Here is a 138,423-nt window from a genome sequence, read left to right as displayed (position 1 = left end):
GCTTTTACTAAAATAAAAGAAGAGTATTATAGAAAGTAGTTAAGGAAAGTAAATAAGGTTTAGTAAGTAATATTATTAATAAAGTAGTAGACTTTTAAAAATATAAAAATAGTATAATAGTATTATAAAAGGAGTATAAGTTAATAAAGTTAAAAAATAATAAAAAATTCTCTTTTTAACTAGTAGTTAGTAGTTAGTATTTAGTAGTTAAATAGTAGAAAAATTCTTATAGTAAGGTATATTATATAATATATATAGGTAGTTATTATTAAATAAGTTTAAAATAGCTATTTACTATTAATATTAACTTAATAAAGAAGAAGAAAATAATTAAGAACTATTAAAAATAGAGTAATCTCTTATTTATTTATATAGTATAAAAACTCTACTTATAAGGAGTAAAAAACTAAGAGAGGTAATTAGTGAGGTATGAAGTTAACCTTACTATTAATTATAAGTTAATAAGTTAATATTAATATTAAAAGTTAGATATATAATAAATACTTTTTAAGTAAGAAGTAAGAGTAATTACTAAGAGTATTCTAAGTAAGATAAACTATCTCTTAGGTTATATTATAATTACTTCTATTAAGTATAGGATTAAAAGTTATAAAAACTATTATTATAATCTTACTATTATTAATACTATAGGGAGATATTATTTAATCCTATTAGTATTAGTAATATTAGTATTAATATACTCTTCTTAGAGATTAAAAGAGGGTAAATTTAAAGTAACTTAAGTAATATAAACTATCTTTTTTAAAGTTTATAATTACTTTATTAATATAGGTTAATTAATTAAGTATTCTTAAGTAGAATAGATCTAAATAAATATTAATAAGACTACTTCTTCTAAAGCTTTATTAATCTATAGTTAATTAATATATTATATAGTAGTAACTATAAAGTTAATTACTAATTAGTATTAGTTTTATAGGACTAACTAGCTAGTAAGGGTTATTATAGGTAGTAAATATTATATTATATTAATTATATTAGTAGTAATATATATATAGTTAACTATATTAGAGGTAGTAGCTATAATTATAGTGTTAATTATAGAGGGTGGTGCCTTATATAATTGCTAATTATATAAGGTGTGCCTAGCTCGATTAACGCTGCGATAGGCTGGCGTTGCCGACATATACGTCATCCTCCGCTAATATAGCTATTATAATCCATCTCTTCTCAAAATATTTAATAAGTTCAAAGATATCGCTAAAGTATTCGAAAATAATAAGATAACTAACGACTAATACTGCGAAGTAAACTAGTTGAACTATCTAAAATAAGAGAGCCTATTAGTAGAACTCAAGGTAGCACTATAGCTCGATAGGGCAGTAGTTAATAAGGGTAGTTAGATATATAGGGGGTAGTTAGAGTAGGGGGGTCCTCTCATATATCCCTGGTCATACAAGTATTCACAAAAGAATTCTTCACAAAACAATTATCATCACTAATCGTCATCTATCATCGCTACTTCATCTCTTCACCTTTTCATCGTCTTCAAGGGGAGTAATTAAGTACACAGGAAATATAGCCGGTCTTAAGTTTTGGGCACCTTGCGTGGACGCCCATGGGAAAGCTCTCAAAAGGAAGCGCAACATCGTCATTAATTCCTAGCTTCTGTCAAAACCAGGTTGTGATCTCACCTTGTCATCGACAATGGAGAGCACGAAACCAGCAAACAAGACTTCTATTCATGGCCGCTGTCAAGAAAACTTTCATCTGGTCTACACCAATAGTACATGCCGAAGCTTTAGGCCTTGGCAACAAGACCGCCTGAACAATACTCAGCAACCTAGAGACCCACGGCCCCGAGGCCCCAAAACCCGACCTCTTTTTCCACTGGCCGTGAAGGCATAAAGCAAGCATTTGTTTAGCGGGACAAAGGGCTAGGACAATGTGGGGTCCATCTTAAAGATTGCGAAACACACTCGGGGTCTCTGCAATGGGATTGTCCTCATCCTTTATCATAAGGCCTGCGAGAGGTCAGTTAGCCCCTTTCCCATAGAAAACAGAATCAAGTGAAATTGTATAAGATCAGCTCCAGATTCCGGCTTCCCATTTCGAATCACCAAGCGACCCCATTCGAGAAAATCAGTCCAAGTCACCTGTCGAGATCACCAGAAGAATGCCTCTCCAAAAACAACCCCCTGCCGGACACTCGTCGGTTCTGCAGACAGTCCCTGCCAAGTGCCCCTACTGCGTCGACAGCAGAGCTGCCCGGAAGCAAGACGGCTTCCGCACTCGCTTTAAGCGCCTGTTCAAGCGCAGCAGCCCGTCGGTCTGCCACGCATGTGGCCAGTCAGGACGCCAGATGCTCGAGTTACACGAGGTAAACTATACAAGCGAGAGCACCGCTGCTAACTCTACTGAAACGCAGCCTGTTGGCCCCTGGAACGAGACATTGGAAGAAGCCTGGGAGGATGATGCCCCGAGTGATTTGAACGTTGATCTCCAGGGCGTCGAGGCGCTTCCCTCTCAGCGACCCACGAGTTTGGATCCGAAGCTGGTGAGTGACTGGTTTCTTGACCAGTGGAGCGTGGTGCGTAAAGATAGATTCTTCAAGCGATGGGAGCGATGGTCTTACCGCAAGCTGCGTCGGCCCACTCGTAGACCCCGTCGAGCTCGATACAACCTGACTTCTACACCCCTGGAGGACATCCCCGAAGATGCTGAGCCGTTGTTGTTGCCGCGTCCACGCATGCCCCTTGACTAAGTACCCGGATTGGAGATTCCTAGGCTGCTTTGAAGACAAGTTTTGTTTCATAGCTGTTGGTGGGTTGAAAGTTACAATACTGTAAGCTGAAAGAGGTGAGTAGGCAACCTGTCACATGTAAGAGAAGATTCAAGGATAGGACCGCAATAGGCAGTTCTGCACGAAAGATAATCAAGACCGGTGTAAGTTAAGTATATTCTTGTGTTTACTGATATGTATCGTTACTGTCTGTCTCTATAAAGACGAGCAGCATCAATGCCCAAGCTGGCAAGGAGAAGGATGGCGTTGAAGGACGCCATCATGTAGAACGGCGCGCCGTTAGATACGGCATCAAACATGAAGCCTCCCAGCTTGGTGAGAAGCAAGATCGCCGCGCCACCGAACCAGGAGTACATACCGGCGATGGAGCCCTTGAGCCGCACTCGCGACACGGCGTCCACGCTGGCGTTGTGCTGCAGTAGTGGCGCAGCTTCTGTGGGCGTTTCCATAGCCTCCGTCGAGTCCTCAACAGTGTCAATCTGCTGAGATTTGGGTATGTCAGCGGTCAGAACGCCGCGGCCGAGGGAGCCCAGACTGCAGACGATCGCTCCAATCTGGCTAACGCCGATGAGTATTACAATAAGAAAGACAACTGGGCTGCCACCTCGGCCATCGACATCCTTGTACTCCGGGCTGGGCAGCTGAGGGAATGCGATGTAACCGACGATTCCGAAAGTGGTCGCGATGATGATGGGGATGTTGAAGCGGCCACGCCTTCTGTTAAGGTAGCCGAAAACAGGGGCCGCGAAAAGACCAAGCAGCTGCGCCACGCCCGATAGAATCGATGCCAGGAGATAGGCCGCTCTGCACTCCTTCTTCAGTTCGGGGTTTGGATCATTCGGAGATCCATGGCAAAAGCCGTTGCCAATGAAGAAGGTATTAATGTACAGAGGAAGGAAAAGGGAAATTGCAACTGTCGAGGCGCGGGCTACGAAGCCACCCAAATACCCGAGGGCAATCTGGGAATCGGTGAAGCCCAGAGTAATAGAGTCTCGGAGGAGACGGAAGTAAGGCAGAACCTTCTGTTGGTTGTTAGGTGTGATCCTAACTTTGGAGCCAGTTGACTTACCGGCCGGTGCGGGTGGTCTGATCCATCTTCGTTGGAATCATCCTCAGAGCTCGTGTTCGCTTTGAGTCCCAACAAGACGTTCCAACCCTTGCCTTCCTCCCCCTTTAGGTTTCTCAACCCAAAGAAGACAAAGATTGCCACCACAAATGCGACAATTCCCACGACATAAAAGCTGTCTTCGACAGCCTTGCTCGGGGTTACGCCGTCAACTTCGCCGAAACGAGCGGGAAGTGGCAGGAACAGGGAGAGCGCAACCAGCGCGCCGCATCCCGTGAACAGTCCCACGTAGCCTGCGAGAGCCGACGGTTTGCCAGCTTTCGCCTCTTCCAAGTCGTTCCCTGTAACGGCTTGTCCGTTTCCTCCGATGCGGTACCGCGCTGGGGTGATGGTCATGTCGGACTCGAGCGACATGGCGATGCTGTGTCGGGGGTTGTTGACCGGCTTCGCGACATTCGCGGAGCTGTCAGACTCGTCGTTATCATCTGTCAGAGACGGCAAAATCGCTGTAACCATAGTCGCCCTGAAAGCTCTGTCAGTTCACCTTCCCGACCTTTGACCTCGGTTGAAGCTACTTACGCGGCAGTCGCGCCGAGAGCGAAGAAGATGCGCGCCAGAAGCAGCTGCGGGTAGATGTTGTGCGCCTGGACGAACAGCATCAAGGCCGCGCCGATGATGGCATACCCAATTACAGCGACCCATCTTACACCGAGCCGATCCGAGACGAGGCCCCAAACCGGACATGCGACGAGTGCGACGAGCTCATCGACGAAGCCGAGGGTACCGACGATGTCGCCCACGCCGTCCTTGACGCCAATCAAGTCGGTAATGACAAACGATATGCTGCTGTTTAGGAAAACGAGGAAGGAAATGGAGAAGAGAGATATTCCGAGGAGGTACGTCACTGCTTGCAGTGTAGTAGTCGCCTCGGAGAAGGGCAGGTAACGGGACAAGACGGCCATGGTGAAAGTCGCTGAAAGTGGTGTTGTGCTGAGCAATTGAGGGTGTTCTCCTTTTTGCCGCAGACCACCGTCCGGTCCGAAGCTTACATCTCGCGGTGGGCGGTGCGAGATTGCGAGGAGAGGGTTGGGGAGAGGGTTGTTTTTGTTTGTTGTTGATCACAAGGGAGAGAGTGAGTTAGTAGAGAAGGTAGGTGGGTAGCTGCGCTTGTGGGTGCGGGACTGGTGAGCATCATACACCTAAGGTCCCTGCTTCCCGGGCGAGCCGCCTTACATAAGCCCGCACCTGGAACTCTCACCGTACCCATCTTATTACGCACTCGACCGGACACCCGCTGGAGCTCGGGGTCCTGAATCGCCGACAGCGGCTACGGCACTTAGACATCGCTAGCATGCTGACTGATTGTATAGTGCGACAACGGACTTTTGTGTTTTGACTTCTGACCCGTTTCTTGCGATAGCCGGGCATTGTATCTGATTTGCCTGGCTAAAGAACTTACCCCAAGCTGTGGCTCCCTTATAATTCATTACGACGCCCAACGCCTACGGTCCAGGCAATCTTCGACACCTTGCCTCCTAAAATGCCAGTAATTGACTAAACCTGCTGGATCCCTGACTCCGTTGCTGTTCCAAACCGTTCCTTTTATCACGGCGCATCCTTCCTTAACCCATCTACCAAGCCCAGAGCACCTTGTGATGTAACACACGAGCTCCAAGTCGCTCAAACTCGAATGGAGTGACCCAAGAATCGTTGGCAGGGAGCTTGGCAAAGACACTAGCACCCTTCCAAGTGACAACCTGCTCATCCATATCTCTGGCACTTCTACTGACGAGGATGCGGTCGAAAAGGTCAGGCCTTCGTGCCTTGAGCTTTTCCTCCAGGACTACGGTGAACTGTGGCGTTTTGGAACCGCCGCCGATAACCATGATGCTGCCAAGGTAGTCTCGCAGCTTCTTGTCGTCACCCTTTGCGGCATTGTTAATGCTCGTAAGAATGGCAATGTCAAGCGGCGCATGTGGCAGAACAGCATCGCGTTCAACGGCCTGCGCCTTCGCGCTGCGCGCCGCCGAATCAACGAACATGCCGGCCGGGGGTTGCGGCACTACAGTACCATTGGGTCCTGGGGTACCGCCGTTTCGTACAGGCGGAGCAGGACTGCCTCCGTTGGCACCCTCCTTGTTGGCTCCGAAAATGAACGGCGCTGATACAGGGGTGCTGATTCCTTCCGGGGCGGGCGACGGGGCATTAGAGCCTGACGGTGTGCCGTTGATGCCATTGTCGCGCTTGAGGAAGTCGAACGGCTGCAGCTTCTCCTTGACAGGCGTGGAAACGTCGGGTTGGGACTGGGTGAAGCCGTTCGTTGGCGCTGCGTTCAACGATGGCTTGATATGAGCGAGGATCGCAAATTGTGCCGCAGATGTTGGGTCATCCGGAATATCAACGTCATAAGCGTTGTAGGACCTGTCAATGAGCTTGCGCCTGCTCCTCAGCTTCGTGCTGTTGTCGAAGATGGATGGGTCGTAGAAGCCCATGGGGGCGAGAATGACTTCGTCATATGTTTTGAATTGGTATTTGTGCGTGGGCTGATTTGGGGCTCGCAGGTGGAACTGGTATAGTTGAACCGAGATGTCTGCTTGCGACATGGTGCAATGCTTGATCTTGAGCTCTTCGGCCAACTGGAAGTCATATCTTCTCCGCAAGTTGATGTCCTGGTAAGGGAAGTTGTCGTACAGAAGCATCTTGACGAATGTCTCCGTTACGTCCCACCCACCGTATTTCATGTTGATGCGGGAGTCTTCCACGCAAAGGCCGTCTTCGACGCACGTGATTGAGGTCTTTTGGGCTCCAACGTCGACGACACAGGCCTGTGTATATCCGGCTCCAAAGGTAGCGGCCATACTCTCCTGGATGAAGCAGATGCGGTTGAACTCGAACCAAGTCATGCAAGACCTGAGCACCTGCTCGACATACTTCTTGTCGTAGAGGTCAGGTATAACAAAGACGCAGCTGTACTGTCTCCACGTGCTGTTCTTGGTGAGTCCTAGTTCCTGTCGGATAGCCTTGTCCAGCAGAGTCTCGAAATCGTCGAAAAGATGTTCCGCATTAGTGTAGTCGTCTTCGTTGAGAACCCCGTGTTGTAGTGGCCACCACAGCTTAAACTTCGGCTGAGAGTCGTCCGGCACTCTCTGCGCTTGGTTTCCGATGAAGCAGGAGGCAGAAGACTTGGGGTCTTCCAAGTCGTTGACATCGGTCCAGTCGATTTGCAAGGGGTCGTTGTGTGTTTGAATAATCTCGGGCTCGGTCCGGCGATTGTAGTTCAACACAAGTTCCTTGGAGTTTGGCAAGACCTTGCGCTTGTTTGCGCGCATGTCGAGTTTGAGATCGTTGCTCATCTTCGCGTACTTCTTGGACCACTCTTCCCCGTATTGTTGGTCTTGTGTCTTCGCTTCGAACTGTCGTCGGGGAAGCGCCTCGTGCATCTCAGCCTCGGTCTGAGGAAACTTGGTCGCAAGTGTCATCGGAATCGATTTGGGAAGAGCATCGCTGGCGAAACCAATGCGGAGGTTCTGGCTGCCAGGATGGATAACGATGACCTTTGAAGGATCCAAGCCTGCGGCAGCATCGCCGGGCGCCTCCTCAGGTTGGAGCTCGGGAATGACAAGAGGTACCTCAGCGCGACCGCTTTGAGCAAGAGCGCGGTCTCTATCCTTCGCTGCCTGCACGATTCTATCGCGAGTGGCATCGCCCTGGAGTCGCAGAGCAAGAATCTGATCATCGCGCTTCATATAGTCCCTGTCGTTCGAGTATGTATCAGCATCGATGCGCCTGGCGTCGACATCGTAGTTTAGGAAGAAGCGTACGTGTAATAGTTCTTCTGGTTGATGGGTGTGACATCTGGCCAGCTTGTCTGCTTCATGCCATTGTCGGTTCGCTCCAGGCCTGCGCGTTGCGGTCAGCTTCAATGCTTCGAACAGACGGATCCATGCTACTCACCCTCCCGAAGGAGAACCCTCTCACTGACTTTCCCTACCATCTTTTGGTGTTTCCCCTAACGTCTGGAGCCAGATAGGGAGTTGGCGCTGCTGACATGAACTCCAATTGGGGGAACAGTTCCAAATCGCCAGCCTCAAAGATTCGCGACTCTCAGCCTACCGCAGCTACCAACCATCGTGCTCTGTCGAGAGCCAGCCCGCTGGTCTGTGCTTTAGGAGCTAGATCGGGTTGGGTATAGCGTGGTTCATGTTCGGAAATTTGTTTCCCCACATCCGGCACCTTGAGGCGACTTACATAATCCTGGGACGAATCAGTCGGGACCGAGGATGGCTTTTGAGTCTCCGAATTTACCATCAGTATCCGGCTGCTCTTCCTCAGACAATACCCGCCAGTATTCCGCACAGATCTTTGTAAAACCCACAGGAATGAGGCATCAACACATTGCATTGCGTGCCTCCACATTCAGTCAACTCTACGGCAGAAGCGGAGCTCTTGGCACGGCTCGAGAAATTCACAGTGGCGGCGACTCGAATGGCTACGGCTTCACGACAACCAGCGAGTGATCCTTGTGGTGTCACTGCATGGCGTGCACAGCTGGACACAGTTGAGATTAAGACAAGAATGACACGATTCCGCTCCTTCCCTACCTCAGTTGGGTAGGGAAAGAAGCTTAGTTTTTGGCGACTCAACGCGGTCCAAGCACCTCCCGGGAGAAGGCCGTCTTGCGGCTTCACTTGGGCAGCAAACCATTGGTCATAAGCTTCACTTTTGGCCACCTGGTTCGGCCTTGGATGCGTATCTGGCCTGCCCACTGCATGCTTTACAGCTTAAGTTGACTGTTGCTTGTTTGCATTGAGCAGCGACCGAGTGGATGAACTTGACACAACAGCTCCCGCCGAATCAAAGTGCAAACGAGAAACCTCGTGGCCAGCATGTCCCGGGAACTCTCGGTGGGAGCTCCGTCCACCTCCAAGTTTGCCAGCGTGCAAGTGCACCAGGCCGGCCTGTTGAGGTGAGTGATTGTGAGGAAGATAGAGACACCTCACATCCAACATTTCCTACTTCCGTCCTGAGCATGATGGCCTTGTCAAGGTGACAATGAGCAGCTGCCTTTCTGGTACTCTAGCGCCTGAAGTCTGCGGGCCTCTGTTTATGCCGCTGTCTCTTCTGTTGTTGGTTGTTGTCTGTCGTCGTCGTTGTCGTCGTTCAGCGCCCCATGCTCCCCGAAGCAACTTCCTTCTCCGGACATGACAACAAGCCAACGCTCCCGAGGCAGGAACAAGTCACGGCCCCGACCCCGAGGCAGGTACCGCCCAGGACTCCAGGAGCTTGCGTGCCACCGAGGTAAGGAACGAAGCAAGCCCCCGCAGGTGCTGCCCGGGTGCCTTGCAGCTCAAGTCTGCTGCTGCCTTCACCAGCGGCAGTTGGGGGAAGAGGAGGGTGGCCGCTCGGGTCAGGTGACAACGCCCCAACCACCAAAGCAATGACGTCGTCACGTAAGGTTTCGCCTGCCACAGAGGAAACCACACAGCGTGCCACGTCTGCTTCATGACTCCGAGCCGATTTCAGAGACACATTGTGCAAGGACGGTCATGATCTCGCTGAAGCCAGCAGCAACTTAAACCCTCCTTGACACTCTCACGCGCCATTCTGTGTCTTCACGCTGCAGTACCTTCCTTACCTGCACTCACGCCCAAGACCAACCCCACAGCTTCGTTCCTCTCACACCTTGGCCAAGAGGTCAACCATCACCAGCTATGCCTCCCATCCAAATCCACAGCGAAAGCCCAATCAACGCCTCCAAGGCTTCGGGACCGACTCCGCAGACCGAGGCGGCACAGGCCAGCAACGCCAACGCCGACAACGCCAACGGCATCTCCAATAACGCTGCTGGACTATCCCAAGGTCATGTCGGCGCAACCCCATCATCCACCCGCCAGCAGCCATACCCGCCGGCACAGCCTGGTGCCGCCCCATCTCTCCCTGTTCAGACAGCGTCGGCGCAGGCATATCCCATCCCGCGGCCAACTCCAACAACCACCACGGATGATGTCAACCATCCGCCGCCGCCCCAGCCAGGTGCAGTTCCTGTGCCCGTGGCAGCCAACAAGTCGACCCTGCCTCCGCCTCCGAAGGCGGGCGAGGCCTACCAACCTCCAGCCCCGACGCCCGCAACTCAGGCCACCGTTCCTTACCCTCCTCAGATGGCCATTCCTCCTCCAACCATGTCTGCCCAGCGAGGGTCTTCCACGTCTACCACCGCTGCTAATGGACCTCAGATGACTGGTCCGCGACCCATCCCGCTAGGAGTCGATCCTGCTTCTAGCCTTGAACACCCGCCAGGATACCAGCAAAACGTTGGTGCGTCTGAATTCTCCAGCCACCAGCGAGCTGCTCACAATGCCGCGGTAGCATCGGCGGCGGAGAGAGGTTCCCTCGCCCAGTCGGACGAAGGTGTCTGGGACACGGCAAAGAAGTGGGCTGCTGCTGCCGGCGGTTCACTGGCCGCAGCGGAGCAAGAGGTTTGGCGAAGAATCAATAAAGATTAGAACAGCACTACGGGCTGAATGTTAATCAATGCCTCATTGTCAAATATGAGGTTGTCGCTTTCTCGGTCTGACAGTTGCTTATGTTGTGAAACTGACCAAGAATCGCGATCAAGGCTAGCAATCGGCCGCTGCCACTGCACTTCAATCTGCTCGCCCAGGTATAGCTGGCGGTAGCTTGTCAGTCGCCAATCAAGCATCAGATGCCTAGCCATGTGGCCCGCATCCCTATTCACGAATGCTCCAGGTTGATCCATCATAGGCTCTCGCATCAACTTGAGCGCCTCGCCCTCGCTCACCTTCGCTACAAAGTCTTTCTGAACCCACTTTGAGGTAGTTCTACCGAAGTCCCTTTTTATCCTCAAACCCCGATACCAGCCTAGGTCACGATCTGGCGAGAGCGCGTCCAAGAGCGAAAAGCCGCGTAAACTATAGCATCCGCGGCAGGCTATTTGCGGCTCCTATTCCTTGCGTCAAGTTACACTAATACGATGCGCAGCCAGGGGAGACTTCTAATCCTGTCGAGCCAGTCATTTCCCACCGTCCCGTGAGGGCGTCGGCCTGGCTCGGACTATGTAAACATCAAACACATCAGTTGATAAAACGTCTACTAACATAGCGCACCACAGAGTTCATCGCTACCCTGTTTGGCCCCTTTCTCCTGGCGGCTGGCGATGGGATCTTGTCAGCCTCCCCCATTGATCCGCCTGATGTAGGCTGCCCACTATCGAGCCGAGTCGACAAGCAATCGATGGCGGGGAAGGGTCGCGTCATCATTGGTCTGTGATCTCCATAAGAGCCGATTTATAGACAGCGCCCACGGCTGGAGAGTTGGCGTAATTTCCCAAAACGTCTGAGGTTGTCATGCAAGCAACGCGGCCAGTCCCTGTCAGCGGCCAGCCCGCCAGACCCACAGAACAACTCATCGAAGGCTCGGTAGAAGCTAACCAGCGGAGACCGCAAGCTGAGGGAGGCCACCGGCGCGAGACGTGGTATTCCCGCACAGACGAAGAGGTCAAGGCAAGACCTGCCGAGCAGCTTTACCACCTGCGAATCTGATCTATCGAGAGGATTGTGTCGTCGAACTTATCTCGTGGCGTGTGACGGCGTCTAGACGGAACTCCGCGACCGATATCCTGAGTAGGAAAGCAACGCTAAGTTTCACTAACACTGGACAACACACAGAGCCCTATGAGAGAGTTTTTGACGGATTGAAGATGTGCGTGGTTAGCGCCACCTCAGTTCTCGCAGTGGCTTGTTTGTCGCCAACGGATAGGCTCAACAAGCTTTAACAACATACGGATTGTTCCTGTTGGTGACGAGGGAGGACGGGAACCACTTTACGCGTGTACATTCCGTGGGATAGCGGCCCCCGAGGCGTGAAGCCGCGCCCGCTATCCAGGATGGGATGGCGGGAGCCGACGAACCTCATAGGCTAGTGATTACTGGCATTTGTCAAGGAGCCCATGCCCGCCAGAGCTATAGCGGATTTGTATTATATGCCAAACGACACTCCACCGACGACCCAGGCACGCAAATGGAAGCCAAAGCCTGGAGGCATTAACATGACGCGTGTTATTGCCGCCAAGTGGCTCGTCGGTCGCTGAATGATTGGGCTTTTTCTGGCAGCTTTGTCTGTTTTTAGGAGAGGAAGTTGCTTTTTCCCGATGGGTTAATGATGTCGACTTTCAGCCAGTTTTCAGCTTTCCAATGTGGCTTCGGACAACTAGTCCACCTGGGCCCATCGTGGCACAATTTTGGATCAGTACATAGTGGACGAGGGGGCGAATCACATTGTGCGGAAGACGAGGTGGCCGCGGCTCGCCTCAGGCGCGTCAAGGTACGGGAACGCGGGGATTCGGCGAAGGAGGAGGAGGGGGAGGGGGAGGGGTAACCAGTCGCGAGGCCGGATTCGTTGGATCGTCACCACGACAGAACCCTCCTGGCGCAAGAGCCAAACCGGACCAGCTGGCGTCCACGGAACAGGAAGGTTAAGGTTGCGACGACAACGAGGTGGTGAATAAGCAGACGGAGGACACACGATCTAGAGGACAGCTGGCTTCTTGGTTAGAGAATCCGGTTTGATGTCGACCTTGGGGTGTCGTCTGGAACTGGCCAGTTGCGGACCAGTCTCACGTCTCATACAAGAGCCCCAAACGCCAGAAGGTGTGCGGGGTAGTATTTGATTTACTCACGCCGCAGACCGATCTTGATTTGAATTCGGGCCAAGTACTTGAGTTTTTCTGGCAGCGTCTGCGAAGGCGGATAAGATGGAGATGAACGCACACAGGCTCACAACGATAAGATTGGACCAGACCAACTGACGGCTTAGAGGGTGTTTGGATAGCAGCTCTGGCATGGCGGCCACTGCGAGATTCGATATGCGAGCGAGACCGAAGATATTGTTTGCTCGTACGCAGTTGAGGCTAGCAGCTGCAGGCTAGACAGGCGCAAGGCCTTCTGGGTCTACATGTAGACAGGTGGGATGGAGTGATGAGGTGAAGCTTAGGCTACCTACCACATGCGTTGCGGGAGTCTAGTAGGTGAACTGACTGTCACTGAGCCGAGTTCTGGCCCACTCATGAGATGTTGGGTGGCCAGGAGATGACTGAGAATGACAAGCAACAACACATCTCTCCCACAAAGTACTTCACTCGGTATAGCACCGGGCAGACAACAGAGGGCGACAGCGCACTGGAGCGATTAGTTGGACGGCAGAAGGAAAGAATAGCGCGCGGGATGAGTGAGTGACGGCGACGGCAAAGGCTCGGCGGACTAGGGTCAACGGTCAACCCAGTCGAAGGGTTGAAGCGAGACAAGGGTGTGTTGTTCTGCGACAGATCTGAGACAGCCCGAGCCCCTGCAAGCCCCCTGGCACTGCCCCCGCGTCCGCGATGGACTTGCAGACTTGCAGTAGGCTGGACCCAAATCCAACGAGTCACGGCGCGAGTCAGCGGGTACTGAACAGGACTCGACACGCTGTACAGGACCAGGGAGAAAGAGGAAAAGAAAAAAAGGTAGGGAAAGGTTCCACTATCAGGGCCTAGGAAAGTCTTCCGTACGGGTCGGCCACAGGCTCCATTGTCTCTGCCACGACTGGTTCATGGCCACGGTCGTGTGAAGAACAGCACTGTGGAAGAAGTGGAATCAGGACCGCGGCGACGCCTGGACCTGCCCGAGTCGACTGGAGTCGACAAGACTCAGTGGACTGGACTACTTTGCAGTAGGCCGGGTGGAAAGGATGGACGAGGAGGAGATGCTAAGGGTCCGAAGACGAGGCGAGCAAGACTCGGATGAGGCACGTCAAGATGATCAACATAGTTGGGACTTGTGCAAAAGATGAAAGCAGCGATTCGGGAGTGGCATCGAGGAACTGCTCGAGATCGATTGACTTGTCCAATGCAGGTGTGCTATGGAGGCAGAGTCGATGACAGAGTCAAGGCACACACAAGACAAGACGCATGGCAAGCCGAAGTCGAGCGACCGGGTGCAGTCGCGATGACTGAGGCCGTATTGGTCACTGTCGGGAGGTGGTAGACGGAGGAGGTACATGAGGTACATGGCGGATCGGGGTACGACTACAGCGGCAGCACACCCTGAAAGGTCAGACAGGAGACGCCAACACGGCGGGCTGCAAGGCACGCACAACGCAACCCACACCACTCGCGCGGCGATGCCACCACTACGACGTACCTGGCGAGGTACAGCTAGGTACTTTGCGCAGTAAGGTACGTTGGGCGGTGCAAAGAAGGTCGAATGCGTAGCATCTGCAGGAACCTAGGTCTGGCATGGCACCAAGACACGACATCCAACGACACCCACACACCCACACACCCGCGACTCCCTGATCTGCCCCCTGCAGATGCTTACCTCAGCGACAAATCAGATTGCGCCGCCAGCCAGCTCAAAGTCAACTTCAAACGTGCCTGCTCCGTGCCACGAGCACCACCCTCTCCCGCCCACCAACGACGTCGACCGCGGCCGGCCCCATCATTGCGCGCCATATACCCTCCATCACTATGATATTTGACCATTTTTCATTCTCTGGCGTTCGGCCTCTGGCTCAGACGATACGATGCACCATCAGCTACCAAAGCAAAGTACTCCCATAGCGGTTGGGGTTGGGGTTGGTTCTGGTTCTGGGTCTGGGTCTGGTTCAGGTGCTGCTCCTGAAGTCGCGCCCTCCCTCCCATCACCTCCCGCCGTCTCTCATCTCCCGTCCATCGCTTCCGTCTCCCGTCATCACCTCTCATCTGGAAAGCCTGCATGGTCTGGTCTCTCCTCTCCGCCATCGCACGGTTTTCTGCGCACCGTCGTGTCGGCTTGCTGGAGACACGATGCCTGTCGCGTGGACACTTGGGCATCCTGCCAGTCGTTGTCGGCTCGTGCTGCTTCTGCTGCTGCTGGCTAACTAACCTCAGAACATGCTCACCGGAACCCATCTTTTCACACCATGTCCGGTCAGCATCGAACCCACTCAATATCCCGGCCAGACAGGGCAAAAGATTCCAATTCTTCGATGCATCGCTTCAGGTTCTCAACAGGTTCCCAATCGACTGGCCTGGAAACTGGAGCTGGACCTGGAACTACTTCGTCTGACCCCCTCATCCACATGGTCCCGAGGCTCTAGCCTCTGTCGCTAGCCTCTCCCTCCTCTCGGCAACACTCCGCCCATGATTCCCCTGCAGCTCCGGAACGACGCCAGACGACCCAGAGTTGATGGGCCTGGAGAGACGAACAGACTGTCATCCACTCACATTCATTCATAGCAGACCCTTTCTCGCCCGCCTTCGTTCACACTCACACGATTTCTCCGATCTCCAGCTGTGCTCGCTCCTGTCCTGCACTTGCTTCTTCCTGCATACTGCGGCCACCTAGCCTACCTCACATTAAGCTACGCCAAGCTACCTGACCTCGAGCTAATCACCTGTCAAGTTCAAGCAACAAGCAAACAGACTTCAGCTCCCCATCAGCTGCCGCTGCCAATCCGCATCTGTTATCTGATTACTGACATAGGGTGCATCGACACCAACCTAAGCCGCCTAGCTACATGGACGCACATCTGTGCTGCTTTATGCCCATTCTTCCGGTGCTCATTATTGGCACAACGGCCGAACAGGAAAAAGAAGCCCGAGGGCGGATCTGCTGGAAAGGATAGGATTCCAGGTTCTTCATGTGGGGAACCAGGGATCTGACAAAACAGGCACAGGAGACATCCCTGCTCCGCTGTCGCTGCCAAAACAAGAGCCCGACGTCAGGTTTCTCTTGCCAAACACTCTCGTTCGTGATCTTCGTACCCGAAGCCTGATTGGCCCTGGGGACTCGTAGGTACGCCGTACCTTAAGACTCGACTCAAAAAACCTCGACGTCTTTACCTCCCCTGGGACGGCGCCATGTACCTTGACGCAGCACCTGCATCCACACCAGCTGCTACACAGACATTGCCCGAGGCCCCTCCCCATGGCCCCCATGCCCCATTGGCCTGGGACGGGGACTGGGCCTGCGGCGGATTTACCTTGCAGACGTGCCGTACTCGGCCTACTGACACTCCAGACAAGTCGTATCGTATCATTTCGATACTTGACTGAGGTTCGTCCGTGAACCCTGGCTCTTGCTTGGTTTCCGCCGCGAAAGAGTTGGAACGCAAAACCTGTCCGCACGAAGAGACGAGAGGGAAGGGGGAAACAATAGCACACGACCAGACCAGCAACAACAACAAAACACCCCCCCATCACGACACGCCAGGCCAGTCGCCTTGGTTTCGGCTCCGGCGCCCACTTCGATACCCATTTTCCAGCGCTCTCGCTTTCCAACCACAGTCGCAGTTGCCGGCCGTCGGCCGCAAGTGACTAACCATGACCCGTCCCCGATGCCTCACTTCTACCTCCCCGATGGGCCCCAAGTCACCCTTCGCTGGCCTTCCGCTCTGGAGCCATGTCGCCACATGTGGGCGTATGGGATGAGACAAGCCACCTCCTCGGGAACTATTTCCTTCGGATCGCTAGGGTCCTCGCCAAATCTCAGCCCTGATGGCCCTGGTCGGAGACCACCGAAAGGGCCCTTACATAGCACAGCACTCATCATACGTCAAGTGCGGCTATCGACGATACAGGGCGATAGAGTGGGTGTGGCTCGTCCGTCCAAGTATGGTCCTGTATTTCGTCACTTCGAATTTCTTTGCTACAAACCCACACCTGCACCGCCGCTGCCATAGTAGACTGCTCAGAAAAAAATATGGCGAGTGAACGGGGACGGGGAGGGGGGCTAAAAGGTCTAGAAGGGGGAGGGTGTCTCTGACAAGGTATGCCAGGTGTATCCGTATGGAAAAGAAGTGTGGATGGATGAGCTCCAGAACCAAGTGACCTTCTCAGGTGCAAGTTGCACTCCGTTCGGAAAGGTACTCCCTCTTTTTACTTTCTGCCCTTTTCCCTCCATCCCATCCTTTTCTTGTCTCTGACTGGTTGAGCGGTTAATCTTTTCATGGGTTGGCGTTGCTCTCAAGTCTCCCAGTCCTTCACTCCCCTCCCCCCCTCCTTCTATGGGCTCTCAGTCCCTCGGACTCCCCACACCACCATCAGCCCTTCCTCCTCTCAGTCCCTCTTACCATGATACTGTCTGGTCTATCCGGACTCTCTCTCGCTTTCTCTCGCTCAAGTGACAATTACCCATCACGCCAATTGACGGCCCCGAGTTCGTGCCATGTACTGCCCTACCTCTCAATCTAGGCCTTAGTTTATGAACACACACATCCATGAGCTGGGTATAGCCTTGTCGGTGCCTTAGATCCTTGTCCCCCGTCTTCCAAAAACAGCTGGCGGTAGGCCTGTCCCTGGTTCATCGGCATCTCACTCCCACACATCCACATCGACGAACAGATGTTACCTTGTCCACCACCAAAAGTCTACCCCCTGCCAGTCCTGTCCTCTTGGTGAGCCCGGCCAAGCTCTTTCTCGCACGCCTGCCTCTGCCCCCAAGTTCACAGACAGGAAGAGGTTTGTATCAGGGAATCCGGCTTAGCTCCAACCGACGTTCCGAACCTGACCGTGCAGACCTATTGGTCTGTCCATGGATGATGCTTCTTTTTCCACGCTACTTCTTTTATACCTCCAGGATCCTCTGCACCGCCCCTCGTCTTGCCTTCTTTTTGCTCTCCTTTTGCGTCCCACTTACCAAGGCCTCACTACCCATGATTCCCATTGCTAGTCACTCCTTTTTCGAGCCTTGTTACCTATAATATTTTTTCCTTTTCGAGGGGGGCTACTACCTCTTCGCATCTATAATACCTACTCTCCGGGAGCTGGCTCTCTTCATCCTGCCAGGAACCTGGACGGCTAGCCAGCTATCGCGCTCTCATCCTCATCCTCAACGCACACTGAAGCATTCAAACGAGTTGCTGGTGACCGCCGCAAACTCACGACGCTCCTTACACTGCTCACTCGCCTTTGAGGAATTACTCGCATACATACATATATACCCAAATACCGATCACACACCAACCAGCACTTACTCACTCATCACACATTACACACACCCACAGACAAGTCTAGTTGAGGACGGGAATCCCTACCGTCAACAACCACCACTAGCCTCATCGCGAGGACCCGCTGTCCCTAACGCTCATCGCCATCCACCCGCGTGCGAGGAAGAGTCCGGAAAGGAAACCAAGGAGACGGAACAGAAAGAGAGAGGAGCCTAGAAGGGAAGGAGACGAAGAAAATCTACGCGTTCTGAACGGATCCCAACAAACAACCACTCAGTGGCCATTCCATTACTCGCCCGGTCCGGAGATTATTTTGTGTCTCTCCGCCCAGGTTGGCCACTGCGCCAGATTTCTTCCAAGTAAGTTCCATGGAAGCCCTCTTTCGGCCTGTCGGATCGCGCTCGTCGATACGTGGGCAGTGTGGACCCCCCCGAATGCCGTCAGATACAACTGCCACCCTTGGTAGTCCCTCGTCCGAGGATCAATGCTAACAACCCACCGTCCCCCGTTCAGCATCAACCCGATAGTTGATTAACCGCACGCTCCCTTGTCTTGTTCCTGTCTAAGCACCATGGAATCTGGTCAGGCACAGCTGTAGGCCCCATCCCGTCCCTGCATGCCTCCGACATACATGACTTACAAGTACGATTTAGTCGGCAACAAATACACACACCTTCCTTCACCTTCAACCCCAACAACAAGTTCAGAAGAGACGTCCCGCCACGCACAACGCCCATCATCAACATGAACGGTAATGACATGCCCGTCAAACAAGAGGGCGTGGGAGCACCCGCTGGAGTATGGACAACTCCGACGTCTCAAGGCATGCGGCCCAGGCCTGCGACCATCCACGAGGGCTTCTCTTACAGTATGAGCGACGACTACGGCACACTCCCATCGTGGGATTCATCGCCTCTTCCCATGCAGCAGACCCCCAGCGACGCCATGTCCCGTCCCGTCTCGGTCCATCAACAAGACTTCTATCCCGTCACCACAATGGAGAACAGTGAGTCGGTCCATCAGAGGTTGACCCCTCTCGTGCTAATGATGATGCAGCCTGGCAACAGAAGCCATGTGAAGACAACTTTGAGTTCCATGGGCTGGACACGGAGATGATTGGGCAGGCTTACACAACCGACGAGGCCATTCCCGTCCTCGACTTGAGATACGGACAGCAGACGGACAGCGAGTTCAACTTCGACTGCGGTCCCAACCCGAGACGCATGTCAGGATCTTCGTTCACCATGTCGACGTCGGGCGCCCTCTCAGACATGCCGTCGTACGAGGACTTCTCCGCCGCTCTATCGGAGGCGCCATCGTTCAGCTCAGACTATCCGCCGCCGTCTAACCGCAACTCATTGATGTCGTCGACTCAATTGTCACCCGTGGCGTCCCCACGAATGACGCCTCAAAGCCGATCTGAACTTGTCAGGACCCAGAGCCGCGGCCGAGCCTCCCCGTCACCCCGACCGGGCATGCGATCTGCCCCGTACAGCGTTGAGCGAGGAACCACCAAGAGATGGTCGACTGGATCATACGGAACCCAGCAGAACCGTCGCCAAACCCCGTTCGTCTTCCATCCCGGCCACGACGCCTTCGGTGCCCACCAGCGCATGTCCTCCAGACACTCGTCGCCGACGATCCAACATAACCAGGTCCCTCTGAACTTCACCAACCTGCAAGCAGCTCAGCAGCACCCCTTCATGATGGCCGGTCCGCCGCAATTCCAGAGAAACAGCATGAACAGCATGCTTCTCCCGTCTCAATTGCCATCAAACGGCTTCCCGCACCCCGACGCTCATCACTTCGAGGCGCCGCCGCCGCTGCTGTCTCACGGCCTCTTCCGTATGCTCCAGAGCAACGCCGACCCGCATTCCCTCCACAGCCACTACACCGACCTGTCTGACCCGCCCGACCTGTACGCCTCCCTTCACGAGGAGCAAGTCCCGCCGCCCCCGGAGGACATGAACCCGTCCGACCCTGACCTCGTCCCCCACGAGCAGGAGTTGAGGTTCGAGGGCGACCTGTACACGCCCCGATGGGTTCGCGGCCACGGTAACAAGCGTGAGGGATGGTGCGGCATCTGCAAGCCCGGCCGCTGGCTGGTGCTCAAGAACTCTGCCTTCTGGTACGACAAGTCATTCACCCACGGAATCTCCGCCGCCACGGGCAACCCGTTCCAGGAGCCGCAAGAAACCAGGCGGATGGACGGCAACCCCGACGTATGGGAGGGACTCTGCGGCAGCTGCAACGACTGGATTGCGTTGGTGAGCAGCAAGAAGAAGGGTACTACGTGGTTCAGACACGCATACAAGGTAAGTTTGTCTTTATTCTTTCCCGTCACGACCGGCCAACTAACTCGTATCTAGTGCCACACTCATCCCAAGATCAAGGACGCCCCCAAGCGTCGTCGTGAGAGCAGCCACAACCGCAACCTGGCAGCGTCGCAGATGGCCAAGCCAAAGGTTGAACCTGGACAGGCTCCCCCGATGCCTCAGCAGACGCCCATCACGCCGCAGTCAGCCGCCTCGGTCACGAGCACGCCGACACCCGCGCAGATGCAGCAGCAGCAGCAACAGCATCAGCACCAGCACCAGCAGCAACACCTTCAACAGGTGCCGCCGATGCCCCAGATGAGCCAAGGCCAGATGCAAGCCCAACAACGGGGCATCATCAACCCGCTCGAAGGCATGCCCGGCATGATCTAGTCTGTTCTGCTGTCTGTTGCTTCCTGATCTTGAGATGTTTTTGTGTGTGTGTTTCGCGAACCTCCAAAAAATACACGACTGATACCACCTTATTCCTGTTTCAGAATTTTCCTTTGTTGTCTCGACTTTACACTCCCCTCTCGCCGCAGAGCGCGCGCACTGTGGTAACCAAAAACCCTTTTTTCCTATCTCCCCACGAAACGTCGTCACGAGAAAAAGTAACGTCTCAAACCCTTTCTCTTTTGCTCAGCGGTTTCCATCTCTCTATCCTCTTTTTGCCTAACCCTCACGAAATCGAAACGCTTTTCTTCAACGAAATTCTCAAATCTTATAGACTACTGGGCATGGGGAAAAAATACCTTTCGGGAGGATCACGGGAAATGTTGGGTTCTGTGTGTGTGTGTGACACCTTTGTTTGTATGTGGAGGAACAAGAGGAGGACCAGGGAAGTTCATGCCGCGATGGGCTCAAGAAGAAAGAGAAAGAGAATGTCATGACGATTCAACCATCATCATCCATCACACACTCAACACAGAAAAAAAAATTCTATTTACCTCTTCCCATCGAAACAACAAACCTCGGAAATACCTCTTTTCCCCCTTCCCTTTTCCTTCGACCACGTCTGTTCCTGATTTCATGCGACTTTATGCCCCGATAAGAGGAGGAATACCACCAAATCACACCATTCTACATTACTCGCCACATCAAACACCACCACACACCCACGCCGCGACGCAGAGCAGGAAGAAAATAATGGCCAGAGTCTCAACCCAGTTTTTGTCATCGCTTCATTTTCGAACAACTCAACCGTTGGAAGAGGAAACGCGGGGTCCCCAGTTTTTGTCCAGTGCTTGATGTGACTCTTTTTTTGCTTTTCGGTTACTTGTGCTTCAGTTCAGTTCAGTCCTTTCCATCCCCCTTTGACCTTTTCGATTCTTGCTTCCCCCAACTTTCCTCTTCCACACCCTAATCGTAGATAGTTAAATCTCTGCCGGGTTTCTTCTTTTTTTGGATTCTTGTATCTGATCTATTTTTTTCTTCTTTTTGTCACCTATTTTTTGTTTGAGGAGGACATACCATATGATATCAAGGGGAGGAAAAGGTGGAATGCTTCAGGAGTGGGATCACACTTTTCTTCTTCCTATTCTTCACCCAGAGTTTCTCTTTTTTTACTCTGGGGGAAGAAATAGGGAAACAAAAGTTTTTTTCGGGCTGGAAATATCACTGGCGAATGGGAAGGCCGGGCGGGTGGGATTGTTTGGCAAAATGGGCTTTTGGAGGGACACCCCCAGGTCAGTCAGTCAGTCAGTCCTCTGGGACCATGACAATGACGATGGTGGGAAAAACTGTGTTTACGTTTGGCAAGAACCCGCGGGCAGTAGTACGTAGTTAGACTTTTTTTTTTTTTCACTTTTAACCGCAGAATGAGGAACACACGGTCATTTCAGACAGACCTCCCGCTTGGTGGTGGACGTGATAATCTGCAATCAGACTCGAAGAGAGACAATATTCATGATGGTTTACAACGGGCTACTGAACACCACACGTGCACTGTCATAGCGAGAGGTTCGATATAGGAGCGAGCCACTTGACGTAGGCCTCCCGCACACACGCTGACGAGGCCGTGCCACATTCCGTGGACCGGGGACCAGAGAACACAGGAGAAGGAGGATCAGAGGCGGGCGGCACGCAGTCCGCGGTCCCATCACGAGCTATGACTCCCCTTTCCCTTTCTTCGCTGGACTGAACTGAACGCAGCAACCCCCGCTCATAGTCCGCGCGTGCTAAACAAACCCCAACGATCCTGGACGTGAATCGCGATGATGTGTGGGCGCCCGGGTCGTGGTCGAAGGCGTGGGAGAAGCACATGGAAGGAAAAAGGGGGGACCGCCGCCCCTCTCTGTGAGTGTGGGCTGGCTGGGAACGGCGTGGCTCGTTCAGGGGAGTATGTACTAGATGGGCATGCACATATCGATGGGTTAGCTAGGATTGGTTCGAGAGAGGATGTGGTCTTGGGCTTTGACTGGCTCGTGGCGTCCGTCGTGGTGACATGCGCAAAGTGTTCGGAGTGGGCAATGGAAGTTCTCGCGGGATCCGGGGACAAGGATGGGAGACCGGGGCGAGAGGGGGAGGGAAAAGGGCCGGGTTGTGATGACGAGGAGTTGGGCAAGGCGGAGGGCCCTTCCTCCCCCTCCACCCCGATATGGCCGATGTGAAGATCGGTGGAGATGTTGGTTGGCCGAGAATGTGGGCACGGCATGGGAGTCGGGGACCCCTTCTCTTTGGGGGTTTGCATTCTGCGTCCTGTCTGTCCCCCGAAAAGGGGATGGTTCAGGAACGGGCATCTGCCGACGGGGGTTGAAGCCACGATGTTGAGCGTCCTCTCAAGGATCCAAAGGGGGGGCGTAGACGGACACGCCTCTCATGCGGGCAGAAAAGGACGCGGCAGGTAGGCAAGTGGATGGGCGGCAGGCCTGTCATCGCCGGGAAATAGATAGAGCCAGGGGTAAACGAGGACATCGGACCAGGAACCAAACGAAACTAATGGAGCCAAGCCAGGAACCCGGCCTGCCCGGTGAGGATGGGAGGTTAATACTTTGTAGACGACGACGAGGACGGGGTTCGGCAAGTAGGAGTTGCGCGGAGGATAGTCAGATACACAGGTCTCGTTCGCTTCGGTTACCCGTCGCCGGGGCGCAAGGCATGAAGCACGGCAGTGGTACCTCAGCACCATGTGGGTGCCTTTCTGAGGTGTTTTCTGCTTCTCCTCTCTCAAAGGTGGTCCAGCTGGGCGCTTGGATGTTTTGGACTTTTGAATTCACGGGAGAGGTGTTGCGCGTCTGTGGTCCTGTAAAAGGGCTTCCGACATGATCGACATGGACCTCGATATGCGCCTACGGAAACACAACGGCGGCAGCTTGTCTGCGAAAGTTGGGTTGACGGCGGTTAATGCGACTGACTCTCTGGACGAGTTTGGACGATCGGGGTAGGCCGTCCAGCAGCGTGACAAGAGTGGTCAAGTCAAGAATGCCTTATGTTGGGCTGCAACAGCGTTTCGACGGCGGCACGGTACCTGACTGGGGATGCGGGCGAGCGGCCGGGCGAAAGCTCGGCGTCGGAGACCAAGGCCGGCTACCCCTCTCGCCGGAGGAGGCCGTCCACGCTATCCCGGGTTCACCCAAGAATAACACTCAAACCTTTACCACGCGCCTGTCGCTTTCTTTTACGGTTGTTTCGATTCGACGGGTATCCCGGAAGAAGATCTTTTGGGCAAGACCAGAGAGCATTTTTTTCCTCTCTCTTAGCGGCGTGTGCCACGAGCAGAGAAAAAGGCATCGGGGGCGTGTGCAATCTCCCAAATTCATGCGTCTCGACTGGGTGACCCCGCCAATATGTACCCGGGGGCGGCCACCGCAGAGGCCGTCTCTCCCTTTGCGGCAGGCCACCATGATACGCAGACGATCGTGCTTATTCTTGCCCTACGGCGGAGCACTGCATGGACCGGGGACGGCCTCGGTTCCAAGTTTGTGGTTTTGATGGCCCTCTTCCTCCTCCATCCCCATCATGTCCACATGTTGCGCGAGTTGAGGTCGTATCCGGATTCTGGCAAGCGCTAGGGAATTGGGAAAGGACGGGATATGCCAGACACGCGAAAAAGGGGTATTGCTGTTCACAGACGCAAACGACTGGCAACAGAGTTGGGACTGGCCTCACGCCCTGGTCCTGGGCAGAAACTCAGCATTGCCACCGAGGTCTTGGGTGATGCTGCGGCGTCTCGGGCGGACATGGAATTCGCGAAAGTGGTGAGAAGTCAATTCGGGCGTACGCGGTAGAGTACTATGTATGTGATGAGTTATTTGGTACTTTTCAGTTAGTTGCACAGAGACAACGGGAGCCGCTCGTGGGCCACCAAATGGCATGTTGCTGCAACCACTTAAACCCCCTTGTAGCCGCAGCATCAGAAACGACTTGCTCAACGCCAGACGAGCCAATCGAGCCAATCGTGAGCTGGGGATACACGTGCTTGCAAGACGCTGGTTGCGGACTCTGCAGGTGTCGCCGATTGATCTCCGCCAGTCGATCTCTGGCCGACAGGACCTCTTGCAGCAGGCTATTTCAGCCCCTGAAGTTGACAGCAACCCGTCATCGAAGCTGGTTTTGCTTCTTGATTGGGTTGAGCCGAAAAAAAGACTGCATCTGTGGCGTTTTGATTGTTCAACAGCATGTCTTCACCGGCATTGTTGGAATTATTCCGAAATGACAACCATCGTTGGCATCCGTATCTAAGCGTATGGGTGCAGACGGGGCTGGAAAGGACCCTGTTGGAGGCCGCAGAAGCGGCGAAGCAGTTGCCAAAATAGGGAATCGGTCTGCTGGGAGTAAGTTCAAGAGCAGTTTTGCCCCTCACTAGTTGCTGACGGTGTAGATACCATCTGCATCCTTCAGTCATTGTTGGCCTTGACGTACGACTGTTCAGACCATGTCATCTGATCAAAGTGAACCGCCGTCAAATGGACTATCAGCCGCGCTGGGAATTCGTTTGGTATTAAGGCTTTCTCAGCAGCGGAAGAGGCCTTGTACCGGTAAGCTTCGCAAGGAGAGTTCGTCTGATGGTATGCCAGAAGGTGAATCGGTCTGCTTGCCTGAGCATGCATTTTGATGCACCGCAAATCCCTCTGAGCCGCATGCTTATTGACAACCTTGATGTTTAGGCGTCTGAGAAACGATGGTGGCGTTTACCAAGGCAATGAACAAAGCCTGCCCATATAGATTGGCTGGAAACGTAGAAGCAATCCCCTCAGCCCCCTCAGCCATGGAAACAAACGTTGAAAGTCAGAAAAGCCACAACTAAGCTATCCTAGGTAACAAGAGCCCTACGAACACTGCCAGACTCTGCCGCAGGCATTTGACGCATCGAGGCTGGTGAGTGCATAGTTCATCGTCTCCGGAAATCGCAGCGGGCGGCCTGTGTCAGGACAAGATTCGTATCAGGAAATGCGCTCACTGTCCACTTTGGTTTCCGAGCCGTCGGGAATATTTCCGAGAAAACTGGCGAGGCGCCGTGCGTGATTGATCTGCCGCTCGGCTCGAAACTTGAGAGGAAACAAGTGTTGACTTGGATGACGAGGTCTTGGCAGTGTCGTGAATTGGCGAGACTGAGACAACATCGTAGCTGCTGGCATTTGCACCCGCAGACCCATCCAACCATGGGAACATGTCGTGCAGTCAACGCCATCAATCTGCAATGGCGAGAGAGCCGCAGCCTCTGCCGGGCATCCAAGGGGCTTGACCGAAACAGGGCGACAGGAAGGGCTGCCAACCTCGAGCGCCGACTGTATGATGTCTGTTGCGGGACACGGGCTTGTGGTGGGAGCCAAGGGACCATTGCCTCGTCACCAAACGGCTCAGACATGTTTCTTGACAACGCATAATTGGTCTCTTGGGCTCTCGCCGAAACCCCGACATCGAAGGGAATGTCAGAGTTCAGCTACTGAATAAATGGTGCGCTGCTGGCTTCACGAAGACCCGCCGATATCAGCCCTTGAATAGGTAGTCGATAAGTGTCTTGGTCTGTCCCTGGCCAGCGCTCCATTCGGCAGTCGGTTGTGGTCCATTGACCGTCTGAAACTCCAGACGAAGCGATGGGAAGTGGGAGACGAGACGGAGGCGAAGCGAGGCTCGTGATTCCGGGCTTTAGCTTCGGCAACCGACTGATTTGCGGGTGATTGATCTGCTTTCCCGTCATTTGTGTCTGTTGGAGAGACAACCGATCGATCTGGAGTTGGAAGATCCTAACGTCGATTCCACGAGGTTTCAGTGCACTAAAGCACGACCCCTTGCCGGACTCAGCTGCAGGCTGTTGAAGCTGGCCTCGAAACAGTGGGGATCTCCCGGCGGCTTACTTTGCCTTATTCATCTTGGTGAGGGCGAGTATGCTCGAGAGGGTAACAGATTGGTGAGCAAAGGTGGCATCACCACCATGGTATCAGCTGGCATCATGGCCCAATGGCGGGGGAGTGACACGGCAGCTCGAACGAGTTCCAGTCCAGTCCAGTCCAGTCCAGAGCCAGAGCTAGCCCTCTGCTCCCCTATCTCCTTGGCGCACACATGCACACATGCCTTGCGATCCGGTGCGTTGCGGGAGAAGCACCAACGAGGCTAGTCTGCTGGTAGCGCAGCGCCGCGTTGACTCTCACCTGCCGCTTACATGCTTCGGGACTTGGTGGCAGCCAGTCGAAAGTCTTGTCGGAGGGGTTGCCGGGTTGTCTCTGAAGGATGTGGAATGGATGGATGGACCGGCGATGATGGCAATCAGGTAGTTGACTGCGGGAGATGTTCGTGATGGAGAATCCAGAGGTGCTGATGTTTCACTGGCAGGGCTGCAGTGGCATCTGCAAGAGCCTGCCGTCATTCATTACCGCATCAAACCAAACAACGTGCATCTACCTAGGTAGGTAAGGTAGAAGGTGTGCTGTCGAATCTGCCATGTCATGGCCCTGCAGGCACAGGCACGGTTGAAGCCATCCAAGAATGGGTGGCCTCTGGCAGCTGCCACTTGCAGCACTTGCAGTTGTCATCGCCAGTGGCCGCTGCGCATCTGCAGTGGAGGAAGTGGCTGCTCGCCCGGCCTAGACATTCCCACCGTACATGGACTCACGGCGTACCTTAGTTGGGCTTGGTGCTGTGAAGGCCGTCCCTTTTTCTTCCATCTCTGGTGTCCCTGTCTTCGGAGAAGACTCTCCAATACTTCTCCCTGCTCAACTTTCCCCGCCTTACATAGTACATTGCAGCAACGCTGAAAGATGACGCTCCGTTTGGATAAGTACCTTGCATGGCTCTGCCTAAGATCCTTTCCGCCATCACATTAGGACATTTCGCTTGCTCCGTAGCCGAGCCGTTGCAACCAGCAACCACCTAAGCAACTCGAATAAGGCCCTGGCTAAAGAAACGGGCCTGAACCTGAGGCAACTGGTCTGCCGTGGCTTCCTTGAAATGCTTTGGACGTGTATGGGCTTCCAGTGGCCTTCCAGGCTGGAATATCGGTCTCCAAAGGGAAGCCTCTGAGTGCATGTGGAAAGGATATGCCGAATCAGAACAAATCAGGTCGACATCATGCCAGAGCACACTAGTTTTGTTAGACGACAGCTGCTGATTTGCATATTTCAGGCGCAGATAACCTCGAGCACCGAGACAAGTCCATGCCACGCAGGAACATCCTTGGAGCAACCCTTTCTTCAGCCCCTAGAGTTCATCGCATCCCACCATCGGCTGGGCTCTATCGCAATAGCCTCAGCAGTAACAAACGGTACCTTGGTGTTAGCCGCTGTCCGGGCCAGGCATGTATCTCAGTACGAGGTTCTCGCCCAACCATCCCCATTGCGCCATAACAGGACATTGGGCTGCATGAGGATGATGTGCGCATGGAGCGTTCCAACGTTCCTCTCCGCATTCAATACCTGCGGTGCCATGTGTAGGTTGGTTGGTCTTGTGCGGTAGCTCGGACGACCAAGACGCCATGTCCAGCGCCATCCGGGCCAGTCGAAGCTTACTTTGCCTCCATCATCCCGTGTTTGCCAAACCTTGAAACCCTGGAATACCTGAACAAGCGCTGGCGCCGCCCGAAGGAGAAACCAGCTGGACTACGCCGGACATGCTGCCACTGCAAAGCAGCCACGGCAGCATCTGTGCGGGCAACGGCTCGCTGGATCTGGCATCCATCTGAACACTGCTGGCCGTCAGTGCACCCGCGCCGGCCCAGCGATCAGAGCAGCCTGACCTCACGTTGCCCGGATGCTCGAGACACCAAACACCATCTTAGACCCTTCCAACCTCCCTGCTGCTGGGCCTGATACGTTTTAGTCTTGTCAACGTCAGTATCCGTAATTCCTTCGCAGAGGAGACGCAACACAGACTCAGAGAGTTGTCAAAGTGTTCTGGACTCGAAGCCGACGCATGTGGCTTTTGACAAGGCCCCGGGAGCCGAGAGAAACGTCAAGTCGTTTTCTTTAATTGAAGTGTTCATTTACCACCGCTGGCGCCCAGGGGACCCCTAGCAGGACGGGTGATGAAGGCGCCTGTTTCCGCACTCTGCCTTGAATTATCAGCGCTCCCGTCACGCAGCCTGCGCTGTGCTCTGCTGGACAGTGCTGTCTTCCGCCAATGAAGACTTCCTTCTCGATGGATACGTACTCTGACGGCCCTTAACTCGAGGTACATTGATGCATCCCGAGTGCCAAAAATTTTAGCAACCTCCAACGAGTCTCCAACGAGGGAAGACCGTCTCTGCCTAGCTTCATCTACGTACCAGCGTACCAGCAGCGAGTGCAGTGCTACTCTCCCACGCTGCAGGTACTTCGATTACTTGTTGGACGGTCACATACTGCTGCTACCTTGCTTTACCTTGCCTGACCACCATTTCTCTGGACTGGTATCTCGTTTTCCCATTCCCCTTCCACGGTTAACGATTGGCTCCCGGACGCTCCTTTCCTCTCTCCTCTTCCTCTCGTGCCGCCTCCTCTGCAACCTGCGCTCTGTCGGAAGCGCTCTACTGAAGGACAAGGCTCTGCTCTGCTTTGCTGTCTTACGATCCTGACGACTAGATCTTCATCTGCTTCTGTAACCCGTCTTCTGCTGGTACGCTTGCTCCGTCTCCCTCCGTCTCCTGACCGCATCTCACGGTCCTCCCTACGCAACGTTTCCCTTCTGCACCTCCCAACCCCCCGGCCTCGAATCCTAGGCAACTCTCTTGCTCACTCGGACATTCAACTTCCAGTGTAATGCTATTCTCATGAATCTACGGCCCCACGAGCTTCTTTAATGATCAATGATATACGAGCCTGAAGCCGCCCCCGCCTGACACGCCCCGTCGGCCCCGTACGCCCCCGGTTCACGAGCCCAGACTTCGAAAGCCCTGCGCCTGCCTCTCCGTCACTCCGACAAGGCCATTGCCACTTGGTTCTGACATTTGGACCTGCAGAGATTACGTCTGCACCATCGACACTCGACAATTCCGTTTGCACAGGTGGTTCTGCCATGTCCGAGTTAGGGTTGTGTGAAGTACAGTAGAATTGCTATGAGTGGGGATCAGCTGGCTTCCAGGCAAGATTTCTACCTACCAATCCACCCCCCGTTCACGTTGGTCTTCTGCCTTCCACCAGGCCGCAGGATGATCAACAGGGCCGCACTTCTGCCTCTAAACACTTTTGCTAACTTGAGATCCTGTTCTGCAGCTTTGGAAACCCAAACGCTCAGCCGCCCACACCCAAACAGACCCCAACCTCCGCCGTTTTCCCGAGTCCCGTCTTCGAAACCCCAAAGCAACGACAAGGTCACTTCGACGACGCTGGCGGCTGGACTCCTCGTTTCGCAGAGGAATACTCCGTCTTCAACACCACTCCTGGCAACCTGAGAGGCTCCCAGACCCCTTTTGCCGAGTTTTCCTCCGCATCGACCTCATATCCCCCTTCGACCGGCCTGAAAAGACCCCTGTCTGCCGAGAGCCTCGCTGCTCAGATAGCATCCCATGCTAATCACCTCTCGCCCAACCCGAGCTTACCTTTGCCGCCGGTTGATATCTCTCAACGACTGAATTCTTCCCACAAGACCTCGACCGAACAGCAGCACGGAATTCCCAACCAGAAAGACGGACCAGCCAGCCCGAACCCGGCTTCACAAGGAGCGCCGAAGCAGGCGGGAGACAGAGAGGGAGCTGCGGATCTGAACGGACAAACGGCCACTCCTCCGCCGTCTTCACACAAGGGTGGACGGAAACTTGCGCCGAAGCTCCGGGCAGACAATATGCAAAATGATCATGGCTACGGCCAGCCAGACTTTTCCGGGACCCCACAGCAGAACATGGCGGCGGCGTTTGTAACTGCTACCGACATGTTCGGCTATCCCATGTCGGCGCCGGCAACGGCTCCCAACAGCTTCTGGGACCCCGGCGCCGACATGTCGGCAATGGACATTGATTTCTCTTTTGGTCCTAATGTTTTCCAGCCAACCCACCGTCACATGCCGTCGTTTGACGCTTCGCAAATGTTCCAGGAAACAACCCCCCTTCCGCCGGCAAATAGTCAAGAAAATACTCAGCCCGTCAAGCGAAGCCGACCCCTGGCTCCTAAGCCCCCTGCGTCTAACGTCCAGTCCAGCTCAGCGGATATTTCCATGGCTTCGTTCACGACGTCGGCGGAGGATCCTTTTGGTATTGTAAGCCCCGGCGCCGGTGTGGATCCGGGTCTGCTTTTCAGCCGACCGTCATCTTCGAATATGGAGACCAATATCCCCGTGACACAAGGGTCCGCACAATATGCTTTGGCAGCGGCTGCGGAAACTCAATCAAGAGCACCAATGCACGGCGGGGACATACGCCGTTCCCTCAGTTCCAGGGAGTTGGCACCCAGTAGAATGCCAGACCACATGTTGGGAAGCTCGCCCTCCAAGTCCCAGGGACGCCCCAACGGGCTTCAACGAAGCGTTAGTGAGAACCGTGGCCGTCGTAAGGCGCTGCCGACGCTGGCTCCCGCCATCCAGCCCAGACCCGTGGTCAACAACGGCCCGGCCGTAGGACCTAGTCGGCCTCTTAGTCGACCTTCAGGCAGACTATCACCTCTGAAGCAGCAGCACTCGCGGCTATCAAGCCTGACCTCAATCCCTGAATCGAGCCCCCGTACCCGGACGTCCGTCAAGTTCACAATTGACTCGAAAGGCAGAGCCCGAGCTGAGACCACCGTCGTCGTTGATGATGCCGGATCCAATGGCGCACAGAGGAAGCCCGTCACCAGGGAAATGCCACGCAGAGAAAAGAGCTGGGATTCCGAGGACGATGATTCTTCTACAGATGACGAGCCCATCATCATTCCCAGCCGGACCACGTCCTTTGCTCTCCCTGATCCTCGCAAGCCTACTTCGTCTTCCATGTTCCATTCATCTCGCAGAAGCGTGAGCGAACACAGCTCAAGCAGTCATGGTGCTTCAACTTCACAACACGACGCCGAGAGCGAAGCAGAGACAGTGATGAATGATAACCACGGGAAAGGCGGCGATGCCGCAAGCGAACTGCGCAAGCTGATTGAGAGCCGCCAGAAGCGAGGTCCCCAGACCCTCGGCAGCCAGCGGTCTAACCGTTTTGCCTCTGGCAGCTTTGTTGGGAACTTCCAAGGAGGTCTAATGTCGCCCGGCGCACTCACCGAGGCCAGCCTGCCTTCTCCCACAAAGGCCACCTACAGTGTGCGCTGCGTTTGCAGGAACAACGCTGACAGGCCAGGAGAGTACATGGTCCAATGGTAAGTCTAACGAAGGTTATGGTGATCGACTTGGCTGACCATTCCCAGCGAATCCTGCGAGATGTGGCTTCACGGGCCCTGCATCAACATTTCGCGGCGAACCCTTCCGAGTGTATATATCTGTGCCTTCTGCTCCAACACCCCCAACATGCGCGGTGGACGGCATCGCGGAAACGGCCCAGTGCTGGGCCCGTCAGGGGCGAGCCCGCTAAAGCACAAATCCTTCCGGTAGCTCGTGGCCCAGTCGAGCTTTCAATGTAATATTTCAGGCTTCCGACGCTGCAATAATGTCTTTGCAAAGGAAAGAAAAAGTTTAGAAAGAGAACCCGGGGCAATCCGCCATCAAGTCATCCTGGACGTTGATGAGTACATATGATACCCGAGAGTGTACACACTTGCGATTTAATGAACAACACGAGGCTATGCATCCTGTACGTCGATGTCCAAAATGTTTACTGGCTACGAGGCCTAGCGATCGTTCAAAAACGTGAATGGATATGTCTGAATGTGGCATGCTCCCACAGGCTTCGTTCCGCAGAAGTGCAGAATGTCACGCACAGCCTGGAGATTGCCCATCCACGCAGTCGGGTATATATTACTCCTACCTAGGCATGTATCTATCAATTCAACAATGGATCGTAAGCCTTGGCTGGTACTCGACTAGTCGGGTTAAAAGCTCGAGCGTGAACGTCTGGTAACCCCAAACATTCCTCCATATGCTGTTCTATTGTTAATGACCTTTCTGGTGTGTCATACGCTCTTTCGGCTTTTTGCACCGCTGTCGTCTTTGGCGTATTTGTACCGTGACGCCATTGTATTCTGTCGACTGCTGTGCGTTTTGCGGGTGAGGGAAGGAGCCCATGTGTAACTCGCGGTCGACTCAGAAGGTAAGGGTAGCAGCCTGCTCCGAGACTTTAACTATAGAATCGAGAACGCCACATACTTCCGATATATGATTGTCGATGTAACATGAGGAAAGCCTCGATCCTGTTCAACTTATATTCGAACAGCAATTGCCGTCGCTGGCCTCTCTGGCTTCGCTGGGTACATCAGTCACTTTGAAGGGGAAAGCATGGCTGGAGGCATAAAAGAAATGAGCATGGCGGACTTTCAGCGCTCGACAAAATAGGTCGTGTTTGTCGTCCACTGTTTTGGGAAGGGCCCATCAGTAGATATCACTCATTGGTGCTCCAAGCCGTACTCGCAATTGGCAACAAGATGATCGTTGGAGGACAGGCACCTCGTTCATGCACACTGGGCCCGTGTGTATTGTGCTTGAATATACAGGGGATACCCGCAGTGAAAGACGGGAAAATTTATATGGGTAGATCAAGACGTCGAGATCGAGAGCATGATGCAGTTGTCGAAAACCCGATTGCCGAGAATTTGTACTGCCTTTACTAGAGAACATCACAAAGATTCGGGACATTGTGTGGTGAAATGTTAGACCTCAGACCCCACCATGAAACTTTTTTCTGCCAATTTAGCGCTGTGTACTGCCTTAGAAATACCCTCGACGGATTTCTTCCAAAAGGAACGCGACATAGGCAGAGGCATGTCACCGAAGAAATCAAGAGGATGTTACAATGGTGCATATTCGATCGAATATTCCACGTTCTCCGAGATTCTGAAGCCTATATGTACCTCACTTACGTATCGAAAGTATGGTATTTGACAATCAACTGGTGCCGTGAAGTTCGGTTCTTGGTAGTCATAGTCCGGAGATATCGTCATCGGCTATATTCGCGATCTGGCCGGCGCTCCAAGTTACGTCGTTATATTGCCGTCATTGTTACCGGCTTCTCCCTGCATCTCCGGCCTTGGTTCATTGTAGGTCTCTGTATTCTGCCACTCGATATTTTAAAAGACTGTTGCATTGTATGCGACAGTTCCGTTGAGATCTTAAACAGATCCTGTGGCCTACAAGTTGTCTCGCTACAAAGGAAGGAGTTCTGTTGCGTCTAATTGCGTAAAGAGACAGCTCCCAGATAGAACTCGGGGAGGCAAACCATTCATATAGCTGGAGACGCATGTGAGAGGGGCGATTGGGCCTCGTCTCAGGCAGACTCGGATGCTGTATGGAAGCTGTCGATGATTCGCTCAAGTAGGGCTTCCTCTGAATACGGTCTAAATACGCATAAGGTTTTCTACCCGAAACGAGACCGACGTTGTGTCGTCTTTTCTCTGGTCAGGAAATATATCTGGACGGTGAGCTGTGTACCTCTTCTTGACGAAATCGTCTGGCAACAAATTCACAGCATTTCGTGAACTCGGTCTATGCGATCAAGTCCTCGTTCTCGCCGACTGGTGTTGTCTCCAGCACGTATGCGATTCTCAGACGTTGCTTCGCTTTCTGCCTCGTCTTGCCCTTGGTCATTACCCTCGCCGTCCGTCTTGAGAGTATTTGTTCGTTGTGTAGATTGAGTGAGCGAGCAGCGCTCGAGTGCTGCTTTATTCCTGACGCCACGCCGAGCTATGACATTGTGCAGCCTCTGATACTTACCTTCATGCAAGTGTTGCATCTATCCCATCAGGTTTGTGGTTTGAAATGGCAGCAAACACAGACAAACAGCACGTTTATATGTCACACCAAGCCATCCATGTAACAGCTGGCAAGGGTAGAAATACGCGTCGGCATATACAAGAGCGAGCTTCCCATCTTTGAGAGAGATGCCCAAGGTGAGAGGCGACCGAGAAGAATACATTGGTCGGGGAGCTCAAGTGGCTTAATAAGCCAGCCGTGTAGTACACGGTGTATACGCAGTTTGAACCACGCTCCTCAACTTGATGAATTTGAAGTAAATCACCAAATACACCTTGTTGCTTCTGAATGGCCTATTACTGGCGATTAACAATAGAGAGGTTTGCGAACAACAGCATACTTCCGTCTTAGGCGCTGCATAAACCGTGTCATACGTGGAGCACCCCAGTATCTAGTTGAATTAGAAAAAGAACCCGATGCACAGACATTGAGTATTGGGTCTGCTCGATTGATTGACTTCACTGTTGCAAGTTTCCGTCTAAATACCGGCACATTGGCCTGGGAATGTAGTTGGGGTGGGAAAGCCGCCGGGAACGACCTTGCCTCGGAAAAGCCGGTGTGTCCACCGGCACGGCACCAATGCCGGCAATGCGAGTGACACCACTCGGCCTGCATCTTCCCGAGCGAGAGATACGAAAGGGGAGGATCGTCGCCGGAGAGACGACCGGAAGGGGGAAGAAGACTGGGGCGCCGGGACGAACCGGCGCCGACGGAAGCCGAACGACGACGCTGTGCAGCTCCGTGGGGTGCTGGGTGAGTGCGGGGCGCAGGCTCCAGGGCGTGCTACAGGGCGAACCTCAGTGAAGCTACGGCTCCGACTTCGGAAGGCGGGGTTGGAACTGGGCCTAACTTTTTCAATCTTGTGCGGGATGCGGGGCAAACAGCTCACCTGTTCGCCGGAACGGACTCATTTCCTTCGTACCTGACTTGCTGCTCAGTTTGCTTCTTTCCTTCTTCACATCTGCTTCAATTGCAACCTGATACCCCCTCCGCTTTCCGTTCAATACCCTTCAACACCCCCTCTATTTTCAACAACAGACAAGATGGCGACGCACAACATTGTGGTGTTTGCTGGTGACCACTGCGGTCCCGAGGTGAGCTCGCGCAACGGAGAAGCTTCGGCTTGGCGGGGGAACGTAGCTAATGAAACTCTGTTCTAGGTTGTCGCTGAGGCTGTCAAGGTATGCCTCACAAAGGGACTGACGCGTCGCGCATCGCGAGACTGACCAATTCCCGCAGGTCCTCAAGACAATCGAGTCCGGCAGCCCCTCCGCCGGCAAGTTCAACCTCCAGGACCACCTCCTGGGTGGTGTAAGTCCCCTCCGATCCCGCCCGCCTGGTCTCGCGACAGCAATCTGACCACCCGCCCACCAGGCCTCCATCGACGCCACCGGCTCCCCTCTCACCGACGAGGCCCTCGCCGCCGCCAACTCCGCCGACGCCGTCCTCCTCGGCGCCATCGGCGGCCCGAAATGGGGCACCGGCGCCGTCCGCCCCGAGCAGGGTCTCCTGAGGCTCCGCAAGGAGATGGGAACCTACGGTAACCTGCGCCCCTGCAGCTTCGCCTCCGAGGCCCTCGTCGACTTCTCCCCCCTCAAGGCCGACGTCTGCCGCGGCACCGACATGGTCATCGTCCGCGAGCTGACGGGCGGCATCTACTTTGGCGAGCGCAAGGAGGACACCGGCGACGGCAAGGCCTGGGACTCCGAGCCCTACTCCCGCGAGGAGGTCGAGCGCATCGGCCGCCTGGCCGGCTTCCTCGCCATCGCCCGCGGCGAGAAGACCGTCTGGAGCTTGGACAAGGCCAACGTCCTGGCCACCAGCCGCCTGTGGCGCAAGGTCATCACCGAGCTGTTCGAGAGGGAGTTCCCCCAGCTCAAGATCGAGCACCAGCTTATCGACTCCGCCGCCATGATCCTCGTCAAGAACCCCCGCGCCCTGAACGGCGTCGTCGTCACGAGCAACCTGTTCGGCGACATCATCTCCGATGAGGCCAGTGTGATTCCTGGTAGCATCGGTCTGCTCCCCAGTGCCAGCTTGAGCGGCATCCCCGACGGCAAGGGTAAGTGCAACGGCATCTACGAGCCCATCCACGGTAAGCCTCTCCTAAGACTTCCTTTCGACTGAAGCGTGCTAATGCAATTGACAGGCTCTGCCCCCGACATCTCCGGCCAGGGCGTCGTCAACCCCATCGGCACCATCCTCTCCGTCGCCATGATGCTGCGCTACTCCCTCAACCTGCCCAAGGAGGCCCAGGCCGTCGAGGACGCCGTCAAGGCCGTCATCGACAACGGCCTGCGCACGAAGGACCTCGGCGGCAGCGCCGGCACCAAGGAGGTCGGTGACGCCATCGTCGCCGAGCTGGCCAAGATTCTCAAGGCATAATGTGTTTGCGGGCGCAGCATTGGGAGGGACCATTTGATGAGTGAATGATGTTTTGGCTGATTTTGCGAACTGGACAAAAAGAATACGGGAATACGGAAAAGCAAGATTAGCTTGGCGTGCGGAGGGTTGTATAGCTCGCCACGTACTGCGAGATGGCTGAGATAGTGAAAAGGCTCAGTTGAACATGTCCTTTAGGCCTACTGTGACGAAAACATGGGCTTGTGACTGCCGAAGACTGATTTTCAGCGGCTCTACTTGAGATGTGCCATCATAACGGCCAGAATGAACTCAAGGCAGATTTTCCATGTGGTTTGGACGTACCATCAAGAAAGACTCACAAGTAGACCATGCCGCCTTCACTTCCTGTTGTCCATCTTTCGACTCACGACTGGAGGAACCAAAGCTAAGAGCTAATAGCTGGAATATCCATGCTCTGAAACCTTTCCTTACAAGCTTCTGGATAACTATTTGCTCGAGCAATGGGGTCTCGTAAGTGTACTGCTTGCTGGTTGTTGTGGGTCAATTTCTCTGACGTTACCTAGTTCATCAGACCCGAAGCCCGTGTGGCCATCATCATTGAATGCACAGGAAAGAGCATGTACATTAGGAACTTGATTGGCACATATTTCCCACATTTGGTGAGAGACGCTCTGCCTGCAGGAGGCAATCACATGCTGCCATATGAGGTATCGAACAAACCCCTATCCAAATCTGGCATTGAAGACCTACTTCAGCCATGCCTCATCGCAGGCAGTCTCCTATTAGAATGGCCAACCAAGCCTCACGAGCTTGCTCGTAGTCCTTGTTGTAAAAGATGATATCCTTTGTTGAATCTGATGATACAAATATAGTAGAACTACAGCCAGTCATTCTCTTGTTAGGAGGATCCCCCATTTGCGCAAGCCACTTTTGCAAGAGTAGGTTCCTCACTGCTTTCGAATAGACAGAAGACGGTAATGACCAGTTATAGACTGAATAGGAAGCAGAATCAAAGAATGCAATCAGTACCACGCCTCGATGATTATGAAGGCCAGGGAACCCCCACCTGAGCCTGCATACCTGTATTTTCGGCAACAACAAAGAATAAAGAACCTCGCGGGCATATTCATTGGCTTATCCTGTCTGCTCCTGACCGTCAACGCATGTTTTAAACCAACGTTTGTCAACAGATCTGGCTCTGTTTAGCGGAATGCGCTGGCTTCTCTGACTTTCTCGTCGCGACTATGCCTAGGTAAAGGAGCCTCCCGCGTTATATTACACCGCAATGATCAAGAGTTCTTGTAGCAAAGAATGCTCCGGGTGTTGTACCATCAGTTTCTACACCATCATGCCTACTCAAGGCAGATGCTGCAACTTCATCACTTCGATCTTGCACCAAGGGATAGTGTTCTGAGAAGTGTGAGCAACGACCACAGTATGACTCTTCTTGTCATAATTTTCTTCGGAGTATTCGGATTGTGTGAATAGTAAACGGCCGAGGTTTCATAGAAGTGAAGCTCGTGGCTTGAGGCACATTGTTATCTCAATGCAATGGGCTGGCGTGCGCGACAAGTGCCCGCGTTAACTGAGAATGAGAGCGTGGCTGCGATTCTGGAGAGGATTCCGTAGTCAGGTCTTTCATTTAAATATGAGGCCCATCCGCGTTGTCGACCCCGTCATCGGAGACAACTTTCCGCAACGCCGGTCAACTGATCTACTTTTCCCGAACCTATCCGGGGCATCGCCGGTCGGATTCCGGATTGGATTTGCGTCCTCATAAATAATGTAGACCGCAATTCCATGATAATGGGACATCACTAACCATAGTGCCAGGAATCCATTAACGAAATAGAACAGCACTGTGACTTGCGCCAACACGCATGCTCAGTTTGGCGGATGCAGGCCCACGAACCGAATCATGGACGAAACCAAAGTTCCCGCGAGCCTTGAAATTCATCATCCCCTGGAGTTTGTACGCCAGATTTAGCGAGACATGGCGACATTTGCTCCGCGACGCAAAGTGATCTGCATTAGCTGCCAAGACCGTGCAGATGGGGATGCCTCCGGGACCCGCCAAACACGCAAACATTTAGACTCTGGGATACGGATCCCGTTGCGACGCTGTTCTGACTCCGGTGGTAAAACACGAACTCCCTGGGTATGCCATACCTCAAGGCCTAGAACAGTTTGACTCCTTACTCGTGGGTCTTCTGAACATCTCTCAAGAGGAGTCTCTCGTGAGACAAGAGCCATAACAACATTCGGCTCGTGTCTCCATGCCATGTCCAGGCCAACAAAAGCACTCGCCATCACCGTATTGTTGTTGTTTACATTGTCGATACAGTTTAACTTCCCTGAAGTATAGGTAAACCTAGTGGAAGTAGCCAACAAACGAAGAAGGAAGTAGGTAGATAACAATGGGAAACGAGAGGCTTCAGAGGAAGCTCCGCACAGTCACCAAATTCGGATCCGCTGCCGCCAGCAACACCAAGCCGGAGCGGTGTGTCGGCGTTCATGTCGGAGAATGAGGACGTAACACCAAGGTACGATGACAGCTGCACTGTGGCAAAGAACCTTGCCTATAGCCTCCGACTATATGAGCGTCAAGGAATGACAGGTCTCTCCTTTTCTGCGATCAATCCTTTACTTCCTGTAATGATGTGTCTGAGGCTCTGTTCATCGGACCGAAAGCACTTGAAATATGACATCGCCGGAATAGGATCACTGATCCGTGAACTCGGTTAGTTGTTGCCGCCCTGAAGAGTCTGTCTTGAGCTTCATTGAGGGAGAACGCAGCTTTCCTTTGACGGCATCGGGGCTGGATGACTGGTGGACTAAACGGAATGCTTTCCCCCCAAACTTATTCCTCTCATACACTCGTATTTGGCTTAGAAAGCAACTTGAAGACGTCAGAAAGTCCAGGTGTCAGGCCATACTGCGCCAAACCGTCCATCGAGGAGAACCGAGGCTATCTCAGGGGCTCGTCACGATCGTCGATCTCCTGCAGCATATTCTTCTTGTCCCAAGCCAAGAGATTCCAAAGCCCGGTATTGACACCGGCGACTGAGCCATCGCATAAGGTATCAGTCGCTAGGCTTCGATCGACTGATGTGTGAATTGACGTGTTCTAGTCCGAAATTGAAGTCCTTTTCTTCAGGGACTGAAGAAGTTTGCAAATTGTACACTTTCCTAATCAAGAACATCCATCGAGTTACGTATGCCATGAGCTAGGTCTGACACTCCCTCGGGAATACTTGCGCAGACGACCAGCGAAAAATCACGCGGCTGTGTTACGATGAGTCGTCCCAAACCCACGGTAACCAATGCCGGAGCTCTGTCAAAGATTGGTAAGATTAGATATGACAGACACCAGGAACGTCTCATGAGGAATGACATACTACCCCTCAGACGTCTTCGTGTGACAGGCAAGGGTCGCAGAAGTTCCTCTCCCACTTTAATGTTTGTCACCTGGAAGCGGTATGCCGACACGACGAGACCCTGTTCACGCTGACAGGTGGGTTGTGCGGTTCTTGACTGCATTGGCCGTAGCTATGGGGTTCAGTCCATAAAGAGGACGAAAAGCCGTTGGTACCGGGGTTGTTGCACATGCGTTGGAGCTGGGGTCGTTGCACCCTGACCACACGTTGTTTGCTCGTTGACGTTCAATTGGGTAAAATAGACGAAGATCAGCTATCAAGACGGCTGACATCTAAGTTGCCTCTTACGAATTAGTCTCCAGCCTCACCCGTTGCATAGACACCACAAACATCTCGACGCCGCTTCCGCGAACTCACTCACAGTGTGGTCTAGAACATTGATCTCCCAGCCAAGAGCTTCTTCAACACCAATAGTGTGTAGGACAAATCTACCAATTTTTTTAAAATGCCAGAGACACGCTCACGATGTTCTATGTTTGTCCGTCACCGGGGTTTCGGAACATAAAGATCTTCACCCGGTATCTGGGTCCTCGATTTAGCACTGTCTTCGCCGTCCCGTTCAGCCGCAACTTCGACAAACACGCCGAGGGATCAGTTCAGCACCAACGGCGAAGCATCCTCAAACAATGTCAAATTTCGGGGATCCGCCCGCCGGGAGAGGCGTCAGCTTCCGGCATTGCGCGAGACTCGGCATCTGCTGCAGCATTCATATTTCCTCTCGCATCCGTCGTGTCGTTCCATGCTTTCCACATACGTCGGAAGCATCTTCATTTGCGCTTGGAAGAACCATGGAAGACAAAGGACCCCTAATCATCGCGGCCTGCTGGGCCTTCACAGGACTGAGTCTCCTATTCGTGGCCGCCCGGCTATTCGTTCGACTCGCGGTATACAACAAGCTCATGAGCGACGACTACTGGATCATTCTCTCGGCTGTAAGTCTACTCCTCCACTCACTATCATCTAAACTGCACAGACTCACACGGCAACAGATTTGCGCGGTCTGTTCAAACACACTAGTCATCTTATCAGTCCATTGGGGCAACGGGCAACACTGGAACACTCTCGACAAGGAACACCAGCAAGAGGTTATGAGATGGATGATCGCTGCATACGTGCCAGGAATCGAGACACTCGGCTTCCCCAAGTTGGCAGTCGTCTGTCTTCTCTCACGCCTTCTCGCGCCTGGCAAACTGCACCTCCGGATCTTGTGGGCCCTCAGTATCGGCTGCGTCATATCACTCACCGTCACGGTGATGACGCTGATACTGCAGTGCTCACCTCCAAGGGCTGCCTGGAACTTTGATATGCCTAGGAACTGCGTCAGGCCAAAGGTCATTGAAGGTTTGGCGTTTTGGGCGAGTTGTAAGTCGGGATGGTATTGTGCGGTAGTAGGGACAAAGAAGCTGATGGTGTTTAGCATGGTCCGCGTTCCTCGACTTTTACCTGGCCATTTATCCCGCTGTTGTGCTTTGGAGGCTTCAAATGTCCATGAAGAAGAAGATTGGTCTCACGATTGCCCTGGGCATGGGAGTGATGTAAGTCCGTACCTCCGAATGGTCGGTGCTCTGGCTGATATGTGACAGATCGGGTTGTGTTGGCATTGTGAAGACGACGGGCATACCTCAATTCTTGAGTGAGGACGTTAGCTGTAAGCTAAGCGAAGTTTTGTTGAAGAGTTCGGATCTAATGGTGCTTCCAGATGAATTATGCGAACCTCTGTACTGGACATCGTAAGTTTTCCCGGCATCTGCCCCTGAGTCTTCAGCTAGCTTACCACAATGACGAACAGCATCGAGGGTAATCTTATCATCATCGCAGCCTGCATCCCGATCCTCGGTCCCCTTCTCGAGATGTTCAAAGGCCGCCCAATCTGGCGCACCGACAAGAGCTCAAGCAACCGACAGTACGAAGACTACAGCAAGCAAAGCACACAGAAACAGCAGGACGCGATCGAGCTTCGGAGCAAACATCGGAAGAAGGTCGATGCGTATGGATTCACCATACACGCCAAAGACGAAAGCGAAGAAACTATTGTGCATCCGGACAAGCGCTCCGCGAGCGCTTCGTCCGATCGAAGGAGTGGCGGCTACAGTCAGGAGGAGTCGGAACACCACCATAACCATCACCGCCAGCATCACCGTCAACATCAACACCGCCACCACGGCGGGACGTACCATAATCATGGGGAGCATCAGATTGTAAAGAGTACTGCGATCACCGTCACTTATGACCAAGGGGAGGAGGGGCCAACGTCGGCGGCGACCAGGTGGGCTGCTATTTAGCATGAGTGGAAAGGGCTTCCCTAAGCCGCTGTAGATTTAAAACGATATTAAGCAGTTCTGGCTACTCTGAAACGTAGTCAGGACAAAACATCCAAAATTACTAGAATAATAGACTGTTTGTAGTGCAGTTGATAACCAAAAAGAGCAGTCCAGACTGGTAACACAACTAGAGTCTTTGCTTGAATACATGTTGCGCAAGAACTCTTCTACATTGCCGGTTCAAATACACAGGTTTTTGCGATGACGATCAATATGCATCCTGCTTACGAGACAATCAACAACACAAAGGGTGCAACAACAAGAAAGATCAACAAAAGTGCAATCCAACAACATACGGAGAAGATTCATATGCCCTTCAACTTCATTCTCTCCATCACTGATAGTACCAGAGTTTCAACCCTGTTCTTTCCTCAAGGCAACTACCGTAGCGCCGCTCTAGTCACCTCCCAGACCTCAAGGTTTCCGTCCCAGCACCTTCTGAAACGCTCCTACCCTCCCAGAATATCCTTCGCCTCGCTCCTTCCACTCCGGATTGATACTAGTCCAACTATGACGAGGCATATCTGGCACCGATCAAGTCCATTAGCACCATCTGCCACTGCCTTACCCATAGGGACTTCTGGCAGCCGCAAACGCAGCCATACGTCTTCCCATAGACACCTACGTGCCGCTCATTATACTCATTATACTCCCTCACTTGCGGTCGATATATCGTTTCCAGAGAAATCCCCATTGCAGAGCAACTTCATCTGCAGGATGGCTTCCCATGCAGGATGGCTTTCCTGATAGGGAAGGTTCTCTCATCAGACCTCTTTCCTTGTATGGCGGCTTCCCTCACAGGGTAGCTTCCCTCGTCAGACTTCGTTCCTCGCGTGATAACCTCAATTTAATTGTGGGTTCCTTTCTGATACTTTTTCAGTAGTCTGTTCTGCTTTATGCGCGGGCGCTTGACCAAAAGGCAGCAGACAGCCCGTCGTCTTACTCTTCACCCACAAGGCGACCACTACCAGCGGCTGCCTCATCTTTGAGGCCAAGGAAGAGCATCACTGAGTCTCTCATCTGAGTCAAGTTCACTTCATTGTTCCATCTGCGACCCTACGTGACAGAACACACCAACTCGCACGTCACTACTCGTCTACACTGCGACGAGCTGCGTGTTTTCATGCCGATAGTTGAGCTACGAGGCACGCAAGACGCCGGTTGCACGAAGAAGAACCTTCTAAAGAACAAGAGAACCAGGACCGAAGAAGGAACGACCGATACAGCATGCGCCCATACAATATCTCTCAAGTTTATGGAATTCAAAGAAGGTGACAATGTGGCCGTCAGTGAATTTACCAACAACCAAGCTGAAGTGTCTAACGCTCTCTAGACAAGAAATAAGGCCATCGTCTGCAACTAGAAGCTGCGCTCTGTGGATCACAACGAGGACGACAAAGACGACAAGGACGACAGGGACGACAGGGACGACAAGGAGCCTTGGAGAATATGCTAACTAACGCACGACCTTGTAAGTCCTGTTGGCTTTTGCTACTTGTTCAATTGCTAAATTCAGTCTAGGAGACTCCCTCAAAGCTGGCACACGCTGCCTATGGCACCCATAGGACAGGTTGGGTATCCGCAACATAGCTTGAACTCGCCTACGGCAATGATATCGCACCTCTTGTCCAGCTCTACCAAGCCGTGAAGGAGACACCTTCCCCGGAGGTCGTCAGCAAATTTCTCGAGAAAATCCCAGAGAAGACAAACTTCTTACGCCTTGTCATTCACCACTTGCAGCAGTTGAGCGGAAAAACCTCAGCAGCTAGTCTGTGGGTTTTGGAGTGTCCAAAAAGAGAGTAAACACTATCAATGTCTGGGACAACACGGATCCTAAGTGTCGTCCTGGATTTTCGCAAAGAGTGTAGGAGAAATCAGATTGGTGGCCACTGTGCGCCGTTAATACAAGCCGGGATCCTTACCTACGGACTGGTCACGTCAATCGAGCTTCAACTTTTCGATTTGTTTGGGATCAAAATTCACCATACCTTAACGTTCTCCTGCGAGTTTCTCCAAGACGGGGTATCTTTCCTCAAAGCCGACGTCATGGGCCCTACGACGAACTCCCAGTGGCATCCAGCCCACATTAGCTCCCGCGGAGTTTCATATCGTTGGGCATTCTTGGAAAAGCTAAGGTAAACGAAGACGCCGTACCAAAGCTGCCGAAAGCCACTGGCCAGGGCGAAGACGAATGGAGACATTTTCTCTGGAAAAGTTACCTAGCATCCCCTTCGTCGTGCCCGGCCCTTGCTTGTGTCAGTTTAGAGGAACTGGACATGGGTGTCGGCGCCATCAGATTGTCAAGAGCATTGCGGTCATTGGCACTCATAAACAAGGGGAGGAGGTACGGACGTCAGCGGCGACCAGGTGGGCTGCTATTTGGCAAGTACGTAAAGGGTGTTGGCGAATACATTCACCGTGGAATAAGGAGCATCCATGGTCCAGTGATAAAGGGGAGGACGAATGACTTCATCTACTCATCTTGTGTTTGGTGTTTGTGGCCTTGCACTATGGATTTGAAATAACGCCACCCGACGCACTTGACGCCCGACGTAGTACCAAGGGAAGCATTCAATATAGACCAGAATAATCAGGCTGTATATAATACAGATGAGAAACACTAGAGTCGAGAAATGATGACAGCAGGGCTTCCAATCTGTGTTGTGATATGTCTCAACTCAGCAGGCTTGCTTAATTCCAGTCATTGAATAGCCTCTCATATTTCCTTGTGAGCCGGGCAAACACAAGGCTCAGCTCATTGCTGTTGAGTTAGGAATCGGACCTGGGTGCTTTATGTAGGCGCTTCGAGGTATCCCGATGAAGTGATGTCAGCATGCTTGAGAGCCCATGGCCATCCCGCAATAAGTATCAAACGCTGAGTGTGATGCCAAGGCTCTGCAAATGAAGACCCGAAACCAGCGGAAGTGGCGTTTGGGAACTGAGGGGACTGCATAAAGGTCTAGTTGGAGCAACTCAGGGGCCATGTAGTCCGCGTGAAGCCTGGGTGTTGCCCAGCACTTACTTGCACTGACTGTGCGAATACACTGAGAGGGGATCGAAACAATAGCAGTGGGTGCATGACAACTGCTTTCTACGTCGAGCATCATGGGCACTGAGACGTTCTCTCACTGAGCGCTGACGCCAACATATGATGAGTCCACTGAATTCTTGACAGAACATGCAAGAGATGACCGCTGCGAAATTTGTGTAATCATTAATCCTGCGGCGTCGTATGTGACTGCGTCTGTCAGATATAATCAGCTAGTGAGCGTTTAAGCTCCCCTGAGCCAAGCAAGAAATGATTCCATCTGAGTACGATACGCAATGAACTTCTGTGACTCACGCGGTGGAGACCATCGTACTTCTACTGAGAGGTTTTCTTGTCTGGAAGAAGCCCATTCATTGCTTCTCTACCGGGGAGCCACATACACCATTGTCAGCTCATTCATGCCACGGTAATCCACGACCAATTGCGACGATGAAAGACGACGAAGGGCGCATACTGCGTGGCCAACACTTGCACACCGTCGCGTATGATATAGAAACAGACTCGAACGTGATAAGTCGTCCAATCTGTTCGAGGATCAAGAACCAACGACACTGGCGACATTCGTTTGGCATGTAGAAGCACATTTCTCAACGATCAGTGAAAGATTTATCGTCTGATTTCAGAATTTGCGTCAGGAACACACAAACCAATCAGGCGCGAGTCTCTCTTGTGACTTGCGTTCAGATTGGGTCAGATTCGACTACTTGAGTGACACAAAAGGAGTTCAACATGGAGGATCACTAACAATCTGATGGCCACTTTAACTATGTTACTATATAAGGGTCCCTGCACCATGTGGTTATGTCAGTACTCGCATAGATCGTCGAGATTATAGTGAGCCTTGCGCTATCACCCCAGCATCTGTTGTGAATCTATTCATACTAATAAGAATCACCTTAGACATGAAAGACACCAAGAGGAGGTGGATTGATACCATACCAAACCATCGCAGCCTCGGACAATTGCTGACTGGGATAAGCGCGGGAAAATTACTGTTCTTCACTCTCTATCTCTCCTGTCATGGATGTGTTTGATTGCTTTGGTTAATTCCAGTCAAAGAAGTATGATTTATATAGTTTGAGTTGGACCCCCAGCGCTGCTTTTCGTGAAGACCGCTGCCAACTTCAGATCTCGACACTTCCCACACTTGATTCCCGGCATGCGTTTCTTAAATATGGTAACTTCGACTCTCGCGGATACGACCAGAAACTGACATCTTCACATCGGAACCCTTAGCGAGAGTCTCACCTACGCTTCCAACGGCGTCAACCACTGGCCAGTCACACACGCACTCCCCCGCAAAGATCGCCGAACCAAACAGAAACTTTCCCATAAATCCTAATCCTCTGGTTCAACCCCAAAGAGACTTCAATTTCGCATAGAAAATGACTGACAGGGCGCCCAGAACCAATTGCTTCTATGCAGCTCACCCAAAAGGGGTGGAACCTCCATCCCAATCTCACCTCCCCTCCTCTCAAAAAGGGAACATGACATCAATTTTCAATGCGGCTTACCTTCCAATTATTGATTAGACATACGCCAAGAACTGAGCCCGAGCCCGACCCAACAGCGTGAAGCCCGGCCAGCAATGCAAAAGCCCCGATGTTGCATCCGCATCCCGCCCCCGCTCGACTTACACGAGGTGACATCGCTCCGATCGGCGGCCAACGCATCAACTGGTCTGGGAGCATCCTCGACTGACAGCGGATGAGCGTTTTTGTAATTTGTTGATCGAGATGCGGTGCTTCAACGAGCTTCGAGAGCGTGATGCTGGTTTGCCTGCGTCCAGGCAGGGGAAAATACGCCAGAGAGAACCTTCTGCCAATTACGTAAAGCGCTCACCATATTGGAATGCTTAGAATCGAGGTTGCTACCAAGAGAGGAGAAGAACGTCAACATGAGGAAGGCGCATATGCTGTGAACCTTTCCCATCGGGAAGGCTGTTGATGGTTTCTGGGGAAGGAAGCCTAGCCGCTGGGACAAGTGGCCGACCCCCTTCATTTGAACGGATGAACTAGACGCTCAGGAAGAGATTTCAGGCACAATGAAGATAGTACCAGGGTATTTCGTGTCATTATTCCATTAGTCCCAGAGCCTTGCGCCCGGTCTCCAATCTCTGCCTTCATCTAGGTATATACAAGAATATGATTATGGTCTACTACTGCTCGTGGCTCTCATGACAAGGGGCTGCCGTAAGACCTGTTGTTGCTTAAGAATTATACATCCTTCCCAATGCCATAAATCGCCTAAATCGCCGTTCGACCGTGAGCCTCCGCCATTTTCCGTCGTTAAAGAGTGTATTGGGTATATGCCATATCCGTGATGCTGTCGTAGCCGTGATATATCGTTGGAATTAATCATAAAGGTCATTCGTTGAAGAAAATTCTCTCCACAATCGCCTTTCGGCATGCAGAGGGCGTATATAGAATTGAAAGGAATAGACGGCCAAATTGGCTCATCTGAAGCTCAAGCTCGTCCAACTCAGAGCAGAGCAACGGCGCCGAAGAGACCAGCCAAGAAGGCCGCAGCAGGGGCCTTCTGGGCGTTGGCAGCAGCCGTCGGAACAACCGCGGGCGCAGTAGACGCGACGGTAGTTCCTGGAAGGGTGACGGCGCTGGTGGTCGGGACGACGACAGTCGAGGGGGCCTGAGTCAGAGTCTGGTGGACAGTGCCGGAGACAGTGACATAGACCCAGGACTTTTGAGTGACAACGGACTCGCCGCCGACTGTGACGGGAATCGTGACATCAATGTGCTTCGTCTTGGTCTCGGGGTAGACCTCAGTGATGGTCTTCACGGCCGTCACGTAGATCTTCTTGGTGTCCGTGCTGGTCACCCAGATGGTCTCGCCGTGCTCAATGGTCTTGTAGGTGGTCTCGGGCTTGGTGATTGTCTCGTAGACCTCAGTCTCAACATGCTTGGTGGTCTTGAGAGTGGTGTAGACGTCGACGGTGGTCTGAGCCTTGGTCACAATGGTGCTTGTCGTGGTGTAGACAATTGTCTGGGTGTGACCATCAACAACCTTGGTTTCAGTGACTGGACACAAGCTGGTTATTGTCACATAATCCACCTCTTTCTCCGTCTTGGTCACATCAGGAAGCTTCTCAGTCTCGTAGACCTTGGTAGGAACCTGGGTAACGATTGTGGAGAGCTCGGTGGTGGTGATGGTGTAAGTGTGTCCTTCCTCAGTGATGGTCTTGGTCTATAGAGTTGTTAGCAGACTGTAAGCAGGCTCCTAGAGTTGATTTAACGTACCACAGGACACAAGGAGGTTAGCGTAGTTAACTGGTGGTCTGTGGCAGTGACGACGGCAGTAGGACCGGGAACAGTCTCGTAGACCTTTGTGGGGACCTTCTCGGTGATGGTGCTCAGCTCAGTCACGGTTGTGACGTAAGTGTGCCCGTCTCCAGTCACAGTCTTAGTGATTGGGCAGTATGAGGTGTACGTAGTCCAAGAGACATCTGTCTCGGTGGCGTAGTCGGTAGGGCCCGGGACGGTCTCGATGATCACAGTCGGGACCTTTGTGACAATGGTTGAAGTCACAGTCTCGGTTTCATAGTAGGTGGTTCCGGGACCGTAGTGGGTCTTGGTCGTAGGACACAAAGTTGTGATTGTTGTCTCGGTCACTGTTGTGATCGTCTTCGTCTTGTCCTTGCCGTGGTCATGGTCGTCGCCGGTGGCGATGGCGGTGGCAGCCAAAGCCAGGAGGGCAGAAGTGTACTTCATGGTTGGGGTTGGGGCGGGTTGGGGTTGAGAGTAATCAACGAGAGATACTCCTTAAAACGATGGTAGGAGGAAGCAAGGTTTGCGACTTGAGCGAGAGTCTCTTAAGTAACCTTAACGAACGAGTTACTTGATAGCACAACGAGATGGTTGGCTAGGAGATGGAGAGAGGCTGGAGAGAGCTGCAAGAGGATGGAGAGTTCACACGGAAATGGTCGAGGAAAGCAGGATGGCTGGTATGCTTATATCTTGGGAAGGGCCAGAAGGCCGGACTGCCCGGGCCTTCTGCTTCCTACCTGCAGACGAGCAGGAAAGGATGTGAGAAAATGCGGAGGTCGCGATGACATCTTTTGGTCGACCAACAGCTCTCGTCGATCTCCACAGCGGCTTGCATTGGTCTTGGGCCATGTGGACAGCAGACAGGCCACGGTCTGACCCATGAAAGAGACGATGGGTGGAGGGACAGGGAATAGTTGCCAAGTCTGTGATACGAGGAAAGGCGATCTTGGAAATGCAGACCAGCAGTGTGAGAGAGTCTAGAGCTCCATGCGCGGCTGGAGAGGGGCCTCGTTGCGTGAGTTATGCAGAGATGTCCATGGTGTGAACAGATGAACGAAACAGTCTCGGCCGAATGGCGACACAGTTGGATTGACCAACACGCAGAACACAAGCCATACGCCATCCGGTGTGCGTAGCGCCACTGCAAGTAAGAGAAGAGGTTGGACGACGACAACAAGGCTTGACAAGGTTCAGCATTACCCATGTCAGATTGACAGTCAGACTGGTAGCTTGTTCGATGGCAACAGCGAATGAGAGAGACCGAGGTAGCTGAACAGGGCCGATGGCGTCGGATTTGCAGAGACTAGGCAGACCGCCCTGGCCCCTGTCAATGATGCCGCCTAGGCGTTGAGGCGGACGCGATACTCGAACGTGCAGGTCTCCATGACTGGCCGCTTGTTGTCGGGCACGGCCGGCCTTCACAATGACACACAACTGCGTATGTGTAGTTAATATAATTGTCTCTTATGTGGTGAGCTTTCCGGGGTCACTCAGCCCAATCGTGGTCATAGGAATCGCTGCAGGCTGCGACAGAGAGGCCATGCTGCTTTGCCAGGGCTTTTTGCTAAACCTGTCTGACCAGCAAGCTGAAGATGCTGGCAAGGCAGCACTGCAGAAGCGTGACGGTGATGTTTGCCAGCGATCACCCTGCCCCTCCTTGTCACCGTCAAGTGTGTAAGTTCAATGGCAAGCGTTATTCGTGGGCTACAGCCTTGGTTCTTCACGGATCCAAGTCGTCGAAATGAAATTGACGCTTTAGGGACGCGGCTCATTCGTATTTCTTGATAGCATTGAGCCGAAGCTGTCAATCTTTTTCTAGCTGCATATGTCTGTTAGACTTGCCATCTGGATATGAGGCAGTTGGAGTGAGCTACAACGATTTCCGTCGTTGGACAGCGAACTATGCTTGATGTGTGTAGAGGAGGGCTCGTGTCCAGGTCGTGGCACGGCCAAGGATCTGCAGCTCACGGGAGCCGACCAATGAAGAAACGCATGATGCTGCAGTCTAAACCTTGGTGTACAGGAACGCGTCCAACCAGTGAGGTGAACCAGGAGCGGACGAGGTACAAAACTTGATTTGTTGTGGGCGCCAAACTTTGTGGACGAGCCGCGAACATGGTAACCAGGCCAGCGGCGGAAAGCACGTAGAGTCCGGCAGTCAACAGAGGCTCCAAGTTGTGCTTCCCATTCCACTTCGGGACCCCAGATGTGGCTGGTGATGTCAGCTTGAAGATGGGTGAGATGACAGTCGAAGGCTTTCCGACCAGACGCAGCCAAGACTGGCGCACTCGCGTGTTAGCCGATAATCCGACGCGTCTGTCGGTTGACATGCGAGTTCTCGGCAGAGTTCAGAATTGCCGTTGTTGCCTGAGCATCACCAGCGATCGCCCTGGCTCCTCGCAGTTTCCCGCGGGGCATGCTTGGTTGCCCGAGCTAGCCCTGGTCGCCGTGGATTCATGTGGTGTTTGCTAACAGGGACAGCAGCACTTGCCAATAGCTCGCCGGATGAGAGTCCCGGTAGGGCAGCTAAGGCAAGGACCCAAGAAGCCGGCGACTCCAAAGTGGGCAGATGGGGCCTGGCGGGCGGAACGCGCCATGCTGGATCGGGAATGTTGGACGTATGTTGGTCGACGAGCTTTAGAAAAATGGATGACTCGACTGGTGAGATGCTGGAGCTCGATTGCGGCCAGCGCACGAAAGGGTTGTCGCGGCAGAGCTCTCGAGTCCTTGCAAGTTACACGAATAAGCTGCGGGTTGGTGGCACCACAACATGGTGCTGATGTTCAAGGCGAGGTGCGCGGCCTAGGCTGCTGACGGTCAGCGAACAGGGAGAACCTTGAGACTACGGCCTTGCATGCCATGCCTTTTCGTCTCGTGAGGCCTGCGTGTGTGCGGTGCCGTGTCTGCGGTTCCTCCGCGGGCGATGCTCTTATGATCTCTTGAAGTTGCGCAGCGTTCGTGCCCGCTTCAAGACCTGCATTGTCTTAGTTGCGCACTTGAATATGTTGTCCACGGCAAGGCTCGACACCCGAATGTTCACATCTCATATCCGGAGGGTACTTGACAAGACTGCGGTGGCATATTGGCTAGTTGGTCGAGACCATCGACAGAGTCAGTTGTTGTGGCCAAGTTTCTCCGAACAGGAAGAGCGACAGCACGCATGGCGGGGCGGGGCGGCGTGGCAGACTTTGAGCGGACTTTCGATGGCTGGTGCGATGATGGCTTCGTCGGGAGCGGCACAGATGCCTAGGGCAAGGTAGGATCAGGAACTGGCTGCAGGTTGGATATGCAGAGAACGACGCCGGGCAAGGGGACAAGGGCGGGCAATGTGGGTTGTGGCGCCTACGGTTGTCGGTGTGGGCGTGATGGTGTGCGTGGGAAGACGGACTGGAGGTGTGGGGAAGACATGAATATTGGAACCAAGGCGGGAATAGCCTGTGAGAAGTGACGAACAGGCCGGAGAGAAAGCTGGGAAAGTTGGAGCGAGCGAACCAGAAGGGCGGGATGGGCGAGGATGAGGAGAGAATACCACGGCGGGAGGAGAGGGGCAAAGGAATAGAGGACGTGGGAAAGAGAGAGAGGTTGAGCTGAGCGAGGTGGTGGTTGCCATCTCAACCATGCATCCTGCTGTCCCGGTTCTCATGCGACATCCATCCCATCTCATGCTTCCCGACCTCTCTCTGTGTTTTGTGCGTGCATGTCTTTTCGGCCCCCAAAGACCAGCGGTTCGCCGTTGACCGCGCTCTGCAGTGAGAGGGAAAAGCATCTGGACTCCAGACGCCTTTTATGCAAGCCACATGCACATCGAACAAGATGTGCTTTTCCTGCCATGCACAACGCACTGGGCTGCATGTCCAAATTGCTTATACGAGCAACAGACCTGGGGCGAACAGAGGAAACAAAACGTCGTGTGGACAGAATAAGCATAAGACTCGGCGGGGATTACTGGCGGGGGATTTGCATCCAACTGTCACCGCAGATCGTGATGGCCCTCCTGGAATGCCCCATCACCATCCCCATAGCGTAAGGTATCCGCGGCCCCATAGCCCCTCCCGGCACAATGCCCCCTCGCCCTAAACTCCAACCTCTTTAGCGTTTTAAACTCTACGTTTTCGCGTTATGGTGCACCAACATCAGCGCCCGATTCCTTCTCACCAGCCACGACGCAGTTTCTTCCGATGTTTCTCGAAGACTGCCGTGAAAGTGCGTGACATCTGCCATTAGCAGCCACCTCGTGTTTCCCACCTGTAGCGCCATCGTGCCATCTCAAGCCCGAGGACTGTGCGCCAGTGCGTGCACCGACCTTACTTTAATCTGTGTCTGTGCGCTGTGATGGATCCGACGGTACGTACTCTTTCCTCTTCGCCTCCTGTGCTCTGTTCCCTGCCCAACCTCTGCTCTTCTGCTTTCCGTGCCGCTTCCTCTCGGATCACCTTTTCTCGCCTTGCGTCATCGCCAACACCTCGCCTGTTAGCTGCCTTCGGGTTGCTTGGGAAATCCAATAACGCCAGTCATAGAAAATCCCTCACCGAGGCACATCAATCCTACCTGTTGACTAATTGGATCCAAACGCTGGCCAAGGAAGCCAACAGCTGCATCAATGACAGGAATCTCATGCCTTCATTGTTGAATGCAGGTCTCACTCCCAACCATTTTTCTTTTCGAGCCACTAGTTCGCTCAGTCAGCTCAGACACAGCCTATTTCCCCCGCGAGCCTTGCAGCTGCTCCCCGCGCTTGACTCAGTCGTGACCTTTCCTCCCGGGTAATGTCTCGCGTGCTGCGTTCTCCATCAGCCAGGCCAACTTTGCCTTGGGGCTGTCTGCGATTGTCCTCTTTCCATCTGGAGGATCGCCACGAAACAACCCGAGAGCCTCAGTCAGCTTATGGGCCCTCAACCAAACATCGGCTGCAGCGGACGCATGATCCTCGCCGGGTTCCAAGACCTATGTCCAGTGGTTCCGATGTCCCGCCTTTCCCGCTCACTTGATCCACTTTGGCGACTCCTTCGTCCCCACAGTGTCTCTTAATGGCATTGATACTAATACTTGTCATATCAGGAAACCTTTCACGCCCGTCGACATACGGCATAGGTAGATCATCTAGCTCCACCTCTTCATGGACCGCGTTCCTGATCAGTTCAATTTCGGCACATCTTGGCAGGAACATCGGCGATGGTCTTGGTTTCTTAGAGCCTCGTTCGATTGATACGTCCATCGGTGGAGACTGGTATGTGATGGGCTGTGACAAATGCGAGGCATTGCATTGCCTACTCTTATGTCGCGCGTCTCAACGAATCCCTCTTACGGGCTTGTGAAGATCGATATGGTGGAGGCAGAAGACGAAGAAGCCGTCGTCCTCTGCCTGAAGACAGCTGCGTCGTGTGAGGTTGAACAGACTGGATCAGGCCCATGAACTTATCGAGGCGAGTTGGCGCCATTTGAAAGGTACCTCCGAAATAATGCTGGTGAAGTAACTACTCCGCTCCTCATAGAATTAAATGATATCATGCAAGCTTTGCGAATGCACAACCTTGTGAATCCGTTATCTTTTAAGATTTGAGGCTATCAGATCTCACCGAAGCCGCCAGCAGATACAGATTGCTACCCATAACCGTGAATCAAGGGTTCTCAGATCTGATCCATCAACTAGAAATCTTTGAAAGGCTTCAAAAAGCTTGAAAGCATTTGGTAAGTTGCCACGACTGAGAGTGACTTCGTTTGCAACGTAACAATCAACGCAAGTGAAGATACAGGAAAATGTCTTTAAACTAAAGCTCATGCTCTACTTCAAATTCTACTCCAAAGTTTGATCACCCCGCGCACTGAAGCCCTGCCACAACGGGGCACCACTGAAGCAGGATAGATGACCTTCAGCCATTGACAAGTATACGAATTATTTCAAATCGCATCGTTTTAAAACATGAACAAGATCAAAGCCAATATCATTTGGATCAGTCCAGTTCAATATCTAGCCTTATGAGTTGCGGACACGTTTGTATTCCGTCACAAGTGGAACGTACAATATGCTTCATCATCAGCTGAGCACAACGGCTGCCTCTGCCATCGGTCGGCATTTCTGTTGGCCGCTTATTCGTACCTATCACGTTGAATACTAAATGCTGCCATTTGATTAAAAAGTCAAAGATGATATCGGACAAAACTGTAAGTGGTTGGTCCAGTTTCAAGGTACGATCGACTCAAGCACGACTATTGAAAGAAGGATGTAGGAAATTGCGTTATGACTAAGATTTGGTTGAGCTTGTTTATACGCTGAACGACCACTTGGAGAGAAGCAATGCTGCAAATGAACTACGACAGCTGGCGCGAAGATACGGAATACGATCATAATGCTTACTGCCATGGCATAGGACATTACCAAATCTTCGCCATGTTAGGTCTTATGTGAACACTACGGCTGCGGCTGCCAGTGCAAGCAATAGAACTTAACGAAACTCCCCGGGATCTCAATTGCGAACAATAATTCTCCCATATTCGCCGCAAGATATGACATGCGGCGAGCATTGCGGACTTCCCGCGAGTGTCGAACTCCGTCTTCATCGAAACCCGGCGGCCCCACTCGGAGCCGAGGTCCGAAGCTCGTGCGGAGATCAACGGTAAATAGTGGGGCTGCCGAGGCACTCGGGCTCGGGGCCTGGCTTACACACTTCAAGTGGTTTACTAAACACAACCACCGCGCAACTGTTCTTGTAAACCCTCTGAGTTCTTCAATTTGCATGTTTACTTGCTCTATCAAAAAACTTACACAAAAACATGGCACGCCTTCCGTATCCCGACCCTCAAGCCAAGGGCCTCAACGTCCTCAAGCAATTCGCCCACGCCCCGACCACGGCGAAGCACTGGGGCAGCATCGGCGCAGCTCAATTCAAAAACCTGGAACTCTCCAACAAGAACCGAGAACTGGCGATTCTTCTCAGCACGGCAAAGTTCAGGTCGACGTACGAATTCTCGCACCATGTCCCGGTGTCGACCAAGGAGGGCGTTACCGACGCGCAGCGCGAGGTTCTCATTCAGGCTGGAAAGCAGAGGGGCTTCTTAGCAGGACAGGAGAGTTTTGAAAAATTGAAGGATCTGTTTACGCAGAAGGAGAGGGCGCTGCTGGTGTTCCTTGAGGCTGTCATCGAGAGCCCTGAGGTGGATGATAAGGTGTTTGCGGGCGCGAAGGCCGAGCTTTCGGACCGTGAGATTGTTGAACTCATTACCCTCCAGGTAAGGTTCCATTGTCGATATCTCGAAGACTAATACTGAATAATCAGGGCTTCTACTTTACGTTTTCACGTATGACAACTGTTTTGAATATCGAATTGGACAGCTTTGCAACGCCGGCTAAGCTATGATATGATGTAAGAGATATTCATGAAGATTAGTCACACCAAGGCAGTGTCATTGGACCTACTAAGTTAGTTATCTCAAGGTGCGTCACCATCAGCTTCAAGGAGGTTAAGGTTACCCTCATTTAACAAATGCGCATTCATCTTCTACCTTTTGGGCCCAGCCACATCCAGTTTGTGGAGGTTTGCGCCACCCTATGAAACTCTGTTTATACTTTGATAGATGCCTACTAAGCATCGCGATGCTGTGTGTGATGATCAGAAATAACAGGTGCTTATCCAGTTTCAGTCCCATGGCCAGTATTGAGCTTTGAGAGGCGTCGAACTAGAGGATGAAATGTAGTTTTCATTATTTCAATGATTGGAGCTATTCTGAATGAACCATAGTGCGAGCACTTCTTCCGCTGAACAGGCTCACATGCACGCACATTTCGAACAATTGGCCATCGTTCACCAACGAACAGTGTTCCAGCTTATGATTGACCTCCGATTGGTTGAAGACAGCACTCAGAGAAGGATCACTAGTGCTCTGCGATCCTCATGAGCTTAGTAGCCTTGCATCGTAGATACTGAGGGTCGGCTGAGCCTCCCAGAAAAAAATAGAAGAGGGTGCATTCTCTTGGGCCTTTTGGGCTAGCAGCGTTTCCTCGAAACCCGTCCATTGATGTCACGATTCCCTTGCACATTGCCCGCGGCCGCAGTAAGTGTGTCAGAGTCGTGCGGAGGCACTGTCGCGGCTGCACAAACGCAGCGCCACCAAATCTAAGAATGGACTCTAACCCATTTGTGCAATCGCTTGCAGTCGTCAAGCCGCTTGTTGGGGCTGGAGGAGGGGGCTTTGAGGAGGAGCTTCACAGGTTCCATGACGTGTTCATACTCATAATAGCACCATATGAATTAAAATCAGCAAAGTGCTGTTACTGGATTTATCTACTGTGTGCCGTCTCGAGTGGTCTATGAAACTTCCTCACTTTAAACGAATATCAATCTCGTGGGTTCAATCTGAACTGCTCATCATGCAGATCTCTTACCTGCATGACCAACACTGGTGCCTCACACAAACACGAGATACGCACTCACGCACTCAACAGAGACACACACTCTCTTGTCTTGTTCTTCTCGAGTCCCCGGGACTCGGGACCACACCTGCTTTCACAGTCCCCATACCGGCAGACAAAGACTCACGGACTTTTGCCAAAACACTTCGTGGCACCTACCAACAGACTCTCACTCGATTTGGAAGATTCTTCCAAACGTATATCAAATTACAAAAGCCGACAGTCTACCGAGTGGCACTACACGACATCAGTGTGCCCAACCTCGACAGCTTGCCAACCACCGAAGCTCTCGTCAAGAATGCCGCCCGCGATGAGGCGCTCACGGCGGCCTTGGGGAACCCCGAACACATGTGCTGGTCATGCTATAACTGCCTCTTTGGTCTCTACGAAAACTTATTTGTCAGAATCGAAAAGCGTGACGGCCGGATACGTGTGCCTACGTACGCTTTGATGATCCGATGGGAGACAAGGCCAATCGCGAACGTGCTTCTCATCAGTCTTGCATCCATCGGTGCCATCTTTCTGGCCGAGTCTGCCCATATTGTCCTCGATTTGTAACCAAAGGCGGTGTGACCGCGCTTAGATCGAGGTAAATCTCATGTCTTCAAGAAGGAACAGCAGTTAAGCAGCGTCACACGAACAACGAATAATAGGGAGGGCATCATGTATGATAATGTACGCGAGGAGGGGAGCTAGACTGTATTCTCAAGGGGCCGGGAAAGCCTAGAACAGCTTCTACGCTCTTGCACGTTTTACGAAGCAGAAGCAGATATGGACTCAGACGAGTAACATGGAAGGAAGATAAGGATCACTCCTTTACTGTTTCATAGACTATATCATGTAAAGTTTGGAAGGATACAGAGAACACGATGAACCCATTTCGGCGTATTTTCTTTTTTGTAGATGATAGCATTTTGATCCCAAATGAGAATATCTCTCCAGTCATCGACTTCATTGGCGAACGTTTTGTGAATGTGAAGGCCCCAGCAAACCGTGCTTACAATTCCTAAATCACACGCCCGCCCACGACAGCGCTGCTGGATTTAGAAGATGCAACGAAATGAATACAATTTATTTAAACGTATTCATAAGTGAAAGGGGTGAGATTCAAGCGCTGCTCTTATACATGAGCACTGGCTGCTACTTTATCTATTTATAGAGCCAACATCGGCAGCACCGAGAACGACTCAGGCCAAGCCCATAATTTAAGCTATCACAGCATGAAGGGATCATGCATCATTGATTGCGTCTAGTATACCTTCACCAATATCTCGAAGTGCAGAAAGCTGCTATAGATTGTATAGCTTGGCTATCGCAAGGAAAGACGCACGCGACACCGAGTGGGTGTGTTACACGCATCACCACGGCCAACTCCGGTGGCATGGCAGGTGTTTTTCCAGCAACTTGTAGGCATACTATATTTCTAGACTGGCTGTTGAGAACAAGGAGCCATCGTCCATGCAAAGATGAGCGATGACAGCTTAGGGTGCGAGTTGTTAGGCTCGAAGGCTTCATCGCCAAGACCATGTGACTTTTAGTCTAAAGAAAAGCCCCCGAGACTTTTGGAAAGCTTCGGCAACAATCGTTCTTGAATCGCTCCATCAACCTCCAGATATGTGCCAGTATCTAGATATGTCGAAGGGTGTCTGATACACGCTGCAACTGCAATGGCTAAGCCAACGAGCACTCTTCACAGTTCGTCAACAATGTGTCATCGAAATATGAATAATCTGAAGAGGGAGAGGAACAAAAACAATCATTACCGAAAGAGTCTCAAATATCAATTATCACAGTAACGGCGTTACTAGCTTCTCGTAAGGCTCGCAAGTACTCTGGGAACATGCTTCGGCTGATACAGCGAATTCGCTGGTTGACGAGGGGGTCTCATGACTGCTGAACGATACTTTTATGCTAGAGGTGCTGGCAGTGACTGGAAGCGTGCAGCCGGTCTTCTGAAGGCATTCATGTTCAGCCATAAAGAGACGCCAAAACATCCCACGAAGCTTCCAAGCAGGCACAGAGCAACATCCGTGTCGTTTGTGTGGTTTCTTCTGGGAAGCCGAAAAAAATGTTCTAATTTCAGTGAGTAGTTTAGTACGAGTCGACCTCAAACGGATGGCTTTCCTCTCTGTTCGTTATCTCTAGTATTATTCATATATACGCTTCATTATTCATGGCCGTTTCTCATGACTTCATCACAGGCAGCTCATCAACTCCATCACGCCCCTCCAGGCCCTCTCCCACCACCTCTCCTTCATTCCCAATCCCCTCTCATCAAACAACCAAGTCCTCAACCTCTGCAAGTCCCACCAGTCACTCTCATCCACAACTCTTCCCAAGTCCCCATCATCAAACGCAATGCCTCTCCATAGCAGCACGCCCAAGACCTGGGCCCATTTCGCCCTCTTCAAAACGTCCTCATCACCAACAGCTCTTCCAACTTCCTCCCAAAAGAGGTCTCTCAGTTCTCTGGCTTCGGGGTAATATTCAAATCTACTCCTGCCAGTCTCCTCATCAATAATGACATCTTCCCCGAGAACCTCTTCAAGCCCGTACATCCCCACTCCAAAAGGCAACCACTCCGCCTCGGCCCAGTCAATAAGCCCAACCACGCCTCCGTCGTCCTTCACCATGATGTTGTCAGACACGAGATCTCCATGGGTAACAACCCACCCCACCCCCTCAACGTCATCCATCTCCCTCATAACCCTCCTCACAACACCCCTCAACTCTCCCGGCAGCCCCTTCGCCATAACATCCAACCTCCACCGCAAGCTCCCACCAATCTTCCCCTTCACCACCGCCGCCGCACCCCTCCTCCCCCTCCACGAATCCGCAAACATCCCCGCGAGGTCCTTCACAACCCTCCTCCGCCTCTCCACCCTCAACCCATCATCACCATCCCCCCTCCTCAACTCCGTAAGAGAAACACCACCGACCCGTTCAACAACATACCCAACCAACTCGCCCTCAACGACACCCAGCTCCTCCACAACCGGCACCCCAACCGCCGCCCCCAGAATCTTCCTCGCCTCCCCGCACATCCCGACGTCAATACCATGCTTCCTCGGCCTGAACTGCACCAACCTCTCATCGCCAACCTCACACCCCGAATCCCGCCTCTCCTCCCCGTCCTCCCCCAAGGGAACAAGCAGGAGCGTATAGGAACAATACCCCTGAAACGGCGCCACCACAACCTCGCACGCGGGGAACAGCCCCCTCGCGAACTCGTGCATCCGCGGCACCGTCTCCTCCGCGCTCAACCCGCACCGCGCAAGGAACGCAGCGACCTTGCGCGTCTCGTCGGCACCGACGTCAATAGCAGTCGTCATATTACGGCAGTCGCAGGTGCGCGCTGCATTTCGGGGTGAAGCGGAAGGGGGTGGTGGTGGTTCTCACTCATCAAAAGAAAATGTCCAGGCGATGAGGTGAGGGTTTTTAAGGTTTTTGGATTCCCTTCCCTCAGCCGCGTCCCGAAAGGAGGGTGTGGTCTAACTAGGTTCACATGACACCATCAGCAATCAGCTCCAACGCCGACCGACGTCTGCAGGTTGGAAGGGTGAGTGAGGGGGGGCGCGGCCGGACCGGGGCGGCTCACTTCACCCGACCACACCACTTCAACGACACCCGCACGTGGGGTTGATGACATGTCATCCGCCGTCGCCCGGTCTGGATTCATCATGCCGCGTCTTTTAGATTGGCACTCAGGTAGCTCCCTCAGTCACTGACAAGATCACGCGTGGAAAGACCTGCATTGTGAAATGGTAAGTTTGAATTACTACCAATGTCTTGTCTTGACTTGGGGCTTTAGAAAAAGGTTCTAGAAGACAAATGAAGTTGGTTTGGAAAACGAAGAATCCCCACCGAAGAAAAGAAGAAAATAAAAAAGAACAATTCCGTGTTTATGCCCGTTTCCTTTACTCCATGCGAAGGGTATATAATTGATGCGCAACCCTGTGGATGCGCATGCATGCTTGTTTGACGGAGCCTGCTTCTATCCATCGTACACTTTTGACGGCTTTTCAGGAAGGTGGGCGGCTCAGATTAGCGTCGTAGGCTGCGGCAGCCTCGACTCGGCTTGCGCCGGCGTGACTTTGTCCATGCATCCTGTCCTCGGGAGACGCAGCTCTTGCCATCGTCAAGCCCTGCAGGACGTCGAAGTTGCCGATTGGAATTCGGTGTCGATAATTCCACCCAAACGCCTCGTGCCCACGTCCTCGCCGACTTGACCCGGCTCTGCCTGGCGTTCGACTCTATGCTTTTCGGCCGTTACTGATATTCGTTACACGCGCATTGCAGCGCACTCGTCGCCTAATGAGGCGAGTCGTTTATTTGCGGGCCTTGCGGTCCAGCTCGACCTTGCTGTACCACGCAGCACCGAGCATCGTCATGAGCATGCCGGTGCCGTTGAAGAGGTGGACCTCGACGCTGTCGAAAGCGACGATGCCGAGGAGGACAGTGAGGCACTGCTTGAGGTTACCGCACACACTGATGGTGAGGGCACCAGCGACCTTGTTCGTCTGGAAAGAGGCGACATTGAGGGCGAACGCGAGGGCGCCGTTGCCAGCGATGGCGATGAACGTAGCAAAGCCGAGCTCGCCTCCAACGACCATATCGCGAAGCTTGGTCAGCTCGCCAGCGGCCACGGCACAGGCCAGGGACTGCATAGCCGCGAAAGGCGACATGCGTAGCAGAACCTCCATGGCGGGCAGGGCCAGGGGGCCGGTCATAATGCGGTTAGTCGCAACGGTCTGTAGAAGTGTTCGTCAGCGCCTCATTTCATGCATGAAAGTAAACTGTAAATGGGCTGAAGGTTTGGCCATCGGGTTTCAGAGGCGGCGGGGACGACGGGTCCAATTGGAACAGCCACTCTCCGCGCACGACTCGACCACTCAAAAAGCTCGGATGATGGGCGGGTGATTGGCGAACCAAAATTAACATACCTTAACCGCAGCAAGCATGACACCAGCAAAGGTGAGCAGGAACCCAAGATCGGTGAAGGTGTACTCGCCGACTGTCGTCAGGGCAGCACCGATCATGACGGGGACAAGAGTGAGATAGGTCATGTTCTCGTAGGTGCGGCCAAAGATCGTGCGGTAGATACCGACAGTGAAGACCGGCACGGTGGTTCTGAGGACCTGGTAGAATGCTACCGATACCATGGCACTGTTCAGGTGAGTTAGCATGATGCTGGCATGAAGGCTTGGCCCCGCCTCATCCACAGGCGGAACCAGCGGGATCCCGCGAGACGCCGCGCGGCGTGCCCGGGAGGAATCTGGATGCTTACAGCGAAAGGTTGGAGACGGCGATGTTGGTGGTGAAGAGAAGGGAAAACGCCAGGAGGATGAGGTTCTCACGACGTCCCAGGTGGGACATGGTGAAGTAGCCTCCCTTCAACAGACCAAAGCATCCCAAGCTCGCGCACGTGGCGTGGATGCAAGTGAGAAGCCATGGGAAGGGGAACTGGGCAGAAAGTCAGTGAATGCCTTTTTTGTGAGAGTTGGTGAATGATGCATCTCATCTTGGCAGAGCTCCCGCCCACGGAAGCTTTGCCAAGACTGAGAGGGAATCGAGGAAGCCACGTACGAATCCTAGGACCAGCTTGTTGTAGAGAGTCAAAATCAAGCTGAAGAAAAAGTAGGCGCACAACCAGGCGTACTTGACATTTGGCGAAATAGTGTACTCGACGGGGTTGTTGTTGTTGTTGGTCTTGTCTTCTTGTGCCTGCTGTTCGGTAGCAGGGCTTGGGGCGGCCTCGAGATCGTAGCTCTCCTCGACGCGCTTCTCATCGCCGTTGAGGAGACCATGGCCCTCCTCACTCCGCCGGGCCTCGCTCTTGAAGTTGTCGGCCATTTCTTCGGTGTGTTTTTCAGTTGCTCGTAAATGTCGAGAGAGTTGGGTCGTTTCTCGTTCGTCGGAAGGTCGAAATGTTATTTTGTTTATAGGCCGTGTGTCCGCCGCAAAGTGCTAAACCCTGGCTGCGAAGGGGGTGGTAATGGCTGACGACTGTCCAAGTTTCACGACGCAGATCGGTCCCGGGCGTGGGGAGTTTGGCGTTCAAAACGGGCGTGCGTAAGTTGTCGAGCTTAAAAAATCGGACCAACAAGCGACGAGCGGAAGAAATGACTGTGTGTTGTATCTGTCGAAAATGCCGGAAAGGAAAAAAGAAGAAGAGGTCCAAACGAGAGGCAGAGCGTCGGGAGGGTGAGTGAGCTCGAGGGGGTGAAGGAGGAAAAATAAGAGCCGATCGGGAGCTGCAGGTGCAGAGTGCAGGCAGGTAGGTAGATAGGTAGGCAGGTTGCTGACGGGAGACAGGAGGCGAGGGTGACAGCAAAGGGTGTTTGTTCAGTGGAACAGGGACAAATGAACCCAAGACTTCGGATCGCGGCGTTGCAAGGCAGTACCTAAATCCGATGCACCAATGTTAATGTCGAAACCCAGGAGAAGGAAGAGCCTGGCAGCAGGGGGGGTGGGCAAAAATAAGGATTGGGAGGGAAGGACAGGAACGACCAAAAACGTGTGGAGAGAGAAGGACTGGAGTGGCAGAGCAGCAGAGAAAGCAACGGTAGAAAAGTGAGTGGGAATTGATGTGGGAAAAAAGAAGAGGGGCCCCGACGAGGGTGCTGGTCACGACGTGGGTTGGTTTGCTTGGTGGTGGTTCCCCTGGTGGAGGCACCGTGGGCGAGAGAGGGGAGGGGGGGGGAAGGACAAGAAGAGGAACGAGAGGAAGCCGAGATACTCAAACGGGCATCTTTCTCGCTTCCGTGCTTGGCATCAATGACGTTTCGGCTGGCGGCATTTGCCTCTGGCTCCTTGCTGCCGCTCTGCTCTGCTCTGCTCTGTCTTTCAGTCACTCCCTGTACTTGGCTGTCCGTAAGTACGAAAGCTACGGTGCTTTTCTGGTGGTGACTGTCGCCAGATGCTGCATGGCAATTTCTACGGCTCATCTCGACGGCAGGAAGAGCAAATTACGAAAACACGTAGGCTCAAACCCGGCCCCGCGACGATGGCCAGCTCAGGTAGGGGTAAGGTGGTGAATCAAACCTCATAAACTGCTGCTCTCGTGCCTTACTTCCGTTGACTTACGTGGAGAGGGAGCATGAGCACACGCGGACGACGTACGCAGCAGTAGCCCAGCCACAGACTCAGAGTCAGGTCAACTCATCCCGATGGGTTAGAGATGGTCACAGATGAGCAGCATCACGGCTCGCCGGCCATCAAGCTCCAGGGGACGCGGCGTTTGGGGGTTATTACGCCGCAAACTCTGGCCGTCTGCTCCAGTCTCGATGCTTCAACACCATCCGAATAGCCGTAGTCTTGAAGCTACCGGCCATGCTACGAGGCCTTTTGGGGGGTGATGCGGATGCCGATAGCGTGCGATGTGTGTGTGTGATGTACATTGAGCTACCTGCCCATCTTACCCGCCGTTACTGGCTTGAAGCAGAAGCTGCCGCCCGCCGTTTGGGCCGTTGGATCTGATTGCAGCACGCACTCTACCTCGAAAAGGCCCGTACGATATCCGTAAATGCCTTAATTACTCTGCGTCCGTCGTGCTGCTTGCTTGCTGTTTGAGGTTTCCCGTCCCAACTCGCCAGTCGCCCCGCGTCCAGAAGGGCCGTCCTCCGATAAATAAAGGCAGCGGGCCTTCACTCTACCGTGGGCACCACTGCTGCCACTGTCATCATCTATCCTCATCTCTGGTCTTGCACTGACGACAACGCGTGCGGTGGAGGACGCCCCTCTGGCAGGTCTGGGACAGAGTGCTGGAAGAGCAGATGTGGCACTGGCACTGACGGCAATGCGCGGTAAGTAGCGAGCGGTGGGCGGGCTCTCTTGTCGATTCCATGGTCTTGGCTCCGCCAGAAAGGTACTTGGCCCTGGTCTCCGTCCGAACTGAGCTTGTCTTGGGAGGGCCCCTTGGCAGCCGCGTAAGCCTGGGCCCTGATTCATCCTGGTGCGACCGGATGGCAGGGGCTGACTGGTAGCGAAACGGGGCCAGTTAATAAGGAGACGGGGTCAGATACAGTGTTTTTTTAGGTGCCATCGCGGGATGGGAAAGTGGGAGGGCCGGGGTTGGGGCACACAATCACCGCTCCCAGACCGGGGTTGAAGTGTGGTGATGGGCGAAGAAAAGGAAGATGATTGATGCCGTCTAGAACTCTGGATGGACCGGAGTGATTGGGATGATTCTGAGGTGAGGCCTGCCTGCCTGGGGTACGTATACACCGAACGGAGTCCAAGCAGTGTTAGATAATCACCGATACGTACCGTTTTAATCGGTCTGGATTCTCAACTCTGAGACGGCGGACGGCGAACGGCACGCGCCCACCAACGTTTATTTTTTATGGGCCTGCCAGGTGCGTTTCCAGAAATTCCAGGTCCATCCGGTCTGGGATTCGACAACTGGGGCAGCAATCATTCTGGCGAAAAAGCTGCTTACATGATGCCAACTTTGGATCGAGGACGTCACAGTCTACAGCACAGCCAGTCACAAATAGGAGCTTCACTGGTTCATCAAGGCAGAGGCGGCGGAAACAGTGGGGGCAGAGCGAACCACCCGCCCAGGGGCGCGTGGGTAAAAGAGTCATTATCACTGGCCGATCTCATTTAAATGCGGCTCTGGGCATGGACAAGCATCCAAGAAGCAATTGCCAGGACAGCTTGATAGATTGATAGCGGAAAGCAACGAATATTGAGCTGAAGCTGTTGTTGAGCTGTTTCCTGTCGCCTGTGAACGAGTATTCGTGTAATTCGTGTACGGTGCCGAAATCGGCAAAAGGGACGCTAGTACCTGGGACGGTTGCTTACTTGCGACGGAAAGTAAGGCACGTTAGCTCGAGTCTAGAGCCCTCTCAGGTAGGTGCCAACGGTACCTTGATTAGCTTTCCGGATAGGTCAGGTAGGGCAACGCGCGCCTCGCTCTCGTGAGCACCTGAAGCCGCTCGGGGGATGGGATGGGATGGCAATGCACAGGAAAACAATCCACACAGACACAGATAGACGGGCAGCCGACAAAGCCGAAGGTCTGGCGATGCCCAGAAATCCCACCCTTTTTTGGGTTTGGCTCCCTCCCTTGGCCTTGGGCGCCTTTTGGGGGTGGTTGGTGGTTGGAGGGGGGGTGTCAGCTCGGTTCTTGGGGAGGAGGAGCGGAACTCTGGGACTTTGGGTGGAAGCAAGGAGGAGACGGGCGACAGAATAGGGGAAGCCAAGGCCAGGCAGGCGGAAGCCCTTGGGCAGGTCCACGTCGTTAACTGGAGTGCTGTATCAGTGGGATGCGACTGGCTCGGGACATGCAGGGCGGAAATGACGACAAGCCGACGCTGGATTGGCGGGTGAATGTCACTGGCTCGTTCGCCGTGGGCTTCTTGGGCTTCTGCAGGGTGCTGCGCCGTAGGAGTGGGAAGGGATGGGACGGGACGGTGGAGACGCGGCTGGCGGAATCTCGCTGACCACCGCCGACGGGCACCTTCTGTGGCTGTCTGTCTATCTGGATCCCGTCGCTATTCCAGGTAGATTTGCACAACGCAACCGCGGTGGAGATACTTGCGTCGCTCATAATTACATCTTGCGGATACACGGCGGCAAGGTAAGAAGAGACACACTGATTGCTGCTACAGATACAGATTCAGCAGTTGAGACAACAACACTGGCCACAACAACAGATGTGCGGTACCATGATGCCCCACGAAGTACTCTGTAGGGGTGCCTTAGCCTTACTATGCAGTAGCCTCCAGGCCTGGCCTCACCTCGCACAAGACCGCATCTCAGTCTCAGACATCAAGCCACCAACGCGTCCCTTGGGTTACCTTAATCCAACGGCTTGAGTCGAGTCGAGTCACGGCGCGGGGTCTGTCATTCATTGCCATGGCTGCCAAAGCTACGAGGTGGCACACTTGCTGCAGCGAAAGACAGTGTCAGCCGGGCCACGCTGCAGACCGAAACTGACATGGCACCGCATATCGCGATACCAAGCGTCCAAGCCGGCACAGGACGGCAACTCTGATATCTTGGGTTCACCACCTTTTGGGGCCATCCATCCCTCCGCCAGGCCAATCGAAGGAAGCCGGCCCTTGTCAGCCTCTGCTTGCCAGCGGAACTCCCTCCCAGGCTGTAAGATGATCAACCGGGCACCCCCAATCCAACGACCCCGACCGAACCCAGTAGGCTATTCTTCATACGCGGGTTGTTGTGAATGTGAGCCGCTGAGACGCTTGTTTGCGTGGCCTAGAAGATGATTCTCAGGGTCGCGACGCTCTAAAAAAGGTTGATCGCTGTGCGTACGTCAGCAGTTATCTTGGGTTCTCTCTCTCCGCAAGGACGGATACGCTAGGTAATTAGATGCTCGACGCTAGGCAAGATGCGAATAGCTTAAGGTACCTAGGCAGAGTAGGTATCCTGACCATCGACCGTTGATATTGGTGAGGCCAGTGCATCGCAATGCCGAACATCTCTCGCCCGCAGTAAACTCCGTCTTGTTGCCCAGCTCCATGCATTCACCGTCGAGCCCCTCTCCGCCAGTCCCGACGTCCCGCAACGCCACGCTGCGCCGTCGGTGCCCCTAATTGCTCGGTCTGCACCTGCGCATCACTGCACCTCACCTGCACCTAAACTTGAGCTGCGCCTGCTCTGCCCTCCCTCCCGTCTCCCGCATCCTCCGCCCCTTGTGTGGGCTTTTAGTGCTGTCTTCCCTTCCCTTGAGTTGTCTTCTCTCGGTCGGTACCTGGCCCAAGTATCTACCTTAGCTACAGAGCACCTTCAGACTGGCTGGCACCTGAGAGCGTGTGACCGTCTCTCCCTTCCTGCAACTGACTGGCCACAACCACCTTCTTGGCCCGCCGCACCCGTCATCCCAAGACATTTGCTGAGAGGGGTCTTCCTTCTTCGGTGCTCACCCTCCCTTTCTGCCCGTGTGCCTTTTTTGGTGGTGGTGGTGGTGGTGGTATTCTTCTTTTTTTATTTTCCTGCCTGCATCATCCAATCCAATCTGAGTTGAATGAAGTGGTGCATCCGGCCCACACCGAGTCCAGTCTAGCCCCAATTTCCCTCTCATCCTCTTCGCATTTCTTTCCCCGGACTCTGCAGGAATATCGACTCTCGCCAAATCATCCAGTGCGGCTCAATTACAGGCCTGCCACTCAGCTGTGTCTCTCCCGCCGACGCCTGACCGCCTTGCCCACACCTGTCCGCTACCCCTTGCGCTGTGGGTGACGTCTCCGTACCTCCTTTGCTCCATTCTCTCCTGCGGAAGAAGCCCAAGACAGGCCTAGACGATATCAAAGACACGGCAAGACAGAGACAGACCTGTACTGACTGACTGGACACCACGAGGCGACCGTGACCCAGTGGTGGTGCGAGTGCGAGGTCACTTCGCGACCCGCGAAAAAAATAGGAGACCTGTCAGCGATCTTCGGATCCCAGGTCCTTGCCTCCTCTCACAGACAAGCTCTTGGGAATACTCCGTGTGTTTTCTTGGCATTTTGGCATTTTGGACACTACAGCAGCAGGGCGAGCTGCTCGCTGCGTCCCCGTCGGCCAAATTCTTTGCCACAGCCTGGAAGCATTTCTTCCTCTATTTTTTCTACCTTTTTCTTCCCCTTCCCCCCCTTGAACGACGACGTCGACGACATCTTCGACCGAGTGCATCCACTTCTTTTTCCTGCTCTCGTTACCGTCCGCTCTTTTGGTTCGCTACGCTTTTTATAATACCCGACCGCACTTTCGTCATCGTTGCCCACGTCGCCCTCGTCGTCGCCGCTACCGCTTCGCCCCTCGTCACGACGCCTACTTCGAACTCGCGCGCGCGCCTCACCACCCCCAAGATTGCCCAACCTGGATCTCAAGCCGATCCGGCAGCTAAATGAAACCCGCTTCGGCCCAATGTTGATGCAACTGAAAGGCCGCAGACTCGTTCTGCTGGCAGGCTTCATTGTCGTCCTCTTCCTCCTCATCTTCTCGCAGTCCACCGTCCCGGAGAGCCTGAACTGGGTAAGTTGTTTCGTTGTCGTTACTTCAAAGTTCTTTGCCCTTTTGATCGACGTCGCAAGTCCGTGATCTGCTGGGGCAGCATTCTTCGAGAGAGGAATTCCCCCACGTGCCGACTTGGGGCTGAAACATCGACCGAACTCCTTCCTACGGATCTCTGAGACACCCGCCGTGACTTGACACTGACGTTTGCTTCTCCAGCCCGACCTTTCAGCTTCGCTGCCCAGCGTCACCGGCAGCAAATCATCCGCCCCCTCGGGCAAGAAGGGCAAGGACGAGTCTCCCGGCGTCGGCCGCTTCCACTTCCTCATCGCCGCAAGCGCCCCGAACCTGCAATTCTGCCGCGCCCTCGTCTCCTCGACTGTCAACCGCTTCGGCGCCCCGACCATCGTGGGATGGAACGGTACTGGCGAGAACGACGCTGCTCTGTCGCACTTGGCCAAGATTCGCGTCGTCACCAGGTACCTCGAGGATCTTCCCGAATCCTCCAACGATGACCTCTTCATGATGATCGACGGATATGATGTTCTTCTGCAGTTCGGTCCCGATGTCATGATTGAGCGCTACTTCAAGGCGGCGGCGCTGGAGGATGAGCGCATCATCCAGCAGCTGGGACCCGAGAAGGCCGCCAGCCTCGCTGGACCCCTTGGACGACACATTTTCTTCGGCGCCGACAAGGTTTGCTGGCCGGTGGACTGGCGCCGACCCGCGTGCTGGGCTGTTCCGCCCGTCCCTAACATGGACGGCAGAGAGTTCGGCCCCTTGACCAACACCGGCGACATGGTTTTCAACCACCCGAGATGGCTGAACAGCGGCACCATCATGGGCCCGATCAAGGAGCTTCGCGAGTTCTTCCGCGCCACCCTGGACCTCATCAACGAAGTGTACGATCCAGAGTACGAGTTTAGAGAGAGCGACCAATTCTACATGAGCGATGTTTGGGGTCTGCAGGAGCTTGAGCGCATTGAGATGCAAAAGGAGGAGAACCCCGACGCCGCCGTCATGCGTCCTCCTGAGGATGGCTTCGTTCCGCAATTGGAGCCTCAGTACAGCTACAACTTCCACATTGCCATGGACTACTGGAGCATCCTGTTCCAGACATGGGCAGGCTACGCCGACTGGGTGGACTGGCGAAGGTTTATCGGCCCCTTGTATTCGGTTGAAGTCAACCAGAACACGCGCAACAACTCCGAGTTCGTTCCCTGGCACTTGCACATGCAGGCGGATGCCATGAAGTCGCTCAAGCGCATCTTCAACACTACTTCCGACGAGACCATGGGCTCTACGGTCAACGAGCTGATTCGCAAGTCGGAATTCGGCGCCAACATCATCACGAAGCAGACCTTCCCTCTTCTCCACGTCACCGGAGAGAAGGGTGCTCTGGACGCTTTCTGGCCCCGTTTGTGGTTCTTCCCCTACTCCCGCTCCCTGACCCGCTCCGCAATCAACTGGTTCCGGGGCGGCGGAGGCTACAGCCCTGACCCGATCAACGGCAAGGTGTGGTACCCTGCCCACCCGTACCCCAAGGAGATTAGAGAGACGGACGGAGGCGCCTGGTCAGACGCCAGCAACGACAACAACACTGTCTACTGGTTGGGTTTCGAGTCGCTATGCGCAGAGCACACTGGCATTCTGTTTGGGGAGGAATAGGTCTCTGGAACGAGACTAGGCCACCTTTTCTTTTCTTTTTTCAATGAGCATATTTTGAGCACCTTGGGTTAAGGTCTGGAAAAATCACAGTGCAGGTTCCATGGGAATCGGAAGCATTAGACTAGCAGCAGAGGAAACTGCTGCAAGGGGACAATAGGAGTCCACAGCCAGAAAAAAAACAATGTCACGGCCGGCATTGCATGTTTGTCACAACATGTAGAAGATGTAATACCCACACCATGTGTTTGTACGCCTTTTTTTTTTTTCCTTCCTGTATAACGCAGCGTTGCCTGTCATCTTTAGCAGTAGCATGGCGGCCATGGAGCAATAGACGGGACCGCCTCAGAAGCGGTATTAGACAATGAGTCAGACTTGCTTTTGCATGAAGCTGTGATGTTGTTGTTCGACGCAGGGCGTGGCAGACGTGACGGTGCTGGTCACTGCAGGTGTGCATGTCTCAATACCGTACTATCTCATGTCTCTGGCCTTTGCGGGGGCTGATCGGGTTCGAATGAGGTTGACTTTGACTTTGCCGCAGACGCAACCACATTTGCGGCCGCATCTCGATGCACCCGAACCCGCGAGATGCGGAATCCGTCGACCTTGCCGATTTCTATAGGGCTGAAGGGCAAACTATTGGAATGGCGGTGGTCTCATGAGTCGTGGGCTGCAAAGGGAGAAGAATGTGGGCTGGATGGCTGCTCGATGGCCCCCTGTCCTTATTTTTTTCTTGCCTAATTTGGGTGTGCCTAGGTGGTGATTCTTGGCGTGATTGGTTGGGGGCGGAGAAGCCACGTTCGGTAGTTGGCGCTGCCAAGACGAGCCAGCTGGAGTGAGGAGGAAGAGTGGCTTTATTTATTGCCAAGAGTTTGTGCAGGGCGGGATTCTTGACGATTGTCTTTGCATTTTGCGAGGGAGGAGTGAGGATGGGATGGGATTTTGCTTTTTTGGGTTTCGATATGTTTAGAAAGGGAGAGGTGGTAGCTAGGTAGCTACCTGCGGCTGTGCCTTGGATGGATGGGGGTGGCGTATGCTGTTGGTTGTGAGACTGTCTTGGGATTGGAGGATCGGAGAGACGGTGGATTGAGTTGATCGGCTTGGAAGTCAGACGGGAGTCATGTGTTCGTGATTCGATGGTGGTGGTGTAAGGGGAGGGGGAGAATCTTGGGAGGGTTTGGTACAGTCAGACGGGATACGGGTGTGGCGGAGGCTGAAGCGGGGAGGTTCACGCGGGCTTTTGATGAGTATTTTTGAACGTTGGTCTGGTCACTGTGCAGTTGCCTTATGATTATTGTGCTCATTTGTAGGCAGCACTTTCATCTTCAAGGCGAAGTGCGTGAAGATGGCGGCGGAGGCGTTGATGCGGATGGCTGTCCATGGCTCAGTTCCGACTGATTCAACGGCTGTGTTACCGGACAGCTGCAAATGTCCAAGTAGACATTGAACCGCGAGCAAGCGCATGTTGGTCATTTAATTCTCCTCGTGAGTCAACCGATGTACGACATCTCTAGGACGCGCGCATTGGTATGTCGTTGCCTCATTTGAGACGAAAGTTCGGTGACGGCGTTTTTTGAGTTCAGCTGATAGCTGGGAGACATGCCTCGGTTCATCTCGTCTTCAGATGAACTGCTTTGTCATAACGAACGTCATGTACTGTAGTCATATTGAGGCTCAAGTTTGGCCTCATATCCCACAAGACTCTGATTTTGATGTCGGTGAGCAATTCGACAGTTGCTGTTGCAATTGACTGGCAGGGCTGTCTTCGGAAGAGCCGTCAAAATTGACATATTCCAGCGCTGTCGGGTCGTACCTGGGCAACTGACGGTGAAGACCCACTTTCTGCCGCCTCTTAACCTTCTTTCCCGGGCTTTTTATCGTCTTCTGTCATTCTTGAATATTGACACAATGACACCACGAGCAGCACAACCCTCAGAACTCAAAAAAGGTCCGAGTGACTCGATGCCTCGGCAGGACAAACGTCAGTCTTTGTCCTCGGTCTTACATGGAGTAACACCGTACAAGCCTCTGGCGTACACCGCCATCGCCTCGCCTTGCGATCTTCAACTTTCAAGTCATTCCAGCGACCGTCCAATGGGGACCGCCACTGTCAATGTCGCCTATTTACCCTTTCCAGCAAGCGGATCGTCACCTGCCACTTACAGAATAGCCCTCATTCGCTCCTCGCTTCTCCCCGGGCGGCTCAGTCCTTTCAGCGGGATGCAGGCTTGAGGCGCTCATTTCTGCTCGATGGCTCGTCCGGCCACTGAGCAGTCGCCAATTTCCCCCATCGCTGACTGCCTACGGAAATGACGATGGTGGTGGTGGAGTGGGGAGCAAACCCCCAAATTCCTACAACGATGCAGGTCGTGGAGGCTGAGCAACCGGTGAATCGTCAATTGCTCAATTATCTGTCTGTCTTCTCATGCTGAAGCACTCAATCAGGCTCTCTGGTTGGTGACTCTTTTCGGGTCACAGCCGTCTTCCCGCGCCTCCATTCCTGCCTCCGATGTGCAACAACAACAACCATCTCGCGCTCCCCCCCCCACGCCTCATCGTCGGGGGCTTGAGCTGCTCGCAAGGCAACCAATAGACACACCAGAGTCGTACTCGCCTGCCGTGATGCCTGCACAGGCTTACTTCCTCAACATGCCTCTAGCAAGGGTTTCACACCGCTAGCAGGCAAGCATTTCCCTATTTTACCTCAATGTCAGCTTCAGCCTCGCTCTTGGCTACGGGCATCGCACAACCGAGCAGCAGCGCGACGGCGCGCCTCCCCACACCGCGCACTTTCTCCCCTTGGCAAGACCTGCTCTTCCCCGATGGCACCCGCGAACTGGGTGTCTTCCCATAGGGCAGCCTTGTGAGCCACGATGCCTTCCGCTGACTCTAATGTGCCTCACCCATGCCACTGCCCTATCTGGGTGCCTGGTGTGCCAGGGGCGCCACACCGATGCTGTGGAATGCGGAATATAGCCCCTGCTTCTATAAAGAAGGGGGCATCCGCGGGTCCATGGGGGAAAGTGAAGATCGTAACATCCACGAACAAGCAAGACCAATCCCAGGCTCTGCTGAAATATCTGAATCATCAACAAACATCCAAGAAGTTGAAATCCCAGCTTCACATACGTAGTCAGACCCGTCCGTAACCTACTACCTAAATCCTACGTATCGCCTCCTCGCCCCGGCCGATTCACCTAGGGTCAGATCGTCGCCCGCAATGGACGTTCCAGCTGCTCCGGAGGGAATGAACTACTCTCCAAAGAGGCTCATTGTATGCTGTGATGGCACATGGATGAACTCGTAAGTCCACCCCACCTCTGTAAACCCTCTAGCATCTCATGCTGACGACCCCCCAGGGAGAGCGGCTACATCAAGCCGACCCTCTTCAAGCCCAAAGGCGGGCTCCAGATCCCCTCGAACGTGACCCGCATCTCGAGATGTTTTCGCCGAAAGTGCAGCGACGGTCGTGTGCAGGTCATCGAGTACGAGTCCGGCGTCGGCACGGGCTCCAACGCCCTCGACGCCCTCACCGGCGGCGCATTCGGCCTCGGCCTGTCGGAGCGCGTCCGCCAGGTCTACAGCTTCCTGTGCGCCAACTACTGCGACGGCGACGAGATCATCCTCATCGGCTTCTCGCGCGGCGCGTACACCGTCCGCTCCGTCGCCGGCATGATTGCCGACCTGGGCCTGCTGACCCGCGAGGGCGTCGAGCACTTTTACCCCATCTTCAAAGACATGGAGAACTGGATGAACGACAAGTACAAAGACGAGTTCCCGAATTTGCCGTTCGAGCACAAGCCCAAGGGCGAAGATGCGGCGGAGAAGTACCGGGCCAAGCTGGAGAAGGTGAGTTTCTGTAGTCGAGTTTGGTGAAAGGTCGGTGCTAACTTTGGCAGCGTGGCATGACCCGTGTTAGACAGCAGGAGGGCAAGGGAGACATCATCAAGGTCAAGGCAGTCGGTAAGTCTACTTGCTCAAGTTAAATATGATCACAGCTAATCAGAGACAGCCGTTTGGGACACCGTTGGCAGCCTCGGCATCCCCCAAATCGCCTGGCTGAACAAGCTTGGCATCTACGCATCCAACGAGGAGTACAGATTCTGGGACACTGCCCTGTCAGACAGGATCGAGCACGCCTTCCAAGCTCTGGCACTCGACGAGACCCGCTACTCTTTCCAGCCCGCGGTATGGGAACGTCTGGAAGCCAACAGATTGTCTACGGATCTCCGCCAAGTTTGGTTTCCTGGTAATCACTCCAACTGCGGAGGCGGCTGGAACGATCAGGGCATGGCCAACATTACTCTCGCCTGTAAGTCAACTTTTTGTCATCACTGCGAATTTTTCGCTAACGTGGACAGGGATGATGGATCAGCTCGCGTCGATTGGCGTCGAGTTTAACCACCGCGCACTCGAGCGCTGCGTGAGCCAGTCAAAGTCGTTCTACATTGCGCAGCAGAAGAAGAACAAGGGCAAGCAGTGGGCCCGCGAACCCATCTACAGCTCGAATCATCCCCTCCGACCTTGGGGCCTGGGCTCTATCCAGAAGACGACCAGTCTTTTGTACACTCTTGCCGGAAAGATTACTCGGTCGCCTGGGCGGTACCGGCAAGTCAACGCAAAGACAGAGGTGCGGGACGGACCATTTCTGAAGGACACGAACGAACGTATCCACTCCTCTGCCCGCATTCGTCTGGCCTGCGAGGGTCTCGGTCTCAACGACAAACTTCCATGGGACAATGCCGCTCTCATGACGCATTGGAAGCTCGTCCTCTCACAGAAGGACTACCACGACCCCGTCCCTAACCACCCTGACTGGGAGCCGCAAGAGCACAGAGAGAACTGTAGCATTCAACACCCGTCTGAGTGCAAGGATGGTCGCTGGGTCTGGGAGTACTCTGGTCCGTCGAAAAATGCACCGCTCTGCAAGGTCATGGTCGAGGAGCCGCTGGGGCCGTATGAGCGGCACCTGTTGAGGCTGACGGGTGGTGATCCCAGTGTGTACAAGTGGGCTCACGAGAACCCCATGTGAGGGGTGGTTGCTTTTTCCGATCGTTTTTGAGCGGCATTGTCGGGCGTCGAGATACCTCTTTTCATCATGATTGGCACGAGTTGGAGTTTGTTATTGCATCAGGTCTGGGTTTCAAGGCATGGGTATAATAGATTTAGATCAATACAATTGGTTGGCAACACCACAATAAGTTCATCGTCCGATGATATGCCTTGTTTTCTTGCAATACAGATGCCACAGGATCAAGTTCAGTACCCTAATTGCTTCAGTTTCATTGGAGTCTTCTCATGAGAAACGTGGAGTAATCTGAAATTTCAATTGTTGAGGTGGAACACTACACAAGCATATAAAAGGTTGATTCATGGCAGACTGGAAGGCATCAGAATCAGCTAGGCATCCTTTTCCCGATCATTGAACAGTCAGAAATTCGACAGAAGCTCACGTACTCTGCACCAGAAGGCCTTCTTAACCACGCGATCTCTCAAAGGAGGCCCATGATACCACCTCTCTTCGTTTCTGAGTGTCTATTCTGAGCAGTATTATTCCTGGGCGTGCATCGCGTCCACCGCAAAACTTGGAAAAGATGGGAGTCTGAGACTGGTCAACCGACGGGGATCAAAGGATTACCGCCAAATAGACGATTCTGGAATATCTTACATTAGCCTTGGAAGTACTCAACACGCAACAGGCCTTGTTTTATATATGTTCAAGAAGTAAAGGATAGGCCCACCAGCTTATATTGCTGTTGAGATGCCGTGCTACGTGCTTGAAGGCGTGATGGCATGTCGAGGCCTAAAGGACTACGAGCGTATGGGGTTAAACTATATATTATTAGGCATGTGTTGAGGGACTAATGCTGTTCAAGACAAATACTGATTCCGGAATTTCCGGCTGAAGAGTGCCTAAGGTGGCATCGTAACGAGTGGGTGGCTCAATGGGTAGCTGTCTTTGTTCTGAGGTCGTCGGTGAAGAGGAGGAACCTCTGAAGCGCGTTTATTGGTCCGTCGTCGTTGGCAGTGTATCCCATTGATCTGGGTGTACAAATTCAGAATACTTGGTATAAAAAAGCGCAGATTGGGATAGATCTGTTGCGGCTATAGCTGTCGACAACATCGGGCCGTGGCTCAAGGTCAGTCGATGGAGACACTTGGGTACTGAAAACCCAATGTCGACGTATGGCGAAGGGGTTTCTGCTATAATTCTGCACTCAGATGTCCTTTTATCCACCACGTGAATCATTTCAGTGCGAATTTATTTATAACATTTGGTAGAAGCTGTTGCTGATGGCGTTTTCAAACAGACACTTATGTTATTGGGAGGAGTTTGGTGTATACACCATGTTGCTCCAGGAGCAAGTATGGCCCAATAGCTCCAGAGATCTTGCGACCCCTTAAAAAATTGTCTTTGCAAAGTACCGAGGACGCTCATCATTGTCGTTCTTTCCTCTCTGATTGTTCAAACCCACATACGACTGACTATATGCGACGCCTCTCGTTTTGGGGGGGGGGAGTAGCAGTCTATACTCAAACCAATATAGGAGATTTGGTTGGCAACCCTTGGGGAACAGAAGCAGCTTATGGAGACAGACTTTGGATTTCTTTGGCAGAATCAAGACGCGATTGATATGATGGACACAATTTTATACAACGACTGAAGATTGAGGGCGCGCTCTGTTGGGCTGTCTGAGCTCGCATATGACTCTGCCCTGGGTATCTTAGGAAAATGCAGAACAGATTCTATGAAGTGATGAATTCATATAAAAGCCTTTCCAGATCGCCGCAATGACTTTTTGAGCACCAATGGCATCTGTGATTCTCGCACACAGCTTCCTCAGGCTTAAACATGTCTCCGGCACAAGTTAGCTGGAAAGATCCGGTGCTTCTGAGGGGCGTCCACCATCGTTAACGCAGATGTGGCCGTCCTCTCTGGACGTTTTCCGGCGGCTGTTCAGGTCCCTTCATCCGGTCGCTGATGATAGGATCTTTACGACCTGAGACCGGCTACGCATGATCTTAGCCACTAAAACGCTAGAACGCGAAGCTGGATTTTGGGATCCCATTGGTTCTGTTTCAAAAGAAAGGTCGCATCCCAATGCAAATATATAGGCAGCAGCATGTATATTGGAAAACAGCCCGAATATTCCGGTATAATACCTATAGGCCGGCGTCAAGTAATTTGAAGACACACAAACGGCATGACGTTGAGCCGTGGTGTCAGTTTCACAGAGCATAATTGACGGAGTGCGAGATTTTTGGCGTCAATCGATGTTTCAATGCAGTGATGCTTGGGTGTCACCTTGACACTCTCGCTACCGTCCATCTCACACGTATGGCTCGTATTGTTCCGATGCTTCTGCAATACTCGAAGTTAAGAGACTGTGCGTGGGTGTAAGCTGAGATTATCTTCAAATGGAGCTACAAACCGACAATGTGATGCTATTGGTGCCTTCGCCGTCGCGCACCATGCTGCGAAGTTGTTGTACGTCATTTTATCCAGCTTATTTAGTCCAACCTCAACACTTTTCCATTCCTGTCAAGTTTTGGACGACTAGCATTTCAGAATCCCTCGTTCGTCGGCCAATATGTGGCGACATTATCATAAAGGACTCCTCACCAATCTCCTCAAGAGTGCCGAAGTAGGCAGGCGTATGTTATGTGCTTTTCCGACGGCCCTCTTAGGTAAGTCATTACGTATTCAAAGTTCTATTGAAATTCTTCTTTGATTCATAAATAATATTAAAAGACACCTTAATTGTCAAGTTCTACTTTGGGGACAGCAATAAATTCTGCTGGGATCTTTGGCTTACGCACAAATATCTTATTGGCAAGGCTCATCGACTTACGCGGCGGCATGGTTTTCATCTCTCCGGTGGAAAGACCTTGTCCCAATCTCTTGGTGTTCTTGTCGATCTTTAGTGTCCTTCTGGTTTGTCTGGTGTTGATACTTCATGGATTCCCACGCCCCAGCTTGCAAGTGGCTTGGTTCTTTCTCATAGCTAGCTGTCACTGTAGCTGAGTCCAGCATTCCAGAAGGCATTATTACTATCCTTAGATCAGACGACAAACTCATCAATTTCTGAGGAACCCTTCCGGTGGGGCTCTATATCTTCCAAAGCAATCTTGCACGAATAAGCAATGGTTGGCGAAAGTTTTGAACGCAACCGTCAGTTGAAATACGGAGGCAGCACCCGCAGGCTCACAAATGCATTTTATCCGCAGCCATAATATCAGGGTTCTGAGGAGCCTTTATTCTACTCCCAGGGTCTCAACCAAGATATTCTAATCCAAAACCGCTCGCCCGTCGTAGATTTTCTGGCCGCAAGCAGCGGGACATGGACTTCAATTATTCCATTTACACGGCTGCTCGATGCCACGGCAGAACATCCGCAGAGAAATCTGTCTTGGAGAACCTGCCCAGGTGCTGAAGTAACGGTCCTGAATACAGGTCTCGGTTGAGGCGCAATCCAAATCCACACTAGCACCACTATCCTTGATAAAAGTTCAAACGGACAACATCACAAATGCTTTCTGACACTATGGCCTATTGTGGCAAGTTGAATAAAGCTTTGCTGCCATTTTCACAAAGGTAGGTCGCTAGAGACCATAATAGGCTCTCTCATCATGACCTACACAAACTCATTCAGGTGTTAATAGTGACCATCGTCCAATGGCTTCTGTCTCTTTCCATTCGTGGATTATCTCATCTACACCCGACATGGATGTTTCGCTCTGGTTTGAGTTCGCCGGATCAAAGGCTACCTCCGGAAATTCTACCTTTATGTGTGGCTTTCGGAGTCGAAAAAGCCACCCGCAGCCCTTACACGATGGGCAGTGAGCATAATTCGAGGTACCGCGTGAGAATGTTCGACCTCGTTCCGAATCCAGTACTGCTGTGATAATCAGAATTCGCATGCGACGTCAAGGTCTTTAAGTGATCGAAATAGGGAGTAGGTATGACTCCTTTCCACCCGGACGGGCAGCTCTCCGGGTACATTTTGACACAACCGAGCTTTCTCATAACCTACCTCCCGGCGACCATCAGAATACTCGTGTCTAGCAGCACTACCCAGGTCATCAGCTTGACAATCACAAACCAAGCAAGGTTGATCGAGTAATTGAGGGCCTCTCGGAAAACACATATAATGCGATCCTCGCTCCCAGATCCTGCCTTCTCTTCTTCTCTCTCCATCCCATCTTTACATCTGATCACATCTGCCCTCGGCAGTGACCCCTGTGCTCTACCCTTCATCATCACCTCTTTGTCCACCCTTCGGGTTTCAGGCAAGCAGGTGATGGATGCGAGGGGCACAATCAGATATAAAGCCCACCCCTCCTCCCCTGGCTTCCTTCATCCTTCGCACTCTCTCTCCTCCACCCTCTCTCTCTCCNCCCCTCCTCCCCTGGCTTCCTTCATCCTTCGCACTCTCTCTCCTCCACCCTCTCTCTCTCCTCCACCCCCTCTCTCTCCTTCACCCTCTCTCTCTCCTTCACCCTCTCTCTCTCCTTCACCCTCCCATCTCACACTCACTTTTACAGCAACACTCAAAGTCCCAAGGACATACTAACCTCACAGCCTAACCACTCAGCACCTCAGACCAACACTACTCAAAGTCCATAGGGCATACTAACCTCACAGCACTCACCGCTCAGCACCCCAGGCCAGCACTACTCAAAGTCCCAAGGACATACTAACCCAGCAGGACTAACCTCGCAGCCTCACCACTCAGCACCCACCACTCAGCACCCACCACTCAGCACCCTAGACCAGCACTACTCAAAGTCCAAAGGACACTCCCTTCCTTCTCTCTCCCTCCACGAGAACTGGGTTCTCCCCCCAGTTCTCTTCTTCCTGCTGAGGCCTTCCTCCCTCAGCTCCGCCATGGCCCCGGTGAGCCTCATCACTACTTCTTCACTCCCTTCCTCTCTCCCTCTACGAGAACTGGGTTCTCCCCCCAGTTCTCTACTCTCTGCTGTGGTCTTCCTCCCTCAGCTCCGCTATGGCCCCGGTGAGCCTCATCACTACTTCTTTGGGCAACGAAGCCGGACTCCAAACCTCCCCGTGGTGTTGCCTGGGAACTTCCTCTCCAGTGGAGAGGATGCCAGACTGGAGACGCAAATCATACTATCTTGGTCATGACATGTATGTCATCGTTTATTCCCATACTTATCTTCACCCTTTCCACACTTATCTACAACAACCATCTTGTTGTATACATCCACCATACTGCACGTTCAATCTCTCCACCCTTCTACGACACTACCTTGGAATATATTTACGACCTCCGATCTACTTGTATATACAAGCATATCAAATCCATACCGTCCGTCTCGTCATATCGATATCCGACCGACGCTCATCCTGCCCCATACCACGATCGCTTCCATCTCCAAACCATGAACTCGACACTTCGTCATTCAACCAAACATCCCTCCAGATCGCCAGGATGTCCCGACCTCCCCTCATTATCTCGCTCAACTCACATTCATCCTACCCTCCCCTTCCCCAATGCAGGGGAAGAGTCACTTGTGTAGGATGAAGAACGAATATGAAAGCTAATCTTGAGAGGACGAAAGACTATAGGTAGTGGTGATGTTCACGATTGTGGTGGTTTGGATGAAGGAAAGGGTGCACAACAGGGAAACCTCACCTGCTTTATACTTTATTTTGGAGAGGGTTGCGAACCACATTCGCGCACCACCCTGAGGCTGGCGCGAGGCAGCCCGCCTGAGACCACGTCGCCACGCCAAAACGCATCAGGCTCTGCACTGGGACGACTAACGTTACAAGGGGTGGGCAGAAATACATGGGCATCTACACGGGCGGAAATCAGGCTGGCACAAGTTCGCATTTCGTTCAAAGTCACATTCACAGCCATAGCTACAAGAGAAGCAACTTCCTGTCACAGGTCAATAATCAGGGGGATACGCAAGTGAGCCATAGAAACCTGAGGCCGGACCTCAGGCACAACTAAATACAACCCCTATTTCACTGCAATTCAAACCTCTGTAAAGTGCATGTCTTTGCGGCCTCCGTCTAGCACATGAAGGGAGGCGTCCTGGTTGCCTGCATCTGCATCCAGGGCGCTGCGCCTCCACGGCAGCCTGCCTCTACTCGACAGAGCCTGCCTCCAGCAGCCTCACTTTCGCCGGGCGGCGGGCGGAGCACGGCGGGAAGCGGCAGGCTTATGCACGGGATGAAAAGTCCCTTGCGCCGGTAGTTGGGGGAGGGCGCTTTTCAGCCTCAATCGACATGGCTTTCCGTGGTGAAGGCGTGACTTAAATATTCCACTTCGAGGGGGCGGGCGCAGCTGCACGGCCTGGCCCGACGAGGAAGCCGGACCCGCGGGATCGATGATCCGGGGACACCCGTAGAAAAGCCCCTCAGTGTCAATCGTACTCCGACACTGTGTCCAACACACTCTGGCCTCCAGCATCACCATGGACTCCCTCACAACCGCCGCCTCGGCCCTTTCCCCGGCCCAATGGTGCCAGATCTTCTTCGGCCTCTCCTCAGCCGCCGTGCTGGCCATCCAAGTGATACCCAAGGCAGCCCAGCATGCGATACTCGACTACGGCGCTCGCTCGCCGGCCGGCACCGATGACCAGACGAAGGGAGGCGGACCGCAGACCACGAACATGTTCAACGACCTCGTCAAAGCTTTCGCCTCCATCGGCCAGATCCCACACGCATGGTTCATGCACTTTTACGTCGCCTCGATCGTAGGCTCAGCCTTCTGGGCATTCGAGTATCTCCGAGACGGGCCCTTTTTCAGATTGATTGCGGCCAGGCAGGCGCAGTCGGCAAGTCCCGCCATGAGCCTCGAGCAGACCATCCTCATCTGGGCACTGATGGCGCTGCAAGGCTCACGTAGACTCTATGAGTGCTTCTTTGTGATGAAGCCCGGATCTTCCAAAATGTGGTTTGTCCATTGGTTGCTGGGCCTAGGTTTCTATCTCTGCATGAGTGTGTCGGTCTGGGTTGATGGATCAGGCGAGTCTCTTCGCCCGCATCATCACCGGCTTCTACTGACTTCCTCAGCCGCCCTCCGTGCTTCCCCAGAATGGAATCTGGAGGCCCTGTTATCGCTGCAGTCTGTCATCGGAGTCGCCATGTACCTATACGGCTGGACGATGCAAAATTGGTGCCATAAACACCTGGCCAGTCTCAAGAAGTATTCGCTTCCTGAGCGTGGTCTCTTCCAATATCTCGTCTGCCCTCATTACACCTGCGAGTGCCTCCTTTATCTTGGACTTGCCATTGCAGCCGCACCGAGGGGCCAATGGATCAATCGTACTCTTCTCAGCGCTTTCTGGTTCATCGTAGCAAACCTCGGCACAACCGCCGACGGAACCAAGGAGTGGTATGCGCAAAAGTTTGGTGCCGAAAAGGTGGCTAGCAAATGGAAAATGATTCCATTCCTCTTATAGACTTCTCCTAGACTCACTCGAGCCAATATCACTTCTTTCCAAACAGGCCAAACTTGGCCCCGAGCTTCGACACTTGCATGACATCTCGGTATGTGAGGCTTGTTCTGGTTGCGCGCACGTTTCGGCCGGTGGCATAATGATCCTTGGATCGCAGCAAGTCCCAGTTCACGATGGAATCGGCGGATAACTCGACGTCTTCGTCAGTGTCGGCAATGCCGTGGAGATAATCAGTGTAAAGGTTATCGGTGGTGATGAGTAGGCTCCTGGGTTCTTGAAGAATGCGCCACACAGGCTCCGGATCCAACGCACCGTCCTCTTTGCTTTGGTAGAGATTCAGACACAAGCTTGCTCCCAAGCTGACAGTGCATACTACTGGATGATAGGCGGGTCCATCCTGTAGACACTATGAGATTTGAGCCTTCACGCGTAAACCTACCATGTACTTAACTTATGAGGCATGATTCCGACTCCTGGGGGATACTCGTTTATCAGCACGTGGTTCGGCCGTTGATGAGGGCTTTCGGTGAAGAGGTTGGAATCAGGAACAGTGGCGCGAGGCAAGGAAAGAATTCGCGAGACGACGGGCTCTTGCAGCCATGGTGGCAAAGGAGCATCGATCAGCTTGTTCTGAACGAGATCAGACGGCCATGTTTGGAGACGTCGATGAGTCAGTTGTTTCCAGCGGGGTTTCGGGGCATCAGCTATCTGTTGGGCAAGGCAGCGGTGGTCAGCTATGAGGTTGGCGCGAAGGTCCATGTCAATGCTTCCGTACCTTTTGCAAGATTGCCTGCTCTTCCTCCTCGGATATGAAGTCCGCAATGTAAAACGCAGAAGGCGGAAGCTTTGTGATCCTGACGTCTTCAAGGGAAGTGGGTAGGTTTACAGCTCCGAGCTCCATTTTCCGGGCTTCACGTGGGGGCTGTGTGTTGTAGGGTGTTTGATAGTTGGCACGCGGTGAGTGTGATCTGGTGCGTCGTCCAACCTTATGTAGGGCGAATTCGAGTAAGGTGGGTGGTGAAGTCGGGAAGGTCAGATACAACGAAGCTTGTCGATACGAGGGGCAAGGTCGACGATGTAAGCTAGAAGCTCTAGAGGGTGGGTAGGCCGGCGACGGAAGCCAAGCGTCAAACGGTTCTGCATTGAGATGGGAGGATTCAAGCAATCAGACGACGGGATGGGAAAGGTTTGGTGGAGAAGCAAGGACGGCAGCTGGGAGCTGGAAGCGGAGGGGAGGAAGACGTGTTTGTGAAGGCCTCAGGTCGAGGAGGTTCGAGCGCGGGAGCTGCGCCAGTCGCTTGAACAAGTCGACAGATGGCAGTGTGGCGCTGGAACAAAGGGGTTGGACTCTGGAGAACGGACGCTGGTGACTGTTGCTGGAAGAATGGCGCTAGGCCGAAGCGGGAGACGGCAGGAGGATTAGTCACACGCGGGTGGGATTGCGATGGTGCGGTGGCCGTTCCCAGTTCCCAGAGCTCCGTTTTCGATGTGGTTCGTGATTCGCTGATTCAATTCAAGATGCGACGACGGCGAGGATGAGAACGACAGGGTGGGTACGATGGCGGAGGGGGAAGAGGAGCCTGCTGCGACGCTGGAGGAGGTTGGGAACGCGGGATTGGCCAAGGTGGATCCGAATAAACTGCAGACCTCGGTACGTACCTTGGATGTCGCAGCACCGCGTAGCAGCACCTACGGGTACGTACCGCGAGTGCTGCTGGTTTTCATTCAAGAAAGCGAATTTGCAGGCAAGCCGGGCAAAGTCTCGTTTGAATGGTCGGTCAGGCCTTGTTTTGAATTGAAGGGAAATTTCGCAGGCTGGCAGCCAGGGTCAGTCAGGATGAGGAGAGCTGCTGCGTGTTGCTGCTGCCTCTGGCGGTCATGGTCCAATGCAGCGTGGCAGCTTATTCGAGGTAAGGCACTTTTCAACTTGCATAATAGCATGCGCGGTGTGCAGCTGCAAACTGCAGACGGACGGGAGAGCGAGAGGGAGACGAGGCAGCAGGCTGGCAAGTGGCAGAACCTTCCTAGCAGTCGGGTGAGGTTGAGCACACACGACACGGCAGTCCCGTCTGCTATCTTGCCGTATCTCTCTGAAGCAAGGTGGCTGCCGGGACTGCTGCCAGGTTGTATCCTGTTTAGCTTGGCTAGTGCGGGCTGGGGGATACTTGACGATGCAGGGAAACTGTGCAGCATCTACAAGTACCTCGAATCGAGTACGTAGTTTCGTCCTCGTGTGCCCACCCAAGTCGGCCGTCAGGCTGCCACAAATTGTGCAGGCACACACACGCTCACACTGCCACTGCCACAGAACCGACACAACTGACTGCCATTGCGCTACGCTACCGCTTATCTGCCTGCCTTGGTACTGCTTGCTGGCCGCCTGCCTTGGTGCTCCTGCGCTGTCTGTTGTTGTTAGCACTGCTGCTGTGCTGTTGCTGCTGCTCCTCCTTTCCCAAGCCTCCCCCGTCGGGTCCAATCAAAGAGGTGGCGATCAGACTTTTTGACTCTGAAGACTCTCGCGGCCCCATTTCCACCTTCAGCCAAACCGATCGAAGCGTCAAGCGTCACCAAGACAGCCTTTTCCAGCATTTCCACCCACGCCCGCGTCCATCGAACCACACGCATCATTACTCCGGCCAGGCGCTTCCTTTGTTTTTTATTTCCTTTATCGTCTTCGTGATCCGGTTTTACGACACTTCCGACCCCGACACCGCACCGCTGCCCCGTCAGTCGCCAACACACCGCGCCCCCGTGACTGACCTGGCCACTTTCTCTTAGGGGCGTTTCTCTTTGGCGACCGAGAGACTGCTCCGCTCCGTCCACCCGACCGCGATTTCAATCAGTCAACACAACACCAATTCGCCCACGCCCTCACTTTTCTCTCACTCGTGGCCGACCTTTGGCCAGGATGGTGCTGGCCAGTTTTTCGACCTTCAGATAAATGATATGGATGCGCAGAATGCTGCCGGGTCCGACAAGCCGAAGCCCGTCGCTGCTGCGGAGAAGCGACTGGGCAATCACCAGCCTGACGAGTCCAAGGAGTCCACCAACAACAAACCAAAGAGCGCCGACGAGTCCATCAAATCTCCGCCTGTCCTTCCAAAGGACGTCAAGCCCAGCGTAATCGTATCTCGCGCGCCTCCTGCTGCCGACGACGCTCCCGCCGAGAAAGACTCGGATGCCGAAACCATCGTCTTACCCGGTAAAGATGGCTACTCGCCCTCCAAGGCGAGAAAGGTAAAGCACGAGGATCGCAGCGACGGAGAGCCCCAGGTCCCCCGCAAGATTCGTGATGCCAGTGCCGCCAGGGACGCCGACAAAGACAAACCCATCAACCCTCCCCGTTTGCTGTCTGAAGGGGCATCTTCGTTGGGCTTGAAGAAGAAACGCCTCCATGACCAATCCGCCCGAAGCAAGGATGGCTCCAGCGGGCTCAGCTCGGCTCCTGCTTCTCCCCCGAGACGTCGATCTGGTAATCATTCCGACTCCGACACGGGTGCTGACCGTAGGAAATCTCCCAAGCTGTCCATGAAAGACCGAGCCAAATCCACCGATCGGACACTCACTCACAAACGCAAAGCTCCAAAGGCAGACTCGGAGGACGAGGCCGAGAATCGGAAGGCTCGACGACAACGTATTTCTGACGCCGGAGCTGATTCTCGACCAATCCGAGCCCCCAGGGAACACAAGATGTCCTCTTCCAAGAGAGAAACCGATGGCCACTCAGGATCTCGTACCAGATCCGTATCTCCCCACAACCCACGTGCCCACCGACGGAGCATTTCGACGCAGCTTCCTGCAAATTCGTCAAATGGCCTGAGCTACAAGAAGAAGCGTTTGCCTCCCCCGCTCCAGTCCACCGATTATCACTCGGATGAGTCTTCAGCGAGCGGCAGCCCTCACCCCCGGAGTTCCAAGCTACGGAATCTGTCGACGCCCGCCACTGCCGAGTCAAACATGTCACCTGCCAAAATTGCGCCACACAAGAAACATCTCGATGCTCACGGCCAAACGTTCCTCGCTAGAGCTTGTGCCAGAGGCGAGTACGACATTGCAAAGCAACGACTTGGTGAGCGACCTGAGGACCTCAACGTTGCCGATTATGCGGGAAACACGCCACTTCAAATCGCCGCAATTAATGGGTACGAGGATATTGTGAAGCTTCTCATCGACGCTGGATGCAATCTGGATTGTGTAAATTATGACAAGGACACACCATTGCTCGACGCTGTTGATAACGGCCACCTCGGAGTCGTGAAGCTTTTACTGAACGCGGGTGTCAATCCGCGGAAGGCCAACGTGAGCGGCGAGGAACCTCTCGACAGAGTCAGCGACGACCTGGACAATGCTGCCGAGTTTCGTGCCGCACTCATTGAGGCAAAGTCTAGACAAGGCGAACGACGACGAACATCTGAGGACCATCATTCTGTCGACCACCAGGATACTCGGTCATCACTCGGCCCCGATAGCCCGCGACGGTCACCTGCGCCTTCTTCATCTCACGCCAGCGGTCGGCGGGCCGGTACTGTGAGGGCCACCAAAACCAGCAACTACTTATTGTACATGTCCCTCGATGACAAGACACTTCGGCAGGCAGCCGCTAAGGGCGACGAGGAGACCGTTACAAGAATCCTCCAGGTAAAGGATGGTTGCGATGATTCCGAAGCGATGGTAGCGGCTGCCAGGGGTGGGCACGAAGTAGTTATTCAGCTACTTTTGGCATTGGGTGGCGCAAACCCAGACCCTGCACCGGTGCAAAGTACCAATATGCCGTCAGAGTTCGCGACACCTATGCTAGCCGCGATAGGCCAGGAGAACATCAAGGTGGTTAGGTTGCTCTTGGACCAGGCAAACTTTGATCCCACACGTCGATTCAAGGGAGAAACCTACTACGAGATCGCGCGACGCCGACAAGGCACAAATTGGAAAGACGAGGAGCACATGCTCAAGGAAGCTTACGATGCGTACAGGAAGTCGCATCGTGATATTTCCAAGACCAAGTCTCCGAACAGACGGGAGCGTGAGAGAGAACGGGAGCGGGAGCGTGAGCGTGACCGAGACCCAGACCGGGAAACCAAGCGCCAGGGCCGCAATGAACTCAAAGACGAAGCCCGAGCGCACAAGCGCAACCTTTCTAGCCCTTCACGCGACCCGGAGAGTCGGAAGAAAATCTCAGCGAATCGTAACGTCACCAGTCCAAAGGAAAAGCGTCGATCTGATTCATTCCACGACGACCAGACATCACCCAAGCGCGGTCCTGGACGGCCTAGAAAAGAAGACCGTGTTCCGACCATTGCAGTTTCTGACAGAGAAGCATCACCTGCGCTGTCACAAAAGCAATCCGCCAAAGCTGCGAAGCGCGCCGAGTCTGACGTTGCTGCCATGTCGTCTGAAGGGGAGGCTGTCAAGCCGCGAAGGAAACTCATTTCCAAGGGCGAACTCCGCGGCGAAAGGGAAAAGAACCGCCGCGCTAGCATGGTTTCGACCACCTCTTCTCTGAAGGACCCCTCAAGCCCACGCGATCCGAAACACGACGACCATCCCGAGAAGCCGAAGGGCGAACCCTTATCCGAGAAGTACCACGATCGTACAAAGGCCCTCAAGAGGGACGAGTCTAGGGATCGACTCTCTGTTTCTGGTGATCATTCTGCTAAACGGCACCGATCAAGCGTTACGCCGCCGCACTCGAGCACTGGGGAGAAGGAGGATGGTGAGGTGCCAACGAAGAGGCGGCGGCTCGATGTGGATGGCAAGGAACGCCGGCCGAAATCGACAGCATCGCCAGACGACCCGCATAGGCTATCGCGTGAAGCACCTCGATCGAAATCGAATCTCAGGGACCACGATGATAGCGACCGCAGGCCCCTCAAGAGCAAGTCAGATTCTGACGGGCACAGGAGGGAATCCGGAAAGTCCAGCAACAGTGATAAGTCGAGCATACACGTTAAGTCTGAGGATGTCGATATCGAAATGCCAGACGCATCAGATGTTAAGGATGTTGAGGAGCCGGAAATTCGTGTGAAGAAGGAACGTGGAGATGACGACAAAAGACGCCAAGAGGAGAGGGAAAGACGCCGTGAGGAAAAGCGACAAGAGGAGCGGAAGCGCCGTGAGGCTGAAGCCGAGGAAGCTCGCAAGAAGGAGGAGGAGCGGCGTCAGCGTGAAGCTGAGGAGAAGAAGCGGGAGGCCGAGCAGAAGAGACGCGAGGCTGAACAAAAGGAGCGAGAGGCCGAGGAAAAACGACTGAAGGAGGAGGAGGAGGCTAAGCAGCGCGAGGAGGAGCGCAAACGCAAGGCCGAACTCGAGAGGAAGCGTCAGGAGGAAGAAGAGAGACAGCGCCGGGAGGCAGAGGAGAAGAAGAGGCGCGAAGAGGAGGAAAGACGCCTACGCGAGGAAGAGGAGAAGAAACGCCGTGAAGAGGAAGAACGCAAACGGAAGGAAGAAGAGGCCCGGAAGCAGCGCGAGGAGGAGGAGAGGCTTCGCAAGGAACAGCTTGAGCGTGAAGCCGCAGAGGAAGCCCGCCGTCTCCGAGAGGAGGAAGAGCGTAAGGAACGCGAGCGCAAGGAGCGTCAACAGCGTGAGGAGATGGAGCGCAAGCGTGCGGCTAAGGAGGCCGAGCAGCGCAGAATCCAGCAAGAACAAGAACGTCTGCGACTTGCGAAGCTTCCTCCTCTCCTTCGCTGGCTCGACGGTTGTCCGAACCCCAAGACTCCTGAGCTGGCGGCCAAATTCAAGCACATGCAGGGTGTGCGATTCGACACCATCCGCCCACAAGCCACAGGCTCGCCCGATGGCAGAGAGCAATGGATACTCAACACTCATGCCGCTTTGCTTCTCGGCGAGAAGGACCTGACTTTGTCGAGATGTACGTATTCTACTCACCTCTTGATGTACTTCACTCACTAACAAACTCTAGATACCGCTTGGGAACATATTCCTGTCTCCGATCTTGCCAAGAAAGTTATCTGGAGACTCGAAGCTGACCGGTACGCGTTGATTACCGACAGTCTCTACGAGCTCGGCACTGGTCTACCCGACTACTACGGCGAAGGCCAGGACCCTTTCAAGATGAATTATCGTCTCAAGGAAAAGCTTCGCGGAGAGGCACGGGAGAAGTTTTTGAAGTTGGACATGTTCTTTGTCAAGGTAAGGGACTCATTCGGGCAGCTACTTTGCACGATGCTAACGCCATCATAGCTATCTGACTTGATGTTCATTGTACCAAACGTTCCTCATCTCCGGAGTCTGAAACTCAGCGTCGAGTACCGCGAACTTCCCGAGGACGAGGCCCAATTGTACGGATGGAAAGTACCGCAAAAGTGGAAGCAAGACCCTGATGCAGACCGGTTCTACGGTTTCGCGCCGAGGAACAAGTACTACGTCGACGGTATCATGGTCGAGGAGCAGAAGCCTGGACTGTCTGCGACAAGCAGCACACCTTTCCCCGAGAAGCGGGCCCCTCGCAAAGGACTGCAGCAGATCTTTCCTGGCGACCCAGATTACGCTCGCCTTTGCAAAGAGCAAGGGCTGGAGCACCTCTTGAACGGCACGAAAACTCCGGCGCTACCCAACGGCGGACATCTTTCGCCGAGGAGTCAGTCGAATGCTACCGAGACATCGGCTGAACCCGTCAATGGCACCCAAACCACTTCTTCTGCGCCCGCGCCTCTGTTTACCGAGGCGAGACCTCTCCCCAACGGTGTCAACGGCGTTTCGACGTCAGGATCCAGCTAAGCTGGGTTCACCTTCGCGAAATAGAGTAACGGGCCACACTTACTTAATATACGAATGCAACCTGTCCTGTCGCAAAAACCACCCCCGGTGACGATATGGACCAGCATAACTGCCGAGAGGAACCCTAGACGGAGCTTCCAATCACAATTCAGGGCGACAACTAAGCCGGCTGCCCCCAGTTGGGTTTTCTACATGTTATGAACAGAGATAAACAGTGCTCGGCTATATTTCACCTAGCCGAATGGACGGCAAGAGGATTCTTTGCGGATCAGTCTGCAACAGTACAGACTGCGATGCCACTAGCTTCAGTTGCTTTTGGATGACGGCTACAATTCAACGCGACCAACCCCTTTTACCAGTATCATATGACAAGGAAAAAAAGGAAACCAGACTTGCAGTGGGCGGTCTGTGCGATTCATGGGTCGGAGGGTATGGAGTGATGGGTCGGGTTTCCAGGCGAGACGTAGATAATGAAACAAACTGTTCAAAAAACAAAAGGGATATCCTACGTAACCTCTCATCTGCTGTCGCAAGTCCACAGTAGACTGAAACTAATGATAACATTCCGCGAAGAAGGAAAATACGCAGGGAATAAATATTTTCCCATGACTCGAGTCGTGAGGCCCAGACACTGACATCACCGACGTGAGAGAGATTGGTCCAAAGAAAGCCCAAGAAAAAACCGGCCGGCAAAACCCGCGCCCCGCCAAAACTTTGACACCGCCCTCGAAAACCCCCGCCATTTGCCCACAACGATCGCACTGCCATCACCAAAGGACCTGAACAGGGCTGCAGCAGCAAACCGAGCGAAAACGCCCCTCGTCATTGCGAACGAACGGCGACGACGAAAAAGTTTTACGACAAACGCGACGACGTTAACGACGGGACGGATCGACAGGGCCCGATAGACAAAGCAGCCAACGACGGCTGATTTAACCAGATTTTGGAAACACACACACGTAGAGCGAGTCTGGGAATACCGTCATCATGTCGACGACGGTGGACAAGGTATGCGCCAACACCACAGCTAGCTCCCGTCTATGAATACGCTGAGAGAGATCATGATTAAATGCTAATGCGACTTTTGTGTCCAGATCAAAGAGATCGAGGCCGAAGTACGTCCCAACTCCCTAATCCCCCTCCATCCCGCGATCGATCCGTTGCCCTCGTGGCCTGCACATGCGTCGACTCGAAGGAACGACGTCACTCTCAAGACGCATCATCACCATAATCACATCTGAATTTCCGCCGCAGCCAAACCTCATCTACCCAAGTCGAAACCATAATGACGTCTTCGTGGAAGGATGACCAGCAGCAGGGACTGACAGCGCAACACAACAGATGGCCAAGACTCAAAAGAACAAAGCCACATCCTTCCACTTGGGTCAGCTCAAGGCGAAGCTCGCCAAGCTCAAGCGCGAGTTGCTGACCCCCTCGAGCGGTGGTGGTGGCGGCGGTGCCGGCTTCGACGTCGCGCGTACGGGTGTCGCCAGTATCGGCTTCATCGGCTTCCCCTCGGTCGGAAAGAGTACGCTCATGAGCAGGCTGACGGGCCAGCACTCCGAGGCTGCTGCGTACGAGTTCACGACCCTTACCTCCGTGCCGGGTCAGGTTACCTACAACGGTACGTCGTCTCTGCTGGCGGCTTCGCTGCGCCGAGGGCAGGGCGCAACGTCTCCCTCTCCAAACCAAGGCACTAAAGCATCACAGGTGCTCCTCTTCAAATCATCGATTTGCCCGGTATTATCGAGGGAGCAAAGGACGGTCGTGGACGTGGTCGTCAGGTCATTGCCGTGGCCAAGACGTGCCATCTCATCTTCATCGTGCTGGACGTCAACAAGCCCCTGACGGACAAGCGCGTCATTGAGACGGAACTCGAGGGCTTCGGTATCCGCATCAACAAATCGCCTCCGAACATCACCTTCAAGAAGAAGGAAAAAGGCGGTCTCAACATCACCAGTACGGTGCCCTTGACACACATCGACCACGACGAAATCAAGGCCGTCATGAACGAGTACCGCATCAACTCTGCCGATATCGCCATCCGATGCGACGCCACCATCGACGACCTCATCGACATTCTGGAGGCCAAGAGCCGTAGTTACATCCCCGTCATCTACGTCCTCAACAAAATCGACGCCATCAGTATCGAGGAACTCGACCTGCTGTACCGTATTCCAAATGCCGTACCAATCAGTTCCGAGCACGGTTGGAATATTGACGAGTTGATGGAGGCTATGTAAGGATTCCCTGTATGATCCTCGCCCGGATAGTGCCCCGGCGGCACAATCAGCGGCGGCAGGGATCTCCCCAAACTCCAAAGGCTGGCGCGGCGCAATGGCTAACAAACCCCGTTTCGCGTGTAGGTGGGAGAAGCTGAACCTGGTTCGCGTATACACGAAGCCCAAGGGCCGCTTACCCGACTATTCCCAGCCCGTCGTCCTTCGGTCGAACCGTTGCACAGTGGAAGACTTTGTGAGTAGTGACCCGTCAGGGGAAAACCCCACGAGCAGCATTCCCGTCCGGGAGAAGGTCGATAGCGTTCTCTGGTACTGACGAAATGTCCAGTGTAACCAAATTCACAGAAGCATTCTGGAGCAGTTCAAGACGGCCGTTGTGTATGGCAAGTCTGTCAAGCATCAGCCTCAACGCGTCGGTCTGGCCCACGAGCTAGCTGACGAAGATATCGGTACGGCTGTGCCCCTTTACCCTGCGTTGGAGAACAAGCTGCATCCTTGTTCGGCGAGACGCTGGAGGAAGCAAACAATGCTAACAATCGATGAACTGCAGTCACAATCGTCAAACGCTGATCAAGGCGGCAACAAGAACAATCGCGCACGGCAGCCTTTGTCGTCAAGCCCATTTCCGGCCGGAGATGCCGACAGCGTTGGTGGGAAAGCCACTTGCCTCTTTCCTCTCCAGAGAACAAATACCATCTGGACCCTGAGGTCCTTTTTTGCTCGCGCGATCTCACTCGACTCCCGATACCATGGGATCGTGGACGAAACTCAAAATTTCCAACAAATTAGTGGCATGTACTAACAACACGCGGGCGTACCGGAAAAGCCGGGACTCGGGCTACCAATTGCAACTTTGAAGCTTCAGTCAAATCAGGGCAGGGCTGAACGGCCTACGGCGTATGGGCGCGACCGCAAACAGTCAGTCTTTGACATCGGCGCCAAGGCCATCTCACCTTGCGGCCGAGATGAGAGGCACGTTTGGGTCAGGCAAAAAATGTCGTTCTAGCATATAGAATACCAAGAGAATTGAATGAAAAAGGGGGCCGGAGACCTGGCTTGCGGAATGAGTGTCTCAGTTGAAACGGCGTCTGGCGGATAACGTCTCCATATTTTCCAAGTCTCCTGAGAGGAATCTTGAACTGCCATGCGTGTGTCGCAGTCACACATGGCGTCGGTCGTCGGGCAACGTGCCGTCTCTCAAGCAGGCTTTTTCTTTGGCCGTTGCGGACAGCCCTGCATCCACCGTCATCATTGTTCGTCGTCGTCGTCGCTCTCGCATGCGACGCCGTCTCACCCATCACGATCATGACGCAGGCGGTGTTGATTCGAGATGATGGACAACGGTTTCTACCCCACATGCGCCACCATCTGAAGTTGCGGTCCAAGAGCCTGAAGCAAATCGTGGACGACATGCATAGCCGAGGGCCTCTCGTTCTGCGGCCGAAAGTTTCCCAGCAGAAGCGTGGGATGCATGCTCTGGTGTCTGCAAGAGGGCAGCACATGGCCGCCGCCGCCATGCTTCTCTGCAAAGGCTCCGCGGGAGAGGGTGGGAAGAAATGTTGCACGCAGAGTGCAGTCCGCAGCAGTATGCAGCTTCCGTAGCGCACATCCGTCCTCTGATGCATGGGTTGACAGGCCGGGTATGGATAAGCATGGGCGGGTGTGTGGGTGAGCGGACTGGGGGCTTCCCTGGATCGAGGGAACGTCGGCGCTTAAACCAGAGCTAGAGCTAAGACGACACCCTTTTCTTCTCTGTCCGCACGCTCGACACTCCCGTCATTGCTGGCTGACTGTGTCTTGGAGTACGGACGCTCTGCACCACTGGCGCGATGCATTTCACTGCAATTCCCCGATGAGCGAGAAAAACGTGCCCGACGAAACGGCGGCGGCGGCTCAGGACTCGTGCTGGTCGAAACAAAAAGAGGGGTGCCGCTCTCGCAGCTAGTCAGGCGCAAATCCTTTCCACCCCTCTCACGCCCACCTTTCACAAGGCTCGCTTTGCCGCCCATGTTCAGTCCTCGCGGAGTCCCGATTTTCGTTTGCGCTGAGCAGTGGTGCTAGCGGTGGGTCGGCCGTGGTCCTCTCAAGCCGTGATCTCGTCTCATCTCATCTTGCGAGTGAAAGAAGAGCGACGAGGATTCCTAGGAGCTAGGTCCGCGATATGCGACGAAAGCGAAGGAGGGCCGTTGCGGAGCATGGTAGCAACAGGACCGCGTACGATCTTGGCCTCTCATCTAGAGATTGTCTGAATAGATGAGCGCATTCGTACCTTGCATCGAATCGAACATAAATGAGGCGAACGAAGGGCGAGAGGACACAGACCACGGGAGAACGGCTGCAGGGAAGGGAAGACAGGCGCAGGGGCAACACAGACGGCCGCGGCGGATGCTGCGCTGCAATGTTGCTCGTGCTCTCCAGGTCCCCTGCTTCCTCCAAGGCGTAATCTGCTCCGTCTACTTCCAGCGGGATTGGGGGAGCTCGGGAGCGACCCAGCTGCACTCCACCGAATGCCCTGGCCCAGCTGCTCTTTTACTGCTTGTGGCGGCTCTCGGGGGTATGGTTGCTCAAGGGCAAAGTTGAGACTAAACGTGCCGTGTGTGCATGCACACTAAGCATATTCCAAGGGGCTAGATGCAGTCTCTTGGGAACAGGATGGTGTACCAAGTTGCCTGCCCGAGCTCCGGTAGCTTGAAAGCTTCCCTCGAGCAATCTGCCAGCGTTTTGGTTGCCATCGGGGGCAGGAGGGAGAATGTGATATGCTGTCATCCTGCGCTGGGGAAGCCTTGGTGTCAATAATGCAGCTCTCGACATTTGATTGTCGCGAGGCTGGGGCGACAGCTTATTGATCCTGTGTGTCCTCGTCACGGCCGCGTTGTAAGCAGCGGCTGGCCGTCGCCAAAAAGGCACTAACACAACGCCGGGATGGGCCCCCAGATTCCTGCCCGTATCTGGTCTCCTCCGCATCGCGATTGGTCCAGATCGAAGCACGACGCCACATTCTGGGATGGCCTCCGTCGCCTCCAAAGTGGACGGTCATCGGCTTGGTGAGCGGGCGGGTGAGAAATTGTACATCGACAGACTGGAGCACGTTGAGACCCCAGAAGGCCTTCGCTACCTCTTCGGTTCATCCCCCGCCTGGCCCATTGACTTTATGCATGTTACCCGTTCAACATCCTGAAATGAGACGTCTCTTTTACCGTGACGGACGCGAGGTCTGTGCCTGCCGAGCGATCAGACACTGGGCCGGCTGAGTGTTGGAGGCAAGTGACATATACGCTAGGATACCTCCGGAAGGGCCCGCTTGAAATTGAGAACGGCGCACGTTGCGGGCCAACGCGGGCGGATGCTGGTCGACCCTGGATCGAGCATGGCCTATGCCCCAATCGCAATAGTACGCCGCATGTCGCTCCCCAAGGGTGAAGCCTCCCTCGTGCCGTGATGTTGAGGCTTGGCCGGGCCCTTCATCCTCCAGGACCGCCTTTGGCAAGCAGCGATGGTCCAAATCTGCCCAGGATTTTCTCGTATGCGGCGAGCTGACCAACTGGAAGCCAGGCCGGCCTCAGGATGGCTTCACTAGGGCCGCCTCACGCGCAAAATATTTTCTGTCCAATGATGACAAGGAAGACGTCGTGATGAATCCGGAAAATATGTCCAATGAAAACTCCGAAAACGTTGCGAGAGCTGCTGTTGGTCGACGGCCGACCTACAGGTTTGACGGCCCCAGGCTTGTATGGCGACGCTGCCGGTCTTCTGACCGACATCTGGAATCGGGTGACCTCATGGAGGCAGTTCTCAAAGTAACCATGGTGGTGGACACTGAATATTGGGTAAAAAAGGAAGCCTGCGAGATTGGGGGTTTGACGGTGTGAACGAATCGACCGGGTGTCGGCCAACACACCCTGGAGGTCCCTTTTTGGTCCGAGAAAAGTTTTATAGGCCCGTCCCATGATGAGCTAGCCAGATCTATCAAACTGTATCGCAGCTCTTGGCCAGCCCCATGATGATTTGAAAATTCGGGCTGGTTGGGGCGGACCACTTGTTGGACGGCATGGGCCGACATCTAAGCGACCGCGGCAAGTCTTGATCAAGAGCATGACGTTCAGCTTTGTTGGAAGTAGGAACCAGACCCCATCTCGGTGGCCAGCTCGTCACTTGGCCCAACGAGGAGCCAAAGCAATTCAATTGCGGTCCACGATGAATGTGACGGTGGTGGATGTTTAGCCCTCGGGAGCAAAAGACGTTGCGACAAGGCCCTGTCATTGTCGGAGACGGTCTTCGTGATGCCATGGTGGATGCGCCAGGGTAGTTCGAGTCGGGAGTAGTGTACGGTAGGCTTCAGCCCAATATCGGGCAGCAGCAATGCTTAATGGAATGCCGTTGACGTCGGCATATCAAACCAAGATTGAGGATCAAAGCGCCTGTCGCAGCTTGGCTCGTTTTACGTTGGAGCTTTGGCGGGATTTTTTGGCGGTCGATTGGTGTATTGAATGGGGATGACTGAAGGAATCAGACCAGGTTAGGGCGTCTCCGCCGCGATATGCATTGATCGTCATGGACTGCCGCGACCGTTTATGCTGGATTCGCAGGCACAAGTCGATTTGGCCGAGGCTGACAAAATAGTACGCTATTTTGATTCCTGCTGACAAGAAGTGACAGAAGTTTGAAGGGCGATAGCAGTGCGTGAAGCAGCGGCCGGCATCCGCAAGAGGTTCCAGGTCTATCAAAACACCCCCCCCTCACGCCCCTCCAATGTTTGAATGGTTCTCTCGGACGGCTGAAGAGGGTGGGACGTCTGGGGGGGCCACCCTGGGCTTGCCAGGATGGGCCAGGTCGCCGAAAAGCCCTTTCTCTCAAAGTATCAGTCGATCGCTTGACAGGTTTGACGGACCGGAGAAAAGCAGCATGTAAGTACTTGGCTGGTTGGAAGCAGACAAGGCAAGGCTAGGGCGCAACGGGCGCGGCTCGGATTTTCGAATTGAATTGGGGGACTCTGGAGGGCCGAGTTGTGGGCGTCGCCGTCATCTGGTGTCAAGGTCCTGACATGGATGAGGTACTTGACGGTGTTTAATTCGCGCTTCTCGTCATCTCGTATCGGTTGACGACGGACAGCGATTCGAGTCGAGTCAATGACGAATAGTCGGTCAGAGCATCAGAAAGCATCAGATGACGAGGTTGGGTGGATGTGTTCTCGCGCGAAGTACCTCAGCTCGCTCGTGGAGGCAGTTGCAAAGTCGCAAAGGTCGAGTCTTCATGAGTCGCAACGGGGTGCGGATTGGGCACCGATGGCCCTATGGGAGTCGAGGAAGGGACCGCAACCCCTCAATCACTGGGGGCGATTGGGGTTGTTGAAGCTGGGCCTGGCTCTTCCTGTCTGAACTCTGCGCGTCTTCAGGCCCGTCTTTGATTGTCATTCGGGGAAGGTACGGAGTTGCGGACGGAGCACTGCGGTACAAAGTGGAGCCGATACTTAGTTTAGTAAGGTAGGTAGGCAGGTATCTCGCACCACACAGCTCACTCTGTGCTAAGTACCTCCCCAGTGGGGGAGAGTGGCTCACGGTCCACGCAGCAGCCCCTGCCCAGCACCCCTGCCTCGTGCGCCTTCTAAGGTAAGGTAGCCCTTCTGCTAGTGCACCTTGGTCCGTAGTGTATCCGTAGCTGCACCAAGTGGGAATAGCGGACGCTGGTGAAGGCAGGCAAGGACGGGTGAGAGCCACTGAACGCCCGGCCGCCGGCCCACTGCCCAAGATGGGACGACGCAGTTTGTCCAGTCCTTCCTTCCCTCTCTCTACCCGTGCCTTGCCCTTGCCTACCTACCTACCCATACCTTCGTAAGTACCTAACCTACCTTACCTTACCTTACCTTACCTTACCTTACCTTACCTTACCTCAGGTACCCGATCCTTACCTCACTCAGCAGCTCTCGTCCCTTCCTCTGCTTTGGCGACCGTTCATCCGCACTTCATCGTCCATTCGTCTCTGCGCAGCAACGTCTCCGATGACCTCGCATGCCTACGACCTACCTACGGGCCAACCTGGCGTAGGTAACTTAGCGGAGCAGAATGGCAGGTACAAGCACTTGACAGCTACCTACCTCACCTGCGAATACCTACCACAACCACAGCTGGCCTCCACCATCCGGGAGTGCAAGGAATGCAAGGAAGCCACCGAGAACCACGCGGCAAGAGGCATCTCCATCGCAGCCGGGGTGGGTGAGAAGTGAGCAAGACGGACGGCGGACGCAATGCCTCATGGCATGGCATGGCATGGACGGTAATGTAATTGAACGCGGCTTGGGTTTCGTCATTCTCCGACAGGTCTCCATGTCTCGTCTCGCCCTTCTCATCTCTCACATTGGCATAATCCCATGCCACGCCAATCCATCCATCCATCCATCCATCCGTCCTACCAAGTACCCCCTCCATTTCTCATCCCATCAGCAAGCATCACCCGCACTCTGCGCCATCGGTATCCCCACGGGAGCCCAGCCGCGCGATTCGCATACGTCCCTCCTCTGCTCGAGCTCCGTTAGCTCGCTCCACGACCACTCAGCGTATGAGAAAGGGCCCGTCACACACACACACGCCTACACACACCATGTGTTCGCTGCTTCTGCTAAAGGTACCTTGCCCTCATCTGCTTCCCTATCTTCACTGCCGCACCATCTCCTAACAGTATCCAGACGCCAGGGATCCAAATACTCCGTCACTAAAGCTGTCTTGACTTCCTTCTCCGTCTCCTTCGATTCTTCCCCCCTCCGAAGACGACCTCATTGCGACGGACATGTCTCCAAGTGCGTTTGCTCATGCGTCCACCTCTCCGTCTACATCTACGTCTAAGTCCTCCCAGTGTGTACGCCCGTGTGTGCGTGTGGGTGGTAATCTCACTGGGAAGCAGGTACTAATGTCAGCTAATTGGCGCGCACTTCGTCCGTTCCCTCAACCCCGTTGCCGCCCTCTTTTCTTGATTATTGAGCCTTGCTAATTAGTAGACAAACAACCGTTTTCTGTAACATTTCGCTTTCTGCTTGCTTTTTCCTCCGTCAGACCAGCCTCACCTTCTGCCATCGTTTCCGTTTCTCTTGGGTCAAACAAAATCTTGTTTCCCTACAGAATCTCCCCAGCGTGGCCCGATCCGTGGTCACCTTGCATCAACCTGACAGACTCAGCTACGCCAGTCGTGATCTTACAACACGAGGCGAGAAACATGGGAATCTAGATTCCCCCGTTTGGTCGCCTGGGCTGGTTTAGTGGCCGTTCTCCTTTCAGCGTGGGATAAGCCGAGACATGACAGAGCAACCGAGGCCGAGCCCAGGCCCCCAGAGGAGGCGCGACAGAACAAGACGAGACGAGACGAGACGGAAGCAAACCAGCATCCCAACTAGTGTCTGTGTGTGGCTTGCCCCATTCCCGTCAAAACTGTTCCTAGATCCGCCGTCGTTTCTTCCCATGCGGCAACGGAGACCAACCGAGCCAGTGGCTTCTTCTAGCTCATCCTCAATTCCCTAGCCGTGGCGGTTGTTAGTGGTCTAGACACCAATTGTAAGCCGACTATGATGTCTTTATTGATGAAAACACTCAATGCCCACCCTGCTTCGCCCTTGAGATGCGCAACCTCATCAACTGCCATGCGCACTTACAGACACTCTGGAACTCTCTTCAACGGCATTTGCCTCACCACCGCCGCCCTACCTGACCTGCCTCTCTTGCCTCGATCGCTGCTTGCAAGATGCTCTTCTCCGCCATCGTTGACCCCTCGGTTCTTTTAGTTCCTTGCCAATATCATCATGTTCTATGCATAAGAGTCCGCTGCACCTCAGTCTTGTTGTCGCCCTCCCCTCCTCTTTCGGACCTATCATAACTGCAACCACTTTTCCACCCAGACTCTCCTGCTATGACAACCGTCTCGGCTCTAGCGATTCAACTCAACCTCCGACCCAAAGGTTTTCTCCCAAGAATCGGACTCGCCCAGCTTGTTGACTGTCACCAAACCTTTCCCCCCCTCGGCGTCTTCCTCTCACTCCTCGTCGAGGGCTTCTTCATGTATCTGTGGATGCATGTGCACGCACACAGGCCAGAGAGCTCCATCTTATCCTTCACCAGGCCCGCTGCCACACCAAGTCAAGACCCTAGTCAGACTTAGATTCAATCCTACCCACCACACCCCCAGTAGGAGACGAGACACCCCCGTACCCTTGCCGGCAGTGTACCTACTTACATGGAAAACATCCGCTCTAGTGTACGGCGGTACATATGTATAGTAGAGGACGGCCCACCACCGCAACGCACCGCACCGCATCGCACCGCACACCTTCCCATCCTTTCGTGCGCAGGACAGTATTACTATCTTGACAAGCCCGCCTACCCCAACCCTGACCTGCTAGCTCTGGCCTCCAAGCCTTGCCTTGTGCGTCGCGGCGTCTGATTCTTGCAGGAGACCGCTTCCTACCCTTCTCTTCCTACTGGTCCGATTCGACTCTCCAGACCTGTCAGGCTTGTCTTTCTCTATCCTCCACTGGCCGGCCGGGTAGATACATCGAATCTATCTCCTCTGCCATCGACACTCTTCTCCTCATCTGATCCTCGCTGTTGTCTCTTTCTCATCGCCACCATCCCTCTGCGGACGCACGCAGATTGAAACATCAATCAACCACCGCCAAACCTGCAGTAAATCGATTGCCGGCCTGCTCCTCACCGTCCAGACGGCGGCACGAGAGAAGAAACACCCTCGGAACCGAGAAGGCGTGAGCGAATCCGGGGGGTCCTGATAGGGTAAAAGATCAACTGACTGGGTTGATGGTTACCGCGTTAAAAGGCAGTTGCTCGTTGCACCCGCCCTCGAACTCGAACCCCCAACACCTGCATCAAGGACCGGCCCTTTTCGTTTAGAAGGCGCTGCAGACAGACAGCCCGAACCCAAAGCCAGACGGGCAACAGCCATTCACAAAGCAGGCAGTCAACCGGACAAGAAGACAAGACAAGACAACCTTTCCTGTCCCTTCCCCCCTCACAACCCAACACGCTTCTGCAGCCTGCAACGCACTTGCATCTAAGTCACCCCCGGGGCCCAGGGCTTCTTGACCTACACAGCAGACCGCCTGCACGCCTGCACTCCTGCACGCCGCGCCTCCAGGAACCAATTGGCCTCCTCTATCATGCATGCCGTCTTCCGTTCATGAAGTTCAACCCACCAATATCTGCTTGCTGGGACCAGGCATCCCCACACTTGCTTGGCCCGAGTGCCATCCCATCAGTCAAGCCAAAGCCATCGGCGCGATCCCCTCTTCGCAATCACCAACCCAGAACCTGGATTGAACAACTACAGGCCACCTAGGTAGCCAAACACACTTGCCGCTTGGAGCCTTGTCGAGTTGGCTCGTTGGCTCTTCCTGGAACTCGACCGAGTCATATAAACAATGGACCACTCCATCGTGGGCACCACCACTATGGATCAAGACAACCACATGGCTCAAGACGAAGACAGCCATATGTCACAGAGCCACACATCCTTCGGCAATGAGAGCTGGAACGACATGAATTCGTACACTCACCAAACCACAATGCCGGACTACGGCCCATTCGGCGCATTCATGCCTACTATGCCTCACGGCTTGCCGTCTGAGTCGATTGGCAGGATGCCTCCTCCTCCGGCGCCCCCTCAACCGATACAGCCTCATCATCAACAATCCCATTCACAGCTACCAATGCTCATGATACCGTCTCAACCAACATGGCCCAGCATGTTGACGAATCCAAACAGCTACTCAGCACCACCTTTGGGCATGGCTCCCGTGGTCCCTCCCGCGCCCGCCAGGACGGGGAGACACGGCAACGGTGCCCAACCCCAGCAGCGAAGGGTCTTGACGGACGAAGACAGGAAGAAAATGTGCCAGTACGCGGCCGAACATCCCAACGTCAAACAGACTGATATCGGTGCCATGTTTGGGGTTGAGCGCAGGTAGGCCTTGGTACCAAGACTGGCAACGTGGAATACGGAACTGACATCCTGCATAGCACTGTATCCAAGGTCCTCAGAAACAAGGAAAAGTACCTGAATCCTGAGGCGGACAGAAGTCAGTCCCCCGCCGGCAGACGCCATGCCAAAGGCAAGTATCCGGACATCGATCGCGGCGTCGTCTCCTGGTATAGGAAACAGGTCCAAGCAGGGTTAACTCCAAGTGATGAAGAGATCCTGGAGCAGGCTAGGCACTTCTCTACCAACGGTGGCGGTGAAGCAAATCAGACAAAATCGATCAACGCCACGTGGCTCGAAAGATTCAAGCAGAGAAACATCCTCCCTGGAGGAAGGCTCTCGCGAAGGGCATCGGAAACGAACATCACGAACCACGCCAAGATCTCTGGCTCTCCATCCTTAGGAGCATCTGGTATCTCCCCAGCATCGCCAACAGGTCATCAGTCCCCTCTGTCCGCTGACAGAAGCGACGAAGACGTTGTTCACGGTCTTGGTTTTGTCAGCTATGGAGACGGCCCAGCATACAAACATTCCAACTCTCAAAGCACTACGTCTCTCAACAGTGCCTTGACCGATGCGGCCAATTCATCCTTCTCTGGAAGTGCTCTGAGTCCAACGGGAACCTTTACCTTCTCCCCTGACCCCAACGCCGGAGCTTTCTTACCCCCTGATTCGTCTCGTCAGATGCACGGAGTCGCTTCAAACTTCCAAAGGCCCAGAAGCCAGACGTTTCCGAACATTGACGTTGAAGCAATGTACCAGACTGCAACGACTGAGCCCATGACTCCGAAGTACCACCCAGCATCGACTGCCCCGTCTTCTGCACTCGAGTCACCGATCTACGAGATGGCGGCACCGCACTTTGCTCTGGATACCGCAATCACATCGTCTCCGCATCTGCACCACAGCAGCAGCAACAGCAGCATGGCCGGCCGATCAGCGACCACGCCTGCAGGCTCTTCTCCAACATCCCCGACGCAAGAGGAGGCCCGAAGAGCGGCCGACACGTTGCTGAGCTTTTTCTCCAGCACAGCTGCGAGCGGTTTGGTCGACCAGAAGGACTATCAGGGCCTGCTCAAACTGACGGAGAAGCTTCGAGTGAATTCGCAACATGCTGCCAAATCTTCGGTGGGCGGCTTGGATCGGATTCCCGAGGGCGACACTGAAACTCTTACTCATCACCCAAACCACATGTCTTTTGAAGTCAAGCCCGAGGCAGTTTTGACCCAGTAAAGGCCCGCAATCTTTTCTTCCCAGCGAGCACTCCATCGTTTGCTCAGGCGTTATGTCTTGCTTTTATTTTGGGCCTGGGCATGGACGGGGTAAGGTACAGGGACGAAGCCACGCCATTAACGCGTGAGTAACAACAGAACAGCGACCATCATCATGGTCCCACAAACCCCTAGACCCTGCGAGGGTTCTGCAAAGAACAGCTCACACTCGCCGGGATCGGGTTACGGTTTCGAAAACATCATCGGCAATACCTACACGGTCAAATGTCTCGCGACAGCCACTTCACTCCCACGACCGACATCTTGAGCATCTTCCATCCCCGGCCCCCAGTCTCACGACATCGAAATATGGACACAACATACCTTATCATTACAGAGCCAGAGGACAAGATTGACAAAAGACGAGGTCATGGAAGGACCACTCACTCCAAACTTCAACATATTCTATATACCCCAATTTCGCATCCTTATCCGCCGCTCATCAAGGAAAAGACCTTGCCGCTCACGCGAACACCGAAAATTCCCACCTTGCGCGACCTTTGCAAATACTTGTTCTTGGTTTATTTCAGTATCTGTCTCTTTTTCTCCGTCATTCAGCACACCGTTTCCAAGCGCTCTGTTATCTGCCCCTTTCCTTGTTTTCTTTCCTTCGCTATATCGACGATTCGCAAACGAACTCGCCACTGTATTATTTCCCGGGTTTCCTCAGACGCAGCTGCATTGCGAGATAAGGGGGTTTGGGATTAGGTCAGGGAGATTGGCTGGGGTAGCCAGGCATTGGGAGAAGGGAACACGGGAGCCCTCAAGGGATCATCACTTCATCATCTACGGACATCATCTATGGACATCACATAATCGGACAATCGGACGATATCTGGACGATTTTCTGACAGGAGAGGGAAACCGAGAAAACAAATGGCAGGAGACCCGTACAGAGGAAGGGAGGCCAGAGGATGATGGGGAGACGACGGAGAGGGGTGGAAAGGCATTCCACCTCCCGAGTCTGAGGTCAGGAAACTGAGGCCTCCTTGGCTACGAAAACGGCCAGAGCAGCCAACCCTAAAGAAGACTCGCGTTACCCCGGCCAGAGTGTGCGCGAAATCCGAAAGACAAGAAAAAAAAACGGGCGGCCCCTTTTGCATTTATTCCTAGGGATTAGCCCCTTTTTTTTTTCGTCCCCTCTACGACTGGTCTACAGAAATTACAAAAAACATCGTTTCTCCCTCGATGAATGCGTTGACAATGAGATGGCCGTGACGTTTGGAAGGGTTCACCCCAACCAGTGCAAGGAGAAGACTATCGTGATGTATGCGAGCGAGCGTTGGGGTTGCAATGGGGATAATAATCCTCGCCCACCCTCCGTGATATTGTCTTGTGTGTGTAACTCAGATTCGCTTCTGGAAACCGATATACACTGAAAAAGCAACATGGCATGTAAACGGTGTGATGTGAGACTTGGGTGGCATTCTGTGTAACATGTGGCGGTCATGATCGTGAACACCGTTGAACATTGCTAACATCGTGAAATCAAAACACTTCACTATCTTGGCAGAAGGGTATCTAGACTAAACGGGGGTCAAGGCGAAGCACCAAAAAAAAAAATGCATGGCAGCACACGAAACTCATAGGCTCAATCGTTCCTCCCACAGCTCAACCACCCCCTTCTCCGCCAGCTCGGGCATCAGTCTCACCAGGATCAACTCCAACATGCCGTACACAAAGTGTTTGTTGCAGTATTCGTCCGAAAAGACGTCGAGGATGCCCTCCTCAATCTCGGACAGCATCTGCTGCTGATCCTCATCGTCTTCAGGAGGCTGCGACTTTGTGCTGTTCTCGTCACCTGAACTATCGCAGTCGCTAGTGCCGGTGGCGACCGCCTCGACGTTGGCATCCCTGCTGCTGCCAGTACCAGAGCCAGAATCACCGGCCGCGGCGGTGTTATCCCCGCTAGCCCCAGCTTCTGCTGCTGCTGCTCCTGTTGCTCTAGAGTCCGGACCGGACCGCCACCGGAGGCCAAGGCCTCGCCCGCCTAGGTAGAGCCTAGCCAGCCACGGCGGGATTCTGGCTAGAACCGCGCTAGCGCACCTGCGGCGCAGGGCACGCAGCTCCTGATCGGAGGAGGGGGCCACCAAGGTCGAGACGCCGGGAGCGTTGTTGGGAAAGAGGGCGGCGCGGATGGACCGAAGGAGGGTGGGCAGGTACGCGGCGTCGAGAACCCGTTGGTGTATGGTATGCGAGATGAGCCTATAATTCGCGCGCGACGCGGCAAGCGCCTTCATGTCAGTCCCGGCTTTGCTTCCGACTCGGACAATCGCAGTTCATGCGTGGGGGCTACAGGGTCTTTGTGTGTGAAGTGAGAGGATCTGCGGGAGGGGAATCGAACGAGAATGTGAGGCGCAAGACATTGGAAATGAATGGAAACAACTGAGAGAAAGGAAACACGAAATCAACAGGGGTTAGACACGGCTGACGACGAGCGAGTGTTGGAAGGGCCGCGCGCATGTAGAGCAGCATGCGCCAAAAGAGGGGATACAAGTGAAAAGCTTGGTACGCTGGAGGCGAAGGTTGCGTCTGTGTCGCAAGGCAGGCAGAATATTTCCCCTGTCCGTCCAAGATCCGTAAATGGTTGCTGATGCTCCCCGGGCAAGGCTACCGTCTCTCCCCGTAATTGTGTGTGATTTCCATGCGTCGGAGGGTGTGACGTCCAGTTCTTTCGGGCCCCAGAACCAGGGCTCTGTAGCAAGCCATGCAAGGACGAAGATTCGAGCTGTCAACGAGACATATCTCGTCTTTCCATATTAGGCCAGCCGTCATGTCGCCAACTGTCGAATCGGATGACGGTTGATAGACAGCTAGCCGCTGAAAGAGAGCAAGCTGCTAGCCTGCTTCACGGGACGGATCGAGTCAGTGGCTGCGTGCCGCTTCAGCAAACTAGGTGCACTGACAGGCGGCCATTGACGAAGCCCGTGGGGAGCCCCATGATGATACTGCTAGTGAACGCGGCCCCGTCACCAGCAGCAAGAATGATGCCAACCCGTGTACCGACTTCTGACGGTGTTTCTGGCAGGCTGATGCGGTGGGGCGAAGGGGAAGCGAGGGCGTGAAGGTTGAGTGACTGAGTGCCGGGTCTCCGTAGGTGTGCGTGGATGAAGGAGATGACGGTGGTGACCAGACCCTTGTAAGTCGGTGCTCGTTGTTGGAGCTGGGCGCGTAAATGAGGCTTCCTGGTGGATGGAAGCGCAGCCCCGCGACAACCTATCAAGCAAATCGGAGGCGAGCAACGTCGATTCCCTCTGCGATTGGTTGGTGCCCATGAGGTCCTGCAAGTGCGACCGTAGTCTCGAGAAATCGGGGTAGGAGGTCAAGTCTGGGTTGGGTCGCAGAATAGGCCGGGTGGGGGGTGTCGCACAGCATATTTCGGCTTTTTTCGCGCAGCATTCCAAAGGACTCGACCACTTCACTGCACGCACCCCGAACCGTGTCGTTACAGCTTGTATCAAGTCCATCGCCGAATGTGCCTTCTCAGCAGCCCACTAGGCAATTACTGAAGCAGCTCTCATCTTGCACTTGTTCGACTGAGCGTTTCCGTGTGCTCACTGGAGCGAAGCCAGGTCAAGTGACTTGAAGCTCATGTGGTGTGACGTGAATTCGTCTGGAAAGGGAGGGAGGAGGAGGAGGAGGATGGATGCCTACCTGTCCATGGGTCCGTTAAGGGCGGCGACCCGGCCTGGACCTTTCATAGCTCCGAGCTGAAGCATCGAGAGCGTTCCGCTCAACCAAGGCATGCGGGCGTCCAGTTCGATCAGGTCGGATATGCAGGTCCAAAGCTTGAAGGCGAAGATGGGAGTCTTCACTGGTTGTGCTTCGTCTAAGCCCGTGAGTGCATCAGGCGCTTTTGAATCTGATAACTGACTCGTCACCTCGTGTTTCTCATTGTAGGCAACATCTGCTCTTGGAGGCAAGGATGAAGACATGGCGAGAGTGGTGACAATCAGGCGTATCATTGCAAATGACAGAAAACACCAGTGTACGAAAGACCAAAATACCCCTTGGATTGACCAGCTGCGGCGAGCCGGTCTAGGCAGAGGAGCCGCTGACCCGGCCTGCACCGCCTCTGCAACATCTTCCTCGATGGGTTCAGACTTGCGTTCAAGGACTCTCGTGAGAATAATCAGGCATTCGTAAATAAGCCATGGCTGAGACAGCCGATTGGCCAAGACATTGCCAATGATTAGCTCAGAGAAGATTTGACCGACCAAGGAGGTTAGGCAGTCGTTTTCGAGGTCTTCGGTTGGCAGCAGTACGGCCAAAACGCCTTGTACCAACAACTGGCGGTAGATTGCCTCGTTCTCTTGCTGCTTCGCAACGGTCTCTGGTTGGTCTGGCCGTGGTATTGGTGACAAGGGCGCCACTGGGCAAAGTGCGTGGTAAACTTCTCGTGGGTCTATCTCCGTTGGAGGCCTACATACGGGGTCATGCGCTGCGCGATAGGCTGAAAGGTGGTGTTAGTGCATGTGGAAACGAGCGGACAAAGAGCAGGCTTACCGATGATATGTTTGTCAAGCAAGTCGGGAAGCTCGTCGAAGAGCAGGCTTTCTAGATCGACCTTCCGCAGCCGTTGTTCCAGAGCTCTGGTACAATGGGCTATGATCTGGACAATCTCGTCGACAAAGGCCTCATCTGGTGTGATCTTGCTGTACCAGGCCTGTACGTATTCCCTCAAAATGACAGCAATCAGGGCGTATAGCTGAAGGTCGACGTCGTTTCGACTTGTCAGGGGCGGCAGCAGCTCCTCAATCGGGGGCGGGGTGGTTCTCTCCTTATCGGATAGCTGTTGGGAACATAGGACACGACGGATGAAGGCGGCAGTGGCCCTGTCGGAGAGGAAGTCGGTAGGGGCTGCGCGAATTGATCGGCGAGCGGAAGGATTGCTCTGCAACTGCGGACGGAGACGTTCGGTAGCGGGGGTCGAGGGTGTCGGGGCAAAGGAGGTGATGTCGTTCGCGAAACTGACTGTTGCGGGGGCTTTCGGGCGCGGCGTGGGTGCGCGAGGAGTAGCGACAGCTGTCATGGCCGTCTAACGTCTGTAAAGCCGCAGTCTCATGGTATGACTAGGTATCAAGGGCGACCGGGCGCATGCGACCAGCACAGAAGAGTTGACGAGGAGGAGTTGTCGTCGACTTTGACTTGCATCCAGCTAGATTTCGGACGACGCTGATCTGTGCTGTGACGGATCAAGGTGAAGTGACGACGGGACTGGGGACCTGCCCCCGGCTCCCAGGTTAATTACAGGGAATGCTGGTCTGCCGTTGCAGGTGCAAAGCGGCTCAACCTCCCGCAGCTGTGACCCCGTGCGCTGCAGGACGGCGCCCGGACCTTACATAAGGCAACCTAAGCTAACAGTAGCTGAGGAAGCTGCGTCTGCAAAGGAACGCCGCTGGCATCAGTTTGTCCAACAGGAACAAGACAGAATTTTCTAGAAGCGATTATTACCTTGGCATCGATATACACATACAATATGGGAAAAGTTGATGGCGAACTTGCTGCTTCTCATCGATGCGTGCATGGTACCTCTGAATACTCCACAAACAGCAACGTCTAGACTCATAATTTCACAGGGTCAAGAAAGCGTGTCGGGTGCAGTAGAGTCGGCTTAGTTTTTCCCCTCCTTTTCTCCCCGCCTCCTGTTGTACAATGCACGTGTCGTAAGCAGTATAGTACACTTATTTACAACGCCTCTCTATGCACGGCCTAGTATCATTACCAGTACCCTCCAGCCCCCTTAGAGATCCTTGGTCGCCGTTTCGTACCTGTTTGAGTCAGTATTATTGTTCAAGACCATGCTGTTGTACAACATACCTCTTTCCACGGAATGCCCAGACTCCCCAGTTTCCGCAGCTGACGTCCTGAGGATCGAGGTCGTTGAGATCCCACCTCAGACTGCGGAAACGGTTCTCGCCGGGCTCCAAAAGGATATCGAACTCGCCAGCAGCGGTCTTACGAACCCACTCAATATCTCTCTCCATGTCGAACTGGGTGTATCCTGTGGCAATGATGGGAAGCTTCGTCTCAAGAAGCATCGGCAGAGTCTCGGACCATTCGTGGCTGCTCGCTGGGTGACCCAGGCCGGGGTGGAAAAGGCAGAAGCAGTCAAAGTACGGATCATATGGCGCAAAGTATCCCGTCTTGTGGATGGTATGATAGTAGTCCACAATAGTGCTGATCTTTAGCTTGTGGGATATCCGGTCTTCAATCACCATGCCAAATGGATTCTCGGGTGTTCTGGGGGGAAGCGGGAATTCGTCATCCCTGTTCGCCATACTTTCAGGGCCGATGAAGATGAGGTGGATCTTGCTCTCGGGGAACAGATGCGCCAGCTGAAGCCAGACGTTTCTCGGAAGCGATGACTCGGCGCGAGCGCCCAAGCAGAACACTCTCACAGGCGGCGCCTCAGGACGAAGGTCCTTCATATCTGTGCCCTTTCCTGAAAGAGGAGGGTGAAGTGTGTAACGCAAAGCTGTTCACTCATGAGCTTCTTGATATCACAAGCTTCGCGACGAAGGACCTACCACTCAAACTCTTCAAACCCTCGCTTGTGAGCCTTTCACCCTGCTTTACGCTGTACGGGCTGAGCTCATGCAGAATGCTGCCAATAGTAATGGGGTACGTAAGCATCTTCGTGACCTGCCTCATGCTACGCTCGTCGTTGATAGCCTCGAACTCTCGGCTGTACATAAACGTGTCCCAGTTGGTCATGTTAACAACGGCCTCCGGCATTTGGTCGTCGGCCATGACAAACTCTGGGAAAGCACGGCCAGACCGCAGATCATGGTCATCCTCATTGATCTCCTTCAAAGTGTCGCAGATCTCAAGATGTGCCTCGTAATTATCCATCCAGTGCTCCTTGCTGCAGTAAACAGGAACTCCACAGTCGGGGCATTCGAAGTCAACATGCGCCGGCGCAAGGTTTCCAGTCTGATGTGCGTGCTCATCGCCCTGCGGTGCAATCGTGGGTACACGAGTTGCTCTATGGTCTGGGTGCGGGCAGTACGCATGTTGTCTCATGAAAGCCGCTCGACGCCGGATCTCGGGAATGGGCGAGTTCGTGAAGGAGTGGAAAAGATCGTCTGAACGGAGCTTCCGGGTTGTCGTCTCGGTGCTCGCAGGCTTAGCAGCGGCTGCCTCGCTGGAGGCCTTGGCCGTTGAGGAGAATTGCCTCGTCGCATTATTCGCCTTCGATTTCCTCGGAACGGTGGAATGTAGACCCCTCGTCGAGTGGGCTGATGCGATTCTGGAAACGGTTCTAACACCGCTGTTGGAGATCAATTGCCTCCTCAATGTCGCGGAACATTGTCCGCAGACGCTGGAGGCTGCTCGTCGCAACGCCGGCTCCATCTTTGCCAATACCGAACTGTGAGATGCGGCGTGCGGCGTGTGTCGACAATAGCTATGACCAGTGTATGCATTCCAGAGCTCTGCCCGCGGTGGGTTGACCCGAAATTTTGGGTGGCCCGGATCAACTAGATGCCGGATGTGGGTCTCCACCGAACTTCGTTTCGAGCAGTTGCCAAGTGGGAACCTACAGCTTCTGAAATTTTGTACTGGAGCTCTCCAGCCTCCTAGCCCACCTTCACTTCAAAACACCACCGCGTCGTGTCTCATCATCCAGTCGAGCTCGAACTCTGAGGCCGCGCAGGCTTTCTGCGCCCACCTGCAAACATGGCGACGACCTCGAACATGTTTCTTTACTCCCTGACCCTTCAGCCGCCAACCAATGTCACTTTGGCGGTGTTGGGTCAGTTCTCTGGAACGAAGGAGCAGAACATCGTCACGGCGTCTGGATCGCGCTTGACGCTCCTCCGACCCGACCCGGCCCAGGGCAAGGTCATCACCCTGCTTTCGCACGATATTTTTGGCATCATTCGGTCCATGGCCGCCTTCCGGCTGGCAGGAAGCAATAAAGGTAAGTTTTGTTCCTCGTTCCATTTGAAGCTTCACTTAGTGATTCGAGAAGCTTGCCAGTCGCGACGCGCGTCACTGAAGCCATTGTCGCTCAGTGCTGGCGATACTTGATCTTATCGAAACTTTGCTGACCTCGTGTCAAAGACTATCTCATTCTTGCGACTGACTCTGGAAGGATCACAATCGTCGAGTACATCCCCGCGCAGAACCGATTCCAACGGCTGCACCTAGAGACCTTTGGAAAGTCTGGAGTACGACGCGTGATTCCTGGAGAATATCTTGCTTGCGATCCCAAGGGCAGAGCTTGTCTCATCGCCTCGGTCGAAAAGAACAAACTTGTCTACGTTCTGAACCGAAACGCTCAAGCCGAACTCACCATCTCCTCGCCTCTAGAGGCGCACAAGCCTGGCGTCTTGGTATTATCCATGGTTGCGCTCGATGTCGGTTACGCGAACCCCGTTTTTGCTGCCCTGGAGATAGAGTACACGGAGGCAGACCAAGATCCCACGGGGGAGGCCGCTCGCGAAGCTGAGACTCAGCTGGTGTACTACGAGTTGGACCTGGGACTCAACCATGTTGTCCGAAAGTGGTCCGAGCCTGTCGACCCAACAGCATCTCTACTTTTCCAAGTTCCTGGTGGTCAAGATGGCCCCAGCGGTGTCTTGGTGTGCGGAGAGGAGAATATCACCTACCGTCATTCAAACCAAGAGGCCTTCCGCGTACCGATACCACGGAGACGTGGCGCTACGGAAGATCCTTCAAGGAAACGCCACATTGTTTCTGGTGTCATGCACAAGCTCAAGGGCAGTGCTGGAGCCTTCTTCTTCCTACTCCAGACGGAAGACGGTGATTTGTTCAAAGCTGTGATCGATATGGTTGAGGACGCAGACGGCAATCCTACCGGCGAGGTTAAGAGGCTCAAGATCAAGTACTTTGATACTGTGCCGGTGTCGTCCAGTCTGTGCATTCTCAAGAGCGGCTTCCTGTATGCTGCTAGTCAGTTTGGCAACCACCAGTTCTACCAGTTCGAGAAGCTCGGAGACGATGACGAAGAGAAGGAATTCTCCAGTGACGACTTCCCTGCCGACCCCAAGGCTGGTTACGACGCAGTGTACTTCTATCCCAGGCCACTTGAGAACCTGGCTCTGGTAGAGAGCATCGACTCAATGAACCCCCTCCTCGACTGCAAGGTCGCAAACCTCACTGGCGAGGACGCGCCTCAAATCTACACAGCATGTGGAAACGGCGCTCGCAGCACGTTCAGGATGTTGAAGCACGGTCTGGAGGTTAATGAAATTGTTGCCTCGGAGCTGCCCGGTATTCCTTCAGCTGTGTGGACGCTCAAGCTGAGCCGTGGCGATCAGTACGATGCCTACATTGTGCTGTCCTTCACGAATGGAACCCTTGTGTTGAGCATTGGCGAGACCGTCGAGGAGGTTAGCGACTCAGGATTCCTTACCTCGGTGCCCACGCTAGCAGCGCAACTACTTGGTGAGGATGGCCTGATTCAGGTCCATCCCAAGGGTATCCGTCACATCCGCCACGGACAGATCAACGAGTGGGCCGCCCCTCAGCATCGATCTATCGTTGCTGCCACGACCAATGAACACCAAGTTGCTGTGGCCCTGAGCTCTGGTGAGATTGTATACTTTGAGATGGATGGCGATGGATCTTTGGCAGAGTACGACGAGAAGAAAGAAATGTTCGGCACCGTCACCTGCCTTAGCTTGGGAGAGGTCCCGGAAGGACGTCTCAGAAGCTCGTTCCTTGCAGTGGGTTGCGATGACAGCACGGTTCGTGTTTTGTCTCTAGATCCCGATTCGACCCTCGAGAGTAAATCGGTGCAAGCCTTGACTGCTCCTCCTTCATCCTTGGCTATTATTGCCATGGATGACTCTTCTTCTGGCGGCTCAACCCTATACCTCCATATCGGACTTCACTCTGGTGTCTATCTGCGGACGGTGCTAGATGAGGTTACTGGAGAGTTGACAGATACTCGGCAAAAGTTCCTGGGCCCCAAGCCCGTGCGACTCTTCCAAGTCACCGTTCAAGGACGGACGTGTGTGATAGGATTGAGCTCACGTCCATGGCTTGGATACTCCGACCCCATCACTAGAGGTTTCGTGGTTACTCCCCTCAACTACGTGGACCTGGAATGGGTGTGGAACTTCAGCAGTGAGCAATGCGAGGAAGGTGTTGTTGGCATTCAGGGCCAGTCCTTGAGGTAAGCATGCTCTTTCTTTCTCTTTCCCTTTCCCCCTTACCATGATGAGAATTGGATTCCTACGCCAAAGTGCAGTGAGGTCTTACGCAATTTTTACCAATTGTTCCTACTGAAGGTTCTTGTTTCATTGGCATCTTTCGAACATTCACTTCGTGGCCCGTCGCTAACAAGAATCAGGATTTTCGCCATCGAGAACCTTGGAGACACCATCACACAAAAGTCAATACCCCTGACCTATACTCCAAGGCGCCTTCTAAAGCATCCCGATCACCCCATGTTCTACACCATAGAGTCAGACAACAACACACTGCCTCCCGATCTCAGGGCCAAGCTCATCGCGGAGCCTGGAGTGGTGAACGGCGACGCAACCGTTCTCCCGCCTGATGAGTTTGGATATCCCAAGGGCAAAGGTCGTTGGGCATCCTGCATCAGTGTAATTGATCCATTGTCGGAAGAGCAACGAGTATTGCAGACCGTTGATCTCGACAACAATGAAGCAGCGGTCAGCGCAGCCATTGTCTCTTTTGCCAGCCAGGACAACGAAAATTTCCTGATCGTTGGCACAGGGAAAGACATGATTGTCAACCCGCGACAGTTCACGGAAGGATACATACACGTATACCGCTTCGGCGAGGACGGCCATGAGCTGGAATTCATCCACAAAACCAAGGTCGAAGAACCTCCCACGGCTCTTCTGGCCTTTCAGGGCAGACTGCTCGCTGGTGTCGGCAAGACCCTCAGGATTTACGACCTGGGTCTACGACAGATGCTCAGAAAATCACAAGCAGATGTCGCGCCGCAGTTGATTGTGTCTCTGAGCACGCAAGGAAGCCGCATCGTCGTGGGTGACGTACAGCACGGTGTCACCTATGTCGTCTACAAGCCCACCACCAACAAGCTCATCCCATTCGTCGACGATACAATTGCGAGATGGGTTACCTGCACAACCATGGTAGACTACGAGTCGGTCGCCGGAGGAGACAAGTTCGGCAACATGTTCCTCGTTCGTTGTCCAGAGAAGGCGAGCCAAGAAGCCGACGAGGAGCAGGCTGGTTTGCACTTGCTGAACACCAGGGACTACCTTCACGGCACACCTCACCGTCTCAATCTTCTCAGCCACTCCTACACCCAAGACGTGCCGACAAGTATCACAAAGACCAGTCTCGTCGTTGGTGGCCAAGACGTCCTGCTTTGGAGCGGGATCAACGGAACCATTGGCGTCTTCATTCCATTCGTCACCCGCGAGGATGTCGATTTCTTCCAGAACCTCGAGCAGCATATGCGCACCGAAGACGCGCCACTCGCAGGCAGAGACCACCTCATGTACCGCGGCTACTACGTCCCGGTCAAGGGCGTCATTGACGGCGACCTCTGCGAGAGATACACACTCCTGCCTAATGACAAGAAGCTGATGATCGCCGGCGAGCTGGACCGGTCAGTGCGGGAGATTGAGAGGAAGATTTCGGACATTAGAACACGTTCCGCCTTTTGAGGGGGCATATAAGCGGTGGTTTATCAGCATCCATTTCTGGGAAGGAGACTTCAAATGTTACGTGTATTGTACAAAGCGTAAGGTATATGGTAGCGGCGTTTCATACAGGCCAAAGAGCCGTTGGGTTGTACAGGACATGATGACGATGCAATGAACAAGAGGTCTAATAATACCAATCCCCCCAAAAACGCCTGTCAATCTCGTGTGAATCAATCAATCATCCGCAGCCTCACGCAGATCCCCTCCAGAACGGCCCCCGGTTCTTGGGCGCGCTCTTGTCCTTCCCACGTCGGCCACCCTCTTGCACGGGATGGTCCCTCTCCCACGCCTCGTCCGCGGCAAACGCCTCCATCGCTTCATCGAGATCATACCCGGCCTGCTCGAGATACAGCACGGCAACGTCGTAGTCGGAAACCTTGCACCCGGTCATGAACCGCCGGATCTTGCTCTTGCGCAGCTCCTCCTCCTCGCCCTCGATCGGCCGCGGCGACAGGCTGATGCCGGCGGCGTAGTACTCCCCCGGGATCAGCACCGTCCTGCGGCCCTGCAGGAGGTGGTCGCTCGTGATGTTGTTGGCGCGGCGGAGGACGGCGGCGGGGACGCCGTAGCGCAGCGACAGGGAGGCGACGGTGTCGTGCTCGTGGTTGAGGAAGTGCAGGGTGTCCTCGGGCGGCGTGGCCATGGCGGACGAGCCGGCCTTCTCGTCGTCGACGGGGACATTGGTTGTCGCTGTGTACGGCGGGGGCGGGGCCGAGGGTCCGGAGACGTGGAGGTTGCTGCGGACGACGGAGGTGTAGGCGGGCGGGTCTTTGAGATTCGGCGGGAGGACGGAGGTGGCGGGGTTGGACGAGGTCTGGCAGTAGGGGCAGTAGGACGCGAAGCGAGGGTTGTCCTGAACCTTGGTCAGCATCTGTTGGTCTGTAATAGCAACGGAGAGGAGGCAGTACGTGGATGCAGCTGCCGCATATGATTCGTGCGCAGCATTCCAAGACACGGTCATCGGGGAGCGGCTTCTCGGTCGCGGGGTGGTACCGGGGCACGGAGGTCAGCAGCTTGGCGCAGGTGCAGCAGGCCGAGTTGTCCATCGGCTGCCTCTCCTTCTCCGTGGCCAGTGTCCGCTCGATCTTCATGGTTCTTAATTTTGTAGCCACCAGGACAAAAAGGAAAGGGAAAGAAGAATAATGTTATCGGGAGTTATCTGGTTGGAGCATGAGGTTGGACGCGCGCCGGATCACTTGACGGTTACGCGGGCGCATAGGGGTTCATAGAGTCCCCGCAGGGTCGCCACCCCGCACCGCCACCGCGGGAAGCGGCCGGCGTTTTAGACTGACGTCTTCCATCCGGAGAGTAGCGGGATTAGTCAGTGACATGTGCCCAGTCTGATGTTAGCAACGGCATGATGGGTAGCTGCCAAGAACAAGCTTGTGTCAGTCAAGCTTTAATCTGGTACGCAATGTGATGGTTTCATGGACCATGTGATGAATTTGTTATGCTTTTCAAAAGCGATTGAATGATGTCCTGGGAGAATTCCAGCCGATAGGCAACATTCCGACGATACCATGTCGGAGAAATTCGCTTTCTGTGGTAAATAAGATATCCGCAACCAATTCCCATCGATTCTGGAAGCTATCCTCAATCGCGCGAGTGATTTGTTGCGATCACAGGCAACAACAATAAGACTTGCAATCGGCTGTGCTGGATGCTGATGGTCAGATTGGCTCCCGTGGAAGACAGGCAACTCCCAAGATAAGTGAATGGGTTGATCGCTCTGTCGCGATCATTTCGCGACATGGTGCCATTTTGTTTTCAGCATTCTCGTTGCGGTCTGAATTGTTACAGACTCAGCTTCTACTTGCACTGTTTACCCCCCTTTATCTCAGTCTCGATATTCTTCGCTGGGTGCGTCCAATATAATGCCTGCCTCTGAGATAATGGGGATAAGATCATGTGCTTGGACGCAGACTATAAGAAGTGCAAACTGGAAGGTGGAGGTGGAGGACGAAGATGCGATCCCGAGTTAGCGACTCAATCCGCTATGGTCCTGTGAATAAATGGCCAAGAGACAAAGACATGAGTTCAAAAAGCAAAAGCTCGGGTGCGGGTTCGAACCGCAGACCCTACGAAACCAGCAATTGGATTTCATACCAAGTTCAAACTAACGATCTAGGACGTTATACCTCTGGGCCACTTGGCCCTTCATCAGGCTTGGTTGGTAAGAACCGCACCGAGTCTGTCTAAGAAGGAAGGAAGCGCTTGCTCAGTTTGGTTTTGGGCAGGTGCGTTGAGTCGCTCCTTCCCCCAGCCCGCTACTCGTAGATAAAGGGATAGCTTCATCCCACTGAAGTTACATGTGAGGAATATATATAATTATAATACTAAGTCTAAATGGCGTTATATTTAAGTTAATAAGAGCGGCTAAAGAGAAAGCTGATAATATAGGTTATATGATATATCAATTTAATGTTGAACATGCTTATATATTGACTTGCTCTCTCAGAGTGGGATTTTGTTTTCGCACAACTCCTTAATACAACGGGCTTAGCATTGCTGGTGAGTTATCTATTGACAGCAAATGTGCTGCCCGGAAGGTTATGCGTAGGTCTTCACGAGTCGTTGTGGTGTCATTTGCAATCAAAGAAACTCAACAGATTCAGGCTGGGATTATTATTCAAGTTTAGAAAGAAGCGTATTCAGGTTGGTTCGTGGCGTCAGTATCTCGATTTGGAGAGCACGCATAATGTCACGGAACCAGACAACAGGGCTGGCTCCGACAGCAAAAACGTCAAAGACTCGCCAACTCGTATTGATGTTTGGCCTTTGCCGAATACCGTCTGCATGGCTCCATCCATCTCTTTGCTGCCTAAACGGAGCCAAGGGCAACCGCAACTAACTTCCATAGCTCGAATATTTCAGCTAAACACACACCACGCCCCTAAGCCGCGACGTGGTCAGCGGCCGGGGGGGATAAGGAATAAGTGATTCGAACACTTGACTTACCGTGTCATCCAGAGATGCACCACGTCACAATGCAGATTCCGAATATCCTCAAAATCTACAGCAACATCAATCTCATCTTGGCCATGAAACCAAATTTCATGAAAACCTCTTGGCTCGGATCATTAACACAGTCATCCAAGGGTCTAGGCCTTCAGATGACAAATGTCCTCGGCCTGATGTCCAGAGAAAGCGTCGAGATTCCTCATCACACAGAGATCAAAGCCCAGAATTCAGCCAACAGAACCGTTCGGGATCGAGACTGCGTCACATAGCCAAGGAACATCACGCACGCCACGCCGCTCACCCGGAACACCCCCCTCGATGCGAGCGCCTTCGGACAAACACTCCATCACCACAGTTCTCCAACTCCAAACGGCCCCCCGAAGCCTCCAATCCCCACCTCCCGGCCATCCCGATCCATCAACCGTTCCCCCGGCGGGTCTCCTTTCGGCCCCAACGGAGTCTCGCTTCCCCCGGTGTCTCCCTGGCCTCTCCAAACAATCCAGCCAAGAAGAACAATAGGACTTTGACACCAAGCAAAAGAAAACCCCGTCACCGTCCTCCAAAAAAGTCCTACTTACGTAATTCCCGTATGCCCTCAGTGGAGAAACCCTCCCGTGCTCCCTCACACACACCCCCTTCGTCAGGTTCGACACCCCCCGACATTACCATTAGGTGATTCGGCTCCACTTCCCCGTAACACAAACTCACGATACGTGCCTCCTCCCCCCGTCTCCCCAGCCGGTTGCGTATTCCGGCGCGTGCGTCTGAGGAGGGGGGAGGAGGAGACGGGGTCAATCAAACATGAGGATGGGGTAATCACAAACCTCCCCAGATTTTCCAAAAAAGACAGATTCAGGCACATGTACATGCACATACGCGCACACATACGAGAAACGGACGCCCGCTGCCGGGACCTCCCCTCAACTGCCGTCACGTCACGTCACGCCTTGACCTCAACCTCAAGACGTATGGTCCCTGGTTCCGAATCACGCACAATCTTGTTACTAACACGTTTCTGAACTGCGTCGCTTCTATTGGCCTTGGAAAACTTAAAAAGACAACACGCTGGCCATATGTGCGCTGCCATTGGCAACGCTCTCGCAAAGCTATGCATCTCATACATTTCATGACCAAGAAGAATCAAGGATCATCTGGGAAGGAGGACCGCGAAGCAACAACCATGCTAAGCTATTACGAACCGTTCCGTCTCTTGTATACTAGGCACGCAGGATTTCCAACACAAGCTTCGGAAAGTAGAAAGCCCACTCACACACGGCCGTCTCTTCCACGTGTCTTTCAGGTACGAGAAGGATCCTCTCAGAAAAAGCAAAAGGTGCCAACACTTCTGTTGTAACTTTCTCGCAAACCCCGAGTCAAGCTCCCGTTGCGCCGCCGTAACTATTACCTAACTACATGGTGAAAGCGGGCGTACGCAAGTTCCCACGATGGAGAACAAAATGACCAAGATTGCACCAAACTTGCATGCTACCTTTCTGCACAGGAAAGAGACCAATCGCCTCTCAGAAACGATGCCACGCAATGTCAAAACACTCGCTCGTGATGCCTCATATATGCGGATGCCATGCTTAGAAAGCAGGTAATTAGAGGCTGCCGCCTCAGACCAAGTAAGAAGGAATGAACCATGTTGGCCAAGATATTTCACACGGACTCTGCTCCGACGCCGCGACTATGGATGCCGTCAGCCGAGACGTGATGAAGGAGGCTGGTTTCGCTCAGGGGCCTCTTCCGGTCCTGGAACATCCGAGTCCCACTTTGTCCGCCGCCGGCCGATCAGGACCTCACTGCGGATCTCTCCCAACGACGAGCCATCTTAGGAGATCGACACCAAGCAAAGACGGCTCTTACAGACAACCACGACAGCACCGTGAAGACGATATTTCAAAAGCAAGAAAGATGGAAACCTTGTCATGCAGAAAATAAACAAAAACTTTTTTTGATCCCTCCTGTTTTTCCCCGTGCATCATCGTACGTGATGGGTTTGAAAGGTTTGAAAGACAACGTAAACGCCATTAAAATCATTAGGAACAGGCTTTCTCTCCTCATAGCCCTCCTATCCAATGTACAAGAAAAGGTTTCAGAGACGAGTACTACAGGCCGCCAACCCAAACCTCCTGTTTTGGGGTATTTCCGCCGCCTAGACTGTGTCCTATATTCGGGAAAAAAAGATGTGAAGGAATTGATTGTACTTTTATGTCGTGATCGCATTTCCCGTAGATGACCGCGGCGCGGGTATTGGTGCCATCTTTTAGAAACGTTTCGATGTCCCCGTCGCTTTGTTGTAATTAAGGACGCTGCTACAATGCTTCGCCCGTTTAAAAACAATCTCGCCGTCCGAATGCTGGTTTTTTGTCGTCGTGTCGCCCGGGTATCGAGTATTTCGCTCGCCACAACCTCCCAAATAAAATGATTACTTTTTCTTTTCTTTTGCAAAACAAAAAACAATAAAACAAACGGCCATTGGCCGTGAGAGACTTTTTTTTCGTGGTCAAAACCATTTCCTTCCCCTCCAAATCATCGGATGGCTACACCAAGCTTTGTCGCTGGCGCTGCAGATTCGATCCGTCGGGGGCGTAGGGTTACCTCATGTTGCTGGTGTCGAAAGAGAATTGTGAAGGGAAGGCCATGCTGGCACTCAGCCCAAAGGGATCCCAGTCGATGCCAGTGTCCAGGAGCTGGGTCATGGAGGGATAGGCACCGCCGGTGGTCTGGGCCGGCTGAGCAGACTCGGCCTGGCTCGTCATGTGCTGGCCCGGTCCAACGGAGTTGGGGGAAGCCATCATGTTTTGTGGCGCGTCACCGGAGAAGTTGTTCGGGTACGGACCAGGGCCGCTTGGGGTGTCGATCTCAGAGTCCTCAATCATGTCTGCTGGAGCATCGTATTCTTGCTCTATACTCATGTTAGAAGAGAAACAAAACACAGAGATGGCTTTGCTTACCGAGCTGCTCAATGTGGTTCTGGAACGCCGGAGTCGGGTAATATGGACCGTTGTTGCCGACTCTCGGGGGGCCGCCGGACATCATGTGAGCCCGGGCAGCCGGGTTCATCGGGGCCATTGGGCTGAGCTGCGACTTCATAGAGGGAGCCATGGTACGCATCGGGCCGTTCTCAGAGGCCGCCGGTGAGAGCGCCGGCTGGCTGCCATACGGGGCCGTGTTCGTCGGTGAGTTGGAGTGCGACGAAGGCGTCGGGCGGGTCTTTGGGGACGCCGCCGAATGGCCTCCCTGTATTGGCGGGGGGAGCGGGCTGATGCCGGGCTCAAGCTTCGGAGCGATGCTCGAGTTGGATCGTCGAGACTGGTGGTGACGGTTCAAGATGGCCCGCTGAATAGGCGGAGGCTGGACCATGTTCTGCGGAGCATGGGTCGGTCCCAAGCTGGGGCTGCCCGTTTTGGCTCGAAGCTCAGCTTGAACATCGATGCCTATGACTGATAAGTAAGGGTCACTTGAGATAAGACATTGCCATCTTACCCTTCTCCAGAAGGATACGTTCAAGCAGAGAATTCTTGTAACGCAGCATCAGACACTCATCGGCAGCGGTGCGATGAGCAGCCTGCAGGTTGTGCAGGTTGGACTCATGGACACGGATAGCCTCTTCGAGTTGCTTGATGTACTCGGTTCGACGCTCACGGAAAGCAGCCTGAGCCTGGCGGTTACGCTGCTTACGCTCCTCGGACGTGGCGTAGATCTTGGGGTACGGATTAGCATTCGGTCGGGGTATGAGATAAGACCAAACAAGGTTTCGTCCCAAGTGAAACCTTAAGATTGTGTGACACAGACAAAAGTCTGGGGAAATATGGTGTTGAACCCGCAGTAGGGAGATAGGGAGTGAAAACAGATGACGAGAAAAGATTGACTCACGGGTTTGCGACCACCCTTCCGCTTGGGCTGCTGGTTCTCGGGGGCGGCATTGGCGTTGTTGCCAGTGCCGTTAGTCGCAGGTTGCTGTTCGGCCTCGGGACTAGAGCCCGTGGTCTCGGGAGTGTCCTCCTTGACGGGATCTTTGTTGTCGATGGACATCTTATCTGCCATTCCTTATCTCGTCCGGGGGTAGTTGAGGCAGCTTGCCGGTCGGCAGCGGCAGCGAGGACAGCTGCAGCAAGCACGGTAGACCGAAAGAAGGGTAGAGAGGTATCTCTCTAGGCGTTGAACGCGGCCGTTGTGACGTCGGGCGTTCCACACTCCAGCCCTATGATGTTCTGGAAGGTGTTCGTGTATGGGTGTTTGCGCGTGGTTGCGGGCGCAAGAGAGATGACAAGCAGGGACGGGGCAGTAAACAATTGCCCGAAAAAGGGATATCCGGGGGAAGAGATGGCAGTGGCGCCAGCGAGCGCCCGCACGGGAATTGGGGCGAAACCGCCAGCGTGGTAGACGGAACCTGAGAGGGTGGGAAAAATCTACGCAGGCGCAAGATAAGGTACAGAGCGCTGCGCTGCTGAGACTGTGACTGGGGGGAGAGGCATCCAAGCGGGCGCAATTGAGCTTCAGTTGAATCTTTGACAGTTATTTTTTGCCAGCCCAGAGATAAGGGATGCAGCGATGAGAGGTTGCAGTGTGTAAGGAAATGGAAGAGAGCGGCGGTCTTTTATGTAATGATAATAAACTGCGAGCTCGAGGGGGGGCGCTCTCCAGCCATTCGTCGCCCAGACCCAGCACCACCGAACAGGGCCGCCGGCGTGGGAGAGAGGGGGTGCGCAGAGGGGAGGGGGGTGAGCAAGTTGAGGGATGGGCTTAGGATGGACCGTCGAGTGTGTGGGTGGAGGGACGGTGGAGGATTGGAAGAGGGGATTCAAGGAGGAGGGAGGGGGGTGTGCAATGGAATGGGGTAGCGGACACTCACACACACACACAAACACGCTCTCACTCTTTCTCTCTTCGCACACTTGCAACAAGTGCGAGAAGACACGACGGGAGGAGGGGGGGTATGTGTGGGGATGATCAGACCCTGTAGCTGTCTGTCTGTAGGCCAAGCTCTCGCCCAGGTCGATGTTCCTGTTAAAAAGGACGGTATGCTCTGCTTCGGAGAGCCCACACACGTTGACAAGATGGAACCTGCTTGTCTCTCCTCTTTCTTTCCCTTTCGCTCTTCCCTTTGGCTCGTCTTCGTACGGGGGTAAGGAAATCAAGCTGGCAGACAGGCTGGCTTGGCTTGGCGGGCTGGACTGATCAGTTGCTTGTCCGTCCCGTGTGTCTCCCCACGTTTCGATGCAGCTGCAACGCGGGCAACGTTTTCTGGAGAACGTGCGGCCAGGCTCAGGAGCGTCAGGAACCACTGCACGGGGATGGTGGCCACCCCCAACAACCTGAGAGGTTGGCTGAAAGAGAAAAGAGGATTTGGGGTCAGCAGCAGATGACGATGGACCGCGTGGTGTCTATCCTTCGGCAGAGCCAACCAGCAACAAGTCGTGGAACCCGGGCAACGACCAGGCCGCTCACGACGACGGTGATGGATGGATGGATGGACGGCTGCGCGACGGTTGCTCCAAAAAGGTAACCCCAAGAAGGAGAAGAGGCGAATGTGAGCCTGGTGCTGGTGCTGGTGCTGGTGCTGGTGCTGGCGGATGTCGTCGGTTGCGTATGCTGCAGCAGACAGAAGAGACCAGCAGACGAACAACAGAGATGCAGCTTCACTGATCAGGTCGCGCGGCTGCTGCGCCAGCCCAGGAACCCCGCTTCTGACGGTGGAGGGTTTGGTTTTGGTCGTTGGGGTTCGTTCGTTTTCCTGCGGCGTGATGATGGTTCGCCGCGCGATGTCCGATGTAGCGTTGTCTCGGCCTACTTGTCGTTCCAGTCGTAGCTTTTGCGATGGCCTGCACGGTCTCAACGGCGTCTCTCGTCTTTCTTCGTCGACTTCTCACGGGATTGACGCCAAACACAGCGTCGAGAACAGAAGAGATTCCGTAGTTGAAGAGTCCGAAAAGCTTTTCAAAACCCGTCCGGGCCAAGGCAGGAATATTGGGGTGGGACTGGTTATATGGCTTTGGGGGCGGGTACTTGGCTCCAGGTAGCTTTCGCAGTCCTGGTGTTAACGCGGCCCCCAGACTACCCCCTGGCGCAAACCAGTTCCTGCCTACCTCATTTTTGTGGCACACGCACGAAGCATTAACATGAGGCTTCTGGCCGTGGAGAAGGTGGGAAAGCTGGCCAGAAACCAAGGCATTTGCCTCGTTCACCAAAGTGGGCAATTATTGGTCCAGATGCTTCTCTTCTTTCAAGGCCATGGCTGCCATCGATGGCTCCTCTCGGGACCTTGGGGACTGGTCCAATACCAAACTAAGATTGGGGGGCGTACCTTAGGATGGGATGTGGCTGTCCAGTGCGCCCTATCGCATAGTGGTATCCCGTCGGTGTTGTGCAGCATAGCAGCTTTTCCTCCGACCACCGGGCTGTCTGCCGTCACGTTCCTGACCCGAATTTTGTGCGTCTTGCGGCATCCGACTGGGACCTGCCCGCGATGAGACTTGGCCCTTAGGTTCACCATTGAAAGCTCAGGGAAGGCATCATTTGGGGGAACCTTGTTGACATTCAGGACAACCAAAAGCTGCCGTCGTCAGATCGCTGCGGTAAGGGCTCCAAAGAGGCAGGCCTGCCCGCCAAAGTCGGACATGAACCGCAACAATTGCTCCAAACCAATTCAAATTGCTGACTCAAGGATCCAGCGAGAGCTTCTGCATCCGTGGCTCCTCGCGAAGCTCGCAATTAGCCAGCGACAGACACAGAACGGCTCAGCAGATCGATATTGTGACAGCCTAGCCAAACCCCAGGTCGTGCAAGGACCGACGGGCAGAGAGATCCCTCAAGGAGCCGCGCGTTGAATGATAGGGGGTGATATTTATATGCACCGTGATGCGCGATGGGCGACGACAGAGTGTCTCTTTTGGCCCGTTCCACTGTTCAAGCCTGGGCAGTGCGGCTCAGTGATGAACCTAGAAATGATGCAAGCGTTGAAAAATTCCATCACCCATCAGGTCAATTTCGCAGACTCCGAACCGGAGGCTCCCTCACAAGCCTTTCCTTGCGTAGACGAAAAGACACCCAGATCACGGGCGGGCTCTATCGTCGAGCATCAAAAACGACCATCCTTGGCACCCAAGAGGTCATTTCACCAAACCTTTCAGACGTAGGACGTCCCAGGCGTATTCGCGGCAGCCGGTGTTGCTGGCGACTGGTCGATTCTGGCGGTCATCAGACGAAGCTGGGGCCGGGCTCTGAACTGGAGCGGAGCCACGTTCGCATCGAACAAATTTTCAGATCACCTGAGCTCCAGCCAGCATCCGGGAGGCGGAGAGCTTCCAGCTGTCGTCCAGTTGCGAGGCACACCCAAAACCAACGCCCCTCCACCAGTCCCGGTGCAATTGGAGACTTGGGGTACCTGTAGCGCATGTACCTCGGGGAGAGAAACGTTAGCCTGGCCAGAGAAACGCCATGTGCGTTTGTTGACGTTCACTGAAAACTGTTGGTCCTCGAGGGGAACGAAACATGTCAGGAGACGACAAGTGTCCAGAGCAAGGCTGAGCGGGATGTAGACAAGACGCCGAGTGAATTCGAGATCTAAGGCTCTCAAACCATCAGCCCCATTGACTCCATTGATGATCGCCAGGCTGGGGTGTTTCGACCAGCAGAAGTGCAGTTGACGACGCTGAAGCATTCATAGGTGAGCCCAGGCCCTTGAGCGGTGCCGCGGTAGCGACTCCATGATCCGCGACGGGAGCAGTTCAAGTGCCGTAACAGCAACGGCGGCACTGAAAGCGGACAGCGTGTTAAAGACGGCGGCGCGGGGTCTGGACTCAATGGCAGGATGCAGGCTCGAAGCAGATTCCCGCGCTGGACAAGCCTGTAGCGTTGGATTGCATCCCTGCGAATTGTACGGTAAGGCGACGTTAGCGACGCACTAACGGATGCTTGCCTCAGATCCTTGGACTGTTGAAGAGAGAAACTTGTATCTCCGCGGAGTCGTCTCCAACTCTTTCTTTTCGGAGGTCTTCTCCAACTGCCTGCCTTCGTAACGTGACGCAGGGCGACGTGATTGAAAAAGTTGGTGTGGTGGCCCTATCCCGGTGCAGGAAAGGCTTTTCGACGTTGCGGCGGCCAATAATTGTCTGACTTGACCCTCCCGGAGCGCTGCGCCGATGGTTACGGCAGGAACCGAGCAGTCGGGAGAGGTGAGGTGACTGACGGTGTTTCGTCATATCCTCGTCTGTGCCGCGAGGTTGAAATAATTTCCACCCATCCTTCATGCCCGGAGGCCGCGATGGCACTGAGGTCATCCATCCTCCGTTCTCGGGATTGGACCGATCTCTCTCACTCTCTCATCTGACTTTCTGTTCGAGACAACCGATGTTCGTCCTTTTTGATTTCTTGGGGGCAGCAAGTCCGACGCCAAGCCTGCTCAAGGTTTGTTGCAGACAGCACTTGTTGAGCTGGCAGGCGATCTCGAACGTGCGCAGTTGCCAGTGACAGACAGTCTGGTGCCGTCTGGGCTTTGGCGCCGTCCGTTCGCACCGTTCATTCGCTCCGTTCGTTCTAATCCGTTCAGCTGACCGTCTTGGACGAAATGGCCCTAGCGTCGGATCGGGGTCCAAAAGCATGGCCCGAGCTTCTTCCACGTCCATCTCTCAGTCTCGGTGCAGAAAGAGGGATAAGCACACGCGAAAAGTGGAGCTTTTCCTTCCAGAAAACTTCTAGTCTCTCCGACTGGGCCCCGAGTCCGGACGTTTTCCGCGCCCTCAAGGTTCTCACTCATTCGCCGTGGCATCCGAACATCGGAAAGCCAATCATCTGACACGAATGCAAAAAGGCCTTTGCCTGCCCGGCGTCGCATCACAGACAGCAACACACCATCAGACATCTCTTCTGCCCTTTTTTTCCCTCTTCCTCTGCTCTTTTGCAATGCATCCGTACGCATCCAGGCTCCCGTACACTACGCGAGCCCTAGGGCGGGGCATTCCGCTAGTGGACCGCAGCTGTGGATAGATTCCTCAGATGCAAGCCGTGTCGTTTCATTGCCCCTTTGGGCCAAACCCGTAGAGAGGGGTGTGTTCCCGACCATACTTACTGACAGAGCTGGCCGCCGGCCACCCGCCATGTCAGCACCTGGCGGCGCCGTTCAAAAGTCCTACGAACACGAAAGTGCCAGCTGCATTGCGGTTACGTAGCGGTCAGGTGATACTGTCCCCCGTGACTCACAGAGGGTTCCGCGGGAATCGCAGACAGGCTGACCCAGATCGTGATCTTCAGAAGAGAGTGTGGGGTGCCCGGGCGTCGACATCTGCAGTAATTAGACATCAGACATTCCATTGGCACCTTTGGTCCGTCACGATGCTTGGCTTGATGCCTCACAAACGTGTTCGGGATGAGTCCGGCGTCCTGCCAAGCTCATGATGCCGCCGGGTCCGAAAGCCCTCCAAATGTGAAACCGTGTCCGCGGCCGGATGGAAGACGTAACGAAGCGGCGGTCCGAAGACCGCTGAGCCTGATGTCTTCGGGGCGTGTGTCGTGGGTTGAGTCTCTCAAAGCTGGGATGAGTCGGACAAGTGTGTCGAAGATGCTTGGAGAGAGGAAAAAGTCAATTGCCAGCATGGACCGGAGGCGGGCATGCTGAGCTTTTTCAATGTCGTCCGGTTCCCAAACCACTGACGGAGTCTCTTGATTCATTCGACATGGAGTATCCATATGTGCAGAAAACCGCTGTCATGGAAATTGTGCCTCCTCGGATTATGCTTTTGTTGAGCCAGCTGCGAACAGGTGTCGGCTCTGAGAGTTGTATTCAACAGAAACACGCAATCCGATCACTCAAACTCTATGCGGCTCTGCAGTGTTACAAACACTTGTAACTCAATCTGTTCCAAAGATTAATCAGTCAAACAACTTAACAGTCTTTCAATACAATGGTCCATCCAAGCAGCTTTTACCGTCCTTTATCGAGTTGCCCGGCCTCTGTCAAGCTCGGTCATGCTCCGTGAGACTGTGTGCCTCCACGTCTGACTCGAGCCATTCCTTTCTCGGCCACGCCAACCCCAAGCCAACTGCGCTTTGTACCACACGGTCTGACGTGGCCTTCATAGGCTGCTTGATCGCCTCGCCTTCCAACAAATCAGCATCCGGCATGGTGTAGTGGTTAACATACTCCGCTTTCAAGCCGGTCAAATGGTCTGAGGTTCCGGAGAGCTCCGAGTTCGATTCTCGGTGTCGGAAACGTGTCTTTTTGCTCTCTTTTGATCTTGGTCTTATATTTACCGGCATATTTTTGGTCCTGAACCGCATGGAGAGGCACCCGCTTAGAGACGTGGCGCAGGGGCGATGAGTCGAGTCGTTAGAGAAGGAGATACTGACTGAACTCAAGGTTGATGATACTGCAACATGTCAAGCACTGGTGGGAATGCAGACTAAAGATGACAACTCTACGAAATTCGAGACTTCACTGTCACCATGACTCTCTTGTTATAAGGAGAGATAGAGGTAGTCATCATCAACTGAGGAAAGAATTTTGCAGCCATCTATGAACAACGTCGGCGCATATGCGCGCGGTTTGGTACGCTCAGTGGGACAAATCTGACAACACAACACACGGCAGGCGAAGTTTCTTAATTGCGGAAATCTGCGACTTGAACAGAGCCTCAGCATGAATCTGATACGTGCTTGTTGATGTTTTCATCCTTCGTACCTCGTGCAGTCTGCTCAACTTTCCCAAAAGCCAATCAACAAATGGAACTGGGGTGGAGAGGAAACCAACTGCCGTCTTGAGATGATCACACAGAGCCATGAAACTTTACTGAGTCTTCGTGTGATTCTTCAAGCTCTCTGATCCATTTTTTGCCCGTGTCTCCGCAACTCACATGAGAAGATGGCTGCGTGCCAAACAAACCGGGCCCTCCATGTGCTCTCCGCGACGGCCAATATCTAACATAGACCTGTGTCTCTGGCTTCCATCCTTCGACTCTTGAAATTCGCCAGAAACTCACCTAGCCACAAAGCAAGAAAACTCGGCTGCAGACGGCGTCAGGCTTTCCGTTTTTGTCTTTCCTGTTGCATCCAGTATCGTTCTTCTTCTGGACTTTCACCATTGGAAGCTTATCAAAGATTCAATATCTCAACCTTTCTGTTGCCACTGTAGTCAAGACGAATCACACTGGAAGCCGTGGGCGGACTCTGTACAATTGCGAGAAAATCGTGCTCCTCGAGCAAGAGCATCTTTAATATGATACCACGAAGCTTCCACGTAAGTAGGCTTAACTTTATTCTGAATACGATGTCTACGCTCCATACCCCCGCGCCAAGTTGGTCGATGTCGCCTCAGTGATTAGCACTCGGCAGAGGCGTCGTCTCGAGAAGGCCCAAGGCCTCAGGGGGACTTTTGTTTGCCGTATACCTAGTGTAACTGAAAGACCACCGAGCTTCGTCCAAGTGAGCCTTGCAATTCCGTGGACGATCGTGTATAGTTTCCTTCCTGCCAGCAGACTCGATCGAACCTGCCATCGTCTCCCACAGACGTCTTACATCTGGCCTCGAAGTGGTATTGCAACTGGATTCAACAAGATCACACAGGCTTGTGCCTTCCCAATTACCGTCAGATATCTGTCCACCCCCTGACGCGATCGATTATTTAAACCCCCCATTCCTTCGCTGAACCGTCAAGAAGTTGATTCACATTCAACAACAACAACATCATCATCAACAACCTACGCAACTCTTCACGTTGGACACCCACTCCGATCAACTCCGCCATTCACACTACAAGATGAAGACTCAGACTAGACGCGATGGCCCTCAAGAAGTGAAGGAGACCACGAAGTCGAATGCCGCAAGCATTCAGGGGCAGGCAGGCTCGCCCGAGTTCTACAACGAAGTCTGGGCGCATCATCTAGAAATGCTTCTTGCGGAACAACCAACCCCTCCAAGCTCCTCGAACCAATTGACTCCTCCAACCATATATTCCGCCTCCCACCCGCTCGCAACCGACTGGCCAGCCGACTGGTATTAATGAGGAAGCCTCCGGCACCTCGTAAGAATCGTCGTTGATTGCGTACATGGCTTCAATGCCTTGTTTGCACACATTGCCGGTAATCTGTGAGTAGCCAGCCGTCCCATACTCTGATGATAGTTGACGAAACACTGACATTTGACATGACAGGCCTGGAGATAGCCCAAGATGAGCTGAGAGTGAAAAGATAGAGAGGAAGAATGACGGAGAGGTGCTAGTCTGCGAGTGGAAGCTTTGGAGCGCGAGATGAAATTGAGAGGTAGGCGTCAAATTGAGCAATATGAATACGAATCAAACCCGCCAGACCTACACACCTGGACCGTGACTGCTGATCGATGCCACCGGTGATGTACACATTCTTTCCATCCTGTCGCGTGCGTGTATTTGCTTCACCCTGGGAATTACAAGCATTTAAGCCGTGAAGAGGCAGGTGATATTGCTGCCTGCCACCTGGTACCTGACGCTTCTTTGGTAGTCCCAATTCGCGCCAGCGATTGACTTCTCTTTCTTTCTCAACACAAACATATCGTCCCCACACTCACTCCTAAGAGTCCATTCGCATTCTTCCGAACAACTTCTCGACAACAACTCCTCCACATTCACTTCCCAGCAATCCCGCCGCAACCACAACATCACCTCAACATGAAGACCACTGTTCGCCGCGATGGCCCGCAGGAGCCACCCAAGCCTCGCTACTCCCCTTTCGACAGTGAGGTCCTTCTTCAGAATTTCGCTGCGCAGAACGACCGGTGGATCAGAGCAATAATTCATCCATCCTGGTGGTCGATCCTGGAACTGGACGTGAAGCCTCTTACCAGACGCAAGGCCAATCAGCCTCAAGCTCGACTTCCCGCCACTGCCATCCTTGGGTAACAATGCCGATCCAAAGACGGAAGGACAGACGCCAGAGCTTCACAGATGGAAAGAGTTTGCAGGGCGCTGCTTGCTTCGTTCTCTACGTCACATGGCAACCGAAGTATTCTGCGACGATTCTTTCTTACTTAGACGAGGTCTGATGTAGGTTTCCCTCTAGCTCTATCTTGCAGGACTTTTCGCCGGATACAAGAAACTGACCAAGTGAACACAGAGTATCAGATGAGATGGCTGCAACGGGAGGAAGGGCAGGCAAAGGCGGCTTGGATTGAGGACAGAGTGTGGTTAAGATGGAAATCGAGTATCAGAGGGGAGCCAGCTACCCAACTAGACACCAATCCTTAAATCGAACACCGATTACGCTATGCATACCACACAAACCCAAAGGACTGAAAGCCAGATTGTTGATATCGATCCTGCCCGCAAACGGACTTCTTCAGGGAACTCCGCCTCTTCACGGCAGCTAAGCGTGACCAACAGGATGCTCCAAGTCACAGAAGAAGTGATTGTAAGATCAGAGTGAAACTGTGAAGAAGCCGGTTCCCGGAACAGCCTGTCCTCCAAAGAGTGAGTGGCCGTCGCACACGAGATAAGACTAAATGGGTCATGTTGGACAGATTACCAGTCAAGAACATCACCAGATTAAAGTTGGTGGATGTCCTGCTAGAACACCCCGGCGAACCTTTCCTATTCCATAGTGGCAATTCATTTCTGAACCGTAGCTTCTCGTTTGGAATGCGGCAACGAGGATCAAGTGTCGTCATTCACTAGCATGGCGCTGCATCTGGAACTAGCTGGATAGCCAGCATTCCGCACCATGAGCCTCATTCTGGGCAAATCGTCTACTGTTGAGACGTCGCAGGAAGAATGACAGGCTCAAATTTGGTGTTTTGTTGTCAAGCCTCGACTTCTATCGCATGTCCATATTTTATGCGTTCATTTCTACCAGGCCCAAATCATTCTGCAGGCGGAGTGTTTGTACAGTGCGTGTTCACAAAGGAAATCGCTACACTTTGGCGAATTTGACTTCGAGTCGCAACTCTCAAGCGAAGGTGGGAAGATCCAGTTCCTCGGAGTCGGGTAGACTTTCGCTAATATTCAACCTTGCTGGGCTCTTCGTAGCATCGATCCATGGAATACAACACGAACACTTGGAGTCTCATGCTGCGTCATTATGAGGGGCGAAACGATGCGACAGTCCGGGCTCATCTTTTTCTTTCAGTCCCTTTCATCCTCGGTAGACAGCGTTTACTCCCGAGACGTTGACCCATATGTTTCGAACGAGGTTAAATGGAGAGAACCGGGAACTAGAAATGTGTGATCCGACACTGGCTTGCGTTGAGTTGCAGCCACCAGATAATGGCGTTGCGCCTTTGAACGCATAGCCGAGGCTGGCTTTGTTGTTGTCGTGATCGCATCGTCCACTAGACTTTCCGTTCGTTGATATCTCTGAGTGGGCGCACCACTGCCATCCAATCGACCAGATGCAGCCACAACAGGAGGTGTCAATGTCAACGTCGTACTTACCGTGGCGTCCAGAACAACGTGAACAACAACAAGCCACGTGAAACAACAGAGAGTTCGAGAAAGAGTAGACGTGGACCCCTGGACACGAGGTGCGCCTGCTCTGTTTGTTTGACCCACGACATGTTCAGGGTGAACCCAAGCAAACACTGGGCGAAGGCGCCGCGAACGGTAAACAAATGCGCCCAATGTACGGTGCAAACACTGTCCGGATTGCGGTAGCCCCACTTGATCACCCAAGGCCCGGGGCGTGGAGCTTGGGCCGTCACTGTTTTTCTACCTCGAACGGACCAATCGAAACAAGGCAAATGACTGTGGAATGTAAACAAACGGCAGCCCCTCCAAGCACTCCCCCGTCGCGTTCTACGTACCAACACCGAACCTGTGAGCCACACCCACTGTCACTCTCGCCTGACATCATCAAATCTCTGTCCCCAAGGACCTGGCTTGATCGACGATTTCTCCGTCTTGATCCTCACCCATACTAACCTTACAGCAACACCAAAACCACGTCGACGATACCCTCACAGAGCCGCAATCCAACATGACGCCGCCTCGCCGTCGTTCGGCCCGGTTGGCCAGCGGCGCGAACACGCCCAAGGTAAGACAATCCGACCGCCGGCTGTAAACAAACGACTCGCGGGCCCCGAACTAACGTCCTTTTTCTTTTTTAGCCCAAGGCCAAACAGACTCTCGCTTCCGTTGCTGAGCGAGATGATACTCCTCCCTCCAAGTCTGTCGCTGAGAGCTTGAACGCCCTTGTCGTCCCCGATCACGACCCGGCCACGCCTTCCTCCTCTTCTCAACTGAAGGCTCCCCTCTCGGAGATGCACCCGAGCAAGGTTCATCCTACCGTTGCCCCTCCCTCCGCTACCTGGCTTGGCTTCAGAGACATGAAGCCCTCCGACAAGACCACCGATACTCAGGCGACGCCCTCCAAGACGTCTGGCGTGCCTGAGTCGCCCTTTACTTTCCGCGTTGATCAGCCGACTGGAGACACCGGCTTGAGCAACGATGCCCAGCGCATGATGAATGAGCTGCGCGAGGAGGCCGCTAGAATTAAGGCTGAGCTGCTGGCTAAGCGCGAACTCGAGAGGGAGGACGAAGAGCTGAATGGACGACGAATTGCAAAGGCGAAGGGCAAGTCGAGCCGCTACAGCGCTGCTCACATGGCCGAGTTCAAGAAGATGGACTCTATCGAAGGTCATCCTTCCGCCTTCCGCGCCCAACCCGGCCGGGTCACTCCTCTGAAGAGTTCTCTCAAGCGCTCGCAGTCTAAGGCTAACTTGGATGATACTCCTACTCATCCAAAGTCCAGCCTGAAGCGCTCCCCCTCAAAAGCCAACCTCGACGACACTCCGAGCCATCCTAAGTCGATCCTCAAACAGCCTTCTAAGCCCAACTTGCTGGCCGCTGGTACACCCAGCCAGAAGTCGAGCCTCAAGCGGTCTCCTTCCAAGGCGAACCTGGACGACACGAACTCCAACGACGCGAAGAAGACATCGGCTGGTCCTCACCCTAGGGCCCGAATCTTCGCCAACCTGGAACCCCCTTCGTCTGTCAAGCGTGTTCGTCAGCGCTTCGAGGACGATGCTTCGACGGCGCGTCCCACTTCTCGCGATGGTAGCTCCCTTCCGCGCCCCAAGTCCAGCGGTAATGACGCTCCTGCTGCCTCTGCGCCTACGCCTACGCCTGGCCTTCGGTCCCAGCCTAGCCTGGCTTCGTTGACTAGCCCTACCAAGTCTTCCCTTGCTCGCGCTGCTGGCAGCAAGATGCCTCTGCCTAGCTCGCTGGTCAAGTCTCCCAGCAAGCCTGACCTGGGAAGCCTTGCAAGATCTCCTTCCAAGCCCGACCTTGGAAGCCTTCGAAAGTCTCCATCCAAGCCCGACTTGGGCGGCCTCACAAAGTCTGCAACCACTAATGATTTGAGTGCGCTGGAGAAGACAGCCGAGCTGAAACGCCGGATTGTGAGCCCTGGACGATTCGAGAGGGTCAAGTCTATTTTGCGAGGTGGAAAGGGTGCCTTCGATAAGGCGAAGAGTGCTATTCCCCAGCCTGCGGCTGGTGTCGCGCAGACTCCCGCTCCCCAGGTCGCCATCGAGAAGGCACCGCCCGCCATCCCCTTCACTACTCCCCGACGCAAGCTATTCAAGAGAGTTGATTTTACTCCTGACACGAACCGCACAACCGACGTTCCGAATACGATCGCCCACAAGGCATTCGCCTCTGCTAACCCAATTCGTAAGCAAGGCGAGGTTCAGTATCCCAACCTCGACGCTATTCTTGGCAACAACGTTACCCAGAGAACCAAAGATGATGGCCTGTACCCCGATTTGACGATTGAGAGCCCGTCTACGAAGACTGCAGAGCCCAGCAATGCTCTGCCCGCGACCGTCCCCGGTACCTTTACCTTCCGCAGCGACCATACCATTCGGTTCGGTAGCGCCTCTCCCACTGGATTTGGCTCGACTGCAGGACAATCAAGCATCCGTCATGTGCGTAGATCGCTCGACATGCCGGGTAGCTTCCCCAACGACTCCAACACCTTCTCCAACAAGGAGAACCGGTCCCTGATGCAGCTTCTCGCTGGAAAGCCCCACGGAATGACCAACAAGAAGCGCGCTCGAGCGCGCGAGGAGGACGGTGATCTCGAAGAGGCTTCCGGTGAGCGGGCTGGCAAGAGACGTAAGGCTGAGCCCGTCCCTGAGGGAGACGCTCTGCTTGCTCCCAGACTTATGGGAGCTACCCCCAACACCGTCGGCAAGAAGCCGCAGACTCCCCGAGTCCTTGCTTCTCCGAGCCCTACTAAGAAGCGCACCGGCATGAGCCTCAGCCGACTGAACATGCTGGCTAAGCCGAAGATGCGCAACTGAATACGGCATGAACTTCCGCATGGAAATATTATGAGCCAGCACATTGCTTCGTGACACCGTAAAGGTGTTATTGAATTGTACTATATGATGACGAATGGGGAGACACTCGGCTGTTAGTTGCACCAGAAGACTGGTTGTTCTTCTGCTCCGGTGTCTCAGGATCACATGAAAGGCGTACGATGGATGCTTTGATTTGCAGATTGATTAGTTTGGCAGAACCAGGGGGATTGGCCGGGGATGGCTTGGCCATGGCGTTGTTTGGTCTACATGTGTACAATACGATGGGCGTTGACAAGAGGATTGCATTTTGTGTTTGGTCTCGGTCAAGGTATCACCTCAACTGAGTTTTAGGTTTTAAAAGCTGCGCGCCAATGCAATGGCCATACGAGTTTGAGCAGAATTTTGTGCTACTGGAAAGTGATTCGGGCGATGTGCAGGTGCTGGTGAGAGTACTCCTGCCCTTGAATAAGGCTTTAAGCACTTGCCAGGCGCGTCACCGCACTACTACGGTCAACGTTATGCGCCACTACTCCCTAACTTCACGTCATGGTCGATTCATTCTCTATACCACACTTATTCGAATCATTAGGAAGATATCACAGTCTTTGAGTCACGGGGAACATGGATCCGGCACGGGTTCCATTCACTTGCGCCTTTTGCTAGCAGCTCTCCGACGACCCTCCACAGGTCCTGGGCCGCTCAGCCCGCCTCACCTGCTTATCTTGCTATACGGCCATTATCGACCTCGCAATATGCTGGGTCTGCGGCGAGATTGTACTGCGTGGAGACGACTGTGTCAGTCTGGGCTGGTGCTTCTGGCATCGAGCATGCTACGGCTGTCTGTTCTACGGGAGCAAGATCATCTACCGCGGGGTGCCGTTGTCGAACCTCTTTGACGACCACGGAGAGGACCTTGACAGGGAAGGCATGCTAGGTAGGAGGAAGGGAAGGGAAGTTGATGTCCCCCCGGTCTGTGTCGCTTGCTCCGTCGGCCTCGAGGGAGAAGACTTGGTGCAGAGTGGGCTGAAAAGGACCGAGAAAGTCGACAGCGGTCTTGGCCGCATAAGATGGGAGCTAGGCCAAGGGAAGACTGGGAACTTGGTGACAGCTCCGGCTGTAAGTGAACAATCGACTAATCGTTTACGTTACTAACTCTTGAGCAGTCAATTCGGTCCGTCAGTCGAGACTCGTTGTCGCTACGTCGAGATGCCCTCCGCGGTGGAGATGAGCAACGTCCAGTGCCGCTGGATTCTACGATCTATGTCTCGGTAAACGACCCTTTGGAGGAGGAAACCTTCAAACCAAGTCCAACGAAGCCAATTCCAACTTGGATGCAACCGTACCGGCCCATTGATCAGGTAGAAGAGCGTCCAGTAGCCAACAGTCCACTTCAAAGTCTCGTTGGATTTGCACAAACCCCAGAGACATCGGTGTCTGGCGGCTCGACGGTGGGAACAATGGGGTCGCCAACGCCAACCTACCAGCCGACAACACCACAGTCTTTCTCGCCGTGCCCTTCGCCAATGTCTCTCCGCATGTGGCCAACGGACCAGCGACGTCCCCAGGCCCCCACTTGGGTTAGCAACGAACCTCTCAAGCGCCCATCGTCCCGCCTCGCAGCTCGTCTCGGGGACCGTCTGGAAAAGACCGACACGACTACATCATCAGGTTACATGACGCCTCCCGAGACCCCTGGTGAGAGGGAAGCACGACACATCACGCCGCCCCCGCAACTAAGACGTGTCCGGCCCCGAAGCCCACTGGTGCCACCAGGCCACGGACGCAGAGCTGTGCGTCTTGTGCGCCGCACACCGCCGCCCCAGTCGGCTGAGTATCTGGAGCTGTACAACCCCATCCGGTCCCCTTCACCACGGCCGCGTGCTAGAGAGTCGGCCATGGTGGCGCTGAGGCGAGTAAGCAGGACGGCTAACAGTCTAGGACATTTGCGTGAGACACCAGAGACTGGGATCGATCGTGGCAGAAACAACGGAGACCACGAGAGGATGACGGCTGACGGCGCGGAGTCGCCCCGCG

The 138,423-nt window shown here is 53.9% G+C and overlaps 27 protein-coding genes across 27 annotated transcripts in view; 18 read left to right on the top strand and 9 right to left on the bottom strand.

Annotated features, from left to right (window-relative positions):
• Positions 1–2,137: 2,137 nt before the first annotated feature.
• GCG54_00006701 (uncharacterized protein) lies at positions 2,138–2,725 on the top strand (the record flags this gene model as incomplete). Its single annotated transcript, XM_045406700.1, has 1 exon — positions 2,138–2,725. One exon carries the CDS (start codon positions 2,138–2,140, stop codon positions 2,723–2,725), a length of 588 nt encoding a protein of 195 aa, XP_045269952.1.
• A 221-nt stretch (positions 2,726–2,946) lies between these two features.
• On the bottom strand, positions 2,947–4,819 carry GCG54_00006700 (uncharacterized protein; the record flags this gene model as incomplete). The annotated part of the gene is made up of 3 exons (XM_045406699.1): positions 2,947–3,786; positions 3,834–4,353; positions 4,410–4,819. Coding segments are annotated over 3 exons (1,770 nt in total), but the record flags the coding sequence as incomplete, so codon positions are not given.
• A 642-nt stretch (positions 4,820–5,461) lies between these two features.
• GCG54_00006699 (putative actin-related protein 8) lies at positions 5,462–7,824 on the bottom strand (the record flags this gene model as incomplete). The annotated part of the gene is made up of 3 exons (XM_045406698.1): positions 5,462–7,583; positions 7,652–7,730; positions 7,785–7,824. 3 exons carry the CDS (start codon positions 7,822–7,824, stop codon positions 5,462–5,464), a joined length of 2,241 nt encoding a protein of 746 aa, XP_045269950.1.
• Positions 7,825–9,541: 1,717 nt separating this feature from the next.
• GCG54_00006698 (uncharacterized protein) lies at positions 9,542–10,333 on the top strand (the record flags this gene model as incomplete). Its single annotated transcript, XM_045406697.1, has 1 exon — positions 9,542–10,333. One exon carries the CDS (start codon positions 9,542–9,544, stop codon positions 10,331–10,333), a length of 792 nt encoding a protein of 263 aa, XP_045269949.1.
• An 8,221-nt stretch (positions 10,334–18,554) lies between these two features.
• On the top strand, positions 18,555–20,518 carry GCG54_00006697 (uncharacterized protein; the record flags this gene model as incomplete). Its single annotated transcript, XM_045406696.1, has 3 exons — positions 18,555–18,816; positions 18,867–20,125; positions 20,180–20,518. 3 exons carry the CDS (start codon positions 18,555–18,557, stop codon positions 20,516–20,518), a joined length of 1,860 nt encoding a protein of 619 aa, XP_045269948.1.
• Positions 20,519–29,591: 9,073 nt separating this feature from the next.
• GCG54_00006696 (uncharacterized protein) lies at positions 29,592–30,924 on the top strand (the record flags this gene model as incomplete). Its single annotated transcript, XM_045406695.1, has 3 exons — positions 29,592–29,653; positions 29,749–30,658; positions 30,769–30,924. 3 exons carry the CDS (start codon positions 29,592–29,594, stop codon positions 30,922–30,924), a joined length of 1,128 nt encoding a protein of 375 aa, XP_045269947.1.
• Position 30,925: 1 nt separating this feature from the next.
• Positions 30,926–32,035, top strand: GCG54_00006695 (uncharacterized protein; the record flags this gene model as incomplete). Its single annotated transcript, XM_045406694.1, has 2 exons — positions 30,926–31,803; positions 31,852–32,035. 2 exons carry the CDS (start codon positions 30,926–30,928, stop codon positions 32,033–32,035), a joined length of 1,062 nt encoding a protein of 353 aa, XP_045269946.1.
• Positions 32,036–35,388: 3,353 nt separating this feature from the next.
• Positions 35,389–36,730, top strand: GCG54_00006694 (3-isopropylmalate dehydrogenase; the record flags this gene model as incomplete). The annotated part of the gene is made up of 5 exons (XM_045406693.1): positions 35,389–35,439; positions 35,506–35,526; positions 35,585–35,656; positions 35,720–36,440; positions 36,495–36,730. The coding sequence occupies 5 exons, from the start codon at positions 35,389–35,391 to the stop codon at positions 36,728–36,730; spliced, it is 1,101 nt and encodes a 366-aa protein (XP_045269945.1).
• Positions 36,731–40,934: 4,204 nt separating this feature from the next.
• GCG54_00006693 (uncharacterized protein) lies at positions 40,935–42,428 on the top strand (the record flags this gene model as incomplete). The annotated part of the gene is made up of 6 exons (XM_045406692.1): positions 40,935–41,078; positions 41,136–41,508; positions 41,564–41,681; positions 41,730–41,794; positions 41,846–41,876; positions 41,936–42,428. The coding sequence occupies 6 exons, from the start codon at positions 40,935–40,937 to the stop codon at positions 42,426–42,428; spliced, it is 1,224 nt and encodes a 407-aa protein (XP_045269944.1).
• Positions 42,429–47,997: 5,569 nt separating this feature from the next.
• GCG54_00006692 (uncharacterized protein) lies at positions 47,998–49,241 on the bottom strand (the record flags this gene model as incomplete). Its single annotated transcript, XM_045406691.1, has 2 exons — positions 47,998–48,717; positions 48,771–49,241. The coding sequence occupies 2 exons, from the start codon at positions 49,239–49,241 to the stop codon at positions 47,998–48,000; spliced, it is 1,191 nt and encodes a 396-aa protein (XP_045269943.1).
• Positions 49,242–55,568: 6,327 nt separating this feature from the next.
• GCG54_00006691 (uncharacterized protein) lies at positions 55,569–56,152 on the top strand (the record flags this gene model as incomplete). The annotated part of the gene is made up of 2 exons (XM_045406690.1): positions 55,569–56,024; positions 56,072–56,152. 2 exons carry the CDS (start codon positions 55,569–55,571, stop codon positions 56,150–56,152), a joined length of 537 nt encoding a protein of 178 aa, XP_045269942.1.
• Positions 56,153–59,399: 3,247 nt separating this feature from the next.
• GCG54_00006690 (uncharacterized protein) lies at positions 59,400–60,536 on the bottom strand (the record flags this gene model as incomplete). The annotated part of the gene is made up of 1 exon (XM_045406689.1): positions 59,400–60,536. One exon carries the CDS (start codon positions 60,534–60,536, stop codon positions 59,400–59,402), a length of 1,137 nt encoding a protein of 378 aa, XP_045269941.1.
• A 996-nt stretch (positions 60,537–61,532) lies between these two features.
• GCG54_00006689 (uncharacterized protein) lies at positions 61,533–63,057 on the bottom strand (the record flags this gene model as incomplete). The annotated part of the gene is made up of 4 exons (XM_045406688.1): positions 61,533–61,955; positions 62,148–62,370; positions 62,492–62,667; positions 62,791–63,057. The coding sequence occupies 4 exons, from the start codon at positions 63,055–63,057 to the stop codon at positions 61,533–61,535; spliced, it is 1,089 nt and encodes a 362-aa protein (XP_045269940.1).
• Positions 63,058–69,081: 6,024 nt separating this feature from the next.
• Positions 69,082–70,836, top strand: GCG54_00006688 (uncharacterized protein; the record flags this gene model as incomplete). Its single annotated transcript, XM_045406687.1, has 2 exons — positions 69,082–69,189; positions 69,388–70,836. The coding sequence occupies 2 exons, from the start codon at positions 69,082–69,084 to the stop codon at positions 70,834–70,836; spliced, it is 1,557 nt and encodes a 518-aa protein (XP_045269939.1).
• A 3,217-nt stretch (positions 70,837–74,053) lies between these two features.
• On the top strand, positions 74,054–75,865 carry GCG54_00006687 (uncharacterized protein; the record flags this gene model as incomplete). Its single annotated transcript, XM_045406686.1, has 5 exons — positions 74,054–74,136; positions 74,193–74,682; positions 74,733–74,796; positions 74,846–75,145; positions 75,195–75,865. 5 exons carry the CDS (start codon positions 74,054–74,056, stop codon positions 75,863–75,865), a joined length of 1,608 nt encoding a protein of 535 aa, XP_045269938.1.
• A 6,416-nt stretch (positions 75,866–82,281) lies between these two features.
• GCG54_00006686 (uncharacterized protein) lies at positions 82,282–83,271 on the top strand (the record flags this gene model as incomplete). The annotated part of the gene is made up of 1 exon (XM_045406685.1): positions 82,282–83,271. One exon carries the CDS (start codon positions 82,282–82,284, stop codon positions 83,269–83,271), a length of 990 nt encoding a protein of 329 aa, XP_045269937.1.
• Positions 83,272–83,299: 28 nt separating this feature from the next.
• On the bottom strand, positions 83,300–84,313 carry GCG54_00006685 (Alpha-ketoglutarate-dependent dioxygenase alkB-like 6; the record flags this gene model as incomplete). Its single annotated transcript, XM_045406684.1, has 3 exons — positions 83,300–83,665; positions 83,740–83,976; positions 84,044–84,313. Coding segments are annotated over 3 exons (873 nt in total), but the record flags the coding sequence as incomplete, so codon positions are not given.
• A 513-nt stretch (positions 84,314–84,826) lies between these two features.
• GCG54_00006684 (uncharacterized protein) lies at positions 84,827–91,002 on the top strand (the record flags this gene model as incomplete). The annotated part of the gene is made up of 4 exons (XM_045406683.1): positions 84,827–84,919; positions 86,047–90,133; positions 90,185–90,414; positions 90,466–91,002. The coding sequence occupies 4 exons, from the start codon at positions 84,827–84,829 to the stop codon at positions 91,000–91,002; spliced, it is 4,947 nt and encodes a 1,648-aa protein (XP_045269935.1).
• Positions 91,003–91,989: 987 nt separating this feature from the next.
• On the top strand, positions 91,990–93,891 carry GCG54_00006683 (Ribosome-interacting GTPase 1; the record flags this gene model as incomplete). Its single annotated transcript, XM_045406682.1, has 6 exons — positions 91,990–92,010; positions 92,097–92,117; positions 92,344–92,626; positions 92,713–93,241; positions 93,369–93,477; positions 93,571–93,891. Coding segments are annotated over 6 exons (1,284 nt in total), but the record flags the coding sequence as incomplete, so codon positions are not given.
• An 8,763-nt stretch (positions 93,892–102,654) lies between these two features.
• Positions 102,655–104,444, top strand: GCG54_00006682 (uncharacterized protein; the record flags this gene model as incomplete). Its single annotated transcript, XM_045406681.1, has 2 exons — positions 102,655–103,196; positions 103,253–104,444. 2 exons carry the CDS (start codon positions 102,655–102,657, stop codon positions 104,442–104,444), a joined length of 1,734 nt encoding a protein of 577 aa, XP_045269933.1.
• Positions 104,445–106,065: 1,621 nt separating this feature from the next.
• GCG54_00006681 (Protein MSS51) lies at positions 106,066–111,838 on the bottom strand (the record flags this gene model as incomplete). Its single annotated transcript, XM_045406680.1, has 6 exons — positions 106,066–106,716; positions 107,385–107,667; positions 108,137–108,854; positions 108,989–109,456; positions 110,313–110,960; positions 111,013–111,838. 6 exons carry the CDS (start codon positions 111,836–111,838, stop codon positions 106,066–106,068), a joined length of 3,594 nt encoding a protein of 1,197 aa, XP_045269932.1.
• A 324-nt stretch (positions 111,839–112,162) lies between these two features.
• On the top strand, positions 112,163–116,121 carry GCG54_00006680 (Pre-mRNA-splicing factor rse1; the record flags this gene model as incomplete). The annotated part of the gene is made up of 3 exons (XM_045406679.1): positions 112,163–112,406; positions 112,550–114,629; positions 114,807–116,121. The coding sequence occupies 3 exons, from the start codon at positions 112,163–112,165 to the stop codon at positions 116,119–116,121; spliced, it is 3,639 nt and encodes a 1,212-aa protein (XP_045269931.1).
• Positions 116,122–116,350: 229 nt separating this feature from the next.
• Positions 116,351–117,251, bottom strand: GCG54_00006679 (uncharacterized protein; the record flags this gene model as incomplete). The annotated part of the gene is made up of 2 exons (XM_045406678.1): positions 116,351–117,013; positions 117,069–117,251. The coding sequence occupies 2 exons, from the start codon at positions 117,249–117,251 to the stop codon at positions 116,351–116,353; spliced, it is 846 nt and encodes a 281-aa protein (XP_045269930.1).
• A 4,467-nt stretch (positions 117,252–121,718) lies between these two features.
• On the bottom strand, positions 121,719–123,171 carry GCG54_00006678 (uncharacterized protein; the record flags this gene model as incomplete). The annotated part of the gene is made up of 4 exons (XM_045406677.1): positions 121,719–122,029; positions 122,079–122,561; positions 122,611–122,827; positions 123,001–123,171. The coding sequence occupies 4 exons, from the start codon at positions 123,169–123,171 to the stop codon at positions 121,719–121,721; spliced, it is 1,182 nt and encodes a 393-aa protein (XP_045269929.1).
• Positions 123,172–131,761: 8,590 nt separating this feature from the next.
• Positions 131,762–132,135, top strand: GCG54_00006677 (uncharacterized protein; the record flags this gene model as incomplete). The annotated part of the gene is made up of 2 exons (XM_045406676.1): positions 131,762–131,868; positions 131,961–132,135. 2 exons carry the CDS (start codon positions 131,762–131,764, stop codon positions 132,133–132,135), a joined length of 282 nt encoding a protein of 93 aa, XP_045269928.1.
• A 1,925-nt stretch (positions 132,136–134,060) lies between these two features.
• Positions 134,061–136,389, top strand: GCG54_00006676 (uncharacterized protein; the record flags this gene model as incomplete). The annotated part of the gene is made up of 2 exons (XM_045406675.1): positions 134,061–134,117; positions 134,191–136,389. 2 exons carry the CDS (start codon positions 134,061–134,063, stop codon positions 136,387–136,389), a joined length of 2,256 nt encoding a protein of 751 aa, XP_045269927.1.
• Positions 136,390–136,760: 371 nt separating this feature from the next.
• Positions 136,761–138,423, top strand: part of GCG54_00006675 (uncharacterized protein) — a gene marked incomplete at both ends in the record, with an annotated part of 1,716 nt that continues 53 nt past the window's right edge. Inside the window, 3 exons of the mRNA XM_045406674.1 lie at positions 136,761–136,832; positions 137,077–137,505; positions 137,553–138,423. The exon at positions 137,553–138,423 is cut by the window's right edge and continues 53 nt beyond it. Coding sequence (XP_045269926.1) covers positions 136,761–136,832; positions 137,077–137,505; positions 137,553–138,423 — 1,372 coding nt within the window. The remainder of the gene's footprint in view (positions 136,833–137,076; positions 137,506–137,552) is intronic.

Source organism: Colletotrichum gloeosporioides (assembly GCF_011800055.1).
Source record: "Colletotrichum gloeosporioides strain Lc1 chromosome Unknown consensus_10, whole genome shotgun sequence".
Classification (NCBI taxonomy): Eukaryota; Fungi; Ascomycota; class Sordariomycetes; order Glomerellales; family Glomerellaceae; genus Colletotrichum; species Colletotrichum gloeosporioides.
Note: the sequence above shows the minus strand (reverse complement) of the source record. Positions and strands in the feature narration are given on the sequence as shown.